The following is a 141338-nucleotide window of genomic DNA, read 5'->3' as shown; positions in this document are numbered from 1 at the left end:
AGACAGTTCAGAGACATCGCCGTGCTATTCTGGAACATCAGGATCCAAAGGGATCTTGCAGCACCTTTGAGAAAAAATGAGTGAAATATGCAATAGGCTAAGCTTTTGTAGACCTTGGCCTGTTACAGACTGCCAAAATAAAGCTGCTTCGGGTCTCTTTGGAGGTATGCTGTTTAAATGATGCATGGGTCCTAAGAATCCGGAAGCTGCACCAAAGCTGCACTCCAGTGCTTAGGAATGGAGTGTGGCTTTGGCGCGACCTCCAGACTCTTAGGACCCATGCATCATTTAAATAGCATAACTCCAAAGAGACCCGCAGCAGCTTTATTTTGGCAGTCTGTAACAGACCTAAGTCTTCTTCCTACACACATCTGAAGAAATAGACCCAAGTCTACAAAAACTTAGGCTACTGCTTCTTTTGCTACAAGATGCTACAAAATCCCTTTTTATACCAGAGATAGGGCTGAGAGGTGAGAGGTTCAGAGTTGGAACAAAGATAAATATAACATATACAAATGGGGGGACTCTCTGATGGTCCTCCAGCCATGAGACTATCCTCCCTTGTGGTCTCTTCCAACTTCATGAGACTATATTGTGCTTTCCTGCATGGCAGGGAGTTGGACTGGATGGCTCTTGTGGTTTCTGTTGTTGGGCTGAATGTCTTCTTGATCTGGGATGTCAGCGGAGGTGAGGTCTGGCAGAGGAGCATAAATCAGGACCATGAACAACTGCCCAGGGAGACCTTCTGCTTGGCAGAGCAAGGATGTTGTCCTGGATTGAATTTGGCTCTGTTTCCCCAGAGGAACTACTTTTAACCCAGGAAAGGCTCTGACCCTTCAGCCTGGACACTACAGTTCAAGGAGGCTACTTACAAACTGGAATGTGTCCAGAGAAGGGGGACCAAGACGGTTGAAAGGCCTGGATTAGATGGCCCTTGGGTTCCCTTCCAGCTCTGAAACACTATGTTTCTGTGACACCTGAGAGTTAAAGTAAACCATACACTTGGATCATATTTAATAGGGAGGGGAATAATATTAATATTTGTTCATACATGGTGAAAAACAAGAAGGGTAAACCAGTAAGAACTTTGTGGACATAATGTTGGGCAGGAATTGCTCTGAGGACAAAGAACAGAACACCTGCTTTGTCTCTGAAAAATAAGGTTTGAGTAACAGCCAGCCAACTGTCCACAAACCAGCCCTTGTGTTTTTGCCCATGAAATAATTCCTGTGCAACACTTTGGGACACATCTGGGGACAATACAGAGGTAGAATATGTGTTTTCTCCCCAGAAGGGCTAAGACTCAAACTTTATTTATTTATCCTTCCACGCAAGAATTAAAATCTCTAGTTGTTTGGAAATGTTACTGCATCAAGTGGCAAAAGATGACCATTGGTCCTGCTGCGTGTTTTGCCTTGGCTTTGCATTTTGCTAAGAGGATCTGGGGTTTCTTTATTGGTCAACTATACCTCTACTTATTCAAGCCATTATGGCATCTAAAAAAAATGCCTTTGTTTCTTTAGGACAGGCAAAATGTCTCGGCGAGGAAGTCAGAAGCTTGGCCCAAAAACCAAAGGTAAGAAATTGCCAGCCCTGCAAGGTAGGACTGGAGTGGTAGATCAGTGCCAGACTCACAGTGCCATTCTCAGAGGGTTTGGGGGAACTTTTCAGTTGTCTTTGTAAAAGAAGAATTAGTGAATTTTGGATTCCCCCCCCCCCCCCCCCCCAGAATTTGCAACAGCTATATTTGCATATACATACATAATGAGAGATTGTGGAGATGGGATCCAAGTCCAAACATGAAGTTCATTTATGTTTCATATTTACCTTATTAACATAGTCTGAAAATCTTAAAACAACAATTTTGCATGTTGAAAGAAAGTCTGCATACACTGAACTGTCTGAAAGCAAAAGTGTCACCATCTCAGCCACTCTTGAGAAAAGTGTTGGTTTGACACAACTGTAGAAATAATGCAATTTGGCATCATTTGAAGTGTTGTAGCTCCATCCGATGGAAACCGGGATTTGTAGCTTTGTAAGGTCTTCCAAGATTCTTTAGAATGGAGCCATGGCCATTGAAGTGGTGCCAGACTGCATCATTTCTGCTGTGCAGATGAAGAACCTCTGTCTTGTCTGAACTACATATCCCCTCTCCCTACAATATCCAGGCACTAATCCAAGAACAGTGCCCTTGGAATGGAAAGGTGGAGAAGAGCTTGGAAAAGTTACTTTTTTGGACTACAGCCTTGCCAGCATGCCTCTAGTTCTGGTTCCCTTCCCCTGATTCTAGACTGTCTCTCTCTTCCAGGTCATGCAAAGTGATTGCCATCCTTGTCTAGAATCTGGAAGGAGGTCATCCAAGGTGACCAAGGGTTGTTGCTTTTCCCTTCCCGATCTGGGAAGAAAAGCTTGATCTACTTGGAAAGCATGAGAAAACCATGAGAAAACAACGGAGAACGTGCTGGATGTTCCTTAAGCGCCAACTCTGACATCCATAAACATCTCCAGGGACATGTTCATGAAAGAAACATATCCACGGATAAAATAAAACACTCCAGTCATCATTGTGTTACTCTGTCTGTGCTCCTTGTCAATCTCTCCATGTTACATCATCACACAGAATATGATGTGCTTCATACTATTTTGTGTCACTGTCAACAGTTTTGTGGGAAGGAATCTTGGAGTATAAATAAAAGAGTGAAGAGGTGCCATCCTAGCTTCACACTGACCATCCTGGCAACCATGGGTATAGAACAAGTTGGTCACATATTTGCATATATACGCATATTGAGGTTACATGTGCCTTGGGTTGCATCCATATAATAATCCAAATAATGTCAAATGTCACTAAAAAGGTGTGATACCACATTCTTTAGAACAAAAACAAAATGGAATTCAGGTAGTTTCCATGACATTCCCTTCACCTGCCACAGTTAGAAAGGAACAGTCCCGATTAATCCTCTGCTGTCCCACTTTTTAGCTGCTTTTAAAATGTCTCAGTTTTGCTCACCTCCTTTTCCTTTCCCCCTTTGTGCTCAGCTTCTTCCAGTTGCCGCAAACTGAGTCCAGAGTGCAAAAGGAGTGAGAAGAAGCTGCAGCAGTTTGCTTTTGCCTGGGTCTACTGGGAAGGGCAATATTCTGCCCCCTTCTCTCCATCCTCTCCGTCCTGCGAAGTGCCACCACTTTTCACTTGGAACTGTAAAGGAAACCTCTTTTGGCATGATACCGACCAGCAGCAGATTGGCTAGCTCTTTTAAATCTCAGGGGATCCATTATCCAGCTGCTGGGATCTGGACCGTTGGCTCTGGGTTGGTCCAGGTGGGACCCCTTCTTCAGGGGCCTCATTCTCACTTGCTGTGAGGGGATGTTGGGACCATCAGTTAAAGGGCTGGGATGCTTTACTCTGCTGCAGACCACTGAACCTTATCCTCTAGCAGAAATACTTGTCCTTTCCCCCCATAGTAAACCAAGGCTTGGAGAGACTGGGAACCATTGTTGGTTCCAGCTCAGAACAGAAAAGCAGAGAAAACAGGAACTGCCTTTAGTTAACAGGGAGAACTGTAGCTGGTTAGGTTCCTCTTTCTGGTACAGTTGGGAGGGATCAAAATAATCTCTCCTTTAATTATTACTTCTTTCCCCCCTTTTCTTTCCTTGGGAATAGCTCTGGAGAGCAGAAACTATCATTCAGAATCCAAGTAGGTTCCAAGCCTCTTGGTAGAGATGAAATAGTGAGGTCTTCCTATGGCATGCATCCTAAGTCAAAAAACAGGACCATTTCAAACCTCTTCCCCTTATCTGAAGTCAGGGCAGTCAGTGATCTGTTGTTGCAAATCTGTTGCTGCACTCATTTCTGTAAGAGGCTGTGCAGAAGTCATCCAGATATTGGGACATGAAGGACCAGTGGCCTTCGGAGCATAAACAGCAAGACAGGAATGCAGGAAGGCCCAGGCAGCGTATGGAAGTGGCCATGCACCCTGGGCCCTATGAGACGCAGCCACTGGTGAAATTGTTTGCCATGTGATCTTTTTCTTTTGTCAAGCATGCAGGCCTACAAGTGGCCAGATGCACCATTAATCTGTCACACATCCCATGAAGTGACACAAACAGCAAGTCCCCAATAATGCAGTAGGTGTAATAAAAACATACACAAACTGGGACGTTCAACAGGGAGTCATGGAGTAAAAAGCATTATGGGGGCCCTCCACGATTGTGCTTTGCCAAGGTGTCATTGTGTGCATAGATTGCACTGTATGGATGGTGTATCACTTGTGTGCATGGTCACAGAGGTGTCCAGTGGGCAGCTGCATGGAACAAGGGAGGTCATTGGCAACCACAGGCAGTGTGTTGGTGCAATGGCGTGCATGCATGGGGGGAGGGGGAGAGCCAAAGGTATATATATTTGAGTGGCACAGCTTGGATGCCCATTGATGTCTGGCCCATACTGTGAATGTGTGGACAGCGCGGGTTCCAGCCGAACTGGGAAGACCTGGGAAAGACCTGTTTTCCCCCAGCTGAGTCCTAAAAAGATCATAATGTTTGGTAAAGGGGAAGGCAGGAGAAAAAGAGGAAGAGTGAATTACAGGTGGATAACCTCCATGAAGGAAGCCACAAAGGCTGCCCTGAGTTTGCAAGACCTGAGCAGGGCTGGGGATAGCAAGGGGACTTGAAGGGCTCTCCTTCATAGAGTAACTAGAGAGAGACTAACTATTGGTAGAAAGGAAAGAGATGAGAAAGAAAGTTGTTAACTGCCATTGGGTTGAAATCTACTCGGCAGCACTTATCCACCACCTAAATTTCTGATCTCTGTTCCCCAACTGCCCAGTGGTTCCCCATGACACCTGTCTGCTTTGTGACATGCTCTTGGGTCACCTGGGGATTCAAGGGGATGGCTGGCAATGAGGCTCCTTCAGGAGAAGGGCCCTTGGGGGCAGATGGCAATGGAGGACACACACCTTGGGCCCCCCCAAACTGGTGGCAAGGGACCCTGAGGGAACCCAGGCTCATGGGTGGCCTCACAGACCATCTCCCGCCATGTGTCACCAAAGCACCCACTGCCACCCACCAACACCAAGGATGACTGAGACACACTGGCAAAGAGGCTGCCTGGGATCCAAGTCTCCCTCTGGTCATGGAAGCCCTTGGATGGTGCTTTTTCTGGCAGGTGAGAGGCTGGGTTTCTGGGGGAAGAGGGAGGTGGGTTTGGGGGTGACATGGGATGGATGTCCGGATATTTTGGGTGTATACCAAGCCAAGAGCCACAGGCTGGGCTTCTGAGTTAAGGCACTATTTCAGCAGTTTTTCAGCACTGCAGAACAAATTTAATATCCCTCTGCAGTCTCCTCCTCCATATTCAGATGCCCTGAAATGTTAAGGGAAATTAGTCTACAGGGGGAAACATATGTTTTTCTTGTGCAAAACCCCACTTTCCTGCCTAGGAAAAAACAGTCCCATCCGTGGAGCAGCAGCCCCACAAAGCATGGTGTTGGGGCAGTTCTTATATATTGGGCATGCCTTTGTCACTTGCCAGATTCCGGTCCATAGATCCTTCCTCTTGGCTCAGATGAGAACCGTTTAGGAGCACCATTTTTCTGGTTGTGAAGCCACCAGAAGGTCTGCTTGACATCCTTCCCAAGCCCTTGACCTTTTTGTGGACATCAGCAATGTCTCCTTTTTCTCCCCACCCTTCTGCCCCAACAGTTCACCTCTTCACTTCTTGCTTTCCATTGACTGAAGCGCAAGATGGTGGGGGCGATGCTACAACAGGTCCTCCTGATTCTCCGGCTCCTACATCTCCCACCAAGAAGCTTCCTCCTCCTTCTCCTCCTCTTCTTACCACCAAAAAGGTCTTGGCAGCTCTTCGTCTGACCACCAAGAAGGCCACTACTTCTCCTCTTGTAGCTTCAACATGGACTCCTGATACTCCTTTTGGAAGTGCTGCCATTTCTAACCCAACAGGATCTGGCTATCCTTACGCTCCTGCAGTCCCTCTTGTGCCCATTACCATCACAATGGAACCCAACAACTCTCGGTTAGGAGGGGACGTCACCCTAATTCCAGGAGGAGACATGACTGGCATTGCCTCCTGCACATGGTACCGAGGGGATGAGATGACATCTGTTCCGATTATGACCTACAAACTACCTCCAGTTTCTACAATAGAAAATAATGTCTCCTATTCGGGGAGAGAGATGGTAGGCAAGGACTGCTCCCTGCATATTGAACATCTCACTCTCGGTGACTCAGCCATCTATACGTTAAGGACAGCCGGTGACACAAAGTTTGGAGAGGGGAAGATTAATGTTAAGATCATAGGTAAATGTTTGCTGCTGCTGCTGTTGTTGTTGTTGTTGTTGTTGTTGTTGTTGTTGTGTACCTTCGAGTTACTTCCAAGGTCTGGTGAATCTAAGGTAACCCTATCACAGGTTGTTCTTGGCAAGATTTGTTCAGAAGGGGTTTGCCTTTGCCTCCCTCTGAGATTGAGAAACTCTGACTTTCCCAAATTCAACGTGGTTTTCCATGGATGAGCTGGGATTCGAACTGTACTTTAATTCTTATTAAAAAGGAACCATCCCCCAGTGAAAGATGCCTCTAGAGGATTACCTTCCTTTGGGAGAAAGGATGGGGAAGAATGGAGACCAAAGGCATTTCTCTAGTAATTTGTTGTTATGTACAAATGGACATATTCAATGTGATGAGAAATGATGATTTGAGAGAGAGAACTAGAGCAATTCAGCAAAGAATTATAAGCACTTCCCCAAACGACAAATCCCAGCATTCCTTAGGACTCTATCATGATCATTTAAAAAATGGCATCAACTGAATGCACCTATATAGTGCCAATATTGACACTGTACCTGATCAGAAGGAAACAAGGGACTTCCCTAGAACAAGGGTTGGGAAGGATGTGGACATGGGGACGATGATGTTGGCATGTGCCAATGGGTAGATTGGGGCTTGATGGAGAGGGCAAGGAGGCCTGGCATAGCCAAGAGAAATGGAGGGTAATGTAGTCCTTTTTCTTTTCTTTTTCTTTGGAGGAATCGACCCAGAAGGGAAAAAAGCCGAAGGTCTCAGTGTTGAGGCCATTGCAGGTATCACTGGCGGGGCCCTTGGTGTGGTTTTGATTCTTGGAATCCTTGCACTTTGCTTGATGACGACGACTGTAAGGTAGTTATTATATACATACATACATACATACATACATATAAATATTTGTCATTTAAAGGTTTGATTATTTGCTGTTTTGGTTAATCTGTCCTCTCTAGGGATCTCTAGGTCCTCCAGCACAACTCTGCCAGAGGTTGACCATAGAGTTGTATTGGAAGACCTAAAGGTTTCTAGAGAAAGCACTTCTCTAGCCATTTGTAGGTCTTCCAGCATGACTCTATGATCACCTTCTGGCAGACATTGGCATTTTCCATTGGAGGACCTAGGGATTCCTAGAGAGGTCTCCTCTCAGTGTTTTTATACTGTATATGTGGTTTTCCCACCATTCTCCAGGGAATCTGGAGGGTTCACTGTATTGCCAATCTTTCCTTTTTGTTCTGAATAGCTGCCTAATCGGTTGCATCTGGGATGCAGCATGGAGGCGAGTATTAACGCATTGTAAATCATTGCCAAATCGTCGGGTGCCAGCCTCCCGTATTGTAGCTGTGTTCAGCCGGCCTGTTTTAAACCTCGGGGAGCTTTCATTTCCAAAAAGGGTCTGGCTTCGTACAGCTGGGACATGGGATTCTGGCGCCCGGCAATTCGGCGGCAATTTACAATGTGTTAATCCCCGCCTCCATGTTAGGCTGCTGCCAGGTTAAAAGATAATGTGATAAGGGACTTAGAGAGGATCGCAATGTCCTGATAAAGCTTAATCCGCTTTTTTCTTGAGATTCTCAAAAGCTTAATGACTCCAGAGCAGTCCTTCTTTTGCAGGACTCTACTTTCCTTTGGCCTTGCGGTCAGCCACTGACCTCTCCCTTCACCTCCAAAGTACTTGTAGCAATGGCCTAAATCCATGACTCAATGTTAGGTCTGATCCTTCTCATAGGTTGTCTTCTCTTTCCCTCTTTCCTTTTCTAGTCATGCACCAACAGCAGTGGCTCCAGTCCAATCTGAGGTGGCCACCGCTTTGAAACGCTCGCCTCAGTAAGTACTGAAATTTCAGGAAGTCTAAGTTGAGAAAACTTACTTGTTCTAACCATTCACCAGAGATAGAATTGAGTTCAGAGACATTGCCGTGCCATTCTGGAATATCAGGATCCAAAGGGATCTTGTAGCACCTTTGGGACAAACTGAGCAAAAAAAGCGGTAGCCTAGGATTTCAAAGACTTGGTCTTCTTCCTCCATTCATCTGAAGAAGTAAACCAGGTCTAGAAAAACTTAGGCTACCAATTCTTTTGCTACAAGATGCAACAAGATCCCCTTGTTACCAGAGATAGGGCTGAGAGGTGAGAGGTTCAGAGTTGGAACGAAGACAAATATAACATATACAAATGGGGGGACTCTCTGATGGTCCTCCAGCCATGAGACTATCCTCCCTTGTGGTCTCTTCCAACTTCATGAGACTATATTGTGCTTTCCTGCATGGCAGGGAGTTGGACTGGATGGCTCTTGTGGTTTCTGTTGCTGGGCTGAATCTCTTCTTGATCTGGGATGTCAGCGGAGTTGAAGTCTGGCAGAGGAGCATAAACCAGGACCATGAACAACTGCCCAGGGAGACCTTCTGGTTGGCAGAGCAAGGATGTTGTCCTGGATTGAATTTGGCTCTGTTTCCCCAGAGGAACTAGATTTAACCCACAAAAGGCTCTCAACCTTCAGCCTGGACACACATCTGGAGACAATACAGAGGAAGAATATTTGTTTTCTCCCCTTGCAGGGCTAAAATCCAAACTTGTATTATTTATCCTCCCATGGAAATATGGAATAGCCAAGAATTAAAATCTCTAGTTGTTTGGAAATGTTACTGTGTCAAGTGACAAAAGATGACCATTGATCCTGCTGCATGTTTTGCCTTGGCTATGCATTTGCTTTAGCAAATGGGGTTTCTTTATTGGTCAACTACTACTATACTATACTATCCTTCTACTATACTTGTACCTATTGAAACCTTTGTGGCATCTGAGACAGGTAACAGCTATCCAGTATCTCTCAGCTGGGATTCTTCCCTCATTTTCCCTGAAGCTCTCTGGTATTCAGTCTGGTCGTCTATAATCCAGATAAGAACCGGGCCCAACCTTGCTAATTGAAATCAGACAATTTTTGGCATATAACCATACATAGGGCAGAATCATGCCATTGAGTACCAGTAGCAAGGTATAATATGTGCTTTTGTTTCCTTAGGAGGGGGAAACGAAGTAGTAAGAAGCCCATCCGAAGGAACAAAAATGTTTCCAAAGGCAGAGGCCCACCGGTTCCAGGTAAGAAACTTCCCCAGATTTTTCATTAGCTATGATTGCATATATGAACATAATGAGAGATCATGGAGGTGGGACCTAAGTCCAAACATGGAATTCATTTATGTTTGATATGTACCTTATACACATAGTCTGAAAATACAAATTTTAAAAATAGTTTTGCATATAAAAGGAAGTCTGTGTACATTGAACTGTCAGAAAGCAAAAGTGTCACCATCTCAGCCGCCCATGAGAAAAGCGTTGGTTTTTGGAGTATTTTGGATTTTGGAATTGCAAATAATGGAGATGCAACTACTATTTCTCCGCTGTTGACCTGAGTAAAGGATATTGGATAATGCTAAGGACACAAATGCTAAGTAGCCACAGGGACAGTTAAAATTCAGCTTTGCACTTTTGGTCTTGGTATCACTTTCCTGGGCTTTTCAAAGGCTTATAGGTAGTTGGTAGTTGGATACTTTTCTGGTGTTTATTTGATGATCTAGTGGTTTTTAGCCAAGATCAGGACTCATGCATGAATTTATCTGCATATTGTGTTTCAGCTTACCAAGACAACCCAAAAGTGTCAAGGTGGCTTCAGAGAAATCGGATATATTTTCCATAAGGTGGGTGGAGGCCATTTTAAACCTCTGGAAGCCAACAAACTCACCTCTTTGGGGGGCTTGGCAGGATGCTTGTAGCTATTTTGTGCCTTAAGTAGCTTTGTTGACCATCTTGTGTGAAATGGCCCACTTCCTAGCTTTGAGCAATCTTTGTGTAGAAGGCATGGATGCTTTAAAGCTAATGGAGTACCCCATTATGTTGGAGAGCATCTCCTGGGGAATCGGATGTCTCAAATCTGGAACAGAGTAGTTCTGTTGGAAACTAGACATGATTTTGGGCTTTGCCTGAGCTGTTGCCCCAAGTAGTCTTGCCATTGTGGGGAGAAGTCTGCTTAGTTGTTGTTTGCACACTGGAGTAGCGGACAGGAGATTCTCGCTCCTCTCTTGGCTTCCCAGGGCCAAGAACTCTCCTCAAACACTGTTAGGCTGGAATTCAGCCTTGCAGGACTTTGGTTTTGGAGCAGTACATATTAAGGGAAGAAATACAGTGAATCTGGATGGTTTGCCAAGAGCTGGCGTGTCTGATAGGCAATTCAGTGTGCCGCATTGCCAAATGCTTGTGCATGTGATGTGCCTCGAAGTCACTTTGAATGGATGGGATTTTCTTGCCATCGTCTTCCTTTTGAGCAGAGGGAGAGTGGCTTCCTCTGCCTGAGAAGGGATTTGGATCCTGGTCTCCCAGAGCACACAAAGCACTCCATAACCCTGGCAGGCTTCTGTAACCATATTACCATGCAGCCAGTTTGCTTTATGGTATTTAGAGCCATCTTCTATTCTATTCTATACTAGGTTAGGATGTACTCCAAAATGGTTCTGCTGACCTTGCTCTGATTTTCTCTCTTCCAGGCCGTGCAAAGTGATCGCCTTCCTTCTCTGGAACGCTGCTGGCTTTCCAATCCAACCGACCAAGGGCTGCTGTTTTTCCCTTCCCTGCCGGGACAGAAAGCTTGGTCTACTGGGAAACCATGAGAAAACAACGAAGAGGTTCCTTAAGCACCAACTCTGACAGCCATAAACATCTCCAGGGACATTTTCATGAAAGAAACTTATCCACTGATAAAATAAAACATGCCAGTGGCCATGGTCTCACTCTATCTGTGCTCCTTTGTCAGTTAGGGATTTCTCCATACTCCATCATCACACTAAATGCAATGTGCTTCATACTATTTTGTGTCACAGCAAAATACTCAAAAGTACAGTTTTTCCCAGCCTGGTATCCCTCCAGAAATAGCAGCCATTTCGCTTACAGCTCCAAAAAGCCCACTGCCTGAACTGTTCTGTGCTCTCTGGAAAGCAAGCAAGGTATTGTATAGACAGAAACATGAGCTCCATGAACTCAATACAACTTCCATTTTCCCACCAGACTCTGCAGGTGGCAAGCGCAAGTTGGTGAACAAAGACTGGCATACACACTCATCCCTCCGTATTTGCAGATATGATTATTCAGGGGTTTGATGAAGGGGTCCTCTCTAGGAACCTCTAGGTCCTCCAGTGCAACTCTATGGTCAACCTTAACTAAAAGTCACACTGAAAGACCTAGAGATTCCTAGAGAGAATACTCTACTAGGCCTTTGTATCTCCTTCAGCACAACTCTATGTTCAGTGTCTGTCAGACAGTGACCACAGAGTTGCCCTGGAGGACCTAGAGATTCCTAGAGAGGTGTCCTCTCAGTAAAAACATGGCTTTTTTGTTATGTGCTATTGTCCCATACTCATGGGGGTTTTGTGCCCCTAACCCTAGCAAATAGTGAGGGACGTGTGTGTGTGTGTGTGTGTGTGTGTGTGTGGGTAGGTGGGTGTGGGTGCATAATTATTCCATATAATTCCTTATAATTATTCCCTACAGGGACTGGCGTTGGGGGTGCAGGGAGGGGAGGAGAACCAGTCGCCCCTGGCTAGGGAAGGGGATTAATGCCACCGTGCCAATGGTGACACTCACCCACCTCTTGCCCTCGGCCTCTCTGGATGTTCTTCTCTGCCCTGCCATAGGGAACCCTTGGCACCCAGGGACTGGCGTTGGGGGCGCAGGGAGGGGAAGAGAACCAGTCGCCCCTGGCTAGGGAAGGGGACGAATGCCACCGTGCCAATGGTGACACTCACCCACCTCTTGCCCTCGGCCTCTCTGGATGTTCTTCTCTGCCCTGCCATAGGGAACCCTTGGCACCCAGGGACTGTGGTTGGGGGCGCAGGGAGGGGAGGAGAACCAGGCGCCCCTGGCTAGGGAAGGGGATGAATGCCACCGTGCCAATGGTGGTCACAACACAGGCCAAGGAGTGCAGAGGCTGGAAGGGAGAATTTAAAGGAGACGGGACCCCATCTCCGAAGGACAGCCTGGAAAACATTCCTCTACCATCAGGATGCCTGCAGAGGAACCCACTCCCCAAATGTTTTTTGTACAGAGGTTGGCACCCGTAACCCCAAGCCCCAAAAGGTGGCACTTGCAATAAGATCAGGAAGAGGCTGGAGGCAACATTACTATTGTATTTTTAATTATTATTTTATTTGTATTGTTATTCTGGATTTTTTAATTGTATTACTGCATTGATGTATCATTGTCCTGGCATTGTTGACCCCCCCCATGGATGCCAAAAAACTGCAAATAAAAAACTCACCCTATGTTTTGACCTCCATTTGAAAGACTGGAGCCATGTGTCCAAAGGAGGGCCACCAAAAGGGTGAAGGGTCTGGAACCCATGAAGCCCTCTGAGGAGAGTCTTAGGGAGCAGGGTATATTTAGCCTGGAGAAGAGATGGTTAAGAGGTGATATGATGGTAGCCCTGTTTAACTATTGGAAGGGGACTCATATTGAGGAGGGAACAAGCTTGTTTTCTGCTGCTCCAGAGAAAAGGACCCAAAGCAATGGATGCAAACCAAAGGAAAAGAGATTCCAGCTTAGGAGGAACTTGCTGGCAGTAAATGCTGTTTGATAGTGGAACACACTCCCTTGGAGATAGACGGAGTCTCCTTAGCAGTACTTAACCACCACCAGCAAACTTTCCCCTCTCTGTTCCCCAGCCGCACAATGGTTCCCCTGACTCACCTGTCTGCTTTGTGACATGGTCTTGGGTCTCCTGGGATTCAAGGGGGCTGCTGGCAATGAGGCTCCTTCAGGAGAAGAGACCCATGGCAAGGGGGGACACACACCTTGGGCCCCCCAAAACTGGTGGCAAGGGGCCCTGAGGGAACCCAGACCCATGGATGGCTTCACAGACCATCTACCGCCATGTGCCACCAAAGCACCCACTGCCACCCACCAACACCAAGGATGACTGAGACACACTGGCAAAGAGGCTGCCTGGGATCCAAGTCTCCCTCTGGTCATGGAAGCCCTTGGATTGTGCTTTTTCTGGCAGGTGAAAGGCTGGGTTTCTGGGGGAAGAGGGAGGTGGGTTTGGGGGTGACATGGGATGGATGTCCGGATATTTTGGGTGTATACCAAGCCAAGAGCCACAGGCTGGGCTTCTGAGTTAAGGCACTATTTCAGCAGTTTTTCAGCACTGCAGAACAAATTTAATATCCCTCTGCAGTCTCCTCCTCCATATTCAGATGCCCTGAAATGTTAAGGGAAATTAGTCTACAGGGGGAAACATATGTTTTTCTTGTGCAAAACCCCACTTTCCTGCCTAGGAAAAAACAGTCCCATCCGTGGAGCAGCAGCCCCACAAAGCATGACGTGGGGCCAGTTCTGAGTCCCTTGTTGCCCCTTCAAACTGACACACACACACACACACACACACACACACACACACACACATATTGGCCATGCTTTTGACATTTGCCAGATTCTGGTACATAGATCCTTTTTCTTTCTTCAAATGAGAACCGTTTAGGAGCACCATTCTTCTGGTTGTGAAGCCACCAGAAGGTCTGCTTGACATCCTTCCCAAGCCCTTGACCTTTTTGTGGACATCAGCAATGTCTCCTTTTTCTCCCCACCCTTCTGCCCCAACAGTTCACTTCTTCACTTCTTGCTTTCCATTGACTGAAGCGCAAGATGGTGGGGGCGATGCTACAACAGGTCCTCCTGATTCTCCGGCTCCTACATCTCCCACCAAGAAGCTTCCTCCTCCTCCTTCTCCTCTTCTTACCACCAAAAAGGTCTTGGCAGCTCTTCGTCTGACCACCAAGAAGGCCACTTCTACTCCTCTTGTTGCTTCAACATGGACTCCTGGTACTCCTTTTGGAAGCGCTGCCATTACTAATCCAGATGGATCTGGCTATCCTTACGGTCCTGCAATTTCTTCTGGTAGCATTACCATCACCATGAGTCCCCAGATCCCTCAGGTAGGAGGTTACGTCACCCTAACTCCAAAAGACGAGATGCCTGGCATCAACTCCTGTACTTGGTTCCGAGGGAATGAGAGGAAGTCTGTTCCGATTATGACCTACAAGCTACCACCAGTTTCTACAATAGAAAATAATGTCTCCTATTCTGGGAGAGAGTCCATTAGCCAGGATTGCTCCTTGCACATTGAAAATCTCATTCCCAGCGACTCTGGCATCTATACATTAAGGACAACTGGTAACATATTGTTTGAAGAGGGGAAGATTAAAGTTAATGTCACATGTAAGTGTTTGCTGCTGCTCTTGTTGTTGTTGTGTACCTTTCAATTGCTTCCCACATTGGGGGAAACCTAAGACAACCCTTGTTCTTGGCAAGATTTGTTCTGAGAATTTTGGACTTTGCCCTCCTCTGAGATTGAGAAACTGTGCCTTTCCCGGGGTCAACCAGTGGGTTTCCATGGATGAGCTGGGATTTGAACCCTGGTCTCCAGAGTTGCAGACCAAAGCTCAAACCACTACACCATGCTGTCTCTCTTACATACCCTGTTTTATCCCATAGAACTTGTGGGCAGGGGAATCGAGATTCATTCATTCTTCCAGTTTCCATCCCATTCCCTCCCAGAACTCATTTTTCCAGGAGCTCACAGCATAACTAGGAAAGGTATAGGAAAGGAAGCCTTGGCTAGAATCCTCTCTATCGTCCAGCTCTACAGGGCTAGCCTCCTTTGGGAGAAAGGATGGGGAAGAATGGAGACCAAAGGCATTTCTCTAGTAATTTGTTGTTACGTACAAATGGACATATTCAATGTGATGAGAAATGATGATCTGAGAGAGAGAACTAGAGCAATCCAGCAAAATATTATAAGCACCTCCCCAAAATACAGATCCCAGCGTTCCTTAGGACTCTATCATGATCGTTTAAAAAATGGCATCAACTGAATGCACCTATATAGTGCCAATATACCTTTGTTATTGACGCTGTACCTGATCAGAAGGAAACCAGGGAATTCCCTAGTACAACGGTTGAGAGGGAGGCGGACGTGGGGATGATGGGTAGAATGGTGCTTGAGGGAGAGGGCAAGGAGGCACAGCCAAGAGAAGTGGACAGCAATGGAGTCCTAACTTTTTCTTTTCTTTTCTTTTCTTTCTTTTTTGGAGACTTCATCCCAGAAGAAAAAAAAGAAAAAGGTCTCGGTCTTGGGACCGTTGCAGGTATCGTTGTTGGGGCCCTTGCTGCAGTTGTCGCTGTTGGAGGCCTTGCATTTTTCCTGTCAAAGGACCCTGGAAGGTAGTCTTCATATACAGTTGGCCTTCCACATTTGCATGCTAGACTTTTGCGGATTTGATTATTTGTGGTTTTGATTAATCTGTCCTCTCTAGGGATCTCTAGGTCCTCCAGCGCAACTCTGCCAGAGGTTGACCATAGAGTTGTATTGGAAGACCTAAAGGTTTCTAGAGAAAGCACTTCTCTAGGCATTTGTAGGTCTTCCAGCATGACTCTATGATCACCTTCTGGCAGACATTGGACATTTCCACTGGAGGACCTATGGATTCCTAGAGAGGTCTCCTCTAAGTGTTTCTCTATATGCGGTTTTCCCACATTCACAGGGGTCCTCCAGCCATTCTCCAGGGAATCTGGAGAGACCACTGAATTGCCAGTCTTTCCATTTTGTCCTCTTATCCTTCCTTCCTTTCTTCTTTCTTCCCATCCTTTTCCCTTCCTTTCTATCTAATGGACGAAGCTGCGTCAATCTGTATTTTTTGATCGTCATCATCATCATCATCATCATCATCATCATCATCATCATCATCATCTTGCATTTTCCAAATCTCTTCTCCACCTGGAGTGGGTCCACACTGTGGAAATAATGCCGCTTTTACTGCCATGGCTGCACGCTATGGAATTCTGGGAACTGCAGTTTCATGAGACATTTAGACTTGTCTGTCGCAGAGCCCTGGTTTCCAGGACAAATGGCACTTCCCAAGATTTCATGGCACTGAGCCAGAGCAGTTACAGTGGTGTCAAACTGGATTATTTCTGCAGTGTGGATGCAGCATAAGAGAGGGTCGCAATGTCCTGATAAAGCTTAATCCTCTTTTTTCTTGAGATTCCTAAAAGCTTAAGGACTCTGCATTTTCTCAGTTTTTCCATAACTCCAGAGCAGTCCTTCTTTTGCAGGACTCTACTTTCCTTTGGCCTTGCGGTCAGCCACTGACCTCTCCATTCACCTCCAAAGCACTTGTAGCAATGGCCTAATTCTGTTACTCAGTGTTAGGTCTAATCCTTCTCATAGGCTGTCTTCTCTTTCCCTCTTTCCTTTTCTAGTCCTGCTCCACCACCAGTGGCTCCAGCCCAACCTGCGTCGACCACCGTTTCGAGACGGGCGTCTCAGTAAGTACTGAAACTTCGAGAAGTCTCATTTGGGAACGCTTGCTCCTTCTGTGCAATTGCCAGAGATAGTTCAGAAACATTGCCATGCCATCCTGGAACATCAGGATCCAAAGGGACCTTGCAGCACCTTTGAGACTAACTGAGCAAAATATGCAATAGGCTAAGCCAGTGGTTCCCAACCTGTGGGTCGGGACCCCTTTGGGGGTCGAATGACCCTTTCATGGGGGTCGCCTTAGACCATTGGAAAACACCTATTTAATTACAGTTATGAAGTAGCAATGAAAATAATTTCATGGGTTTGGGTCACCACAACATGAGGAACTGTATTAAGGGGTCACGGCATTAGGAAGGTTGGCAACGACTGGGCTAAGCTTTCGTAGACTGAGGAGATTATCGCACTGCGTTCTGAGAACGTTCCTATCATCACGTGATGAGAATGTTCCTGGAACAGATATTACTGCATTAGTAAACTAGAACGTGATCAGAACGTGATCAGAACTGCATTTTACCGCACAGCGAAACCGTTCTCAGAACGGTTTGCTGTATTACGTTTTGTGGGCTGTGTTCTGATGACGTCGCCACTCAGAGGTTGGACGGCTCGGGAGAGGCGCTGCTCCCAGGAAAGAGGAAAAAGGGAGGCTTGGCTTACTGAAATCCCTCACCTCCCTTCCCCATAGGAATCAATCCAAAAACGGAGGTTAAAAAAGAGCAGAGAGCCCTTATGGGTCTTCATCTGAGGAGGCAGAGCTTGCTTGGCTATGGGGATGTCCTGCCATCTCTCCCTCTCCCCTCTTTCCCCATAGAAATCAATCCAAAAACGGAGCTTAAAGAGCAGAGAGCCCTATGGGTCTTCATCTGAGGAGGCAGAGCTTGCTTGGCTATGGGGATGTCCTGCCATCTCTCCCTCTCCCCTCTTTCCCCATAGAAATCAATCCAAAAACGGAGCTTAAAGAGCAGAGAGCCCTATGGGTCTTCATCTGAGGAGGCAGAGCTTGCTTGGCTATGGGGATGTCCTGCCATCTCTCCCTCTCCCCTCTTTCCCCATAGAAATCAATCCAAAAACGGAGCTTAAAGAGCAGAGAGCCCTATGGGTCTTCATCTGAGGAGGCAGAGCTTGCTTGGCTATGGGGATGTCCTGCCATCTCTCCCTCTCCCCTCTTTCCCCATAGAAATCAATCCAAAAACGGAGTTTACAATCTCTCCCAGATGCAGACCCAAAGGGCTTGCCTCTGCTCCTTTTAAACTCAGTTTTTGGATTGATTTCTATGGGGAAGGGAGGTGGGGGATTTCAGTAAGCCTAGGGACTCTGGCTGGGAGAGTGCTTCTCAGCCTCACTGAGAAGTCTTCCCTCCGAAGATTCTCTTGGGAGGAAAGGAAGGCAAGCATCCCCCCCTCCCATCTTGTCTTCCCTCCGAAGGGAGTCCGAGGATTCTCTTGGGAGGGAAGGAAGGCAAGCCCCTATAAAACGCTGGGGCTTCATATGCTGGCATATGTTTGAAGAAAATAGGATAAAACTTATGTAACTTGATGGGCCAAGGGCAGAGTCCCCTCCTTGGCAGCCTGGGCTTTAAGGGAGCTCCACGGAGGTCCCTTCAAGCGGAGGGAAAGGGAGGGGACTGGACCAAGGGGAGAGCCCCTGCAGCCATTGCAGCTCTTTAAACCGGTTAGAAAAGAAGAGTCCTCTGCTGTCATCCCATTTCCTCCTGTGTGTGTGCATGTAATGTGTGCCTTCAGGTTGTGAGCTTCCCTCCCCGCTTTAACTCTTGTCTGGCTCTTTGCTATGGAATTCTGGGAGTTGTTTGCTTGCTTTTGTGTGTTGCTCCAAACAGAGGAGCTTTTGTGGGTTCCTTCCTGGAGGGAAGGAGGAGAAGGTCCTGGGCATCTCTGCCATCCTTGCCTCCTGCAGGCTGCCAGCACAGGAGCCCCGCTGGACCTGACACTAGAGGCCCCCGCAGAAGCAGCCAGACCCTCTCCCTCTTGCTCTCTGCCCTGGCCCCCTGTTTCCCTCTCTCTTTCTCTCTCTTTCCCTTCTTTCCTCTTCTCTCACTTGTCCCAACTTTCCTCCCTTCCCTCCCTCCTTCTTTCCCCCCTCACACACACACACACACCCCTTCCCTCACTGCAGTCGCTCGCCTGCCTGCCTCCCTCCCTGCCTGTCATTCTTTCAGCCAATCAGGAGACGGAGGAATGAGAGAACGGATTTGAGAACAGATAAGAATATCGCACACACCTCTGTTGAAACGTTCTCATCACGTTTCAGCTCTCTGGGAACACATTCATATCTGTACCCTCCTGGAACACATTTGGAACACATTTAAGCGTTCTGAGAACCCGATTGGAACACATACGTGCGGTATACTCAAATGCGTTCCGTTCTCATCACGGGATGAGAACGTTCTCAGAACCCAGTGCGATAATCTCCTAAGTCTTCTTCCTCCCTGCATCTGAAGACGCTTCTTTTGCTACAAGATGCTACAAGATCCCTTTGTATACCAGAGACAGGGCTGAGAGGTGAGACTTTCCGAATGAAATCAAAGTCTGGTGAGTTGGAACAAAGATGTGCACATCTGGGGGCAAAAGAAGAATATTTGTTTTCTCTCCTAGCAGGGCTAAAATTAAAACTTTATTTATCCTTCCTTGCAAGAATTAAAATCTCTAGTTATTTAGAAATGTTACTGCATTAATTGGCAAAAGATGAAAACTTGTCCTGCTGCGTTTTATGCCTTGGATTTCCATTTTGCTAAGAGGATCTGCGGTTTGTTTATTGGTCAGCTATACTTATAATTATTCAAACCATTGTGGCATCTCATAATTTTTGCCTTTGTTTCTTTAGCGCAGGCAGAATGTCACGGCGAGGAAGTCAGATGCCTGCCGAAAGGAAAAGAAGTATTTCCAGAGGAAGAGGCTCAGTGGACCAAGGTAAGAAATTGCCAGCCCTGCAAGGTAGGATCGGAGTAATAGATCAGTGCCAGACTCAAAGTGCCATTCTCAGAGGGTTTGGGGGAACTTTTCAGTTCTCTTTCTAAAAGAAGAATAAGTGAATTTTGGAAGCGTTGGTTTTTGGAGTATTTTGGATTTGGGAATTCTGGATAATGGAGATGCAACCAGTATGTTGCCTGAGGAAAGGATACTGGCAAATGCTCAGTAGCCACAGGGACAGTTAAAATTCAGCTTTGCACTTTTGGTCTTGGTATCACTTTCCTGGGCTTTTTAAAGGCTTATTGGCAGTCGGTCAACTAGGTTTGGGAACGTTTCTGGTGTTTATTTGACAATCTGGTGGTTTATAGCCAAGATCAGGACTCATGCATGAATTTATCTGCATATTGTGTTTCAGCTCACCAAGACAACTCAAAAGTGTCAAAGTGGCTTCAGAGAAATCGGATATATTTTCCATAAGGTGGGTGGAGGCCATTTTAAACCTTTGGTAGTCAAGAAACTCACCTCTTTGAGGGGCTTGGCAGGTTGCTTATAGCTATCTTGTGCCTTAAGTAGCTTTGATGACCGTCTTGTGTGAAATGGCCCACTTCCTAGCTTTGAATGGAGCGATCTGTGGGTAGAAGTTGGAGAGCATCTCCTGGGGAATCGGATGTCTCAAATCTGGAACAGAGTAGTTCTGTTGGAAACTAGACATGATTTTGGGCTTTGCCTGAGCTGTTGCCCCAAGTAGTCTTGCCATTGTGGGGAGAAGTCTGCTTAGTTGTTGTTTGCACACTGGAGTAGCGGACAGGAGTTTCTCGCTCCTCTCTTGGCTTCCCAGGGCCAAGAACTCTCCTCAAACACTGTTAGGCTGGAATTCAGCATTGCAGGACTTTGGTTTTGGAGCAGTACATATTAAGGGAAGAAATACAGTGAGTCTGGATGGTTTGCCAAGAGCTGGCGTGTCTGATAGGCAATTCAGTGTGCCGCATTGCCAAATGCTTGTGCATGTGATGTGCCTCGAAGTCACTTTGAATTGATGGTGAGCCTAAGGTGAACCTCTCTCTCCTGGGATTTTCTTGTCATTGAACCATCTTTTATTCCCAGTATCAGTTTATGATGAAAATCTCCTCTGTGTATTTGAAAATTCCCTCTTTCCTAACTCTTGTGAATGGATGTTCATGTGTATACAAAGACATCAAATTCCATCTCTCTGCTCTCCTGTGGAATTCATTTTCTAAGTTCATAGTTCCATATAACTATCTGGAGATACTTGGGAGCTTATCCCATTAACAAATAAGCTGCCTTACCTCTTCCGGCTTGAATCCAGGATCCGGGATCCGCGGGCGTCAAAAATTGGCTGCCTGAGTGAGGCTTCGACCCGGGATGCAATTTAGGTATGATGACTTCCAAGGGCATCCCAGATCCTGAAATGAAGCCAGAAGAGGTAAGCAGGCTTATTTGTTAATGGGATAAGCTCCTTGTACTAGCTCTTGTTTAATTCAGAAATCTCCTTTGTAGGAAAAAGCAACATATGACCTCACTTGAGCATCAAAGGAGTAGTGTCTAGATTGAGTCATATTGCCACTCTATTCTCCTTTGGTCAGTCTTCATCTGGAATAATGCTGTGTCCGGTTCTGGGCCCCACAATTCAAGGAGGATGTGGACAAGCTGGAACATGGCCAGAGGAAGGAGACCAAAATGGGGATAGGTCTGGAAACCGTGTCTTATGTGGAGAGACTTAGGGAGCTGGGGATGTTTAGTCTGGAGAAGAGAAGGTTAAGGGCTGACATGGGAGCCAAGCTTAAATATCTGAAGAGATGTCAGATTGAGGATGGAGTAAGCTTGGTTTCTACTGCTTCAGAGACTAGGACACAGAGCAGTGGATTCAAGCTACAGAAAAAGAGATTCCAGCTAAAGGTTAGGAAGGACTTCCTGAGAGTAAGAGCCATTCAAAAGTGGAATCTCTTTCCTTGGAGGTCTTGAAAGAGAGGTTGGATGGCCATCTGCCATGAGGGCTTTGATAGTGTCTTCTTGCATGGCAGAAAGGGGTTGGACGGGATGGTTCTGAGATCCCTTCCAACTCTATGGTTTTTTGGGTTTTGGCTGACGTCTGACTGCGACCCCCTGGGCCATTGCCCTTCTCATACAGTATGCATGTTTGTGTATCCATTGATGCAGTGAGCAAGGAACTTAAAACTAGAGATCTTAGTCTTTTAACATCCTGTTCCTTGGCCCAGAAATGGATCAGAACTGGAGATGGCTCTGGTCTCTGCCTTTTGGCCCAGCTGAATTTCCCCATCACCTCTGAAGGGTTGCCCAAACCAAAAAGGCCCATCAGAGAATTACATATGGCTTCCTGGTTACAAAGTGAAGTCCAAACTGACCAAGATGGTCAAGAATCAGGGGTCCAGCTGAAGCTGTGATGGATTCAAAGTCCTCCCATCCCAGGGATGTTGGGAATAACTGAAGACTTAGGGTGCATCTGCACTGTAGAAATAATGCAGTTTGGCACCATTTGAAGTGTTGTAGCTCCATCCGATTGAAACCGGGATTTGTAGCTTTGTAAGGTCTTCCAAGATTCTTTAGGATGGAGCCATGCCATTGAAGTGGTGCCAGACTGCATCATTTCTGCCGTGCAAATAAAGAACCTCTGTCTTGTCTGAACTAAGCTTCATATCCCCTCTCCCTACAATATCCAGGCACTAATCCAAGAACAGTGCCCTTGGAATGGAAAGGTGGAGAAGAGCTTGGTAAAGTTACTTTTTTGGACTACAGCCTTGCCAGCATGCCTCTAGTTCTGGTTCTCTTCCCCTGATTCTAGACTGTCTCTCTCTTCCAGGTCATGCAAAGTGATTGCCATCCTTGTCTAGAATCTGGAAGGAGGTCATCCAAGGTGACCAAGGGTTGTTGCTTTTCCCTTCCCAATCTGGGAAGAAAAGCTTGATCTACTTGGAAAGCATGAGAAAACCATGAGAAAACAACGGAGAACGTGCTGGATGTTCCTTAAGCGCCAACTCTGACACCCATAAACATCTCCAGGGACATGTTCATGAAAGAAACATATCCATGGATAAAATAAAACACGCCAGTCATCATTGTGTTACTCTGTCTGTGCTCCTTGTCAATCTCTCCATGTTACATCATCACACAGAATATGATGTGCTTCATACTATTTTGTGTCACAGTCAGCAGTTTTGTGGGAAGGAATCTTGGAGTATAAATAAAAGAGTGAAGAGGTGCCATCCTAGCTTCACATTGATCATCCTGGTGGCCATAGGTATAGAACATGTTGGTCACATATCTGCACATCTGCGCATATCGAGGTTACACGTGCCTTGGGCTGCATTTGCCCTGCAGAAATAATGCAGTTTGACACCACTTTAACTGCCACGGCTCTATCCATCCTACACAAATCTGGGATGTGTCGTTTTGTAAGCATTAGCATGCTTTGGTAGAGAAGGGTGAGGACCTTGTAAAATGACAACCCCAGGATTCTGTAGGACATTATTTCTCCAGTGTAGATGTACCTGATGTCCCAACTATCTACAGCCTGCTGACCTCAGAGGGAGTCCCTAAGACTATGGACTTTGTAAGCATCCATCATGCATTGCAGAGCATGGTTCATGCATTAAGCCCAGGCTCTGTCTATGGGTTTGCAACCTTCTCCTGTTGCCTTGGTGATCACAACAGAGGAGGTTGGGGAAGAGATGACACAAGGAAGCTCTGAGCATTCTGAACAAGGCATTTCCCGCTTCCAGGAGAGAAGTCCATCCAAAGAGTGCTGACCAGTGGGGTGGGTTCCATTCTCTGTTGTTGGTGGCAACAGTCATAGGAGGCATGAAGGCAACTGACTGGACATCCACGATGGCTTCAGATCTCCTTTCTCCAAGCGTGGCAGGGGCATCACACAGACATGACCCAGGAGCCAGGTGGAGACATCCTTGGGCCGTGCTCCTTCTAACAGGTGGAGACCATAGGAAGCAGGGGTGGAAGGTGAAGATGGGTTGAAAGGGGGTATCCTAGAAGGAGTGTGACCCACAGCACTCTTTTGGAACTGGAGGTCTACAGCTGATGGTGTGTATGTTGGGAGAGACTGTGTGTAACTTAGAGGTAGATGCGGATATGGAAAGACTGGGCTGTTGGTGACATTCTTGGTGCTGCTGTTGGGGACACTTCTGGCATCAAACCCTTTGGCTGCCCAAACCGGGTGGAACATGAGGAAGTTCGCCATGGACAGGGAAAATGCCAGACTGCCCTATAAAGTCCCATCAATCTATAGGACAGAGCATCTCCTTCCCTTCCAGGAGGGAAGTAACGTGACGAAGGACCTTTTTTTGGACATGAGTTTGGTTGTACAGTGACTTCTCCATATCCATGGATTCTTTATCCACAGAGTCAAGCATCCACAGCTTGAAAGTATTTTATATATATATATATATATATATATATATATATATTCCTAACAGCAAACCTTGATTATGTAAGGGACACCTTTTACTATTCTGTTGTAGGATGGATAGAACATCAATGTTCTAACTCACAGAAATGTCCACTGGGGATGCAAAAGAGAGAACCGGTGATGTAGTAGTTTGAATGCTGGACTTAGAAGCTGGGAGGTCTGGGTTCGAATACCCACTCAGGCATGGAAACCCAATGGATGATATTTGGGGCAAGGCACACACTCTCTCAGAAGAAGGCAATCATAGCAAATGTCCTCTGAAGAAATCTTGCCATATGTCAGCGTCAACTTGGGTGTGTGTCATATCAACAGTACCTACTTTTAATAGACCAGTTTTTCTTAACTGTATGTTAAAATTATTTTTAACATGCTTATAACATTTTAGCTGGTATGGACAGATTTTGCTGCATGGCCAACAGGGATATTCTTGGATATACATGCATGCATACATACAAACATGTTGTTGTGTGCCTTCAAGTCATTGCGGACTTTGGTGATCCTAAGTCAACCTTGGCAAGTTTTCTTGGCAAGATTTGTTCAGCGGAGGTTTGTCCTTGCTTTCCTATGAGGGTCAGAGCATGCGCCTCTCCCTAGGCCAGGTTTCCATGGCTGAGCGGGGATTTGGACCCTAGTCTCCAGAGTCATATAGTCCAGTACGCAAACCACCACACCGCACTGGTGCGCTCTCTCTGTCATTTTAATGTTAACCTTTTCTATGCTTTAGCTATAATATTTCTTCTAATGTACAAGTTGCTTGGGGGGAAATGGAATAAAGAAGATGGTAGAGATCATGACAAGTCCAATTCTTCCATTGCCCATAAGCCCCTCTTCTCCAGGGTTTTCAAGACACTTTGAGATCTGGCACAGAAAACCACGGTTCTCTGATTCCTGCTTCCAAAACCTCCAGATTTGGGAGACGTTCCTGTTGGCGTTGAGCTGAAGGCCTTTCCATCTAACCGCCTCCTTGTCTGTCTCTTTCTCCTCATTCTCCTCCTAGGCCACATCTTGAGTTCTTGCTTCTCTCTGACAGTGGCTCAGAACTACAGCGTGTTCGTCTCCGCGGATCCATGGTTTCCCGTGGTGGGAACCGACGTCACCCTCGTGCCCAGAGGCGGCATGAAAAAGTTCACCACCTGCAGCTGGTACCGATGGGAGATATCTGAGCAGAGCCAGATCTTGCTCTATGAACCGCCGCCGTCGACAAAGAAAGTGGAGTATAAGAAAGCCTACACGGGGCGGGAGGCTGTGAGGAAGGATTGCTCCCTGCACATTAGAAACCTCTCCATGGCAGACATCACCTATTTTTTCATACTAAAGAACCGCACGGATAACGCGGATGTGGGACACATATTCCTGGTGGTCACAGGTGAATGTTTTAAGGACCCTCTCCTGCTGTCTGTGGTCCAAAACACACCTCAGAAATAGTCCAGCTTTCACTGCCCTGGCTCAGTGCTGGGGGATCCTGGAAACAGAGCTGTCCGCGGAGAAGGCGAAATGTCTCACAAAACTACAGTTTCTAGAATTCCCTAGCATTGAGCCAGGGCAGTTAAAGTGGTCTCAAACTGGACTATTTCTGCAGTGTTTTGGACTCATACCTATATCTATATCTTTCTCCACCCAGAGAGAAACATACAAAAGGAAGCAAAGATCATCTTTGCATTTGTGGGATGCGTCCTGAGTTAGCTCAACTGATTTCTGTTGCTATTCCTAACTAGGGAAGACCTATCAGAACAGCAGCGTTTACCTGTCTGACCTTGTTGTCATGTGCCTTCAGACTGACTCCAACTTACGGCAACCCTATGCAAGAGTTTTCCTGGCCGGTGGAGGTTTTCCCTTGCTGCCTTCTTAGGACAAGAGAGTGTGACTTGCTTAAGATCACCAAGTGGATTTCCACGGCTGAACAGAGACTTGAATCCTGGTCTCCCGGACATTGTAGTCCATCGCACATGCCCATAAACCATATTGTCCCTTAGCTATAACACTGTCCATGTTGACTCACCCTTTACTAACCAAGGCATTGATTTTACTCTAGTTGGGGCTAACCAATGGAATGCAGGATGGGAGGAAAAAACAGGTTTCCTAAGACAAGATGACGTGAAGGTGTTCCAGGTCCATGTCCTGATTCTCAAGTCCTTTTTCCCCTTCTCTCTCCAGATGGCTTGAAACGAGAGAGAAAGGCCAGAATTCTCTCAGAGGGAACCGTGGCCGGGATTTTTATTGTGTGCTTCGTTCTAGCTGCAACTATTGCCATCGTGGCTTCCTACAAAATCATCACCAGTTCCACTGGGTAATACTTATCTCTCTGATTTTGTTAGTGAGCTCCACAAGGAACCTGGAAAGTAACTACATTTTGGGTGCCTTCCAGCTGGTCTTTTATCCTGCGATTGCTCAGGGTATAATGTATTTTTAGGGAAGCGGGTGGCTAGAGTCAAGGATGGTGTCCAAATTCGGGTTGCAAGGAACAGTGAAAACTGGAGAGGGCTCCTGTGTCTTCAGTCATTGTGTAGAAGAAGGGATTTCAACAGCTGCTGTTTGCACTGCAGCCCAGTCACAAGCCATGAAATTCCCCTTTTCTGTACAAGCATTAAAGGGACAGGACCCATATTCAGTCTGGCAACCCTAATTTTGTGTTCCTTGCTTAGCCTTCCCCCCTTTTACAATATAAACTAAAATCATTCAAACAAATAAGAGAAGAACACAAATTAGATATTTCCTTATCTCCCCCCCCCAAATTTACCCAAATAAATATGCTCTTAACTGGTCCCTGTTAGTCAGACTAGGGGCAGACAGTTTGCAAAGGGATCTTGCAGCACCTTAAAGACCAAGGGTGCATCTACACTGCAGAATAATGCAGTTAGATATCCCTTTAACTCCCATGGTACCATTTTACAGAATACTGGGAATTGTAGTTTTGGGAGGCACCAGCACCCTTTGGCAGAGAAGGCTAAAGACTTTGGAAAAGCTCAGATCACATAGGATAGCGCTACAGTACTTAAAGTGGCTCTGAACAGCATCAGCATTGTATCTACAGTGTAGATGCACCCTGAAAGTTGTAGCATAAGCTTTTTGTAGATTTGGGCTACTTCTTCAGATGCATGGAGTGACAGGCCAATCTCTAATGGAAGAGGAGCCCACCTCCAGAGGGTCAGCATTCCTTCCAGGAGAGTGCAAAGAGATGGAAGCTTATGGTTCTGATGTGTATCTGTTGCCTCTGGTCTGGCTCTCTTCCAGGCAAAGAAACAACTGACCATCTTAATCCAGAACACTGCCAGCATTAAAGCTGGGAAGAGCACCAGCCAGTCCCACCAACGGCACACTTCTTTTTTCAAGGAGAGAAACTGGATCTATGTGGAAGTCATGATGAAATGGTCAGGGGCATCCATGACCTGGAACCCCAAGAGCAGGGCAAGGGAAGCGGGTGCCCATCCTATCTGTGTTCATAAAATAAATACTTCAGTTCCTATGTCTGTCTCTGTGATTGCTCCTTTTGAAAGTAATTCTCCATGGTCTGTCATTTGGCATAACCTTTGAATAAGCCATTTAAAACAGTATTTAGTTTTAGAAAGTTAAACAGTCTGGATATAGCCTGAGACCTGTAGGTGAGTTCCCAACTAGAGCAGTCCTATCAAATCAATAGCTGAAGAAAGAGTCAATGCATGGGTAAGTGCCACTGATTCAGTGGGTCTACTCTATGAGGGTCTAAAACAGGATTCAGACTTCAAAACCTTTTAGCCTTATACTTATAGACAGTATTGTTCATGCTGGACCTTCTGGTGCTTCAAGAGATGAGAAGTAAAGAGATTGCAAATAATGACCTAAATCCAATTGCTGGTAGTTGTGTTCTATCATAGAAGCATGGATTTGTAGCATCTTAGAGCTGAAATGTGTGGGATGGACACATTTGCAATATTCAAGGTGCAATCCTCTTTCATACATCTCCTGCCTGGTGAAAGCAAGCCTACTTCTGGTGGCTTCCACCATGCAGCCTTTCCGCGGAGTTGCAGACTGAAAAGACAAGTTGCAAGTAAAGAAGAATAGAAGCTCATTTCTGCTTTTCTAGAACAAAATCTGGTCACAATAGCAGGGTGTCTGGAGCCTCCAAGAGGAGGACTCTGCCTTAAAATGCACACAATGAGCCATGTTTTTGTCCACTGCTTTATGACCATCTCCTGAGATCACAATAGAGGATGGTGATGGGAAAGGTCTGACCGGAAGTCATCCTGCAGAAGACCTTCTGAGCCCAGGGAACCAAGGGCGGGTACTAATGGCACGCAACTGGTGGGCTCAACTGATGTGGCAGAGAACATGCGAGGGAACCAAGTGTCCAGCCAGGTGACCGCAACAGCCCCAAACCACCTGCTTCCAAATGCAGCTGGAGCCACCTTCAGACACTACCTGTCATCTGGGAGGAGAAGACTTTGGCTAACGCTGCTTCTGTCAGGTGCAAAAATCCTTAGAAATGTGTAATGTAGATATGAGACTTGATATGCAAAAACCTAACCCTTGCTGTGGAGTTTATCTCACTGAAGTAGACTGCCCAAATCTCATGCAGAAATGGGATTTAAAATCCAGAAAAAAACCTCCTAAAAGCGGGTTGTTTTTCAAACTCATTGGGGTTCATGAGCATCAATGCGACATTAACCCAGACAGAAAGTCGACCAAACGCACCGCCAGATTCCAAGTGATCTTGGAAGCTAAGCTGGGCCAGGCCTTGAAAGGGGGACCACCTGGGAATATTAGGTGCTTTAGGTTCAGTTTCAGGAGGAAGGCTGCAATTCATGGGTCAGCAGAAGTCAACAGGAGACTGGAGGCACAGGCTTTACTTGAAGCCTGAATGTGGCCCACCCCTGGCACAGGTTTGGTTTGCTATAAATTGCCCTTTAGAGACTTTCCAAGACTCCTGTCAAACCTGGGCAGAGAATGCAAGTGTTTCTTGCTCCTGTTTGCAGAATCTCAGGTTTTGCTTCTGCCTTGCCTGGCTGAGCTGAATGTCTGTCTGTCCATCGGTCTGTCCCTTCTTCATCCGCTAGGTCACATCCTGGGCTCTTGTTTCACCCCGATGGCTGCGCAGAATTTCAGCATCTTTGTCACAGTGGAACCTTTATTTCCTCTGGTGGGAACGGACGTCACCCTCGTCCCAGGAAAAAGCATGGAGAACTTCACTTCTTGCAGCTGGTACCGATGGGATACCTGCAAAGAGAACCAGATCCTGGTCTATCAAGTGCTATCACCAACTATTAAAGTGGAATATAAAGATGCCTACACTGGAAGGGAGAGCATGACCCAGGATTGCGCCTTGCACATCACAAACCTCTCGGCCTCAGATATCAACTATTACATAATAGAGAAGAACAACAGTGTCGCCTCCAAAAGAGGACAGGTGTTCCTAGTGGTCGTAGGTAAACGTTTTAGCCATTCCTCTCTTTAATTCATTCGGAAAGGAATGGTTTGTAATAATTAAGTATATATTCCAACTTTGCCCTTTGGCACGCAAACAACCGCAGCTAGCAACAATTCAAACCTTAAAAAAACAATAAAGGGGTGGGTCTCACTGGCGTTTAAGCCAGGCTACCAATCGAATCCAAGGTTAGGCGTTCCTATTGGAAACCGAATTAACTCTAGAACAGTTCTAGAGTAACCCGCAATCGTTCCTACTTAAAATCGAATCGTATACCGGTTTATTATTTGATTTGTGTTATCGTCATTTAACGCGGGTTAAAAAAGTAGAAGGGTTGAACCTACATTTTTTCCATGAATCGGGATAGGAATCGGAACATTTAAATAGGATCGACAGCCTTTGAAATCGGGTTAGCTGGATGGGAGGAGCGGAGCACGATGGGCTGGCCTGCATCGCCAGCGCCATTTTCTTCCATTCGCATAGACTCCCCCCCCCCCGTGGATTGCAACCTCACCTCTTGAGGAGAACCACTGAACACCATTTGTAACGGAGAAAGGCTGGATGCACAGCGATCTGGGGGGAAATAGAGCCTTTCCTTCTCTCTTTCCCAAACGGAATCTGGGGAGACATAGGAAACCCTGGATGTGTGTGTGTGTGTGTGTGTATTCCACTTTATCTCTGTCCCTGGAAACTTCTGCCCTCTCCTCTTTTGTATTGTGTCCTCCTTTCTTTCCTGGACGTCTCTTGCTCTTGCTTTATTCGGCTTTCATTCTCTCCTCTCTCTTAGGTCTGCAGCCTCTTGCCTCTGGGATCGTTCTCTTTTCCTCTTTTCTGTCTTGTGTCTCTATCCCCCCTGGGCTTTGGATCCAGAGTCTCTACCCACTTAAACCCACTGCCTTCTCCTCCTTGATCCGATTTGGCAAACACACACACACACACACACACACACTATAGATAGATAGATAGATAGATAGATAGATAGATAGATAGATAGACAGACAGACAGACAGGCACACACACACATGATTATATATATATATATATATATATATATATATGCGCGAATCCGGGGAACCGAGGCTGTTTCCAGAGGAACTATGGGATGGCTCCCAAGACAGCCCAGGGAGCAATCTTCCCCAAAGATTCTCTCCCCATGGGGCGGCCAAAGCGAATTTGCGGAACCGAGGCTCTTTACAGAGGAACTATGGGATAGTTGTGTTGTGTTTGTGAGACATTTATCCTCCTCTGCCAGAGAGTGCTGGTGCCATAATCAACTACCATTCCCAGGATTCCCTAGCACTGAGTTATGGCAGTTAATATGGGGAGACACAGAAGAGGACGAATAAGCACCTCCTGATTGGCTCTTTTAAAAAAAACCACCGCAAAATTTATAACTAATTAAAAATGGCCAGGTAGTGGGAACGCAGGTACAGGCTACATCGGTGTATGTTACTCCGAATAAATGTGACGTCGTGATGACGTGCTTTGATTGACAGCCGAAAAAGGCGAGTGCGAACGAAATAATGCGAAAACCGGGTTATATATACACTGATTCATTCTTGAATAGGAACGAAAGCGGATCATTTACAGCGATTCAGTTGGTACATGAGAACGAAGAAAAAAAAGCGATTTGGAACGCGGGATAACACCTGTGTTATTTTGAATCGGATTTAACGGAACCGGTGTATTTTAAATCGTTGTAAATCGTAAGTGAGACCCACCCCTAAGTGAATACAGAATTAAAATGGTTTAAACCACATTTAAAACATGGTAAAAATTAAAGATGAAAACACAGCTTGTTGTTGTTGCTATTGTTGTGTGCAGAGGATGGTGGAGTCTCCTCCGTTAGAGGTCTTTAAGCAGAGGCTGGATGGCCATCTGTCAATGGAGATGCTTTGATGGAGAGTTCCTGCATGGCAGAAGAAGGGGCTTGGACTGGATCAGGGCCCTTCTTGGGGTCTCTTCCAACTCTTCTAGGATTCTATGATTCTGTGTCTTCTGATTTATGGAGACCTTAAGGCAAACCTATCTTGGCAGGTTTCTTCTGAGGAGGTTTGCCATTGACGTCCTCTGAGGCCGAGGGGTTGTGACTTGTCCAAGGACAGTCAGTGTGCTCTATGGCTGAGCAAAGATTTGAACCCTAGTCTCCAGAGACCAATGCTCAAACCATACACCATGTTGGCTCTTGAGAAAGCACAGCACACAGCATTTGGAGGGAGGGGGGAGCTTTCTGTCCCAATCAATTAACAAATCCAAGGCATGCATAAATGGAAAGGTCTTTGACCGCTGGTGCAAAGAGAGCAGAGAAGGGGCCAACTGGATCTCCTATGGGAAGGGGTTCCAAAGTCTAGAGAAGGAACAGAGAAGGACCTCCTCAGAAGATCTCACAACAAGGGCAGGTTCCTAAGGAGAATACAGTCCTCCAGAGAACCAGGACCTATGTCCATATGGCTTTGCAAAACCAGTGCTTTGAATTGTTCTTGCAACAGGGCCAGTGGCTGGTGGAGCTGTTGCAACAAGAGGGCTGTTGCAATAAGGGGGGTATCCAAGATAAGTTGGTATGAAGATACCATAGGTCTACACCCTCATTTTCACATGCATTTCCCTTCTCTCTCTTTCTCTAGAAGGCGTGAAGGAACGGAAGATGCCCAGGAGACGACTCTCTGGAGCAGCCGTTGCCGGGATTGTTATTGGTTCAGTTGCTGCAAGCACTTTGGTTGTCTGGCTTCTTATCAAATGCTCCACACTTCTGAAGAGTAATACTCATTTCTTTATTTTCATGCTTCCACAAGGCCACAGATTTAGAGTGTTATTTGTTTTTTTTAAATGTAAATGCAATTTGGAAGGGGGGGTGGTTCCTAATTTCCTCAGAGCTGTGTTCTCCCTCATTAAGAACTTTTGCCTATGGACTACACTGTGATCTTGCTTGGCCACATGTTCCCCTGGTTTTCATCTGTGAAGCGTTGGTGGGCATGGCATGTCTCCGGCTCTGTTTTCCATTTGCTGATTCTGGAATGGTTCTCTTCCAGGTGAAGGATTAAACACCCCATCTTCCTAATGTATCGGAACAGCCTCAAGCCACCCCATGGACTATGCGTTTTCCTTCTTAAGGAGGGAGAGATGCTCCATCTCTGTTGGAAACCATGATGAAACAACGCATCCCTTTTACTTCTTTATTGCCAACCCTTGCGCTCACCTAGAACCCCGAGGACAGAAAGACACACGCATTTGCACACCCGGCCATAAACGTGCTCACAAAATAAACGTCTGCAAAATTCATTTTGGTGTCCATGCACAATTATTATTATTTTTAATTATTATTACTTTTAGGGATTGCAGCTCACAGTTTTCCCACCCCGATCTACCCAAACTCTTGCGAACGAAGGATTGTGATCGGAAGAGAAAAGCAAAACATTATTGTAGGGGTTTCCCCCACCTTAAGCTTCAACACAATTAATTAGTGGGAGGGGAAATGCACAAATAACAGACATAAGTGTGTGCATGTGTGTGTGATCAGTAAATAAGCAACAGACCCTCCCTGCAAGGTAGTTCTTCCAGCCAGGGACCACCTGCAATCTTCCTGCCCTTACCCCCCACAAAAGGGCTCCTCTCCCCCAAAGGTGACCACACCTGAGGGCTTTGCTTTATGACCTTTTGTGTGGCCTGAGTTCACAATGGGGAGGGGGGGGCTTGACCCAGGCAAGGGAGAGGAGGGGTGGGCTCAGCTGGGGGCAATCCCAGGCCCTGGGTGGGATGGCATGGGGAGAAGCCGGGAGTCCAGCTGCACACCAAGGCAGTCGCCCAGGATGCCCGAAGCCATCCCATCTCCAGCAGGGGTATCAAATAGACGCTCCTCAAGATCATGGCCGATGATGCTTCTAGTAGGTGAGACTAGGCTGGGGGTCGGGGTTTGGTTTAGGCCGAGGGGGATAATCCGGGAGGAGGAAGGGATCCTGGGTGGGGTGTGTGTGTGTGCAATTCACAGTTTAAAATAGAATGGGCCCTTAGGTATCTGCTGGGGTTTAGTTCCAGGGCCCATGGATGCTCAAGTCCCGCCAAATACAACGGCATAGTAAAATGGTATCCCCCATATAAGATGGCAAAATCAAGGTTTGCCTTTGGGAATTTATATGCAGTGGCTCAAGGGGTCAAGATGCTGGCTCTGTGGGTCACAAGATCGGCAGGTGGGCATTTCGAGGCCCGGGTGCCGCATGATGGGGTGAGCTCCCCTCTCGCTAGCCCCAGCTTCTGCAAACCTAGCAGTTCGAAAGCATGCAAATACAAATAGATAGAGAGGTACCGCTCTGGTGGGAATGAAAATGATCTGACAGCACTGGCTCTTTGGCTTAGAAACGGAGATGAGCACCGGACACGACTTGACAACCTTGTCAATGGAGAATACCTTTACATATATATATATATATATATATATATTCAAGTCTTTGTTTGAGAGGAACTATAAATCCTCTTAGGAAACAGCTATCCATAAGGAACTGAGGCTTCATGGACTTTAGTAATAATTGATGTTAGAGGGCAGAGATTAATTTTGGTTCTTGTTTTAATAATTGCATTTTTATTTTTATACAGGTCCATGACCGAAATAAATTGTTGCTTGCTTGCTATCCCTTCCCTTATGCTGGGGATCCATTCTGCGTATGGGGAATTCCCCATATGCTTGCACCCCATTGAAAACAATGGGGCGCGTGCTTGCAGCGGTGCATGGCATGCATGCCACGGGTGCACGCACCATATGTTAGATTGTCATGCGGCTTCAGCATCAGCTTCAAGCCACATATAATGGTGCAGGCACACTGTATTTTCAAGTCAGGGATGGTTGAATTGATGGATAAGGAACCCATGGAATGGAGGGCTGGCTGTTTGTTGTTGTTGTTGTGTGCCTTCAAGTCATTCCTGACTTATGGCAACCGTAAGGCGAACCTATGATTGGGTTTTCTTGGCACATTTCTTAGGTGTGGGTGGGTTTGCCATTGCCATCCTCTGAGGCTGAGAGAGTGTGACCCGCCCAAAGCCACCCAGTGGGTTTGCATGGCCGAGCTGGGATTTGAACCCTGGCCTCCAGAGTCCTAGGCCAATGTTCAAACCACTACGCCACGCTGGCATTCGGGCTGACTATACTGGGTCTCTTATTTTAAATAGTGGTTGTTTTACTATGATATTTTATATTTGGGAGAAGACCACTGGGAACTTAAGCAAGAGAGATGTTTCTCAAAGAAGGGAATGATCCTACCTGGTTTGCTTCTATGCAACTTCAGGAGAGATGTGATCAAGATAAGAGAGACTCAGCTGGAAAAAGTGGGAGCAAACGAGTTTCATTTAGAGCTGGTTAAGGATTATGTGGTTGAGAAAGTGTATTCTCAAATTCTATGGCTCACATCTGGCGCATGTTGACCATAGCGTTGCACTGAAGAACCAGAGATTCCTACAAAGGTATCGAGTGAGGTTTTTTTTAAAAAAGTGCTTATTTTATTGGCGGGTTTTCCACTTTCACGTGGGTCTTGCACCCCTAATGCCACCGAATGTGGAGGGCTCATTAAATATATCCCAAAATGAATCCTATGACTGTATCTGGCTTAAATAAGCTGTTGTTCATTCATCCTTGTTGTTGTGTGCCTACCAGTCACTTCTGACTTACAGTGACCCTAAGGAGACCAATATGCGGTCTTCTTGGCAAGATTTTTCAAAGGAGGGTTGCCTTCCTCTGAATCTGGGACTCTGATCAATTCCTCGCTTGGCCACGAAAGCCCACTGGGTGACCATGGGCAAGCCACACTCTCTCAGCCTCAGAAAAACCTTCATCTTAGGGTTGCTAAAAGCCGGAAACGACTTTTGAAAGCACACTTTCAATTTGGTGGCTGTCTTGTCATCCTCTGCCAGTGCCTCACTGGGACTGAACCCTGGTCTCTTCCATTCTTGACCCTCTCTAAGCCCACCTCTTGAGCTCTTCTTGTTTTGCGGTGACCCACGCTGCCAGGAACACATCCATCGAGATCAAGCAAAAGCCAGACATGGTGGCCGTTGGGCAAGACGTCACCCTCTACCCAGGAGGCACCAAACCCATCCTCTCCTGCAAGTGGCTCCGAGGCGATAAGTTCAAGTATTTCGAGATCTTCCACTACCTGCTCTTCAACTCTTCCCTGGAGTACAAAGAGGCCTACACCGGCAAGGAGACCATTCACTCCGACTGCTCACTCCACATCAGGAATCTGAGCCTTTCGGACAGCAATTTCTATGCTGTCCACAAAAAGACCAACAAGAATGACACCGAAGTCGGGGTGCTGGCCCTACTGGTTCGGCGTAAGTGGTCAGAAGAGCTGCCCACCACTCCTCCTCCTCCTCCTCCTTTTCTTCTTCTTTTCCCCTTCCTCCCCTTCTTCCTCTTCTTTTTCTATTCTTCTTCTGATTCCTCCTCCTCCTCTTTTTCCTTTCCCTCTTTTTCTTCTTCTTCTTCTGCTTCCTCTTCCTTATCGTCTTCCTCCTCCTCCTCTTCTTTCACTTCATTTCACCTCCTCCTCCTCTTCTTCCTCTTCCTTCTTTTGCTTCCTCCTCCTCCTCTTTGTTTTTCTTTCCTTCCTTTTCTTCTTCCTCTTCTCTCTCCTTTTTCCTTTTTCTCTTTTTTTTCTTCCTCTTCCTCCTCCTCCTCTTCTTTTTCCTTTCCTTCTTTTTCTTCTTCTGCTTCCTCTCCCTTTTCTTCTTCCTTCTAATTAATTCCCCCAACCACCATTGTTAAAACTGAACTTGCCACTTCATCTCCATAATAACCCCAGAGTTTGCACACCTGTCGCAATGCTCTCATGCGCCTGCTTGCAGAGCTGTGTCCCTGGACCCTCCACTCCATGCCTCTGAGGAACTCCACCTGGCCTACAAACACTTGGGCTACAACTTCTTTGGCACAGTTAGCCGTCCCCAGGGTGCTACCAGACCCCTTTGCACACTGGCATTCCAGAGGCACATGGCGGTGTCTTTGCGTCTTCCCACTAGTTTCCTGCATCACGTGGGGTAAAGTTGGTGGGAGCTATAGGGAATGGCACCAGGATTCCCCTTCCAAATGCTCACATCCTTTCCCTCCTTTTGGCTTCCAGCAAAAGTGGAACCAGAGTCAAGAGCTGCTCTCTCCCCCATAGCCACTCTTGGGGTTGTCGTTGGCTGCTTTGTTGGCCTTGGTTTCTTTGTTGGGCTTGTCGTATACCAGAGTGCGAGAAATGCTGAAAGGTAATGCTTATTTAGGGATGGAAAGAATATTTGGGGGGAAAAGATGGTTCTAAAATGTATTTTTCGAGTGTCAGGAAACTCTGATAAACACAATACTGGGCTGATGAGAATTTCCATCGCTCTGGAATCGTTCTGCACAAAATTGGCACATTGTTGTTGCTTTTTTCTTTTCCTAGGAAACAGTCTTTTCTGGGGAGGAAATAAATTTTCTGCCTAGGAATATTATTTTCTGCATAGAGAATGCTGGTTCCTGTCATTTTCTCTGCAAAATGGCCGCGTGTGACTTTTGTGCAGAGCAGGTCCTGAATTGTGATTATTGGGGCTGTACATACGGTGGGGAAACGCCGTTCCTCTTCGCTGTGTGTCGTTCCTGGAGTAGCCAAACCGCGCAGGAACGATGCACAGCCAGAGGAATATCTAGGTCCTCCAATGCAACTCTATAGTCAACTTTAACTAAGAATATGGCTTTGCCTTTTCCAAGTTCTCAGGGAGAAGGATACCAAGTGCTTGGCTTTTCAGTTTTGCAAAAGGGAAGGGGAGAGAGGAAGAGACAAATATGAAAGAGAGACACTGGGATGGTGTTGGCTTGTGTAAATCAATAGCAAGGGGCTTCCACCCCCAAAACAACCCTGACTCTTTCTCCTTGTTCCTCAGCACTGCTTTCCCTGATACTCCTCGGAGCACCCGTCGTCATTCTGAAACCCAGTACGTTGCTGAAGTTACAAATAAGATAAGTTACTAAGAGTGGAGGTAGATGGATGGGAAACTCTGGAGGGTCTCACTGCCAGCTTTCCGGCCCTGGGACTGGGGCTTTATTGGCAAGGTTTGGCCAGAGAGGGTTTGCCATGGCCTTCGCCTGAGGCTGAGAGAGTGCGACTTGCCCAAGGCCACCCTGTGGGTTTCCATGGCTGAGCACATGGGATTTGAACCTGGTCTCAGTCCAGCACTCATACCACTACACCACAGTGGCTCATGCTCTCATGTATAGTTGTATCTATTATGTTTCTGTTAAAATTAACAGAATTGTCATTTTTATTTTCTTTAAAAAAATTGAAGCACTGCTCTGGGAGGGGACTAGAGAGGCCAGAAAATCTATGCGAGATATATATATATACTGTATATATATATATATATATATATATATATATATATATATCCTTCCACTGCCAAAGTCTATGAGATATATATATATATATATATATATATATATTCCTTTCACCGCCATTTAATGGCCAGAAAATGTATGAGATGGATAGATAGATAGATAGATAGATAGATAGATGATAGACAGACATATCCTTCCACCATCATTTAATGACCAGAAAATGTATGTGAGAGATAGATAGATAGATAGATAGATAGATAGATAGATAGATAGATAGATCCTTGCGCCAGCATTTAATAGCTGTTGCAGCACCTCATAGGGTGTGACAGCTGCTGGGGAGGGTACCATGATGTACATGGAATCTAGGAGTGTATCTACACCGTAGAAATAATCCAGTTTGACCCCACTTTAAGTGCTGTAGATGCATTGTGTGCAATCCTAGGATTTGTAGTTTGGCAAGGTCTTTAGCCTTCTCTGCCAGAGAGTTCTAGTGTCCTTAAAAAGAAACCCTACAAATCCCGGGATCCTGTCGGATGGATGGAACCATGGCAGTGCAAGTGGTGTCCAACTGCAGCCTCCCTGCAGTGCAGGTGCACCATTGGTCAGGGATGTGGTCCAAAAGGGCCAAGGAAGCAATGGCCCTCCATTCTTTTGTGAAGTAACTGTGAGGCTGTGGGAACGAGGGGGATATGAAGAACCTAGGGAAGTTACTTTTCTGGAGCACAACTCCTAGAATCCACCAACCAGCATGGCCAACGGCATGCGTCCATCAGGGCCTTGGTGGACTCTGGGCCTCACCTGAAGCATTCCTCCAAACTCTTCCTTTGCCCGAGGCTCTGGGGATATAGCAGGGAGAGGGAGGCTGGGTTCGGCTTTGTCTTGGGAGGCATTCATTCCTGAAGTTTCCTTTTTTCCCCCCCGCAGCGTTGTGAGTCAGCAGAGACTAAACGTGGTAGACCTCCCTCCACCTCAGTGAGTAGCAGACCTTTACAAGACAGGGCAACTAGAAGCCGGGAAGAGCTTGTGGAAGTTACCTCTCTCCCTGTCTCTTTTTGGACTATGATTCCCATTACCCCAAACAGCCTGGTCACCAGGTATTTTGGGAACAGTTGTCTCCCAAGGGGCCATTTTTCCATGGTGACCCTAAGGCAACCCTACCATTGGGGTTTTCGGGGGCTGAAAGGATGTGACTTACCCAAAGGCACTCGGTGGGTTTCCATGGCTGAGCAAGCAAGGAATCAAGCCCTTGAGGTCTCTTCCAACTCTATGATCCTATGATTCTCTATGATTATCTCTTTTCTCCAGATGCAAACAAAAACCCATCAGTGATCCTATTATTGGTCAACTGAAATGCACAATGTACTTGTTGCAAGCTTTCAAAGCTCCATGGGCTTCTTCATCAGAACGTTTCAGTCCTGAGTAAAGATGGCATGCTTAAAGTCCATTTGCATCTCAACAGGGACCCCTCTTTTGCAACCCAGTAGGTCTCCATTCCAGTGAGGCCTCTTTGTAGGCAGAGGACAATGGATTCCTCAAGAAGTCTCCATGCTTTTGCATCTTTTTCAGAGTTGGAGTCCAATGCTCAAACCACTATGCCATGTTGGCTCTCATGGTCCTGCCTTACCTCAATGGCCCTTATGCTCCCCCCCCCCCCCGTATCCTTTCCCTTCAAAAATGGAGGTTCTTGAGTTAGAAGTTTAGCAGAGATTTAGAAAAGTTGAGCGTTGCCAGTTTTCTTGGCAGCAAAGGCATCTGCTGAGGATGCTTCTGCCTCAGTATTCTGTCTTCTGATTCTCAGCTGGTCCTTTTTGTTTCAGGTAAAAGATGATGATGATGATGATGATGATGATGATGATGAAGATAAGATAGCCCTAGCCCAGAATATCGCCAGCATTCTAGTCTGGAAGAGCCTTGGACAAATCCGCACATCATCTGCCCCTCAAGAAAATAGAGATTGTGATGGAATAAGCAAGGATATTTGGATGGCTCTGATGCACTGCTGCCTCCATCCATCCAGTTCAACGGAGCAAAAAAGACCAATGCGTCTCCTGACAAAATTAAAGGCCTCCAGTGCCACCTCTGATCCTACTGTGCTTCTTTGACCGCCAGGACAGTTTTCTTCCCATGTTTCCCATGTTATTTATTTCTTTTAGCAATGACAGCACCCACAATCCACCAGAAAGCATGGCCAAGACACTCTGAGGCTGCTTCCACGCTGCAGAACAAATGCCATTTGACACGGCTTTAACTATGAGATTTTCACTCTCTGGAATTTATCGTTTGCTGTGGCACCAGAGTGCTCTGCTAGACAAAGCTGAAGGTCTCATGAAACTACAGGTCCCAGAATTCCATAGCATGGCGCCATGGCAGTTAAAGCACTCTCAAACTGCATTCATCCTGCACTGTAGATGCAGCCTGAGAATTGTCCAAATAGTAAATTTTACAAGCTTGGAGAGGAGAAATAAATATATATATGATGCTGGTTATGACGATAATGTCACTATGTTTGGGGAGGTGGCCATTTTGCCAATGTAATATCGTGGTTTGAGTGTTGGGCTAGGACTCTGGGAAACCAGGCTTCCCATCCCTGCTCATCCATGGGAAGCCACTGGATAACCCTGGGGGAGTCACACTCTCTCGGCCTCAGAGGAAGGCAGTGCTAAACCTCCTTGTAATAAACCTTGGGAAGAAAACTGAGCCAGGATGCTGTTGTGATCTCAAGTGATGGACTATGATTCTAGAAGACCTCATTCGGATCCTCACTCAGCCATGGAAACCAAGGTAGAGTTTCAGCTAGGGACATACACATGTGTCAGTGTCCCTTATGTGGGCAGATACCCCTTTTCAGGGGCTGCAGGGGTTACTATTCATTTCCTCCCCCCACAACACCCAAAGCCTCTCCCCACGACTTGATGGAAAGCCATGCAGTTACCCAAGGTGGCCACGCTTTGCTTCATGGCAAGAAGGCAGGATCGTAGAAATGGTGGCTATATTCCCCTTAGCCAGACCCAGGACCACTCTAGCAATGAGATCTACAGGGTCCTACAAAGGTCTTGGTGCTGCTAGAATTCTTGTACTTGCCTAGTTATGGGGTGATTTTGTTGTTGCTGTGTGCCTTCAGGCCATTTCTGACATATGGTGACCCAAAGGCAAACCTATCATGGGGTTTTCTAGGCAAGTTTCATCCAAGTGGGTTTGCCCTAGAGCAGTGATTCCGAACCTTGGGTCCTCCAAGGGTTTTTTGCACTTCAGCTCCCAGACGCCCCAGCCAGTTTAGCCAGTAGTAAGGCTTTATGGGAGATGAAGTCCAAAGCATATGGAGAACCAAAGGTTGGGGACCACTGCCCTAGAAGATGGCCAAACTCTCATACTGTATTTATCATTAAATAAGCTGCTGAGTTCAACCGACTCTCAAATGCCATTCACAAAACTTTAAAGATTGAAACTAATAACAACCCCCTTTACTTTCCCTGGACTGTGAGGAGCTGCCCCAGCCCCCCAACCGGCTTCCCCTGGCCTTGGCACCCCAAAAATAGGCTCTTTTCCTTGCCCTCCCCCTCAGCTGCTCCTAGCTCATCCCTTTGCTTTGTGACCTCCTCCTGTTACCTAGGGGAAGGTGGACATCAGGCCCTCCTGGAGGCAAGTGGGGGAGGCTGGCCAGGAGAGGGAGGATGCTGGGCTGGGCTGGGGTCTCCCCTGGAACCGGCTTGGAAGCAACTAGCGGAGGGAACTGGGGGGTCCCGCTGGGCTTGGGGAGCATTGCCCAGGATGTCCCCCAGGAGCCCACCACTCACAAAGGAGAGGCAGACACCCCACAGACCTGGACTGGTCTCTAGGGCCTTGCTGGGAAATGGAAGGTCCTGGCCTACCTTGCTCCTCACAGGTGAGAGATTGGGGCTTGGTGGGGAAACAGAGGCATAAGAAGATACAGGGTTTGGAAAGTTCCCCAGAAGGTTCCTCCATCCCCAGATGTAGTCCAGAGCCTTCAAGTCTTATAACTAGTCCATCCTAGTGGTATCCCTGGGGGGGCGTGAGGGGTCTGGACCACACCGGGTGTGACCCCAGAGGGAGATGTACACCCAGTGGCTTGGTACACCCCACGGGGTGGTACACCGTGTGGGGCTGGCCCAGCTGCTGGGGAGCTAGAAAGCGCTCACGTCCCTCTTGTTCTTCCCCAGTGGCCATGTAAGACCCCAAGCATCTGTCAAGAGCCACAGCACACTCCTAAGCAGTGGACACTACTGGTGGGTCAGTGCTTTTCATTTGGGGTCTGAATAGCTGTCCAGAGACCCAGAATGAATGGCTGCCCAGAGGCCACAGCACTGACGCCCTACAGTGGTCTTGCCAGGTGGGAGGACAGACAAGCAAGGCTGCCAGGGCACTATGGCTCCCACTGCCCCCCAGACTGGGTGGCACCAACCCTAGACACACCACTGGTCCAGCCTTCTGTTCATTGAAACACCACTGAGGGCATTCTGTGATTGAGCCATGAAGAATTACACACAGCCAACGTGCTCACAGCCTTTCTGCATAATGCAGTTCTTTGGTCAGTGCAGAGATCAGCATCGCCTGCCTTCTATGCGCAGTGGCCAGAACATCCAGAGGACCTTTGGAAAGTCCCGGGAGATGTAGTCATCCTCATGCCTCTCACCGCAGGGATGCAACTACAGGTTTCTTGGAGGTCTCCTGCACTCTCTCATCAGTGTATTATTTTTTTTCTTTTGATTGTTACCTGCCTCGATCCTTTGGGGAGAGGAGGGCTATTAATAATAATAATAATAATAATAATAATAATTATTATTATTATTATTATTATTATTATTATTATTATTGGCTGTTCCCAGGCTTTGAAATACTCACCTTTGGAAGGTCAGAATGTTTCCCAGCAGAGAAGCATCTTAGGCAAGCTTTTAGTGATTAAACAAATGGGCCTTTTAATGGTTTGTGCATGCGTTTACTATTATGTTTTTGAAATGCTGTGATACTCTCAGCCCCAGGAAAAAACCCTGCAATAGGTTCGCCTTAGGGCCACCACAAGTCAAATACGGCATGAAGGCAAACAACGACAAGTTTCAATCAGATAGTTTAATAATTTAAAAAACACACCTTTTATTCATTGTTCTAAGCTGTGCATGTGAGCTGCCCTATGTCCCACATTGAGGGAAAGGAGGAGATGAGCTGATTGACTTGAATTCAAAGACATAGCCGTGTCAGTCTGTAGAATCAGCATGTGGAGAGGTTTTGTAGCACCTTTGAGACTCACTGGAAGAAAGAAGACGGCAGCAGGAGCTCAGGCTGTCAATGTCTTTATTTCATTGAGTCTCAAAGGTGCTACAAAATCTCTCCACATATTGATTGATTAATTGATTGACTGACTGATTGATTGAATTTTTTGCAAGTCAAGTGACTGGAGCTCTCCAGCTTAAAAACCTGAGCACTTCATACCAGAACTACAGTTCCCAGGACTGTACCAGGAGAGGATGCATGGCATTTAAAGTGGGGCCAAACTGCAATGAACGGAGTAGTGCAGATGCCCAGATACTGAGCGGCTGTCTCCCTCCTTCATCCCCAGGCTGCATCTTGAGTTCTTGTTGTTTCCTATTGACCTGTGGCGAAATCACCACCGTCTTGCTGACAATGGAGCCATGGCTACCGATGGACGGAGGGACCCTCACCATAACCCCAGCAGGAGGCATGGAAGATGTTCTCTCCTGCTCCTGGTACCGAAGGGCAGTGTCAGACAGGACCCTGATCCTCAGGCACCAGCTGCCTCCGAAGCCAACATACTACTACGGAAAGGCCTACACCAAGCGGGAAACAGTCAGACAGCAATGCTCCCTGCACATTGTTAATCTCACCAGGGAGGACAGCGGCATCTACATCGTTCAGAAGCAGAGAGCTGCAAACCTGACCTCTGAAGAAGGGACCATATTCGTATTTATCTCAGGTAAATGTTTTATACGTCCCACAAATTCCCATCACATTAAAAACGTGCTCCTTCCCCTTTAGGGTTTGGAAATGGTTGCTAAACTCAATCATGTGCCAGAATTTATTCCTTGTTTACCATTTTGATAATGCATTAACATTAGCACTGTTATATATATATTGTGTGACCCATGCCATCATCCTCTGAAGATGCCAAAGCCACAAATGCTAGTGAAACATCAGGAATAATCTCTTCTAGAACATGGCCACATAGCCCTAAAAAACCCACCAAAAGCCCTATGATTTTCTGGACTTAGGAAGAGGACAGATCCCTGATGTAACTCTAGGGCAGCATCTGCCGGGTGTAGCAACAAGGGAGAAAATAGGGCAAGCCCTCCCAGTAGGAATTTGGACTCCATGCCCCTTGGCCTTTCCCTTCAGTCTCCAAATTTCTAGCATCACAGTTGAACGCTTAGAAAGATGGTCTGGCATTCTGCTGAGGATTTACGTATGCTTAAGTACCGCAATTACGGCGCTCCTCTCTGAATCCAGTTCCGATACCCTGATCCCCACTTATTGGGAATTGATGGGATCTGTTCCCCTGTCGATTGGGAAGCAGCTGATGGATGTTCCCAGCCTTTCTTGCAAGCGATCTCTGGCACAACAGGCCAAAGCCGGGTCCCTATCACAATTCCCACTTGCACGTCCCCAGGGTTTAAAACGGTCCCATTACAACCGCCCTGGGTGCCGAGTTCCAATTCCTGGTTCTCACTCTCTCACCCTTCCTTCTTCTCCTTTGCCTCTCCAGCCCTCGAACAAAGAACTAAACTAACGGGGAAAGCCATTGCAGGAATTGTAGTCAGTGGCCTCCTGGGCATCGTGGGAGTGGCAGGTTTGGTGGTATACCAGACCACCAGAGAGCCACCTCTAAGGTAGTGTATTATTTTGTCCTTCCAAGGAAATGCATCCAGCCATTGGTCCAGGTTGTGGGTGGAGGTTCTGCTTAACGGCTTGAATGAAATGGAAATTCAACTGGTAGTGCCTACCTTCTTGCAAACTGGCATCGCTCTTGAATTCCCACGCAAAATGGACCCCAGGCTAAAGAGGGAGGCCAGCGTTCTCTATTGGCTATTTTTGCGTCCACACCACAGAAATAATCCATCTTGGCCCCATTTTAATTCTCATGGCTCAATTGCTATGGAATTCTAGGAGCTGTAGTTTAGAGAAATTTAGCCTTCTCTGTCAGAGAGCTCTGGTGCCACAATGAATTACTTGCCCAGGGTCCCCCATTAGGTTTCATGGAGGAGCTGGGAATCGAACCCTGGTCTCTAGAGTCCCACTCCAACACTCAAACCACTACACCATGCTGCCTCCACTCATACCTTACCAAACTACAAACACCAGTATTCTCTAGGATGGAGTCCGATTGCTGTAATTCTGCAGTGCAGATGTGCCCCAAAAGAGCAAAAGGTGAAGTGGGCATTTCTAGTTCCTAACAGGGCTTTTGTTGTTGTTGTTTCCCAGCTGAAAATCAAAACCTATAACCAATGGAGAATATGCTGGCATCCAAGTCAGAAGAGCATCCTCAGTCTCCAAAAACAGCCCGTCCTCCTCCTATTCTCAAGGGGGAATGGAGCCACAGAGGAGCCACCGCCGGACCACCAAAGGTCTTTGGACAACTAACAGAGGACCAAGGCCTTGCACCCTCTTGGACAGCCAGCAACCAAAGAAGCCGCTGTATCTGCTGATTAAAATAAAAGTGCCCAATTCCCACGGCTGACTCCATCCCTTACTAGGGACTCCTGGGGTTAGCAAACTCGGGTCTAGGATTTAGGGGCTGGAAAAAAAAGACATGGGGAAATGGTTTACAAAATGGTTTCTCAATTAGAGCTGGCCCTCCAAATTTCCTGGGGTTAGAGGTGCAGGATCTCCGTGAAAGGAGAAAACCCACAAATAAAAAAACAGCATTTTTAAAAAACCTAAGATAACACCTTTCTAGGAATCTCTTGGTCCTCCAGACATAGAGTACTCCAGATGTAGGAAGGCCAAGACCCAACTCCCTTCCCCTGCTCTTCTCCTGGCTGGGTTCATTGAATGCAAACTCCTTTTGCACTTTGAACTTAGTTTGCAGCAACTGAAGAGGAGGAGAAAGAAACCGGGACCTTTTGAAAGCACCTGAAAAATTGGGATGGCAAAGGATTCACCAGGACTTTCCTTGCCAAATTGGGGATGCCCTAATCAGCCTTGTTTTCAGCAAGGAGAACACACTCAGGAGAAACTGCACCAGAAAGACTGTATGTTTGTTTTATGCATTCATTTTCCTTAGTTGGAAACAAAAAGGGTGGGTATATATATATATATATATATATATATATATTTGCATATCTGTTTCTGAAGAGAAAGGCTATAGGCTGCATCCACACTGCAGAAACAATCCGGTTTGACACCACTTTAACTGCCTTGGCTCAGTGCAATGGAAAGTCTGGGAATTGTCGTTGGTTGTGGCACTGAAGCAAAATCAAACCAGTTTATTTCTGCGTTGCAGATGAGGCATATGGCATTTGGAAAGACAAAAGGCAGATGCTCATCCTAAATACAGGGCTTTTCTCTGTCTCTTGTTGTGTCTTGGTCACAACAGGCAGAAGTTCAGGAGCGGCAGTGAATTGTACACACACACAAACACACAAGCAGGGGACCACCGCTCACTGCTTGATGCCCCGCATCCAAAGCCTGCGATGTGGGATTCACAGCATTACTCTCTCACATTTGGGGATCGAGTGTTTTCTAGACAAGAATCCTGGACTGCTTTGACTCTTCTTTCCAGAGATGATAGTCCTGGATCAGTACGAAAAATGGGAAGCAAGGCTTACTTCTCAAGCCCTTGATAGACCGCTTCGTCTCTACGCTGCAGGACCTGCAGAGGAGGACATTTGGGAAACTATTCAGTGGGACGCTCAGAGTGACCCAGCGTCCTCCTTTCCAGGACCTGTCCTACATTCCAGCCTTCTGTCCAGGAGGAATTCCCAAACAGCCTCCATTTTGAGCATGACGAAAAAGTGTGGATTTATATTTATATAGTCATGTTTTTAGCTTTTTCTTGGGTAACTGCCGACATTTTCCTGGAGTGTCCCACATTTCGCAATGCTTTGTCCTTCTTTGCAGTTATGCCATCTGGTCACCCTGGGGATGATGGCATTCATGGAAACCTGTTTCCAAGTTACTTTTTCTCAGCCTGAGCAGAAGACAATGGCCAAAGTCCTCCGAAAATTATTCATCAAGGAGAATGGGCCTTGAATATTGGTCTGCTTCAGCCATTAGAAACATCTTATGGGCTGGAGAAATGTCAGGAATAAACTCTTCTAGAACATGGCCACAGAGCCTGAAAAACCTACAAAAAACTATTACACACACACACACACACACACACACACCACTCTCTTCCATGCCAGCATTCTCTGAAGATGTGAAAGCCACAGATGCTGACGAAATATTAGGAATAAACTCTTCTGGAACATGGCCACATAAGCCTGAAAAACCCACAAAAAACTATGGATGCTGGCCGTGAAAGCCTTCGACATCACAACACTTTAATACTTTCTCTTGTGTAGCAACAAATTTACCTGGTAGGTTGTGTTGTCATCAGGAGAGGTTTCAGGCTTGGTCTGCAAGAAATGGAAACCAAGGGTGAGGTTGGTCTCCTACGCAGTTATACGCATAACATACGTGCCTTTTGACTTCCATATATGTGTGTGTGTGTGTGTGTGTGTTAAAAAGTCCACAACCACAACAAAGAAAGTCGTACAAAACAAATCCCTTTTTAAGAGACAGTAAGAGGTACAATTTGGGAAAGACCTGTTGAATGTTGGAGGGTGTGGGATTATCATGGGAATATACCTCCTTACTCGCGAGGGATCCTATTTGCGGCCCCATCGGCAGGTCTTCGTACACAGATGGGATGGCATTTCTCATCGGCAGGTTTTTCCTCTGAATGTGGGAACCTAGAGACGAAGCAAGAACTAGAAAACCATCCCCTTTAACAATGCCAGTGGAGCAATGTTTTGCTGCCTAGTTGCGGGGGGGATGGGACATTTCCTTTTTGGGGTGGATGCAAAGTCCCAAACCAGCATTGCTCTAATGGCACTTGGCACATTCTGGGTGCTGAAACTGAAGAGCCCATACAGACAGGCCAAAATAAAGCTGCTTCGGGTCACTTTGGAGGCATGCTGTTGAAATGCTGCATGCGTCCCAAGAGGCCAGAAGCTGCTCCAAAGCCATGATCCAGTCCTAAAGACTGGAGCGCAGCTTTGGCGCAGCTTCTGGACTCTTAAGATGCAAGCGTCAATTAAACAGCATACCTCCAAAGTGACCTGGAACAGCTTTATTTTGGCCTGTCTGTACGGGCTTTGAATCTAATAATAATAATAATAATAATAATAATAATAATAATAATAGCAACTTTCCCAAGATCTGTAAGTTTGACAAGGTTGAAAACATTTGGTTGGCTGATCAGGAGCAAGTTCTGGATTATATACAGTCAGCCCTCTGAATCCAGGGATTGGTTTTCCACGGATGCAGCCATCCAAGGCTTGAAAATATTCAGAAATACACGTAAAGCAAGCCAGAATGGCTTGAGCGTTGGAATGCAACCAGAGATCTGGGTTCGAGTCCCTGCTTGATCTTAAAGACCCATTGAGTGACCCTTGGACAAGAAGTCCCACTCTCTCAGCCTCATTGGGAAGGCAATGGCGAACCTCCTCTGAACCAAGCTTGCCAAGAAAACCCCAGGATAGGATTGCCTTAGGGTTGCCATAAATCAGAAATGACTTGAAGGCACACAATGACAACGTACTTGTCGGCCTGTTGTTGTTCCCACCTTGATCTATGGGGAGAGGCAGGTAAGTTGTTGTTGTTGCTGCTGCTGTTGTTGTTATTTCTGCTTACAGTATTATTCTCTGCTCATCAAGGAGCGTGGAAATAAAAACCCAGGATTTTAAGACTATTACTCACATAAACAGTACACAAAGGTCGCAATCAAAGCAATCCCAGCTGCCAGGACAAAAACTGCGCCAACAATGGCCTCCGCGGATAGTTCCAAAATGTCTTCTGGAACATTAAGAGAAAAAGCAATGTTCATCTGTGAAATATTCAAGTAAATTTAACCTAATTTATCAAGAAGGAAAAGAAATCCAAATTCAGAAGCAAATTTGGGGACGTTTTCCTCCTTTTTTTGGACCAAATTGCTCAAAAAATCTCACAAACTATTTTCAGCAGTCTATGGCTACATCAGTGCAGTTTGATAGCACTTCAATGCGCCATGCTGCAATGCGATGGGATCCTTGGAACTGTCGTTTGGTGCGATAGTTAGCCTTCTTCGTCAGAGAGATTTGGGGCCGCAACAAACTACAACTATTATTATTATTATTATATCCCATCTACTCTGACTAGGACTGACTACATGTCCCAGGATTCCATAGGATGAGCCATGACAGTTAAAGGGTGCCAGAAACTGCATTACTTCTGTCTTTTAAAATTATATTAAATTATCCAGGAGCTGGACAAGATCCTGACATAGAAAGATCGGTATCCCTGAATATTGTTAATGCACTCATTTCATTTTCATGAGTAGGTCTACATTATTTTTGTTCTACTCAATTCGAAATGGTTTAAAGCAGCGGTTCCCAAACTCTGGCTCTCCAGATGTGATGGACTTCAACTCCCAGAAGCCCCAGCCTGGCCAATACTCAGGAATCCTGGGAGTCAAAGTCACAAACATCTGGAAGATGGCAGTTTGGGAGCCAGTGGTTTAAAGTGATTTTGCTGTAAGCCACCCAGCGGTCTTAAAATAAAAAATATTTCACATTTCAATACATAAACAAATAAACACAGAGAGGAATTGGTGCTTGGCTCACCTTCGTCTATGGTTATTCTCACCAAGGTAGAAGTGCAGTCTGTGAGATTGTTTGCAGGGCTGTGTGCACAGCACATATATGTCCCTTCATTGCCCCAGGATGTCGCATGAATGACCATGTGCCTTTCTGTCACGTTTGCCCATTTGGTGCCATTGAAAAACCAGCAGAAACACAGATCAGGAATGGTGTCGACCATTATGTTGCAGGTGAGAGTCAGGGCTGAACCCAACTGGACCGATAGGTTCCCAGAAGGAGTTATTTCAACAATGCGCCATCCATCTGCCACTGTGCAAAAATGGGAAAAGAAGACAAATCACACCTGAATTCAGGAAGAAAGGTGTCTGTTTGGCATATAGTCGCCTCTCCATTTCTGCAGACTCGGGATCTGCATCCCTAGCCCATTCGCTGGCGTCAAACAGAGGGGGACAAAATAGGGCTTGCACCACCATTTAAGCCAATGAGGCTTGAATAGCCACAATTTTCTGTTTTCGCAGGGGCTGTGTGTTTCCAGAACGGATCCCCCACAAAAACAGAGGAGCGACTGCATATACATCTTTATCTCCATAATAAAAACGTTCATATATATCTCATGCCCTCCAGATGTCCCGATTTGGCAGGGACTTTCCGGATTAATCTTCTGCCTTCTCACTTTCGCAGATGCTTTTACAATGTCCCACTTTCCCTCTTTGGGCTCAATTTATTTCAGTTCCTGCAAATTGAGTTCAAAGCATAAAGGTAGTTCGCTCTCCGTTATCACAGCAATGGGGAAACCATGCCCTTCCCAGTTGGCTCAGGCAAATGCAAACTGCGGCAGCTTCCCTTAGCTTGTCTGTTCTTCCTCATTCATAACTGCTACCATTTTGACCATACTCTGAGGTTGCTCTCTTCTGTGTAACGGTCATAGATATAATATCATAGGTTGCATCTGCAATGCAGAAATAATGCACTTTGACGCCACTATAACGGCCACGACTCCATGCTATGGAATCCTGGGATTTGTAGTTTGCTGTGGCACCAGAGGTCTCTGACAGAGAAGGCTAAATAGCTCACAAAATGCCAAATCCTACAATTCCCTAGCATTCAGCCGTAGCAGTTAAAGTGGTGTCCAAGTGCATTGTTTCTACAGTGCGAATTGGACCCAAATGGGAGGTAAGCAGAGTCTGGGAAAGTGATTTTTTGGACTGTAACTCCCAGAATCCATGCTGGCTGGGAATAGCTGAAAGTTATATAAATAAAATTAGTATTTTTTTCAATATAATTTCCCCAGGATCTGGCAGGAATCAAGGATGCTGCTTTTGGATTCTTGCTGTACATCTGCTGCATGGTATCTCACTCACCAACGCTGTTGTTCTGCGGGACAATCCTTTTCTGGCCACTTGTGAGCTGCTGCGACGGATGCGTGGTGGCCATCTGGTCCATTACTTCTGCGGCCAAAGTCAGTTGGAGGAAGAAGCTGAGGATGGCGCAGGCTGGAAGGATAAAACAGCCACAAATACAAAGATTGGACAGTGACTGATCTTGACATCCCTCCCCTGCTCACTACAAGGTCTCACCTGCTCTTTGTTGGGTTGTGTACAATGCGCATAATATCCGAATCCTGGCCAAACCTGTGACTTAAATCCCATTGGCAGCATCAACTAGAGCATGTCTAGAGGAGAATAACCAAAATGGTGGAAGGCCTGGAAGCCACCAAGCCCTAAGAGAAGTGGCTTAGGGAGCTGGGTAGGTTTAGCCTGGAGAAGATAAGGTTAAAGGGAGACTAAATAGAGCTCTGCTTAAACATTTGAAGGGATGCCATCTTGCTTTCTGCTGCTCCAGAGACTAGGAGATGGAGCAATGGATGCAAACTACAGGGAAAGAGATTCCATCAAAACATTAGGAAGAACTTTATGATGATAAGAGCTCTTTCAGAGAGGAAATATGCTGCTTGGGAGGTTGATGCATGACTGAAAAGGGTTGGATTGGATGGCCCTTGGAGATCTCTCCCAAATCTAGGATCCTATGTTGCTATGAACTCATTGAGTCGGTTCCTGAATGGTTTTCCAACACCAATAATACTTCAGTTGGGAAAAGTCCAGCAGTGGAATGGGGATTCTGGAAGTTGCAATCCATTCTTTTAAATAAATTAAAAAAATATCCCTAGCAACTTTCTTACCTACAAGAAGAAACTTTGGCCAAGATGTCTTCCTTGTCATAGAGGTTTGATGTTCCCTCATCCTAACTTGGATTAAAAATTGTTGTGATGCCTTAACTCCAAAATCATGGAACCACCTGAAAGGATCTCTCCCCAAATAGCTTCCTCTTCTCCCAGAGATAGAGAAAAGGTTGGAGAGATCTTGCTTGTTGGGTTATCAGACCTTCATCCAGGACATGGACCGACGATGCTTTCAGGTGTCTCCTCTAACACCTGGATGCTTAATTTGGTGCCAGAGACAGTGATGTGGGTTGGACCATGGATAGCTATCCGTCCAGAAGCATAGAGAGAAGTTATATTTTGAAGGCTTCACTTTTCAGCTATTCAAAGTCAAAACCAAGCTAATCCCACCCCAAGCTGTTACCAGATATGCAAAACAAGGAGACAATGGAGTGTTTGTGTGAATCCCATGACAGGTGTGTATAACACACCCCAGGAGATGTGGATTTTCAAAGTGAGAGCACCCTACAAAGGTTGATAGGAGGTCTCTTCTCTTCCAACACAACTTAGGAGTGGTGGGATAGACGTCTGCCGGCGCCTGTTTTTCTGCCGGAGGGAAGCCGCAGCCTCCAAACCACGTCATTTCCTGCTGGTGGAAAAAGAACCCACAAAAAGCGGGTTCTTTTTGCATCACCATTGTGATGCCAAGAGCGCCAATGGCACACTCATGATGTCACAAGCACGGCACGGCATGCAGACGCTATGCATCCATCATGTAACAATGGTGGCACCTGTTTACACAGGGCACTGCCATTGTTACGGTGCCATGCTGTACTAGGATTAGGGACAGTGTGGTTGCCGGCCCGCGCGGTCCCTTAACCCTAATACGCCGCCATCATGATTGAGGATAAAGTATATAAGTCCTTGCTGCCGGTTCCCAAAATCAATCCTTTAGCTTCCCACTTCTCAGCTGTTTTCCAAATGCCCCAATTTCTCTCTCCTCCTCCTTTCCCCATCGTCCTCAGCTTATTTCCATTGCTGCAAACGGAGTGCAAAGAGAAAAGGAGTTTGCACTCTCAACTCTGCAAAAGGAAGAGAAGAAGAGGAGGAGGCAGGATCTGGCCCTTCCCAGAGACTCAGGCAAAGGCAAACCAGCGCAGCCTCTTTCCTAGTTTGCGTGTTCTTCCTCATTCATCACTATTAGCATCTCAGCCATACACTGAGGTTGCTTGGCTACATAGACCCCAGAGTCCATCCATGAAACGCTGGAGGGAGTATAATATCCTCTATTTATTCTATTTCAATTGCCACAAACATTTCTGAAGGGACACATGCACCTGTCAGCACACACAAATGTCATGCAAATGTGTGACGCTTGTTTTCTTCTTATTATTATTATTATTGGCATTATTATTATTTTCAGGGAGCATTTCCTCTCGTGGGGCAATGGGTCAGGGATCGTTACCATAGCCAGGGAAGCCAAATGTCCACTTTTTGACATGCCACAGCTCCTGTGCTGAGAGCCAGTGTGGCGGACTGCCCCTGGGGAGACCAGAGTTCAATACCCAGCTTTTCCATGAAACCCACTGACTTTGGGTGAGCCGCATGCTCTCTGATTCAGGGAAAGGCAATGCCAAACCTCCTCTGAACAAACATTGCCAAGAAAACCCCATGATATAGGTTCACCTTAGGATGGCTATACTGTACAACTGGAAGGCAAGTAATAACAAGAAGATGCTCCTGAGCTCCTAACAGCAGCTTCATTTTAGGCTACATGCACCTCTGGGCTGTCCTTGGTCTAATCTGCATTGCAGAAATAATGCAGTTTAACACCACTTTAACGCACATGGCTCCATGCTTTGGAAATCTGGGGTCTGTAGATTTGTTTGGCCAGCAACTTCCACCAGCAGAACTCAACATGGCCAATGGTAAGGGATTGTGGGGGTTGTAGTCCAAAAAATCTGGAGGAGCAAAGATTTACTCTTAGAAGAGACGATGGCCAGAAACAGGAGCCTAAGAAGAGAAGCAAAGATACAGGAGAAGGAGGAGAAAGCTTCAGGCAGCCAAAGAAACAGGGAAGTGAGGCAAGAACACATTAGATGCTCATGAATGTACTAGGCAAGAATTGGGCAACCATCTTTCTTTTAGTGTTGTTAGGTTTCTGACGTAATGAGCTTAGTTAAGCCAGATTATACAATTTGTTTTTTGTTTGTTCCGGTTATGAGAAGACTTGCAGTGCAAAAATAACTCATGCTTTGGAGCACGCATTGGGTGCTTTGCTCATTCCCCCCCCCCCCCACTAGAGAAGCATATTGGGAAATATTGGGGGAAAAGTTTTTTTAAAAAGTCCCCCAAATGTTGAGAAACCACAATGAAAAGGACTCCAGATGGTCGAGAATCTTTGCAGATCTATGCAAAATTTGGACCTGGTTCTTTTGCACAGAAAGTAACATTTTTCTACCGGAAAAAAAAACAACAATATTTATTTACAGGGGGAATAAAATGCTGTTTTCTGTGTAAAACAACTCCGTGTGAATTTTTCACAGAATAAATCCCGAATTGCTAATAGCCTTTGAAAACTGCTCACTGAGAAGGAAATTGCTAACACTCCTTGTTCCTTGTTTTCAGATCGAAATGAACAATCTGTGTTTCACACAGACCTTTGGAACGGATTCTCACACATTTTCAGGCCATTGTAGTGTTAGCCTGACATCCTGAGCCTCAGTTCTCTCAATTTGCAAGAATAGGACACCAAAAAACTACCTCTCCACCCTGAGATCTTTACACAGAGGAAGGGAGATAGATAGATATCAATAGCAATTGGGATCCCCAGTTCAGGATCACCCCCAAATTCTTATGAGTTTGCAGAGCTAAAACCTGAGACGTGCATGCACCTGGTCATGCCATTAAGTGTTATTCATTGAGTACCTACTGCAATTCCTCATCTACTTATGGAGATGCAATAAGGGCCATTTAAACTAGCCCACTTGCTTTCATCCAGAGTGAAGCAGTGGCACCCCAACAATGAGGACACAAGGAGGAAACTCAATAGGTAAATACATAGATCCCCCTGGAGAGGTTTTGCAAGCTGCAGCAACTAATCCGTTAAGCCATGCAAATCATAGCGAGCTGCTGTGCTCCAAGCTGAGCCCAAGGCTGGCACCCAGTCCAACCCTTTTGCCTGGAGCTGCACCCACAAATAGTGGCGAATTTGCTCTTGAACGTGGCACATGAAAACTAAAGACTCTCTCTTTGACTCTTCCAACCCAGCTCCCTGAAAACAGCCGCCTCCTTCATTCCAAGAGAATCATTGTGAAAGTGGTCACATAATAAACATGAAGGTGCTGTATTCTTGAGGTTTTTAAAAAGTGCAATGAAGCTGTATTTAAAAAAAAGATATATGGCACATCCCAGCAAGGCCACAAAGAGGCAGCATTGTCTCCAGCCAGCCATGAGGCAAACACATCCTCGCTGTTTACGTCCCATTGCAGCCGGGTGTGTAACTTTTCCACTCCATCTTCAGCCTGGTTGCATCTTCCTTGACTTTCATCAGAGTGACTGGCTTGCTACATTTTGGGTGACTGCTGTCAGGTGGTGACGGTGGAGAAACAAACTCAGTAACCGCCTCTTTCCCAATGCTTGCCAGGAAACGCCCAGCCACAGGTTGCCACATGGGCACAATGTCAAGAGGGTGTTGCAACTGGCCCCCAAACTGAACAAAGAGGACCTGGGTTGTGTTGTGTTTGTGAGTTGGGAAGGGAAGGAGAAGGAGAAGACCGGGTGGCGGGGTTACTCATGCACCTTCTGCAAACTGGATCACTGTGATATGAAGCAAGCTTTCTCCTACAATTAAATTATTAAAATAAATTATTAAAACAAAGCAGGCAGTCGATGGGAGGCGACCGTGATGCTAATCTGGGAAGGCCTCCAGGAAGAGATTCGTCTTGACTGCTGTTTTAAAGCAGTCAAGATTAGGAATATTCCATATCTCCTCCAGCAGACCCTTCCATCACTTGGGAGCGGAGGAGGAGAAGGTCCTCTGAGTAACCGCAGCTAGCCTAGCTTTGCTGGCTGCAATAAATGTCTCCCAAAGGACCTGAGTTTGCGGCGTGGATTGTATGGGAGAAGATGATCCCATAGGTAAGATGGGCCCAGGCCATGAAGGGCTTTAAAGGTCATAACCAACACTTTTTACTGTACATGGAAACTAATAGGTAGCCAGGGGTGGGACTTTAAGATCAGTGTTATGTGGTCAACCCTAGATCTCCTGGTGACCAATCTGGCTGCCATATTTTGAACTAATTGAAGTTCCTGGACTAGGTACAAGGGTAGTCCCATATAGAGCTCATTGCAGAAATCAAGCCGTGAGGTTACCAGTGTGTGCTGTGCACCAGAGTTTTTAGATCCCCCAAGTTCCAGGAAGGGGCACAGCTTATATCCCTGCCCTATATCCAAAGATGACAGCAGTGGTGTCACTAATGGGGTGCTGGGAGTGAGGGCTGCACCGGGTGACATCTCAGAAGGGGTGCTACCCCCAGAGGGACTGGTGTGGCTACTGGGCAAGCAAGAAAGGGCGCTTTCCCGCTTGCCCAGCAGCCACACTGCACCCTAAATAGTCCCTCCAGTGACCGCAGTGCAACCCTCTTAGAGCAGCAGCTGTTTGGAGAGTGGCACTTTCAGGGTCCAGTTTGTCTGCAGCCGTGCCAGACTCTGAAGGCCCTTTGGGGGGATGGCTGCCTGCGGAGTCTTATGTGGCTGCAGCCATGTTGGACCCTGGAGGACTTTTGGGGGGTTGGCAAGACAGTTTGACCCCCACACACCAAGTGACATCAATCTTGGGGATGCCACTGGATCACAGGCTCATGTACAGTCAAATCAATTCAAAGAGTTAAGCAGAGGTCAAGCGTCCATCTCTCCGGACTGCTTTAGTGGTGGATTTTCCCTGCAACACACATAGAAAACCATATTTCTCTGCAGAAAATACATATAAAGTACGAAACAAGTCTGAAGACTTTCTGGCAGCAGGAAGAAAATGGCTAGGATTACTCGTTGCTTCCGTCAAGAGCGAAATTCATGAAGGATCGACTTCCCTACTTAAAGCAGGTCACACTGCACCGCACAGTTGTGCGCATTTGTGGAGTATAGATGGACAGAAGGCTAACTGTGAGCAAGGATGAGGACAGAGCTGACCATAGACTGCGTGTGGCCCCAGAACACCAGGAGACCCCCAAAGATTTCTTATGAAAAGATGCCTCTTCCACTCCCCAGAACCACTTTTTTAGTTACTCCTTTTTATTAAAGTATCTTCTCCACCCCTGACCCACAAAAAACCAGAACTTGGCTGTCCTCCCTCCTTCTAAGCCAAATGGACTCATCCTTAGTCACCTAAAAGTGGCGCAAATCAAAGGCGCCCACGGGTCCAAAGAAGGCAGAAGGAGACCCTGGAGAGTGTTGTGAGTGTGACCACAGGAGCATCATCCATTGTGCAACTTGTCTTCCTTCCTTTCTTTTGGGGGACAAAAAGGAGAAACGCAAGACCAAGGGACATTTCTTGCATCCAGACCCAACAGGAGTCTGGCCAAGGGGACCCTGGTTTTGGTCAGGAGAAGAAGAAGAAAAGTGACTCTCCAAACCACCCGACTTTTCTGTCCAAAGATCAACCTCTTCATCAAGACGAAGGATTTTCCCACTAGCCTCCAGAGATCCCAGAAGGCAATGCTTCTGTCAGGTCAGTTTGGGAAAAGCAAAATGTCACCTTTATTGGATGCAGGATGTATTGTTTGCCACGCCTTGTTACAAGTCGTCAGGAAATGTCATTTCATTTTTAAAATAGGATTTTTTTCTGTATTGGTGGCCACAATGGTTCACCACTTCAACGGATCCTTAGGGACTTTTACACCAGAGGTGTAGTGACTTTGGGGTGGAGCGAAAAGAGAACATTCAATCCCCCAGATATGAATTCTGCCTCAAAATGAAATGTTGTCCATCAGTCTGGCCTTTGTGTTGTGTGTTACAGTACCAGAGAAGGCGAAATGGCTCACAAAGCTACAAACCCCAGAATTTCATAGCACTAACCCATGGCAGTTAAAGCGATATCAAATTGTGTTATTTCGGCAAAGCAAATTCAGCCTCAGTTTGCAGCAACGGATGTATGCTGAGGACAAAGCGGGAGGAGGAAGAGAGGGAAACTGGGACGTTTTAAAAACAGCTGGAAAGTGGGGTGGCAGAGGGAAATTGGAGGGCATGAGACTCAGACACTGGCAGCTGGGGGTTTCAATGTCAGTGGAGTAGTGAATCCACTCCAGGTTTTACTCTTAAGAGCAGATAGAGAAGAGAGAGAGAAAAGGGAAGCGATCCTGAATACATGCGACAGTAGGTTTGAATAAGTGGATTTGCATTTGGGGCTCAAACCCTATTTTCCACTACATATTCAAGACCTTGTTTCTTGTCTGTTATCCTCATTGCCACCTGTGAAATGGGTATATTATGGGACTGGCCCTGCCCTCTGCAGCGGCCATTTTGTGACACTGAATTACGTTTCCTTTCCTATCCTTCTCTCCAACCTCGCAGGCTTCATCCTGAGTTGCCTTTTGCAGCTGGCCACAGCCCACCGGCATGGTTTTTCGGTCATCAGTGAGCCACGCAGCCCCAGGTGGGGTCAGAACGTCACACTCTCCCTGCGAGGCGGTCCGTCCAGTTTTGTTCAATGCCAATGGGTCCGAGATAATAGTCAGGCACAAGTGGAGTCGGGTACCATCCTGACCTACTCCCTGGAGAAACGTCCCTCCTCAACCCAGGGCAAGGCCTACAGTGGGCGAGAGAGAGTCGAACGGGATTGCTCTCTCCATATCAGGAGCCTGAGGAAGTCGGACGTGGGAAACTACTCCGTGACGATAAACACAGGTTCAACCCAGCAACAAGGGGATACCCAGATCCAAGGAGAAACCTACCAAAGCTCTTTCTATTTGCAGTTGTCAGGTAAATGTTCACACTGGGGTTGTCAGGGTGGTGTAGTGGTTTGTGTGTTGAGGACTAGGAATCTGGAAGACCAGGGTTCGAATCTCTGCTCTGACACTCTCTCAGCCTCAGAGGAAGGCAATAGCAAACTTCCTTTGAATTAAACCTGATGAAGAAAACCTGTGATCAGTTTGCCTTAGGGTCGCCATAAGTTGGAAATTATTTCAAGGCAAGCAGCAACATATTACCGTTAAAGCCACATGAGTCTTTACTCTGAAGGCAGTAGATGGGAATTATACTGCTCTCCATGTGTTGTTGGACTGCGTGTCCCAGCAGTCCTCACCATTGACTCTTCTCTTAAGGGTTGATGGTGATCATAGAGTTGGAAGGAATCTCAAAGGCCATCTACTCTAAACCTATACCATGCGGGAAGATACGACTAAAGAACTGCCTTAAAAATGCCAGTCCAACCTCTGCTAAAAGTCCTCCAAAGATGAAGTGTCTACCATCGTCTGAAGCAATCTGGGAACTTGCAGTCTGACCATACTTGGAGCTTCGCATGATTCCCAACCCTGCCTTAAGGATTATCCCACATCCAGAGATCAAGCTATTGCCGTAGTTGCACAAGCAGAGACCATGCACCACCAAAATGGGTCTGGAAACTATGAAGCCCTATGAGGAGAGACTTAGGGAACTAGGTATCTTTAGCCTGGAGAAGAGAGGGTTGAGAGGTGACCATGATAGCCCTGTTTAAGTATTTGAAGGGATGTCACACTGAGGAGGAAACAAGCTTGTTTTCTGCTGCTCCAGAGAATAGGACCCAGTGGAGCAATGGATGCAAGCTGCAGGAAAAGAGATTAAATCTGAACATTAGGAGGAACTTCCTGATGGTAAGAGCCTGGAAAAAAGAACATTAAGGGACGACAGGATGGCCATGTTAAACATTTGAAGGGATGTCATACTGAAGATAGCAGTATAGATGAGGGAAACTTGTTTTCTGCTGCTCCAAAGAATAGGACCTGGAACAATGGATGCAAAATACAAGAAAAGAGATTCCACCTGAACATTAGGATGAACTTCCTGATGGTAAGACTAAGAGTGGTTTGACAGTGGAAGATGTTCCTTTGGAGACTTTGGTGGAATCTCCTTCCTTGGAGGACTTTAAACAGAGGGTGGATGGCCCTCTGTCAGGGATGTTTTGGTTGTGAGTTCCTGCATGGCAGACAGGGGTTGGACTGGATGGTCCTTTTGGGGGTCTCTTCCAACTCTATGATTCTATGAAAAATTTGACAACCCCTTTTCCAAATTTTTGCTTGATGATCCTGAATAGCTAATCCCTTATCAACTTCTCTTTGCAGAGTCTGGTCAAGTTTCCATCAAGGTGGAGCCCAGGCCGAAATATCCCAGTCTGGGCCAGAACGTCACCTTGGTGCCGCAAGGGTTTCCGAGGGAATTTCATTTTTGTGAATGGTTCCGACAAACCCGTTTTGGAACTGAGGAGCGCATCCATACATACATCCCGGGGGAGACACAGAGCCAGCAACGGAAGAGGGAGAAGGTGCAGCAAGACTGCTCCTTGACCATCACGCAACTCACTGCGGCAGACACCGGCAACTACACCATAATGACAGAAGCCCCTTCCCAACCGGGGAAAGGGATTGAACAACAAGGAACGGATGAGTTGAATCAGTTCTACGTGGGCCATGTGTACTTAGAGGTCAACCAACAATCCGGTAAGTATCCACCAACCCAAGAGATTATCATTCTGACTGATCGAGGCATGGATTGCCTCTAGCAGCCACAGAAAGTCAAGGCATCTTCTGGCCTTGGAAGAAATGTGTTGGAAGTGGGCCGATTCGGGTGGGGCATAACCCTCCCAATGCCCTGCTTTAGCAGAGACAGCCCCAATTAATCCTCCACTGCTTTAAAATATCCCGCTTTCTCTTTTAACTTCTTTTGTCCTCAGCTTACTTCAGCCGCTGTAAACTGAGTTTCAAGTGCAAAAGTACAGTGGGACCTTGTTATCAGCTGGGGCCGGGTCCCAGGCCCCCCCCCCCCCCCATGGATAACAAAATCCATGGATGCTTATTAAATATAATGGCAGAGCAAAATGGTGTCCCTTATATCAAATGGAAAATCAAGCTTTGCCATTTGGGATTTATACTTTCTTTGAAGCATTGCCATGGATGCTTGAATCCGTGGATAAAAAATCCATGGATAAGGAGGGCCAGCTCCATTAATTAAGCAAGGAGGGGCAAAAGGAAGGAGGAGGCAGAGACTTTCTCTTCCCAATGGGCTCAAAGAAAACTGGTGCAGCTGCTCCTCGCCTTTGTCTTCTTTCTTAGTAACTTTTGGCATCCTGACCATACTCTGATGTTGCTTGGCCATATGTGGCCCACGTTTCATCTGTGAAAAGTTGGAGGGTATATTATGGGGACTGTGTGTGATAACGTATCGGTGTCCCTCGCTTTTAAATTCTCTGTTCACACGATGCATGTTGTCATCCCAAGTCACTGAAATGCATTGTTTTAAGGGGTAATGGCATGAGCCATAGTCATTTGTCCATTCTGGAAATGTTTAGCACACTTTTAAACAAATTAAACCAAAAGCAACAGTCCCAGTTAAAAGCATTGCACCAAGAAATAACATAGCAAGCCCCACAGCTGACTTAGGACAAGCTGCACTCTCTCAGCCTCAGAGGAAGGCAATGGGGAACCTCCTCTGAAGGAACCTGGCTAAGAAAAGCCCATGGCAGGGTCAATTCGGGGTTTCCATAAATCAGAAACAGCTTGAATGCACGCAACAACAATGTGTCATGGGTCAACCCCAGAACACACGGGTTCCAACGCCGATCTCTTTCTCTCTTCCAGAAAAGAACCAACACTCTGCCTTCAATTCTGGGCCTAGCTCCTTGACGTACAGCACATGGATTGTAGCCGGAGCCTTCCTCACATCCTTTGCCTGGGCAGAGTCCCTCACAGCCCTGTTTTCCATCTTCTTCTGTGAGTTACATTCACCGCTTGCAGTCGGTGGGGCTCGACATAGGGGTAAATCCCATTGATTCAATGGGGCTTCTCTAATCAAGGGTAACAGCAGGGGTGTCACTAGGGGTGTGCAGAGGGTATGGATCGCACCAGGTGACATCCTAAGAGGGGCTGACACCGCTGCACCCCAAACGTTTCCCTTTTGGCAGAAACAGACTATGGCATTTGCCTGCCTCCCTTTCAAATGCTAGGGGAGGTGTCAGTGGGGTGAGGCTTTGGAGGAGAAAACCCCACAGACTTTTAAAAGTCTATTCACAATTTGGGACTTATTCTGCACAAAATTCACATGCAATAGAAGATGACTTTTTTTTAAAGTAGGAAATAATATTTTTGCTGTTTCTTGCACAAAACAACCAGGTGGGATTTAACATAAAGGAGTCCAGGACTCTTGCAATTGATTACTTCCAATACCTAAGATCGGCAGTTTGGGGATTTTGGAAGAGGCTGGAAAGGTTAATAACAAGTAGCAAATTGCAAATGGCCACCAGATGGCAGACTTGTCTCGCAATAACTAACAAGCCAGAGTTTGATAATCTGGGGGAAAGGTGGGGTATGAATGGATTGATTGATTGATTATTGGGAAAGGAACAGAGGGAGGGCAAAGGCGAGGAATCCACATGAGGTGCGATAAGGTTGGGAAATAATTGATGACTAATTGTTCTATAAGAACTGATAATTGCATCCAGAGGTAGTAATTGCTTATCAGGAGGAGGTACGGTTTTGTTGCCAGCTTTTGGTTGTTGCTCGTTGGGTTGCAGCTATTGCTCCTGTGCTTCCGAAAAAGAACACTTTTGATTTGCAGATGCTTTCATTCTGTGAAAGCCGGGGGGGGGGGGGGGGGAGGGACTTCTCTTTTAAATGGCTTATTCTGTCAATCGCCATAACTGGATAGCACTCTCTTAGGGTGCATCCATACTGTAGAAACAATGCAGTTTGATACCACTTCAAGTGCTGTTGTTCCATCCTATGGAATCCTGGGATTTGTAGTTTTACAAGGTCTTTTAGCTTTCTCTGTACATCCCACGATTATGTTGGATGGCTCCCCCATGGAAATTAAAGTGGAGTCAAAGTGCATTATCTCAACAGTGTAGATCCACCCTGAAACAAGGGCCCTGGCTTGTGGTCCCCAGCTCCTGCAGACTCCCTTTTATTCTGGCAAAAAAGCAAAATAGATGAATTGTCTCCAGGAATGGAAATCCAGATTTTAAACAAGAGGTAGACCCTCACACTATTTGACATCAAATACCTATTTTGCAAAAGCAGAAGTGGGCTTCTCCCCCAATTTGGGGGCTATTAATGCTTTCTCCTCTCCAAATCTTTCCACAGCTTCTTCTGTAGATAAGCGGCTCACAATCAACTGAGAAATTATATTGCATCTTTCATGCTCCGGATCCCAAAAGTCTTTTTAATATAATATACATATTTCCTTTCTCTTCGTACAAAAACAATCTAGACTATGTGCAACCTATAAGGACATGCAGCTATCTCATATATTGCTTGTTACATGTATGTCTTTGATGTTTATCACACTATGCTCTTAAAGAGGTACTATTCCAGTGTGACTCCTCTAGCAGCCTCCTGTTGCATGCTGGGATTGGCAGTTTTAAGGAGCTGAACTTCTCTGCCTGAGAATTCTAAATACCCCTCCTTAAAACTGCCAATCCCAGCATGCAACAGGAGGCAGCTAGAGGAGTCACACTGGAATAGTACCTCTTTAAGAGCATAGTGTGATAAACATCTATGTTTCCACCCCTGGTAAGTAATGCATGTTATCATTTGGAATAAAGTTATTATATGACTATAATGCTGAATCCTGCCATTGGTTAAAGTGACGTGTGTGGACCTGCCATCTGTGAAGTTTGGTTTTCATCCTTTTCATCCAACCCTTTCCAAAATGGGGTCCTCTAACTCTGTTGGACTACAACTCCATCTTGAGGCTCATGGGTGTTGCAGTCTAGAAAGGCAGCAGGTGGGTGGAAATTGGACTGGGATCAACCAGAGAAAAGATGGCGCATCCTTTGCTTCCATTTCATCGGTGGGTTTAAAAGCATGGAAGGCCAGTCTCCAGGATTGTCCTAAGGCATGAAATTTCAGGACCAAAACCTGAGACTCCAGGCTGCATCTGCACTGCAGAATCAATGCAGCTTGACACCACTTTAATTTTCATGGCTCCATTCTGTGGAATCTTGGGATTTGTAGTTTGTTGTGTCACCACAGCTCTCTGACAGAGATGTCTCGCTGTCTCCAAAAACTCAACTGAGACACGGCAGCTAAAGCATTGCCAAACTGTGTTAATTCTGCAGTGCGTTCTTGGCGTGAAAGGTTTGCAAAGTCTCAGTCCCTTGCAAGGGTAGAAATGGTGGTCCATGTTCGGAGACCTGGTTCCAAACCCAGATTACGCCTTCAGATTGCAAAGTTGTAGCAAGGGACCTATCCTCCAACTCTTCCTTGGTGTCTCAGATTCTATTTTTCACCTTTTGGTTCCAGCATTTTGAAAGCACTTGCTCAAGAAAAGAAAGGTGGGGGGGGGGGAAGGAAGTTGAGGCAGGGAAGGACTGGGGGCGAAGCACTTTCCAAATTTTGTCCAGTTAAGCAGCCGCAGGTTGTTGCAAGAACACTCTGCAAGACTTGTGCAAACGCCACTGAAGCTCCATGGATGAGAGCATGATGGCAAGAGCAGACAAAAGGAGGAGACAAATCGTTTTTTCCAAAAGCCTCCAACATCCCATAGAGGAAAAAATGGCAAACCTCTGGTCAAAATGACAAATATTTTGAATGCTGCAGCAGTTTGTTTTTGCCTGACCCTCCTGGAAAGGGCAAGATTTTACCCTCTCTTTCCTTCCTACTGAGTTAATTGAGTGCAAACCACTTGGCATTTGAAACTCATTGTTTGCAATGATGGGAGCCATCTGACGACAAAGAGGGAAAATGGGAGGAGCAGAGAGAAACTGTTTTAAAAAGCAGCTGGAAAATTGGGATGGCAGAGGTGTAATTGGGACTATCCTTCCCAAACTGGGACCATTGGAAAGGACGGTTTCCCCTTCTGCACAGGGACGTAGCTAGGATTTTAGGAAGGGGGGGGGGTCCAGACTAAGTGCCACCATTATACAGTGGAGCCTCGGGTTACGAAAGTAATCCGTTCCGCGGCCGCTTTCGTAACCCGAACGGCTTTCGCAAGCCGAATCCCCATAGCCGCTAATGGGGAAAAGCCGCGATTTGGTGTAAAATCGCGGCAAAAAGCACCAAAAGTTTTTTCGGGACCCGAAAAAACGTTCGTAACCCGGATCAATAATTTCCAATTGGATTTTTTCGGGTCCCGAAAAATTCGTAACCCGGGTATTTCGTATCCCGAGGTTCCACTGTAATGGGGCTTGGGAGCGGCGGCGCAGCAGCACACACCATTCATTTTTCTAATGGAAAGGGGGGGTCCGGACCCCAAGAACCCCCCCTTGGCTACGTCCCTGTTCTGCACCTTCAGTGTTAGTCTTCACAGGCAGAGAAGGGGAAAGAGTTAAAGTGAAGCAAGACCTACCCACCTTGGCTCCATTTCCAGGCCTATTTTTGAATACTTGGCTTCAGTTCTGAGCCATGCAAAGCTACAGTTGAGTAAGAATAAGGGCATTGTGGTACATATGTTTGCAAATCCTCCTCTCAGAGTTAGAGGTTGTATAGACTGGACATTAAGGCCAGCATAGGGGCAGAGTTAGGGCGTGGCATCTATATTACACATGCCCAAACTCCGGCCCATGTTGGCATGATGCCGCACACTGCAGGTGGCATCACAGCGCTCCTTTGGCCCTGTGTTCAGATGACACAGCATCTACGGAGTGCAGAAAAGCCACGGTGCCACTGGCTATGGTGCTTTTTCTGTGGCGCAGAAAGGAGCCGCCTTTTGTTGCCACGGCCCTGATCTGGCGCTAAAAGGAGCAGCCCTTAGAGGTGTTCTGTACAGCCCCTCAATGCCCAAGATCCTGGATTAAGCATATGGATTGTAATGCCCAGGGTTAAGTGCCCTCCCTGTGCCCTGATAGCTGTGGATGCTGGGGGACACTGTTGTGGTTGTTTAATGGCCTAAACAAAAGTGGTGAAGAAATGTCCAGTCTGGGCTGCAAGGAGAAGGGAAGCCAGGATGCTTTCCCCAATGGAGGGCAATGTATCCTTTCCCTGCAGCTCAGGCCAAATGCATTTTCCTCCTCCTGAGTGTCTCCTCTCCTGCAGTAAAAAGCATTATTGCTGGTCCGAGCTTTTGAATGGACACAAAGATGAGAGAAAAGCACTTTCCCCAAAAGAACGTATGCATGCTTGTATGTGACCAACGGTGCATCTACACCAGATTCCTAGTCCCCAACACTCAAGTCACTACAGCACCCTGGCAACCCTTGTAGAAATAATGCAGTTGAATTCCACTTGAACTGCCATGGCTCCCATCCTACAGAATCTCGGGACTTGATGTTTGGTGGAGCATCAGTGCTCTTTGGCAGAGAAATACCTGGTAAAACTACAAATCCCAGGATCCCGTAGGATGGAGCTGCAGCACTTTAAAGCGGCGTCAAACAGCATTATTTCTACAGTGTAGATGCACCCTCAGGGTTACATAGGATAGCCCTTTGCATGCATTTGTTTCACTAGCTAATAAAATTAAACATCCACATGGGGAGATGCAACCTTCAAAATCCACCGAGGGTCATGCATAGTGGTCTCTATCCACCTCTGCTACCTGCCAACCTGAATGTTAAACCAAGCAGACTCAGCCCCCCCCCCCCTTTTTTTTTTTTTTTGGCAATGGCACAGCAAAGTCTTTCTTGGCCCAAGCCTTTCCCAAAAGTTTCCTAATTTCGGGGAAGCATTTGATCATTAGCTAACTGGCGAACAAACACGGGAAGAAAAGGTTCCCGATTGTGAAGAGGAAGAAAACAGCAACAGAGCCAAATGCCAGGAAAGGTTCAAGTGGGGATAAAGATTAACAGGCCCAGTCTGCCACAAAAGACTCTGCAAAGACTCTGCTCTTTTGTTGGGTGAGGTGCTACTCTGCCTCCATAAACCATGGCACTGTACTGCCTAGCATCTGGGAACGGAGGAAATGGATAATGATTTATTAAAGAGACCTGACTGGAGTCATAAGACACAGGATGCTGATTATTACAGTCACAAGGCTACTACACCCAACTTATGGACTCTCCTCCTCCTTCTGCCGTTTAATAACAAGGTGCAGAGACGACCAAGAATTTGCCCAAGCCACGGTGGGTATGGGGCTCCTGTATCTTTCCAGCTCCATGTCAGCCGGAAATTCAACAAGTGATCCCCACCCCACCCCCAAACATAGAAAACAGAGATGGCAGTGATAAAAACAACAGCACCCAATCTTGGCCTGCTGCTGAAGGTTTTGGATTTGGCAAAGCCTAGTTGTGTTAGGGTTTTTTGTGTTTTTTTCGGGTTATGTGCCCATAGTGTAGTGGAGTCTCCTTCCTTGGAGGTCTTTAAACAGAGGCTGTCAATGGGGACAGGGACATAGCCAAGGGGGGGGGGGTCTGTGGGGTCCAGACCCCCCCTTCTGTTACATATAATGAATGATGCATGTCGCCGTGCCGTCACACCCAAGCCCCATTATAATGGTGGCACTTAGTCAGGACACCCCCCTTCCCAAAATCATGGCTACATCCCTGATGGGGATGCTTTGATTGAGATTTCCTGCATGGCAGAATGGGGTTGGACTGGATGGTCCTTCTTCCAACTCTATTATTCTAAGATGCTATGGTTCTAGATGGCAACATCTAAACACATCCCCAAAACGATGCATCCTAAGATTCTGTAAGATAGCACCATGCGCCTCCCTCTGAACTACAGAAACATACCTTCCCCCCAGGAACTACAGCGCTCCATCTCTCCAGAAGAAGAGTTTACGTTCCTTAGCAAACTACCCATCCCAGGAGTTGTTAGGATGGAGCCTTGGGATCAAACTGCTAGGAGTATGGGTACACTTTTAGCCTTGTATGATACAGTCAGAATAGGCTGTTGGATTAAATAAGGGTCAGGGCTCCTGTCCCTTTAAAGGCTGGGTAGGAGAAGGCATTTCAGCAAGTCTTGCTTATCAAGGGAAAGGAGCCCAGCCATTTATTTCACCTGGCAGCCATTCTGCAGAGAGGTAACATTGGACTTTAATATCATTACAGCTAATGGTCTCCCTCAGTCTCATTTGTCTTGGAAAAAGGTTAGCCTCACTCGTTTAATCTTTCTATTAACTATAATTTTTTGTGGGGTTTTGGGGCTATATGGCCATGTTCTAGAAGAGTTTATTCCTGATGTTTTGCCAGCATCTGTGGCTGGCATCTTCTAGGGCAGCATTCTCTAAAGATGTCAGCAACAGATGTTGGCAAAATGTTAGGAATCAACTCTCTTAGATCATGGCGACATAGCTTGAAAAACCCACAAAAGCTATGGATGCCGGCCATGAAAGCCTTTGAAGTCACCTAGTTGTATTATTTGATTCCCAGCTGATTAAGCCAAGGACAAAAGGGGGAAAGTGGGAGGAGGAGAGAGAAACAGGATGTTTTAAAAGCAGGTGAGAAAGTGGGACAGCAAAGGATTAATCGGGATCGTCCTTGCCAAACCTGGATAGCCAAAGGATACAGTACTGTCGGGTTTTTCCCATATGTCCTAGTACCTATGTATAGGCATGGTTTTGGGGGGACTAGTCTCTTTTTCTCCTTTGCTTTCCCCAGAATCTTTCCCCAAAGTATCCCTTTAGCCCAGAAGTTTGGATAGCAGGTCCATGATCGGTATGTGGTCTCCAAGTCAATTTTTATGTCTCCAAGACCCCCTCAAATTTGGGGGATGAAAGTGCCCCCATGCCTTCTGGGGATATGGGAAGAAGAGCACCGTGGTTTCCTCCCCAGGCTGTGTCACGTTTCTTCCAGGTCCTCCACCCCATCGAGAGAAAGTCCCAAAGGGCTCAAGAAGCATGGATTGAAATTGGTGGTGGTTTTCACAGTCTTGAGGAGGCAAAGTCCTGGGTTCCATCAGTGGAGGCAGGACAGAAAGCCAAGGGACCAAAGCTTCACCTCCCAGGAATACTGGAATGGGTCGTTTCTGGGATCTAGATATCTAGGTTGGAAACTGGGTGTCCAGAGGTATTTTCCAAATGATTACGTCACCTCTTGATCTCGGAATAAATTGACTCTGTTCTTTTCAGCAGCTCCTAAAGAAAGAAAGAGAGGAAGGCGTTACAAGCTGTTGGGTTGCAGAATCCGTTGCACAAGGATTTGGGGGTTAAGAGGAACCATATAGTCCCTGATAGAAATGCACCCATTCCCTGCCCTATCAGTTCAGTTGCAACTGAGGTTAGCAGGATAATAATGGCTGGGAGCGATCTCCTTCCATTTTGCAAAGCGTTTTGGGTTAGTCTTGAATGCACAACGAAGATCCATCCACTTTACAAAAGACTCACTCCCAATGGAAATGAAAACTGGAAGACATATAAACTTATGTTACAGAAAAATGAAACTGTAAGCCTACCTCTTTCTTTACTATGGAAGGAGGGAAGGAAGGAAGGAAGGAAGGAAGGAAGGAAGGAAGGAAGGAAGGAAGGAATCCTACATCCCCCCAAAACAGATGCAGAGACACACAGAATGACGGACAGCGAAGACCCAGGTTCGAAACATACCATGTAGTTTGACTCCAAGTTGGGGCAGGTCCCTGGCAGAGGCTGCAAAGAGAGACATAACCAATGGTGATGAGAACATGTTTGGCAATGCTCTTCTCGCTACAAGAATGTAGACATTTCTGAAGCTTATTTGCAAATCAGAACGTATTCTTTGCAAAATTTGCCTATGATTGTTTTGGATGAAAACAGCCGTTTCCAAGCAGAAAATAATATTTGTATGCAGATCTATCTGTATGCAGACCTTCTGCCCCAAATAAATGTTGTTTTCTATGCAAATAATCCATGTGAGATTTTTGTGCAGGACAAATCTCCCAGCAACAGCTTTTTCTGCACCAGAAACTATATATATATATATCATATAGATATTGTTATTTTCTGCAAAGAAAATAACATTTACATGCACAAATATTTATGTATACAATTTATGCATGTGAACTGTATTTTATGTGTAGGAAATAATATTTTTGCATAGGAAGTATATTTTCTGTGCAGAAAATAATAATTTTTATGCAGTAATTGTGTTTTCCGGATAGGAAATAGTATTTTTGCATAGAAACCAGTTTTCTGTGCAAAGCAACTGTGCGCAAATTTCATACAGGAGAAATGCCAAATGGCAAAGGTTCTTGTCTGTGCAAGATTCTTCTTGCCAGGGTTTCTGAGGACTGAAGAGGCATATTATTTGAGCATTTTCTGAACATTTTTTGAACATCCTTTCCATCCCTGTTCCAGTGTGCATGCCACCCTTAGTCTTAACCTGAGGAAAAGGCATATAACACAGTTCGCCGTCAAAGGAATCTGGGTCACAGCCATCGCCTGCTCCTTCGGCTGCCCAGTCCAACCCACTAAGTGCCAATCCATGGCTGACTCAAAGGCCTTTGGGCGAAGGGCACAACGACTCACAGGCAGCGGTCCCGGCGTCGGGAGTGGCTCTTTCCCTTCCGTCTTGGGCGATTCAACGGGGGAATCCATCACTTCGTAGATGGGCTCCTTGTCATCTGGAAAGCCAACGTCAGGACAAAGCCAGTCACCTTTCACCAGTTGTGCAGAGCGATGGCGCAAGCATAGAGACAATGTGTTCTCATTGCAGAATTGAAGCTGTTTGACACTGGGTGAACCGCCATGACTCTATCCTAGAGAAACCTGGGATTTGTAGTTTGGTGAGCTCTCTGACAGACCAGCTGCAAATCTCAGTGTCCAATCTCTCGGCGTCAAACTGCATTAACTCTGCAGTGCGGACCCAGCCTACATTGTTCTCAGGGTGCGGTAGGTATAAGTCCACCCCAGGAACATCATGCAACATAGAATAGGACAGGAGCACTCACCATGTTTGGCGGCCGGCGTTTTTCTCCCTCTTGGATCCATCCTAATAAGAGATTTGAATAAAGGGAGAATTGGACTGGAAGCTTGTAAGAGGTGCTACTCGATAGGAATTTGGGTCCTCCAGATACTGATTAGTTCAGGCAAAAGCAAACCGCTGCAGCCTCTGTTCTCCCCCATTCATCACTTTTGCCCATCTGGACCATAACCTGATGTTGGTCAACCACCCACGTCCCAGTTTTCCCTATGAAGGTGTGCATTACCCTGTACTGGGCTCCATCTTGTATAAGACAAACCGGTAGACCAGGGTGGCCCCCACTGCCCCCGCCAGCAAGACGCCCACCACCACCCCGGCCACGATCCACCCCAGCATCGAAGGTGGTCGTGTTGGTTCCTTGATGGATGGCGTCTGCGGGATGGATGTTGTTGTCGGAGGCGGATGGGTAACTGGGCCTGCAAAGGAGGAAAGGGGCAGCCATAAGAATACAGAACTGGGTGTCCCATTATGACTGCTGGTCAGAGATTTGCTATGTGAAAAGAGGACAATTTACAGTGGGCCCTTCCCATTTGCTGAGGTTAGGCGCACAGGACCCTTGTAAAACCACAAATAAAGACTACAGAGAATACCTATCTAGGAATCTCTAGGTCCTCTACCATAACCCTATGGTCAATATTCACCAAACACTGGCCATAGAAATGAGCTGGAGAATGTACGAACGCCTAGACAAGCGTATTCTCTAGGAATCTCTATGTCCCCCATGGCATCTCTATGGTCAACATCCACCAGACATTTACCGTACAAGTGCGCTGGAGAGTGTACAAATGCCTAGACAAGTGTTTTCTTTAAGAATCTCTAGGTCTTCCGGCACAACTCTATGCTCAACATCCTCTTTTCAAGTTACTTTACAAAGTTGCTGGACTTAGTTAGAATTCAGCCACATCTGCATTGCAGAAATAATGGCGCTTGACACCGCTTCAACTGCCACAGCTCCATCCTATGGAATCCTGGGATATGTAGTTTCCTGTAGTTTAGGTTAGGTGTCTCCCAAGAGGAGGAGGAGAGGTCCCACTCACCGGCCAAGTTCAGCTCAAAGGTCCCTTTGAGAGTCCCCTTGGGTCGGATCAGGATCAGGACGGTGTAGGTCTTGGCATCGCTGGGCCGGACCCCCGTGATGAGGAGGGAGCCATTGGGGAAGCCAAATTCCCTCTGCGTGTTTTGGATCCCGTTCCGCTGCGGACGGCCGTAACCAGGGAAGTAGGTGAAGAGCCTGGTGGCCCCCTCGGTGGCCTGCCCTCGGTACCAGTTGATCTCCCGGATGGTGCCCGTCACGTTCTCCACGGAGAGGGTGACGTTTTGGCCCTCAGATGGGGTTTCAGGGATGGAGACCACAGGGACATTGGCAAAGCTGCCTTGGATGGGGAGCACCCATGGACACAGGAACCAGGCTGCTTGGAGGAGAAGAGGAAGGGGTCAGAGGTCAGGGAAAGGTCTTCTTTGGGGCCTACACCCCCTGGGCACTGTTGTCCATAAAAGGAACCAAGTCCAAGTTCTATGGTTGACGTCTATGGAAGACTGTTGACTTCACGTCCCAAGTTCAAGGGCAAAACTTGAGGAAAGTTCCTCTCTTTTGGACTGCAGCTCCTAGAAATCCCCAGCATAGCCCTGTGAACGGATACTAGGAGTTGTAGTTCTTAGAAAGGAACTTCCCTAAGCTCTATAGAAGTCCTCAGTCTGTCACCTCCTCCTCCTCCCATTGCACCATACTCTCCCTGCCAAGAAAAAGCCTTCTTCTCTCCGCTACTCTTTGACTTGGCAGCCTGTTGAATGCTATAAACCTAAACTGGTTCCAGGCAGGTTTTTTAACTGTTCTCATCTGAGGAACTCAAAAGAATTCATAGCACACATTCAGCCCACCTTCTTCTAGGATTGCCAGCTTTTTCAACCTGTAAGAAAAGTTACTCAAGCAGCAGACCTCTGCAGGGAGTTGCATTGATCTCTCTGCTGTCAAGATCTTGGTCTCCCAATTTCTGAAGATCAATGTGCTCTTAAAGGCCCAAGGACCTCAAGGGCAGGCTGCTTTCCCCCCCAGATCAGTTGGCAACCCTGTCCTCTTCCCATGTCCAGCTTGAGCCTCACACATCTTTCCCAATGCCTTACACTTAGACGGAGGTTGCCAACTTTCTCACTGGGCCAGCTGCTGTGCTATGTCCAACAGCTTGACCCATACATATCAGGCAGGAGAAGTTATTCCCAAACAGATTGTCTCCCTGCTGGGGTGGGGGGGTTTGCCAAAATTTGGACAGACTTAGTTGGTTTTTCAATAAACATCATTTTTTTAAACCATTCTGCACTAATGAATAGATGGAGAGCCAACGTAGTGCGGTGGTTTGAGCATTGGACGCTGACTTTGGAGACCAGGGTTCAGTTCTCCGGTTGGCCATGGGAACCCACTTGGGCAACTCACATACTCTCAGTCCTAGAAAAACCCACAATACATTGACCTTAAGGTTCCCATAAGTCCAAAATGAGTCCAAAATAGGTCCCATCAATCTGCCTGGGAACACAACTTGAAGTCATGCAACAACAAAATAAAACAGATTATCCCAAGCCTAGGTCACACACCAAAAGTTATCAATAGTCCAACTCTGTGATTCTTTAAGTTCTCTGCATCCCTCTGTTAAAGGCAAAAGAGCAACCCATGCATTGGTCAGATGACAACCTTGCTTGCTTGCTTGCTTATTTATTTATTTATTTATTTTTAAAAACAGCTTGGCAACCTGATGACTTTGTTGGAGGTCCATGACTCACCTACTAGCCAAAAACTTTTCCAAAAGAGATCCTGGCTCCTTGACCCTGCCATACTCCTCCTTCAAAGTAGATCCAAGTCCTTCTTTGTGGCTAGAAAATGACCTTCCAAGCCCTAAAGGCTTAAGCGGTCACTCTGTGGCCTGCCGGGCGCTTGGGTTTGTCCCTTGTGCCATCCTACGAAGCGAACCCTTTGGTGTCTTCTGGGCACCAAGGGAGAAGGTCTTGTTTGATCCTGGAAAGATGCCGGGCGTGTGATGCGTGGCTTAGCTCTGTGTGCAAAAGAGAGAAACAGAGAGAGTTGCAAGTTTGCATGGAGTAGAGCTACAAAAGGGCGATCACTCACTCCTGGTTGGCGTCAAAGGCATTCAGGCCTGACTCATTGGCAGCCAGGAATGTCCGGGAACATGAAGGAGCCGATGGCTTCCACCCAAAAGTCCAGGTGTACCGGCTCAATGCCCCCGGATGGGCGTGGGAAGAGAGGCTGGCAGCTGGAATACTGGGACAGTTTAACTCCATTTTAATCCCTGCGATTTGTATGTATTTAAGTGTACAGTGAGGCCTTGGTATCAGCTGGGGGTTGGTTCCAGGACCTCCCATGCATGCCAACATGAGCGGAGGCTCAAGTCCCATTAAATATAATGTATTATTATTATTATTATTATTATTATTATTATACCACCTTGATATCCATTAGGTGTTTGTTCCAGGACCCCTCGTGGATACCAAAATCCATGGATACACAAGTCCCATTATGTACAATGGAGTGTTGTTGTTATTATTATTATTATTATTATTATTAGACCTTGGTATCCACTGGGGGTTTATTCCAAGACCCTCATAGTTACCAAAATCCATGGATGTGCAAGTTCCATTATGTACAATGGAGTGTTGTTGTTATTATTATTATCATCATTATCATTATCATTATTATCAGCCCTTGGTATCCATTGGGGATACCACCATGGATGCCAAAATATGTGGGTGCACAAGTCCCATTAAATACGATGGATAATAAAATGGCATCCCTTATACAAAATGGCAAAAAACAAGCTTTGCTATTTGGGATTTATATATTTTTAAATATATTCAAGCCATGGGTGGTTGAACCCATGGATAAAGAATGGATACGGAGGGCCAACTGTATTATTCTTTGAGACCCAATTTTTTGGGGTGGGGTGGGGGGTGGAGCAGGATATAAATAAATAAACAACAACAAAGACAACTCTGTCCTCTTGGGGTGGAAACAGAGGGACCCCTTTCTTTACCCGAAGTCAGTGCTCCTCTCTGTCCCTTGCCCTGGACTTTCCCCAGAACTGAAGGGAAACCATAAATCTTGCTGCACTTCCATCCAGGCATCTCCCACCTGAAGCATGATCTAATTTCCTGAAGTTGGGTGGAGAAACTATGCAGAGCAATAGGTGCTTATTAAGGGTTCTGGCAGCTCAATGCCAGTCAAAGCGGGAGATATTTCGGGTGGGGAGGGTTTTTTAAAAATTGCTCCGTCTCTGCAATAACACTTATTCAGTCAAGGGTAAGGACTTGTTGCTGTGTGGCTCCAAGACATTTTGACTTATGGTGATCGTATGGCTTTTGACCTTTTTTGACTTATGGTGACCTTATGGTCAACCTGTCATAGGGTTTTTTTTGGGGGGGGGCAAGTTTCTTCAAAGGGGGTTTGCCATTGCCATCCTCTGAGGCTAAAGGCCTGTGACTTGGCCAAGGTGGGTTGCCATGGCTGAGCAGGGATTCGAACCCTGGTCTCTAAAGTCTTAAGGGCTGTACAGACAGGTGGGGGGAAGGCCTTCCCTTTAGGGCTATGGCAACCACACACCACAGCCTCCACAGGGAACAAAAAAGCCATGAAAAGGGGCACTGCGCTGGAGTCATGCCATGATGCCACATGCCCTCTAGAAGGGCGCGTGGCATCATGGCACAGTTTGGAGGAGCAATGCCTTCATTTTGTATCCCCCCCTTTGTAGTTATTCCTTGAACCCAGCTAAAACACGTAGGACACAGAATTCCTCACTTTCCAAATCGGCAGGGCTGCTTATTATTATTATTATTATTATTATTATTATTATTATTATTAAACTTTATTTATAAAGCACTGTAGGTTTACACAGCGCTGTACATAAAACAGAATAAAATAAAATGGACCTGCCAGTGGCACACATTCTAGAAAATGGAATGTAATACAAAGTCAATGCACAATATCATTCAACAAAAATATACAAACAAGAGTCAGTTCCCAAAATGAATAATAACACGATGGTTGCAATGCTGGTGGTCCCAAAAGATTAAACCTGACTCAGTTGCAGAATTGTATGCCAACCCAGCAGTAATTCTTGACTCTGGTTGAATTAAGAACAGTATGGGAGCCTGCTTTGATTTCTGGCCCTTTCTGCTCTAGGGCCGCTATGCCTCCCATCACCGAAAGCTAACCCCAGTGGTTTCTCACCTTCACAGGAGAGCCTCACCTCACATGGGATCCTCTTCCACAGGTGCTTCCTTCTCGGCGTCCTCTCCGTCCTCTCCGCTGTCGCCTTTCTTACCTCCACATTCCTGAAGCCAGCTTACCTGACCAGTCAGATGGCAGGATGACAGAGAGAAAGATAGACACGCCAGGGAAACCGGAGGGATGGGTGCATTAACTGGGGCCCGGGAAGAAGGAGGGAGCCAGGTGCTTCCATACTATTCAGGGTGTGGGCTCACCTACTTGCAACATTGGTGTGTCTGTGTGTATACTGCATGCCTCCAAGTCATTTCTGACCTCTGGCGACACTATCCCAGGGTTTTCTGGCAAGATCTGTTCAGAGGGGGTTTGCTCTGGCCTTCCTCCGAGGCTGAGAGAGTGTCACTTGCACAAGTTGACCCAGATGGACACTTCCATTAGAGTCCATCAAAAGCTATCTAGATAAGGTCTCCAGGTGTACAGACACAGCAGTCGATATCAAAGCCAGCACCGTTGGCGCCGTCCTATTTCCAATCTCTATCTCTGGTTGTGTAAAATGGGATCCAAACAGACAGGCCAAAATAAAGCTGCTTCAGGTCACTTTGGAGGTATGCTATTTAAATGATGCATGCATCCTAGAGGCCAGAAGCCACACCAAAGCCATGCTCCAGTCCTAAAGACTGGAGTGCAGCATTGGCGCAGCTTCTGGCCTCTAAGATGTGTGTGGCATTTAAACAGCATACCTCCAAAGTGACCCGGAGCAGCTTTATTTTGGCCTGTCTGTTTGGGCCCATGGAGAGGAAAAAAGTCGACAGGGGGGGAAATTCCCCTCTGCGAAGCGTGATGGGAGTTAGAGTCCTGCGGTCTCTGGAGCGGCCCCAAGATTTGCAATTGCAAGATGTGTAGCCTTGGCCTTGGGGTTTGCCTGCCCAGCTGGCCACCTTTGCAAAACACACTGAAAAGGTCACTAAAAAAAGACCCTGCGAGGAATTCTTTAATCTGGCTTTTCTTTTTTCCCTTTGCCTTTTAATGCATATATTCTAAACGATTTCCATCATGTATAGATATATATGTCTTCCGGCCGTCCTGGTGTGGAAGGGGCAATCCAGATTAACCCTCCGCCATCCCACTTTCTCGGCTGCTTTTCAAACGGCCCTGTTTCTTTCTCTTCTTTCTGACTTCCATTACTCTGATGTGAATGCAAAGGGCAAAAGTCATTTGCGCTCAGTTAACACAAGATGGAGAGAGGAGAGGACAGAGCCTTGCCCATTCTATGCATTTTTCAGGCACCTTTTCTATGCTTAATGTAAATGTAAGCACTGCCTATTTTGATGCACATAAAAAAAAAAAATCTTAAAGACATAATTGTGTTGTTGTTGCTGCTGTGTGCCTCCTAAACCAACCCTATCATGGGGTTTAATGAGGCTGAGAGCATGTGACTCACCAATGGATTTCCATGGCTGAATAGGAAAAACCAAACCCTCCCAGTGTCCAAAGCTCAAACCACTAGGCCATTCCGTCTTTAAGCGATTGTTCATCTTTGGTCCAAAACACACTGCAGAAATAACCCAGTTTGAGACTGCTTTAACTGCCCTGGTTCGGTGTTAGGGGATCCTGGGAGCTGTAGTTCATTGTGGCACCAGAGCTCTCTTACAGAGAAAGCTAAATGTTTCATGAAACTACAGTTCCCAGGATTCCCTAGCACTGAGCTAAGACAGTCAAAGCAGTCTCAAACTGGGTTATTTCTGCAGTGTGTTTTGGACCTTTAACTCTATCCCTCCCTTGGAAAGTTTCATATCCTGTTAAAGACAGAGGTGCGAGTCATGCTGTTCTTTTTTTCCCATCAGTTGGCAACCGTCATCGAAGTGTCTCATCTTATATCGCTTGGGAACTTTGCCATTGTGGCCTCTGGTTTGCATGAAATTGGGGGACTAGATCTGCCCTGGCTTTCATGCCAAATCTTAAAGGAATTATGCAAAATGCTGAAACCTACACTTTAAAAAGTCTCGGTGTAAGGCCCTGGGTAGTTGACCCGCACTCATGACCTGGAACCAACCAGCATCCAAACAATGCCTTCTGTCCTGGTGCATCATGCTCAGTGATACATATTTTCTAATGTCCTGAGAGAGGCATTGTTACGCTTGAGCTCTGCCTGAATGAGTTACCAAGAGGCTGTTACAATCAGCGGAGGCGGGAGGCGTTTTCATCACTGGTAAACTGAAACCCTTTTCTTGCAGAATAAATCAATGGCTTACTGGAAGGATCCTCGCCTCCGACTGGCGTTTAAGGAAGGCTCCTCCATTGTAGGAGTGGAAAGGATATTCAGAAATATTCCAAAAAGAGTGAAAATCAAAAAACTGGTCAAAATGTGTTAGAAAACCCATGATAGGGAGGAGGCTCAGAAATGTCTCACAAAGCTTGAAATCCCAGAATTCCATGGCATGGAGCCCTGGCAGTTAAAGCGGTGTCAAATTAGATTATTTCTGCAGTGTGGACACAGCCTTTTCTCTGATCCAACTCTTAAGGTGGACTGGTGTAGCTTTAACATAGATTTCCAGTAAGACTACATAGGCCTATTGAATAGAGACAAACTCCAGATCCCTAAATCTAAGCGATGGGTCTTCAACTGCCGTACTCAGTGCCACCCTCGTGTCTTTTGGGTGTTTTTAAAATAAGATTAATGCAGTAATTGTCACAGAACAGATGAGGAATGTGCAAGGAGGTATGGCAACCTGCCTCCAAGCGGGGGAGATGAAACCAGTCCAATGACTGGCAAAACCAGTTTGACCAGCTCTTGGCATGCGGAGGAAGAAGCGCTTGTGAAAGAGGCAGTGTTTATGAGTTCTACAGTGTGCAGATCTGGACAGGGTTCAGGAGACAGGCACATGTATGCATGCATGCATGCATGCATATATGTGACTATTCCATAGCTCTGCTCAACTTTGCATTAGTGATGCATGAAGAAATTGTCCCAGTGACACCAGGAGTGGTCAGAACAACAACATCACAGATCTTGAGATGTCTTAGGGCCCAAATCTGAGATCATGGGGTATCTCATGCTGGTACCCCAGGTGGCCATGGTTGGTGCCACCCAATGCAGGGGACTACCCCACTGCCCTCCACCTTCCCAGTGCCTTGCTTGCCTGCCCCCCAGACAACTCTCAGTTGCCCAGAAAGACTGCTGCCCTGGGGGTGTTGCAACCTTGGGGTCCGGTGTGATTTCTCAGAGGAGCATCTGCGCCAGACCCCAAATGAAAGGCACTGCCCCCCAGCAATGACCACTGCTGGGGGCAGTTCTGTGGCTTCTGAAGGATTGTTTGGGATCTGGTTCAATTCCTCCAAGAAGCCATGCCCTCAGCTGGAGGGGCAGTGCTGCCTACCCAGAGGGTCATTTATGATGTGTCATGGCTGCTGGGCAAGCGACAAAGGGATGTAACACTTTTTCTCACTTGCCCAGTAGCCACGCCAGACCCACTGGGTCTACTATACAATGGAGTATTACTACTACTACTGCTGCTACTACAGTGGGCCCTTGGAACCCACTGAGGGTTGGTTCCAGGACCCCTCATAGACACCAAAATCTGTGGATGCTCAAGTCCCATTATATACAATGGAGTATTATTATTATTACAGTGGGCCCTTGGCGTCCATTGGGGTTTGGTTCCAGGACCCCCCCCCCCCCCATGGATACAAAATCTATGGATGCTCAACTTGCATTATGTCCAATGGTGGAGTCAAATAGTGTCCCTTCTATAAAATGGCAAAAATCAAGGTTTGCACATATATATATATATATATATATATATATATATATATTATTTTCAATCCGTAGATGGTTGAATCCATGGATAAAGAATCCGTGGATAAGACATGTATAATGGCCCTATGACACCAGAAGGGGCCTTCCTTAGGTGCCCAGTTTGGGTGGGCTCATGTCCAGCTGAGAGGTGAGTGCAAACGTCCAACTCATCCATGAATGGTTGTGAATGTCCAACTCAGTTGCGGTTTTGTGTGATCTTTATCCTGAAAGATGTCAGTAACACCCTCCCTGAGAAATTGTAGCCCAGACTCATAATTGAACTTTTGGGGGGCTTTATTGCAAAAAGAAGGAAGGAAGGAAGGGGAGGAAGGAAGCACAGAAGAGAGGAGGAAGAGAAGTGATGGTTCCTTCATGGGTTCCATCCATGCCAATTGGATGACAGCCAGAAACAGAGATAATAATCTCAGCCAAGTCCTTTTCATTCTGGGAAAAAAAATAATCCTGGGAATAATCCTGTGTCCAGTTCTGGGCTCCACAATTCAAAAAGGACACTGAGAAGCTGGAATGTGTCCAGAGAAGGGTCTGGAAACCATGTCTTATGTGGAGAGACTTGGGGAGCTGGGTATATTTAGCATGGTTAAGAGGTGATATGATAGCCCTGTTTAAATATTTGAAGGGGTGTCACTTTGTGGATGGAACAAGCTTGTTTTCTGCTGCTCCAGAGAACAGGATGCAAACTACAAGAAAAGAGATTCCATTTCAACATTAGGAGGAACATTCTGACAGAAAGGCTGTTTGATGGTGGAAGACGCTGCCTCAAAGAATGGTGGAGTCTCCTTCTTTGGAGGTTTTTAAACAGAGGCTGGATGGGAGGGTTTGATGGTGTCCTCCTGCATGGCAGAAGAAGGGTCTTGGACTGGGTGGCGCTTGGGGTTTTCTTCCAGTCGTATGATGCTATGATCCTTGAACTGGGTGCTTCCACCTTGGTGCATTTGGGGGCTGAACCTGATGGCCCTAGAGGTCTCTTCCAGCTCTATGGTTCTAGCGTAAAAGAGTTATCTCATAGAATCAGAGAGCTGGAAGGGACCCCAAGGGCCAGATGGACCAACCCTATCATACAGAAATCCACATGGCCATTCAGCTTCTATTGGAAGACCTCCAAAACAGAAGAACTTACCACCCTCCAAGGCAACCTATTCCCCGTTCATACAGCTCCTACTTCCTGGAGATTCTTCCACATGTAATGGGGGGAAAGAGTCCTAGACCTGTGGGGCAGCCACCCAGAAGGCCCTGTTCCATGTCCCTGTCAGCTTTGTTTGTGAAAGTGTTGAGAGAAGGGCCTCTGCTGAGCATCTCAGGGCCTGGGAAGGTGGCAGACTCTTCTTCCTTGGAGATCTTTGAACAGAGTTTGGATGGCCATGCCTTAGCTGTGGACTTCTCTCATAAGAGATGGCCATGTAGAGGAGACAATTGTTATATAAGATGCACTGTGTGTTGGCTGTCTTTACATAACAAGAGGAGTCAAAACAACACAATGCTCTTCCTGCATTCCTTGCCAACAATAACATTCATAGCAAACAGCAACCGACCCTCAAGCAAACATCCACTGATCCAGAGGGAAGTGAGCGCCATAGGGATATGTGTCTGGGGAAAAGCCGCCTCTGCTCAAATTCCTGCTTCAGATTCTGCTATTGCATGGTCAGGCTGCTGGACTGAGACCAGATGTGTGTCCACACAGCACGACTAAAGCAGGTTGATAGCATTTTAATTGCCATGCTCCAGTCCTAGAGAACCTTGGGATTTCTAGTTTGGAGAAGGACTTCAAAGTCTCAAGTGCATTGCCCTGAGATACAGGACTATGAGGAGCTCTTTATAGTGGAGAAGGCTAAGAGTCTCAAAAACACCACAAACCCCAAGATTGTTTAGGATGGCAATGGACATTGACACCAAAGTGTGATAATTCTGGAATATGGATACAGTACATCCCTGAGTGGTCCCTGATTTGGACCCTACTGGCTCTCTTTCTCTCTCTCTGTATGGATGACACCGCAAGGTTGTTGTGAAACTAAAGTGCGACTAAAGTCAGGAAGTGGCACATTGTACATTAAGTACACTGAAGGAAGGTGGAATAAAAGTACAAATATTAGTGACTGTGATAATGATTATTATACAAAGGGATCTGGTTAGCACCTTTGAGACTGCATCCGCACTGGAGAAATGATAATGTCTGACGCCACTTGAACTGCCATGGCTTGATGCTATGGAAATCTGGGAACTGTAGTTTGTTGTGTCTCTGTCAAAGGTGGCTAAACACTTCGCAAAACTACAATTCCCAGAATCCTACAGCATTGAGCCAGGGCAGTTAAGGTGGTGTCAAACTGGATCATTTCTGCAGTGTGAATACAGGCTAAAACTAACCGAAAGAAAGAAAAGCTGGTAGCATGAGCTTTAAGCAGACTTTGATGGGAATGACAACGACAACAAATAGCAATAAGTAATAAAGAGAGCTAATAGAGAAAGCAAAATAGCAATACGTAATTCAAAGAGACTAATGAGTTCCCATGCAGAAACAGGCGGTTAAATAAGAAAAAAACCCCACAAATGTGGGTTAAATTTCACAATGTCGTTGTCAAAGCGGTATTAACCTGAACGGAAAGTAGACAAAAGCAGCTCCTTTTTACTTTCTGAAAACCCTGAAAGTAAAAAGAAGTGGCTTTTGTCAATTTCCATTTGGGTTAACACCGGTTTAACATATGTGAAAATCAACCCGCTTTTGCATTGGGTTTTTTCCTCCAGCGTTTACGTCCCATATTTGCACAGGATTTCTCCCGTGCAATAAACTCCTTATAATAGAGAAAGCAGAATGTAGGATTCAAACAGGTTGACTGAACACAGAAATAATATTACGACAGAAAAGCTCGCAATAGCGCACTTGGAAATAGGGACCCCTTTGGACTGTGCCATATTACTCAACAGTATCTCACCAATTCTTAGATTCTTGGACAGAATCTGAATCCCTGGTCATTAAAATCTCCAGCTGGTGAGATTTGGGAAGATTGGCGAGAGACCAACATGGTACCCAGTGTTCATCCAGTGTCACACCTGTCCGCCTTTCCATCTCACCTGCCATGAGGACTAGCCTCATCCGGAGCCAAGGGCAACAGAAGATGTTCGAGGAGAAAGCCATGATGCCCACGCCGTGCGTTGTCTTCAGGGCAAATGCTACCCTCCAGATCTTTCATAGTTTGGTGCAGGAGGGGGATTTCCCCAGACAACAATTCCCGTTAGGCCAGGGATTAAGTTACTGCAAGAATGAAGGATTTGGCCAAAGAAAAGGGGAGTGAAGGACAGACTGAAGAAAGAAAGCAAACAATTTCCCAACTGTGTGATGGAATGAAAAAAAGGTAATCATGTTGAGGATGAAAATTACCTGAATGGATTCTTGGTTTGCTTTGCCTGAAGTTGGCACTAGCCCTGGCAAGCCCTCCCTCTGTTTTCCCGTCTTTGCTCAGCGTGGCAAAGGCCTTGCAAAACCAGACCAGAAAGGCCCAGCGGTCAGGGCCAGCGCTGGCACAGAGCGTGTGCTTTTCATTCATTCATTCACCCACTTGTTTACCCTTTCATTTCATTTTCCATCACTCTCTCTTTTCCTCACCAAAACCAAGCCTCAGGGGCTGGCAAACTGGCAAGTGTTGTTGTTGCGTACCTTGAAGTTGTTCCTGGATTATGGTGACCGTAAAGCGACTTATGGTGACTTATCTATCTGTCTCCCATGCTATTTAACATTTACATGAAACCGCTGGGAGAGATCATCCGGAGACATGGGGCGCGGGGTTATCAGTACGCTGATGACACCCAAATTATCTTCTCTATGTCTCCGACTGATGCAGTGACCGGGGATGGCGTCTCTCCTCTCGTGGCCTGTCTAGAGTCAGTAATGGGCTGGATGAGGGAAAACCGACTCAAGCTTAATCCAGAGAAAACGGAGGTACTGGTGATAGGTTCCCCTGGTCCAGGATTGACGGTGGTTCCACCAGTCCTGAACGGGGTCACGCTCCCCGTGAAGGACTCCGCGCGCAGTCTGGGGGTGCTTCTTGACTCGTCCCTTCACCTGACTGCTCAGGTGAATGCGACGGTCAGGAGTACCTGTTATCAGCTTCGGCTGATTCGCCAGCTGCGCCCATACCTGGCCCAGAGGGACCTTGAAACTATCGTACATGCTCTGGTAACTTCGAGACTGGATTTCTGTAATGTACTCTACATGGGGCAACCCTTTTACCAAACTCGGAAGCTGCAAATGGTGCAGAATATGGCAGCGCGGCTGGTCACTGGTGTCCCCAGGACCAGCCATATAACACCTGTGCTTAAAGATCTCCATTGGCTGCCCATCCGCTTCCGAGCTCAATATAAGGCGTTGGTTATTACCTATAAAGCCCTAAATGGCTTGGGCCCAGGTTTCCTGAAAGACCGCCTCTCCCCGTACATTCCGCCTCGCACCCTCAGAACATCTGGGCAGCAACTCCTGAAGGTGCCTGGGGCCAGGTTGGCTGTTACTGCCAGAAGATCTTTTTCCACAGCTGCCCCAGCCCTTTGGAATACGCTGCCCACGGAGCTCCGCTCATCTACCACCCTGGCCCAATTTAGGAAGGGTCTCAAAACCTTCCTATTTAATCAGGCATTCCCCGACTAAAATATCCTATGGGCCTCCCACCTCTCTCGTGGCCGTGAGGTGGGGCCAGGGGGCTTTTTATTTTATTGTTTTTAAGGATTGTTTTTATGTTTATGCTTTTGGCTGTTTTTAACTTTGTTGATGTTTGCACTTTGGTGCACTTGTGAGCCGCCCTGATCGTTTGGAAGGGCGGGGTATAAATAAAAATTTTATTTATTTATTATTTATAAGGGTTTTCTTGGCAGGTTTCTTCAAAGGAGGTTTGCTATTGCCATCCTCTGAGGCTGAGAGATTGTGACTTGCCCAAGGGTCACCCAATGGGCTTCCATAGGCAAGCGTTGATTCAAACCCTGGTCTATAGCCCAGTGCTCAAACCACTACACCGCACTAGCACATGATTTTAATGTACTCATGCTTTTGTCACTTCTTCTTTTCCTGGGTCAATCAATGAATGTAATAACAGCCACAGAAACTGAAATATGCCAAGAAAAAGTACATCTGTTGAGTTCCTGCCTGTCGGAGGGCTGTTAAATGCACAGGAGCTTTTCTTGCAGGAGTGGTGGCAATTCTTAGCATTGGAGTGACCCAGCTATTGCTCAGTTTTAGGAAGAAAGCAGGATAATAATAATAATAATAATAATAATAATAATAATATAGGTGTATCAAGGGGCAAAGCTGAAGGAAGGGTAAATATCTTTTTGTCTTTTGAGTTGCATTCTTCAAGTGTGGTTGGTTTTTAAATACTGCAAATAGTTTGGTTCTAGCTTAATCCTCTCTTTTTGTATGTTTCAGCTGTATTCTTTTAAATTGTGAGCCACTCCGAGTCCCAATTTTGGGAGGAAAGTGGAAATAATAATAATAATAATAACAACAACAACAACAACAACAACAACAACATCCCACAGAATTGAGGTTGTCTCCTGCCTCCTAGCGGCTGATCCTGGAATATCCATTGAGGCCAGACTTTCGCTCAAAGGGGAGACTTGAAATTTGATGTGCAAAATCCACAGATAGAATTGCAAAACCCAAGAGTGGTCTTTGTCTACAACTTTTGTGTGTCTGCCGATGTCAGGATGCTTGGCTCTCCCTACAGATTGGTGCAAATGGAGGAACCCTTAAGTACCCCAAAATGCAAAAGCGCAGAACATTGGCTGGAGAAGAGTAACCCCCAAAAACATCCCAATAAGGACTGAACCTATTGAGTGTCCCATGAAGGCTTCCAACAGAAGAGATGTTCCTGCCATGATTTTTCCAAAAAAACAATAAAGCATGCACATGTATGCACATAGACACACACACGCACTTTCAGGATGCACATTTTAATTGGAGGTCCATTTTCTTTTTTCACTCTTTTTGGGACAAGGAAGAAGAAAACAAAGAGAAGAAAGGGCACATGTGAGAATGCAGAGGCGCTTCATCTTTGGCATGTTGGTTTCCAAGTTGTGATCTTCTCTGAAATGGATCCTGGAGCACTCCAAGCGAGCCTCTTCACTCTGCAAAGAGATCGATAGTTCATGCCAGGAGGGGAGTATTTTTAGACTGCAGCTCCCAGCATCCAGCTCATCTCGATGCTGGGAGGGAGCTGCAGTCCAGCAACATCTGGGAATGGGATGTCCCAGGACTCCTGCTCCTAGTTTAGGATTGTGCAGGAAATGGCCTCTTACAGATCTTCTAACACATAACTAGCCTTGACAGAGACATGTTGCTGTGCCTTAAACAGCCATATTGGTTGCTAATAAACTTCCATGCAATGAACAATGCAATTTTTCGGCCTTGTGCATGTTGTGTGTTGCAAGTTAGGATGTTGCTAAAGGCACAGGAGCAGGCCAGGATCTTTTTATCCGGTCATGTGGCAACCAACCTTTTGCCAGCCATGAGCTGCCCTCCCCTTTTCTGCTCTTGCACAGCAGCTTAATATGCAGAAATGAGCCTTTTTGCTTGCAATAAAAACGTCTTTTATTTTAACCAGCTGGAGGCTTCCTATCAGTAGTAAAGTGAATCCATTCTGGGGCTCAGCCTCAATTTTAATTGGATTATCTAACATGCTGAAACCTATCCAAAAATGAGGTCCAGTGCCTTGGATAGCACCATAAAACCCAGAGCAGATTCACTGCTGCCGCAAGAGGTGGATTAGAGAATTCTGGACCTTTCAACACCAGAGGTGAATGCATTTGGAGGTTTGGTCTGAAGTTTAAGGGGACCCTACAAAAGGCTGGACTTCTTTTGGGGTGTGCAATAGGACCAGAAGAACCAAGGTTAGCTTCTTAAAAGTCCAAAGTAAACTCTGGAGTGGATTTACTGCCCCGCCAACATGGAAACTACCAGCTGCCCCTTGACTTCTGAGTCACGCTCTTTCCTCCATCTTGGATACTTACGGGAAACTTGCAGGCGGACCAAGGCATCTGACCAGCGTTGAGTCTGACCCAGACGTCCTTCTTGCACAATGAGGTAGAACTCTCCATTGTCCGAGGGCTGCAAGTTCTGGATGACCAGGGAGCAGTCTTTTCCCAAACTTTCCCGGCCAGTGAAGCCTCCCCGCTTGGCCACCACTCTTCCAAGCTCAACCTGGAAGATCATTCTGTTTTTGTCGAAGGCGTTGCCCCGGAACCAAAAGCAGATGTAAGGGTACCGGGTATCCCTCACCGAAATGGTGACCGACTGGCCGAGACGGGGGTTGGCGGGCTCAGGGACCAGGCGGATGGCTTTGGCTACCTGGGGCCAGGAGGCCACAGCCAAGGCTGCAAGAGAAGAGATGTCCAGTGAAGACATTAAGAACAAATGAAGACCTCTTTCAATCAGGGTTGCCAGATTTCAGGGCTCTGGTTTTCTTGGGGCATCTCCAGGCAGGAAACAAGGATGCAAGTTCTCCAATTTCAGACAAGAGGAAAGGACTCGGGGCACATTCTCAAGTCTGCACATCTGCACTGCAGAAATAATGCAGCTTGGCACTGCTGTAACTGCAATGGCTCCTGGCTATGGAGTTTGGGAATTGTCCTTTTGGGATACATTTGATCTTCTCTCTCAGAGAAGGAACAGGGGGAACTTGAGCCCCCTGAAAGGCCAGACTGGCCGGTTGAGACACCCACCGACCCGCAAAATGATCAGGCATCAAGGATGAGGACTACCCAAATTCCTGTGTAGTTGCATTGGTGTAAACTAAAAGAATAATAATGATAATAATAATAACTACACAATCCTCCCTACCTCCCTTTGCCTTCAACAAAAACAGATACACACACACACCTAACTCGCTTCCATGCCAGCATCCTCTGAAGATGCCAGCCACAGATGCAGGCGAAAAATTAGGGACAAACTCTTCTAGAACATGGCCACATAGCCCCCCCCCCCCAAAAAAAAAAAAAAAACCCCACAAAAAGCTATGGATGTTGGCCATGAAAGCCTTCGACTTCACAATCTTGGCATTTGCTTAACAAGGGCTTGCATATGGCTTACTTTTCCCTTGGCTATATCTGCACTACAGAATTAATGCAATTTTGACATTGCTTTAATGTTTGTAATGAACATGGTGAGTGGAGGAGAATCTGTTGCAGTTGAGGAGGCATTGTTGTTCTACAAAACACTGCATGTGCTAAACCCGGGGGATGACCCAAGACACTGTGCCGCCCGAGGCCAAGGAAACAGTGGCACCTCTTCTCCTCAAAGTTGCTGGTGCTTAGATCCTGACAAGGAAACAGGGTCCTCCAATGCCACAGAGGGCTGGCATGGCACAGCTTCCACCCTTTGCCAGCTTCTACCCTCAGCCACCTGCCTCCTCACCTGCCACGATGACAAGTCCTTTCCAGGCCATTGCAAGCTGCTTTGTCCTCAGTGCTAAAGCTCTCTTTGCAGGGGCCTTATATATGGTGCAGAGGAGAGATTTCCACAGACATGGGGGGCATTGCCCAACAAGGAAAGAGGGGCAGCAAAGGAAAGGAATGAAGCATTGGGCAAGAGAGAGAAGGGGAAGAAAAGAATGGTCTGTTCTTAGGACAGAAATGATTTCCCAACAGAAGAAAAAGAGCGTCCACCGTCATGCAAATTATTATTGTCGTTATGTGCCTCTAAGTCATTTCCGACTTATGGCGATCCTGTCATGGGGTTTTCTTGGCAGGATGTGTCCAGAGGAGGTTTGCCCTTGCCTTCCTCTGAGGCTGAGAGAGTGGGACTTGTCCAAAGTCACCCAGTGGGTTTCCAGGGCTGAGTGGGGATTCGAACTCTGGTCTTCTGGAGTCCTAATCCAACAATCAAATCCAATTTATGGTGGCATAAATTAAAAAATGATTTGGAGGCACAGAACAACAAAGGCCAACCAGGAAAGATATGTCTTTAACACTGTTTTAAAACCAGCCAACATTTTCAGCTGTTGCATCTCCTCTGGCAGGTCATGCCACGGTTTTGGGGCGGCTGACAAAAAGTCCTGGCTGGTTGAAGTCAATGTCCCCCAGAAGACCTGAGTACACAGAGTGGATTGTATGGGAGAAGGCAATCCCATATGTAACCCAATGGACCCAAACCATGTAGAGCTTTAAAGGTCATAACCAACACCTTGTACCTTGCCCAGAAACCAACTGGCATCCAGTGGAGTGGTTTTAAGATGGCTTTAATATGACCACTCCTGGATGCCTCAGTCATCAATCTAGCTGCCGTATTCTGAACCGGCTGGAGTTTCCAGACTTGGTACAAAGGTAGCCCACAGACTAATATGGCTATATCTTTGAATTCTACTGCTTCTGGAAGATGTTGACCATAAAGTTGTGCTGGAGGACCTGGAGATTCATAGAGAGGCATTCTTTCAGGTATAAAGAGTAATATTATTATTGTTGTTGTTGTTATTATTATTTGCACTTTTCCCACATTCATGGAGGTCCTCTGTGGAAGGACCACTGTCTTTGGTGAGCAGGAGAGGTTTCAGGACTTTGGAGAGTTCCAGGGGGATTCATGAATCATTGCATCCCTGGACTGAATACTTGGACCGCCTGGTGTCCTTGATATGTGTGGCCATGTTTTCTAAACCCACACATGCGGCAACATATTTAAAGCAGGGATAGGAAGCATGTCCCCTTCTGACGTTGCTTCTGGGCTGGATCTCCCAGCATCCTTCACCACCGCTGTGCTGGGAATTGCAACCTGACAACATCTTGGGGCCAGATGAGTCAAAACCCTAAAACAGCCAGATCCCCCAACCATTGCTCAGACCAACCGCTAGGTGTCACCTGCACCATTTCTGCAGTGTGAGCGCAACCTTGTTGTCGTTGTCGTTGCGTGCCTTCAAGTCATTCCTAGCTTATGGAGACCCTAAGGCAAAGGGTTTTCTGGGCCAGATTTGTCCAGAGGTGGTTTGCCACTGCCTTCCCCTGAGACTCAGAGAGTGGGACTTGCTGAAGGTCACCCAGTGGGTTTCCATGGCTGAGCTGGTCTCCAGAGTCCAACACTCAAATGCAGCCAATATAACTTCCCTTCTAGACTCAGAAAGGGAAATGCTTTGTCCTGAGCATCTTAAAGGCACAGGAGCAGCCCAGCTTGGTTTTTGCTGGTCAGATGGCAGCCCTGTCCTTAATTCTAGCTTGGAATGAATCCTTACGGATTCTCTTCTTTCAAGGTGAGAGCTGGGCAGGATCTCTTCTGCCAATCCCTTCCTGGCAGAAGGCGTACCATGATGGAACGGGACTTTCCAGGCCTCTGACTTCTGGGAATCTCGCCTTTGAGCCGGAGGGGTGGAAACCATGGCAGGAACTGCCCCTGCTTGCTTATGACCACGCTCACATTTTCACACGGGCTGAGATTTTGGGAGGGCAGGCAATTGGGAGGACTACAGCTCCCAGAATCCCCCAGCCAGCAGGACCACATGCCAAGACTGTAGTCTCCAAATCTGACCTCTGCAGGTGGCACATGCCAAGGCAACCATGCCAGGCCTACTTGCCTGGTCATCCTCTTCCCTGGAAGGACCTAATTGCCCAACAAACATCCACAGATTTGTACTACAGTTACCACCTTTTTTTAACTGGTGTTGCTCCTATGCCCTCAATGGCAAACAAATGGACCTGCTAGCTAAACCATTCCTCACTGCTTTATTTCCATGCCAGACAGCATTTATTCTGGGTTTGCATCTACACTGTAAAAATAATGCAGCAGTTTTGCAACCGTCTTTAGGGATTTGTAGTTTTGCAACAGTCTTTCGCCTTCTGAAGAGTGCTGGTGAGCCGCCAAACTACAAATCCCATGATTCGTTTACGATGGAACCATGGCAGTTAAAGTGGTGTCAAAGTGCATTGTTTCTACAGTATAGATGCACCCTGTTTCATATCCGGCTCCTTGCAAAGAGGGGCCAGTAGTGGTTTGAAGGACTTTACCAGGGGCATCCCAGATGAGACGGGGAGTTTTGGATTTGGTTCCTGGTTCCTGCGATGGGTCCGTCGGTCTCTCTGGTTAACAGACCAGTGGCTCACACACCCGCACTTCCTCCTCCAGGACCATCGTGCGACAGAGATCCCAGCTCCTGACTCACCGACGGTGCCAAAGTGCAAGGAGCTGAATCACAACAACCCACAACACGACATCTCCATGGGAACTCCGGGGCTGAAACCACACAGGCCAGGAGTTCAAGGGCGAGAGATACAGCCATGTGGGGGAAAGAATAAATAAAGGGCTCATTCCCACTTACATTTAAATCGGTCTGCGTTGGTAAATCAATTCCAAAAGGCCCGTCGTTCCTGCTATGAAAGCGGATCTTTTCATTCTTCCCTTGTAATCCCTTCTTTTTTGGCACGATGGTCATCCCTGCTAGTTTGCGCCGCTTCAAAACGCGTGTCAATCATCTGAGTGTCATCAGTGATACAAGCGGCAGCCCGGCTTGGGAACTATATGGAGGTCTTTAAACAGAGGCTGGATGGCCATCTGTCAATGGTGATGCTTTGATCGAGAGTTCCTGCATGGCAGAATAAAGGGGTTGGACTGGATCAGGGCCCTTCTTGGGGTCTCTTCCAACTCTAGGATTCTATATATATATGTGTGTGTGTGTGTGTGTGTGTATTTTAAAATACATTGATAGAAGATTCGATTCAATGTGTGTGTGTATAGTTCCCAAGCAGGGAAACTATTTTAAAAGTTAAAAAACAGTAATGAGTTAATACAGACTATGTTAAAAATACGACATTGCCCTCTCCTCCCTCCTTTATAAATACATCAGGTAGGAAAAGCATATTTGGGCAACATTTTAATTAAAATATCTAATTAAAAATAATAATTGTCAGCCTCTCTGATAGTCTTTAGGGTTGAAGGGTGGGGTATAAGGACTCTAATAAACAAATACATATCAACATTTCCCCTTTCCTTCACCTTTTACATCCGTGCCTCTTAAGTTTAGCCCTTGACTCATCCGTGGGTCGCATCAGAATCCTTAATTTGGGCCTCAAAAACCTGCCGTCGACTCAGAAAGTGGACCCTTGGTATCTGCTGGGTTTGGTTCCAGGCCCCAAAATCCATGGATGTGCAAATCCCATTGAAGAGAATGGAGAGCAAAACGGCCTTTTGCAATGTGTATCTTTTTCTCCTTTATTTTCAAGCCATGGCTGCTTGAACCCGCGGATCCGGAGGGCTGGCTGCTGCACATGGCGCACCATGGGCTCAGCTTACAGTCACATCTACAGGGCAATAGTGGTGGCTCCTGGGGCTGCCTGGGCCTCCTTTGCCCCCTCCTGCCTTGAGCCCCTGGGCATCCCCAGCGCTGCCCTTTCCTCCCAGCAGAGGGCGCCCTGGCTCCTCTCCCAATGACCTGGCTTGCCCTTTGGGCCACTTCTGGGGAATCCCACGCTTCCTCCACGTCACTGGCCCACCCTGGTTGCCAACGTCCCCCTTTCCTTGTGCTCTGCTGCTCCTACGCAACTCCCCTGCCAGGCAGAAGCCCAGCTGGTAAAGCTTGCCTAAATTATGGATTGGTTCCCGACTGGTGACCCGTGGCTAGACTGCAAGACCCAGCAGTCCCTTTGCCTGTCTATCCTATGGAGAGGGATGATGGGGGTTGCAGTCTGTATATATAGATCGGGTCCTCACTGGAAGGGTGTGATCGGACTGCAAGGCCAGACAGCCAGCCTAGCCTATGCTGGAGGAGGATGGGTGCTGCAATCCAGATGGCACTGCAAATAGCCCACCCTTTCGATTATGGCTGTGTGCTCCAGAAGCCCTGCCCCTGTGCCAGGCTAGCCTAGGCTGAAGGATGATGGGAGCTGCAATCCAGATGGCACTGCAAATAGCCCACCCTTTCGATTATGGCTTGGGTCCTGTGTGTCTGTGTGTGCCCCAGCAGCCCCGCCCCTGTGCCAGGCTAGCCTAGGCTGAAGGATGATGGGCGCTGCAATCCAGATGGAGCTGCAAATAGCCCAACCCTGTGATTATGGCTTGGGTCCTGAGTGTGTGGCCAGATTGCAAGCCCCAGCAGCCCCCCCTCCATGCCAGGCTGGCCTGGTGGAGGAGGATGGGCACTGCAGTCCAGATGGAAGCAGTGGTAGGGTCCCAAATATACTCCACTCTAGACGGAGTCGGAGTCTGTGGCAAGGTGTGGTCGGGCTGCAAGCCCCAGCAGCTTGAAGGCTGATGGGAGCTGCGATCCAGCAAGGGAAAGAAGTCTTCAAGCCAGCAGTCCTCCTTCCAGGGCGAGAGCCAAAGGGACGAGCAGCGAGGCAGAGTCCCGGGCGGGCTGCCCTTCCTCCTCCTCCTCCTCCTCCTCCTCCTCCTCCTCTTCCTCGGGAGCCTCCCCGGTTCTTTCTTTTGGGGGGGAGGAGGACCGGAGGCGGAAGTGCCCTTGGGGGGGAGGGAGGGGAGGGAGGGGAGGGGAGGCCGGTAAGCAGCGGCTGAGAAAGTCCCTGGGCTTCAGCTGCGCCGGCGGGGAAGCCCCGGCCCTTGGGCGCCTCCTTCCTTCCTTCCTTCCCTCCCTCCTCTCCTCCTTTCCTTCCTTCCTTCCTTCCTGGGCCAAGGCAAGGCGAGGCGAAGGAGGGGGCCCTCCCTCCCTCCCCTCAAGAAGAGACCTCCCCCCAGCGCTCCTCCCTTGGAAAAGAGAGAGAGAGAGAGAGAGAGAGAGAGATCGCAGCTCTCGAGCGCTTGGGTTTTCTGGCCAAAGAAAGGAAGAAGGGGAAAGCAGCTGGAGGAGGAGAAGAGGAGGAGGAGGAGGGCTGGGCTCCGCGGAGGGACTCCATCCGAGGCAGCAGAAGGGACTCTGGGGCTCGTTCCAAAGGATGCCCCCCGGGAGCCCCGGCCTTCTCCCCCACTGAGGAAGGCTCCCTTCTCCAGGACTGCAAGACCCATCGGCCCTGCCTGCCTTCCAAGGAGTTGGGGAGACAAGGAGGAGGAGGAGGCGGAGGAGGGGGGCGCCGGGGATGATGGGGCCCCTGGGCTGAGCCTGCCTGCCCCCCGAGGGCCCCTCTTCCATCCCCGGAGCCTGCCTGCCTGCCTGCCTGCCTTCCGGGCGATGGCCGGGGAGTCTCCGGTGGACCTTCGGAGGGGGCGCCCCCGCTGGGAGGCCAAGGAGCCCGGCCCCGAGAGGCCCCCGCTGCCGCTGCGGAAGAGGCGCCGCTGCTACGCCTCTTCGGAGGCCGAGGAGGAGGAGGAGGAGGAGGGGGGCCCTTCGGACCAGGGGCCCAAGGCCGCCCCCGCCCCGCAGCCAGGAGGGCTCCGGCAGCAGAGGGCCCCCGGACTCGGAGCAGCAAGCGGAGGCTGGGAGCTGCTCCTCCGGGCCAAGGCCCACTCGCCCCCGCCGGGGCCCCCGGGTGAGCAGCCAGGGATGGCAGGGGCTGGGATGGGAGGAGATGCAGGTACAAGAGCTCTCTCTGTCTGTAGCTGTGGTGGCCCTGCCCTCGCTCAGCTTTGCCCCAGATGCTGGACTGCAACTCCCAGAAGCCCCCCAGCCAGTCGGGTGGGGATGAGAGGAGCTGCAGTCCAGCTCCACCCTCTATCTATCTATCTATCTATCTGTCTATCTATCTATGGGGATTGGGCCCCTCAGGAGAAAGGCACAGTCGAACTGCCAACCCCAGCAGTCCCTTTGCCAGCCTAGCGAATGGGGAGGGATGATAGGAGATGCAGTCCCACCACTCTCTCATCCCACTGCCCCTTTGCCCCCCCTCCCCTTGCCAGGCACCTCTTTCCTTCCTCTGGGAAGCAGGAAGGCTTGACCAAAAGGATGGACTGCAGATCCCAGCAGCCCCGAGACATTGAGGGTGGGGATGATAGGTGCTGCAGTCCAACTGGATCACCTGTATGTATGTATGTATGTATGTGGATCATAGAATCCTAGAGTTGGAAGAGACCCCAAGGGCCACCCAGTCCAAGCCCTTTCTTCTGCCATGCAGGAAATCCCAGTCAAAGCATGCCTGGCAGACGGCCATCCAGCCTCTGCTTAAAGATCTCCAAAGAAGTGTGTGTGTGTGTACAGTATAAGAATACCCGATGACTTGGAGGCAGGCAGTGACAAATCTACTGTGTGTCCCATGCTGAGAGAGAGGGAGGACAAAAGAAATCAATAATAATTCATCAATAACAACAATAAGAATAGTAATAGCCCCTGAAGTCACTGCAGTGGCCCATCCCAGGGCTATAGCTTGGTTAAAAAGTGGCTGGGGGTCTCTCTAGACTAGAGGTTAACAGTCTCTCCCTTTTTCCTCGTCTGGCAGGTTTCACCAGATCCTTCTTGAACCCAGAGCTGGCTCCCATTTTGCACCCGGTGACCCCTTCCCACCCTTTGCTGGGTGTCCCAGTGCCTTACTCCTTGCTGTGCTCCGTAGAAGCCCAGCTGGCCCTGGACATTGCCACCGCCACCAAGCAAGACGAAGACGGAGACACGTAAGACCCGGAACGGATGGAGGGGGGGGGGCTAGCTAGGTCCTTAGGGTTGCCAACTCCAAAACTGGAGAGGGCTCTTCTCCCTTTAAAGATTGCTAGCATTTCACACAACCAGGGCTCCATCCCATGAAATCCTGGGATGTGTAGTTTGCACAAACTATAGGATGCACTGGACTGGACTTCTCTGGCTGAGAATTTTAAACACCTCTTCGTAAAACTGCAAATCCCAGGATTCTGTGGGACACAGCCATGGAATAAAAGTGCCGTACACATTGGATCTCCCTTATCCGTAAGTCCAAAATCCAAAATACGGTTGGCCCTCCATATTTGCAGCTTTGACATTTGCAGATCTGACTATGGTTTTGATGAATATGGTCTCCCTAGGAATCTCTAAGGCCCCGTTCCCACTTACAGATAAATCGGTATGCAATCCAAATCAATGCATCCAATGGACATTGGGTCGCGGTTGACGCTACACTTGCCCCGATCGCATTTTCTGGCATCAAAATAACCCACTTGAGGTTTGCATTCACGAATGAATCGATTCAAAATGATTCGGTTCCAGACGACCAAAGGGCAAATTTGAACCAATTCCAATTCGATTGTGGTTCACACTTGCATTGAATTGATTTGGTGGAAAAGGCTCAGAAAAAAATCGGCATCAAAAAGACACGGGTTGAATGGGTCTGGTGCATGGCGCCCCTCACTGAATCCCTTCAGCAAACCAATTTAAGTGGGAATTGTGATCCAGTTTAAAAGGTATCAGGAATGAGGCCTAAGTCCTCCAGCGCATTTCTGCTGGAAATTGACCATAGAGTTTTGTGTTGGAGGACCTAGAAGTTCCTAGAGAAAGCACTCCTCTAAGCATTTGTAGGTCCTCCAGCATGATCCTATGATCAACCTGTGGCAGAGGTTGACCATAGAGTTGCACTGGAGGACCAGGAGATTCCTAGAGAGGTGTTCTGTTAGGTCAAAAGAATAGCGTTTTCTTAGGAATCTTATGAGTTTATTGCACTGGGGCTAATTTCGGCATTAAAGAGAGATTAAAGCGCATTTAAAGCATCCCGCCAATAAAGCCAAGAAAACAGCGAGTAATTGCACGAATGATGATCACATGCAATGGCGCAAATAAAGCAAGATCGGAAATGCGTTGTCACTGAAATCCCCAAAGTAAAAAGATGCGTATTGATGCTTCTTTGTGACCACTTTAATGGCAGGTATTGTGCGACGTTGTGTGAAATCATTATGTGCAATGATGCAATGTTTCTGGTGTAGACCTCCTTCGTGTGATAAACTCCTATGGAAATTGTGAATAGACTTGGAAAACCTTGCAGTTTGGAGCGCGTTTCTGGGAGTGGGAAGGAAGTTGCTAAAATGACTCTCTACTTCCTTCAAGAGGCAACTTTGGTCTTATCTGCACTGCAGAATTAGCACATTTTGACACCACTTTAACTGCCACAACTCAGTGCTATGGGATCCTAGGATTTGTAGTGAGCTATTTAACTTTTTTTGTCAGAAACGTTTGGTGCCACAATAAACTACAAATCCCAGCATTTCATAGCATTGTGCCATGGCAGTATAAAGTGATTTTGAACTACATTAACTTTGCATTGCAGATTAAACTTTAGCGACTAATTGCATCCCCTGCTCTTCACCCAAAGTCTTTGGCTTTTACGAACAACAACTTCTGCTTTATCTTGGTCTCTCATAGTTGGGGAATTATCGGTTTTCAGTCACAAGATGCAAACCACTTACTCATGAGTAGTTCCAGCAACTCATCGCAGGGGCTTTTGGGGTTAGAAGTCTCAGTAAACCAGGTCTCCAGGGCTCAATAATGGAAAAAAGCTAAATGCAGCAGGCCTTCTTGGTTTTCCATTTGCAGAATAGAATTTGGAAACATACCCCCCAACACACTTTTTAACCACAACTCCCATCATCCCTCATCCAGTGTGGCAGAGGAATCTGGGAGCTATGGTCCCCCAAAAGCAGCTTTTCCAAACTCTGCATTTGGCCAGGGCATTCACTCTCCCCATTCCTCCTTTGATATTACCCAGACCTTCTTCCCAATTCACCTGCATTAATATCTGAACTCTCCTCCAATGAGTTCAAAGGCGTATCTCAACAACCCTATAAGGTAGGCCAGCCTGAGAATAGAGTTTCATGGCTCAGGAAGGACTTGAGCCTTGATTTCCAGGTTTCTCTAAACCCTGGTCTTGTTGGACTGCAGCTGCCATCATTCCTGGCCATTGGCGATACTGGTTGGGGATTTGCTGATGGGATTTGCAATCCAGCAACTTCTGCTTGGCAACACAGGGAAAGAGTTGCGCTGTTTCCAAGGCTAGCTTGCCAAACTTGATATCCTCCGCTTGGCCACTAAACCCATTAGCCAAGTCACACGCTCTCAGCCTCAGGGGAAGGCGATGGCAAAACCTCCTCTGAACAAATGTTTCCAAGAAAACCCCATGATAAGAGAAGTGCCTTAGGGCCGCCATAAGCCGGAAACTTGAAGGCACACAACCAAACAACAACTTCTTCCAAGAGCTGAGCAGGAGATTTCAACATGGTCCTTTCTGTAGGGTTGGAGTTTGTGGTTTGGCGAGGCACCAGAGACAGCATTCTGTAGAATGGAGTGGTGCCAGTTCAAGTGGTGCCAAACTGCTTTAATTCTGCAGTTCGGATACACACATTTGCACCCATTCGGCCTCCTGGCTTCCTTTCCAGGAGGGTTGGAGCAGGAGATTTTAGATTTGCAAAACTGCTTTCAGCTTCCTGCCCTGTTGTCTTTGGGAAGGGTTCCTGGTAACCCAGGCCAAGTGTAGGGGAATCCCCTATCCGCACTGGAACCAAACTGCCCTCCCCTCGAATGCACACACGCAACGCGCGCACACAACACACACAGAGGCCCTCCCTGTCTGCTGACGTCTCCCGCCCCACCCTCCTCCGCCGGTATCATTCTTGGCAGCTCTGCTTCCATTACTGGAAGAGGGCAAAGGGAAGTGGTGCAACCCAGCCATCTGCCAGGTTCATCTGCCACCTGGGCAGGGATTTCCCAGGAATCAAGGAGGGAAGGGTGTGTTGCCAGGGATTGGCAACCATTGTGCGTGTGAAGTTGAAGGCTTTCATAGCCGGCATCCATTGTCTGCTGTGGGTTTTTTGGGCTATATGGCCATGTCCTAGAAGAATTTATTCCTGACATTTTGCTGGCATCTGTGGCTGGCACCCACTCCCTTCCATGGCAGTGTTCTCTGAAGATGCCAAAGTCACAGATGCTGGTGAAACGTCAGGAACAAACACTTCTAGGACATGGCCACATAGCCCAAAAAACCCACCAAAATCTATTATCTCTTTCTCTCTGGGGACCCCCCCCCCCATCTCATGCTCCTGGAAGGAAGTTGGCGCATTGGTGGAGGGCGGAAAGGCTGAGACAGGAAGCCAGAGTCATGGTAGAACCGGTGGTTCTTACGAGAAGCTTCAGCCCCCCTCCTTGCAAAGAGCCCTTCCCTTTTCGCTGTGGGTTTGGCCCTGAGACAACAAGCCAGTTTCGTTTTATTGTAAACGGGGAGATGGGATGGGACCTTTCTGTGAAGTCAGACAGAGCTATAGGGAGCACCCTTTGACCCGGGGGAGGGGGATGTTGGGGGGGGGTGTTTGCAGAGGGATGGGTGGGGTTTGCTGACAGGAGAGGATAAGGTGGGATGCAGGCAGGTAGAAGAGGTGGAAGACAGGAGGGGAGAGCTGGGGGAGGTTTGCAAACTGGTGCAGGGAGATGAGTGGGTTTGCAGACAGGTGGGGGTATGGGTCTGCAGACAGGTAGAGGAGAAATGGGTGGGTTTGCAGACAGGTAGAGAGATGTAAGTTGTGGACAGTTGGAGGGGAGATGGATGGTGTTTGCAGAGAAATATGGGGAGATGGATAAGCCTGCAGACAGGTGGAGAGATTAAGGTTTGAAAGGGAGATGGGTGGTGTTTGCAGACATTGTAGACAGTAGGTGGTGAGCTTGCAGACATGTAGACAGGTGTAAAGTTCAGACAGGTGAAAGAAATATGGACAGGTTTGCAGGCAGGTATATTGTTTACAAGCCCCACGTCTCTTTCCTTCCTACATTTTCCCAGCATTATTGTCTGTTCCAGTGAGCCACCTTCTCCCATGATAGCTCCAAAGCGTGCCAAATTGAGTCTACTCAGCTTCGTTTCTAGTGCAGCTCAGCACTGATTTTCCTCTAAGATCCATTTGTCTTTTTTTTTTTAGCAATGCATGGTATCTTCCAAACTGTTCTCCAGCATCACATTTCCATTGAGTTGCTTCTCTCCCTGTTAGCTTTCTTCACTCTCTGGAATCTGGGGTTTTAAAAATAATTAGAATCATAAGCACAAAATGGCTGCTTCACTGATGCATTCTTAGTACTATGCATATATATTCCCCCTGTTCTCCTCATCTGTGTGAGATAGATAGATAGATAGATAGATAGATAGATAGATAGATGAGGAGAACAGAAGGGAAGATATTGTTCTGGTATATCTTGGAATTAAAAAATATTAGAGCATGGGGAAAAAATGTTGCAGCCGGTGCCAGAAATTGCCAAAACCCAGTATGAGATGTTAGAGAATGGTTCAGGGTGAGCAGATATCATGATCACAAAAGAGGACAAGGTACCCTAAAATATTTTGGACATCCAAAATGAAAGCTAAAAAAACCCTAACTATAAATATAAATTCATGCTTCTTAGCCCTTGCTCAAAATGGAGGACATTTTGGAACTCCTCCTGGACAGAAGGCTGAAATGTAGGAACGTTGTGGGAAATGAGCATCTCTGGTCACCCTGACGTTGTTAGAATATTTATATATCAATAATAATAATAATAATAAACCTGAAAGTTGCAGCAACAAAGACTCCAAGCTCTGGATGCATCAGCCCTTGTGTTGGCGATGGTGTTTGCAGGTGAACGTGGTTATTGCAATGGCTTGCAACATCCTTTGTTTTCTTCCAGGCCTCTCCACATCGCCGTGGTTCAAGGGAACCTCATGGCGGTCCAGCGTTTGGTGGTGCTCTTTCACCAGGGACATCGGGACGTGGACACCTTCAACAACCTGCGGCAGGTAAGCTGTACAGACTGGGATGGATGAGGCTGAGCCAGGACTTGGGCATGAGATCAGGGTCTTTCGGTTCACCTGCAGCCCTTGAAAGACCACCTCCACATTCCAAGCAGATGCTTTTTGGTATCTCACCAACAAGGCCTTCCTTATAGCTTTGGTCAGTAGTCTGTTTCTCCTAGTGGTCTGTGAAAGTATACCACCTTCCAACAAGGAGTTTCTATTTAGCTACAGTGTGCCCACATCATGCTGAAAGCCGTGTGGGAGCATGCGGGGCACAAGGGGCAGAGTGTCCCATTCGGGTGGGCGGGCCACCGCACTGCCGCATTGCCGCTTGTACGAGCCCCATTCACTACAATGGGGCTTGAGCATGTGCAGTATTTAGCTTACGCGGGGGAGTCCGGAACGGATCCCCCATGTAAGCCAAAGGTGGACTGTATTATGGCCAAGGATCTGGGGAATCTTTTCCAGGACTTGTCCTAATAATAATAATAATAACTTTATTGTGAAGTCAAAGGCTTTCATGGCTGGCATCCATAGTTTTTTGTGGGTTTTTCGAGCTATGTGGCCATCAGGAATAAACTCTTCTAGAACATGGCCACATTGACTGAAAAACCCACAAAAACCTATAATAACTTTATTTATATCCCGCCTACTCCGATTAGGACCGAGGCGGCTTACAGTAAAACAGTCTGATACAAATAAAATAACAATATACAATAATCCCAGATTCTACCCTCCCCCCTTCTTAAAATAACAATTAAATCACAAATACATGAAAAATTCATAGTAAAAAATCACTTAAGTCAACTAAAATTGGAAGGATGGGGTACGAAATAATCAATGGGATAAACTGCACAATAGTCAGTTCAATGGGTGGCTGAACCTATTCCAGAAAGGCTTGTCGGAAGAGATCCATCTTAAAGCTATCCAAGCTTGTAATGTCCTACATTTTCGGTTCTGTCCAGGAGGAATTCCAAAAGGTCCTCCGTTCAGGTTGCCCAGGCATCCTCCATGGAGGTATATTGGCTTTCTATTGGGAAGTGCTACCTGGCTCCCAACTACCCCCTTTTTTGCTGTGTGTGTGATAGAGCCATGGGTTCCTCAGGTGCAGAGTGTCTGCAGAAAGCATCCAGAAAACCCCCTCCTTGCCTTTCTTCCTCTTCTTCTTTTCGTAACTGGAAAGGGGCTGTTTTTGTGCCCAGGTGTGGCTCCAGGTGAGAAGGAGCAAAGAGGAAAAGAAAGAGAGATTGGGAGAGGGGAAGGGACCTTATGAAAAAGAAGAAGTAATATACAGTGGTTTCAGTGCTGGACTAGGACTCTGCAAGACCCAAGTTCAAATCTCGACTCAGTCTTGGAAACTCCACTGGGGCAAGTCCCACTCTCTCAGCCTCAGAGGAAGGCAATGGCAAGCCCTCCCTGGAGAAATCTTACCAAGGAAACCTTAGGAGTGGGTTGCCATAAGTTGGAGTTATCTTGAAGGCACACAACAAGAAGAAAGTAGTCTTGGAGTGGGGTTGAGATTTGTTACTCCAAGGCCAGTAGGTTGCAAACAATGCTTGGAGAAATTACTTTTGGGACCCTTTTTGCTTGCTGAACCCTCCCAACTAGTATGGTCTGTGAGATTCTCAGAATGAAATAGAACGTTGTGTTGTGTGTGAGTTGTGTGCCGTCAAGTTGTTTCCGACTTACAGCAACCCTAAGGTGACTCTATCAAGGGGTTTTCTAGGCAAGTTGCTGGAGAGTGGTTTTGCCATTGCCATCCCCTGAGGCTGAGAGAATGTGACTTGACCAAGGTTATGTAGTAGGTTTCATGGCCGAGCTGGGATTCGAACCCTGGTCTCCAAAGTTGTGGTCCAATGCTCAAACCACTATGCCAAATACTCCATAGTAATTGGACAGGCCTTTTCTTTTCTTTTTTGTGATGGTGTGTACATTTAACAATAAAGGTTTGTTTTAAAGTTGCCCCTCCACATTTGTGGATCTGACTTTTGTGGATTTGATTATTTGTAGTTTCAATTACTATACCCTCTCTAGGCATCTCTACCACAAGTTTACCATGGAGTTGTGCTGGAGGACCTGGATGTTCCTAGAGAAAACACTTCTGTAGGCATTTGTAGGTCCTCCAGCTTGATTCTGTTATCAACATCTGGCAAATGTTGACCATAGAGTTGCTCTGGAGGACCTGGAGATTCCTAGAGAGGTGTCCTCTCAGGTAAAAAGAATTGTGTTGTTTTTTATTTGTGGTTTTTCCACATTAATGGGCGTCCTTCACTCCGAACCCCAGCGAATGTGGAGGGACCACTGTAATTACACTTTTAAAAAGAGCAGAGAAGCTGGAGCCATGTGTCCAGAGAAGGGCCACCAAAATGGTGAAGGGTCTGGAAACCATGAAGCCCTATGAGGACAAGACTAAGGGAGCTGGGGATATTTAGCCTGGAGAAGAGACAGTTCAAAGGTGATATGATAGCCTTGTTTAAGTATTTGAAATGGATGTCATGTTGAGGAGGGAGCAAGCTTGTTTTCTGCTGCTCCAGAGAATAGGATGCAATGGAACAATGGATGCAAGCTGCAGGAAAAGAGATTCCAGCTCAACATTAGGAAGATCTTCCTGACAGTAAGGGCTGTTTGAAAGTGGAAGACACTCCCTTGGAGTGTAGTGGAGTCTCTTTCTTTGGAGGTCTTTAAACAGAGGCTGGATGACCATCTGTCAGGGGTGCTTTGATTGAGAGTTCCTGCATGGCAGAAGGGGCTTGGGCTGCATGGCCCTTGGGGTCTCTTCCAGATCTGTGAGTCAGTGATTCTGACTGGATCTGTTAGGATCAGCAAAAGCCCTTGCCAACAGTAACAGGTCTCACAGCCGGCAGGAGAGAGCAAGCAAAGGGAGAAGCAGTGCCTTGATTCCTGGCAGCTGCTGTGCCCTGCCCTCTCTGGTCCCAGGGACTTTCCCTCTCGCAGCTGGTGGCAAGCCAAGGGGCAACTTCCTCAAACGCATTGCTCAAGGAGAGCAGCCTTGGTTGGCGGCCGGGCGGCCTGACTCACAGCAGCCAGGACGACAAAAGGGGACTGGGGCTGGGTTGCTCAGCTTGGTTCCTTCACTGGGGCTTTCGTTTTTGTTGGAATGCATTTCTGTCCCCACCTGTCTGTGTCTGCATGGACACATGTTGCAACACCGGGGTTGGGAGAAAAATAAAGATGATTGCACCAGTTCATCCATCCATCCATCACTTTATTCTCCCCGGCTGGGCGTTCATCGGTTGTTGTTGTTGTTGTTGTTGTTGTTGTTGTTGTTGTTGTGTGTCATTGAGTCGTTTCCATCTTAGGGCAAGCCTAAGGTGGACCTATCATAGGGTTTCCCTGGCATGATTTGTTCAGAGAAGGTTTGCCATTGACTTCCCATGAGGCTGAGAAGATGTGACTTGACCAAGGTCACCCCAATGGGTTTCCATGGCTGAGCAGGGATTCAAACCCTGGTCTCTGGAGTCGTGGTCCAGTGCTCTAACATCTATGCCAGTCTCAAAAAACTATATGCATGTTATTTGCCTTCAAGTCATTTTCGACTTATGGCGACCCTATCATGGAGTTTTCTTAGCAAGTGTCTTCAGAGAGGGTTTGCCATTGCCATCCTCTGAGGCTGAGAGAGTGTGACTTGCCTAAGCTCACCCAGTGAGTATCCATGTGGCTATACTGGGATTCACTATATAGCTATGTAGCACTGTGGAATCGGATGGTACTATGCTTAAAGCCAATTACGCCTAGTGTGTGTCTTGCGTGGTTCAGCCTGGCGCACAAAAGGATGCAACTATGTTGGCCTCCTCGGCGCCCCAAGTATGTGTTCTCCCCAGTTGCAACCTGGGCCTGACCCATTGTCATTTCTTTATCAGTGTTTCTCATAAACCCTCCCGGGGAACGAACCCGGTCCCTTTCTGAGAAGTGTCTCCTTGCGTCAGCGCTGGCAGGTGCTGGGGTTGCGGCTTGCTTTGTGGGAACCGGCCGGGTTTCCTCTGGTTAACTGGGTACGTAAGAGACTGGCTGAGCCCCACAGACGTGTGAGTTTCTTTTTCTGCACATAGTTCCTGGCTAGCGGGGAAGTCACGGCAGATGCCTCTCTCTGGCTGTGTTTTGGGCTGCGTGTGTTTTCATTTGACTTTCGCTACCAATGGCCTTTGCCTGCAGTTGCTCAGAAATGAGCCACAACAACACTGCGGATTTCTCTGTAAATCCAGCACCCTTTGCGCAGGGCAAGATGTTTTGCAAATCCCAATCCTCTTCCAAAAAGCATCGCAATAGGTTGGCCCATTGCTTTCCAGTTAGCAATGGAAAGAATACATTCAAATATTGATATTTTGAACCTTCTTTTAAAAATCAGCTTAAAGTTTTTAGTGATGGTTGCAAAGGGAAGGGGAAAGATGAACGCAATGACGTCAGGCTTGTTTTCTTACTTGCCTATCTCTTTTGCGTCTAAAATGTTATTGAATATTCAACCCTGACTTATGGTTGCCAATCTGCTGGGGGTTTCTTTGGGGAAAACACCCAGGGGAAGTTTGCCATCATTGCCTTCCTCTGAGGCTGAGAGTGTGTGACTTACCCAAAATCCCCCATTGGATTTCCATGGCCAAATGGGGATTTGAGACTTGGTCTTCAGGAGTCCTAGTCCAATACTCAAACCTGGCCATATTCACTATCATTATATGGGGTAATATTATTAGGTTGGATAGGCCAGGTGCAGAAAATGCTGACATTATGGATTTATCCTGCACTATATTTGTGAGTGGTTGCTTTGCATAGAAATCAACAGTGTCTGGTTTTGGAAAGTGTATAGTTTTCAAAGACTTTTGCAGAGCCAGAAGAAAATGGTTAAAATTACTTGTTGCTTCTTTTGGGAAGAATCTTAGCAAAGAATGGCCGTCTATTTTGGAGAAATCCAAACTCATAGACGGTGGCCATGATGACTGGACCTTGCAGAGAAGTCTTGCCCAAAATCATATGTGTTCCAAGGTTCGTAATGTGGAAACGCCAGAAATGTGTTCATGTCTCACCCAGAGATTTTGGTTGTTCTTCATCTGCCAGACTCCCTTGCATTTGGCGGTCATCACAGCCCAGCCAGCCTTGGTGAAGTTGTTGCTGGCGCATGGCGCCTCGCCAATGATCCTAGATCGGCATGGACAGACTGCCCTCCATCTTGCGTGTGAACATGGCAACCTACGCTGCTTGCAAGAATTGCTGGATGGGAGCCCTGCACCCTTGGATTTGGAGGCCAGGAATTTCGAGGGTGAGCATGGAAAGGCCGGGGATCAGTGTGGGGTGATGTGGGAACCAAAGATGTATAGATTGAGCCTCCCTTATCCAGGATTCCAAAATATACTGAAATCCAAAATTGTCCACCTTTGCTTTCTGATGGTTCAGCGTGCACAGACTTTGTTTCATGCACAAAGTTATTTTAAAAGATTGTGTATCAAATTGCCTCCAATCTGTGTGTATAAGGTGCATACGAAACATCAGTGAATATCATGTTTAGAGTTGGGTCCCATCTCCAACATCTCTCATTCTGTAGATGCAAACAAATCTAAAATCCAAAAAAAATCTGAAATCCCAACACTTCTGGTCCCAAACATTTTTAGATAAGTGAGACTCAACCTGTTTATGCATTTCTGTGTGTGAAAGAGAGAGAAAGACTTTCAGAGAATATTCCAAGATGGTATAACATTGCCTTCTTCTGAAATATAGACCGCAGCACCTGGCATTCCTGGGTGGTCCCACATCCAAATATGAACCGGGCTTTACCCTGCTTAGCTTCCGAGATGAGAAGGGATTTGGTGCTTTTATGGCATTTAGACATCTCCAAAATAGTTGGCAGCTTTTATTGTTGTCATTATACCAGCCCTTCTTCAGCCATCAATGGAGAAGACCAACAGTTATTATTTGTTCCCTGTATGCCAGAGACCGGTACTAAATTTGGGCTCATTGGTACACATTCATAAGTGTATTCCTGTCCTTTGAGAACCCAAAGTCCATTCCCAGTCTCTCCACTAAGATTCGGTCTCCGTTTTCCTCTCTGACTAGGTTTAACTCCTCTCCATGTGGCTGTTGGGACTTCCAACCACAACGTCGTCCTTACTCTGCTTGAACACGGGGCTGATGTCGATGCTGTGGTAAGTCTTGGAGAAGAGGATAAAAGTTGAAATTTGGGATGTTTTGGGGTCCTCTGCACTTTGATGCTATGCAGAGGAAGAGGAACATAACTTCTCTAAGTGAAACTGAAAGAGCAACATGGAGACTTGGGGTAAACAGAGGAAGAACACTGCGGGATTCTGGGATTGTGCCAAAGGCATCCTAACACTTTCGGGAAGGGAGAAATGCCAGCCCAGATAGATGTTTCTGAGCAAAATTTCTGAAAATAATGTTTAAAAAGGCTGGGTTTTTATGAAAATCACCCACAGGTTAAATCTTGCAGGGAATTAGTCCCAAATTTTGAATATTCTTGCCGGTCCAGGAGTCTTCCCATCAGGGTTTCTTGATAGTTGAAAAACATGTTAAGCTGACAATATTTCTAATGTTTTCAAATATTCCTTCCATTCTCACAGAAAAACCATGTGTCTCTGTGTGTGTCTCTGTGTGTGTGAGGGGGGTTGTTGCATGAAAATTGGGATTTTGTGAATAACCCAATCTCTATCCCCCTGTTGCCTCCTCATTTCCAGGATATTAAGAGCGGGCGCTCTCCCCTCCTGCATGCGGTGGAGAACAATAATATGGAAATGGTGGAGCTGCTACTAAAGGTGAGAGTGTTCTTTTACTCTCTCAGTCTTAGCCATAACTAGCTGCATTTTCTTGGAGGATGAAGGACTCTCCTTTATGGGAAGATTTTAAACAGAAGTCGGATGCCCACCTCTCAGTGGGATTAGTCTAGATCAGTGGTTCCCAAACTTTGATCCTCCGGATGTTTTGGACTTCAAGTCCCAGAATTCCTGATTGTTTCACCCAAGCTGTCTGGGGCCTCTGGAAGTTGAAGTCCAAAACCGCTAGAGGACCAAAGTTTGGGAATCAGTAGCCTAGATGACCGCTGGGGAGTCACCTTCCAACTCTGTGCTTATCCTGTGTTCTTGGCTGGCAGGAGATGTGGGTTGTTGTATATCCCTCAAGTCTTCTCTGGCCATTTTGTGTTGGCTTAGGACTCCAGAAGACCAGAGTTCGAAGCCCCACTCAGCCCTGGAAACCCGCTGGGTGACCTCGGGCAAGTCACAGGCTGCATCTCCGCTGCAGCAATAATCCAGTTTGACACCACTTGAACTGCCATGGCTCAAGGCTAAGGGATCCTGGGAAGTGTAGTTTGTTGTGATACCAGCGCTCTGGATTATTTCTGCAGTGGGAACGCAGCACACTCTCTCAACCTCAAGGGAAGGCAAAAGCAAGCCTTCTTTGAAAAATGATTTGGGCGTTGAAGTAGGACTTTGCAAGATGAGGGTTCAAATCTCTGCTTAGCTATGGAAACCCATTGGTAAGACCTTGGCCAGGTCTCACTCTCTCAGTCTTAGAGGAAGGCAATGGCAAACCTCTACAGAACAAACCCTTTTGGGGATTCTGCATGATGCCCTGGTTTGTTGGACTAGGACTCCAGAGGACCAGGGTTCGAATCCTTGCCTTGCCTTGGAAGCCCCCTGGCTGACCTTTGTCAAGTCACCCTTTTTCCCAGCCTCAGAGGCGATTGAAAACGTCCTCCGAAGAAAGCCCTAGGAGAGCATCGCCAGAGGTTAGAGTTGGCCTGACCGCACATAACAAAAACATTAATTCTTTCCTTTGCAGCATGGAGCCAATGTAAATGCGCAGTCATACGGCGGCAACACGGCGCTCCACGCAGCCAGCGGACGAGGCTTTTTGGACATGCTGCGCCTTCTGGTCCGCAATGGGGCAGATGGCAGCCTCAAAAACTACCACAACGACACCCCTTTGATGGTGGCCAAGAACAAAAGGGTGAGAGGATTCAACGTAGGCTTGGAGACGTTTCCTTTGAGGCTTGCAAGGCTCGCAATCTGCATTAAATGCAGGCTAGGGAGCCATTCTGAGAAAGCCTGGGAAAAAGGAACCTGTCCAAAGGCCTGCAAAAGATTTTTAAAGGAATGTGGAGAGGGATGTCCAGAAAGATGAGGCAATGCTGTCCCTTTGCTCTGAGGACGCAGGGAGAGAAATCCAGGGTTTGCAATTGCAGCCGCGTTGTTTGTGAAACTGGTTGAACCATTTCCTTAAGGTTAGGAATTAGCAGCCGGTCTGTGAACTGGTCGTGGCCTCTTTGCAATGTCCATTTAACTTCGGTGAGGCATGCCAGGTGGACCAGGACTTCCAAGCCAACTGGGCTCTTGGGCAACTAGATCAACCAATGATCAAAGACGTGAAAACCTCTTCCTTGTTTCCTCCATCTCCAGGTGATTGACATCTTGAGAGGCAAAGCCTCCCGCTCTGGACTGGCTCCCGACAACGTCCACGATGGACCGTCCCCGGCCAACAGCACGGCCAGCTCTCCTGGCCTCCAGCCGGCCCACTCTGGTGAGTTAGCCCTTGCCAGCCACTGAGAGACAGGCGTCCACATTTTGGCCCCTTCACTTCCCGAGATGAAATTTGGATTTTTTAATAGCAGAGAAGATGCAGTGAACAAGGCAATGGATCCTTGCAAATGCCAATGCCATGGCAATGGTGCAGTTGCAGAAAATGGGGTTCAGGGATAGTCCTTATGTAAGGAGGGCTCCTGTGGCTAATTGACTGGCATTGGTTAATTGATGGAAGGCATTTTTAAACCTTTGCCCTTACAATTGATAGGAATAGTGAGAGAAGTCAGGGACAGGGAATCAGACCACACCAGGTGACACTCAAAGAGAAGTCATACCACTGCTCTGCAAACATTAAAGTGTGTGTGTGTGTGTGTGTGTGTGTGTGTGTGTGTGTGTATATGGAACTATGTACATGTAAATACATTTAGGTTTCAGTGATATACAGATCTTCAGGGACTGAGGTGGATCATCTTAGAGGCCACATATGGCCTGTTGGCCGCATATATCCCAACTTGGATTTAATCTACTTTCCTTTAACCAAGTGGTTGTAAACATTGATTGCGAGCCAGCATGGTGTAGTGTTTTGAGCCATGACTCTGGAGACGAGGGTTTGATTCTTCATGGAAACCTACTGGGTGACTTTGGGCAAGTCACACACTCTCAGTCCCAGTAAAGTCCCAGTAAACCTATAAGGTCACTGTAGGTTAAAAATGACATGAAGACACACCAAAATACAGCAATGAAAACTTGACTGGATGGCTGGATCTCCTTCACTGGCTTGTTTCCTTCCCTTTCTAGGTCTGCCGCGTTCTTTGCCAGACACGTGTCCCGCCGCCCCTAGCCCCAGCCGGACCCCGAAGCCCCAGTGGGTGGGACAGTCCTTCAGCTCAGCCAACCAGAAACTAGAGAGCATTATATCGACCAATGAGACTCCAGCCCCTGGCCCCTTGCATGGCGTGAAACTGGAAAGGAGCCCAACGCCACCCACTCCAGAGCAGCCAATGGGATTCCTGGGAATGCACAAGTACTTCCTGCCCATCACGGAGGGCATGGTGGACCCTGCCTTCCATGCCCCGCTCTACTCTTTTCTGACTTCCAGCCATAACCTTTCTCCCCATCCTCTCCATCTGCTTCCCATCAGCTTGAACCCGTCGGTCATCACCCTGCCTCCAGCATCGCTAGCCGGCCACCTTCATCCGAGGGGCGTGGGGACAGAGCAATCACAGACACTTCTGGACTCCGAGAACCCACCCACCAGCAGCTATGACAGGCAGTGGCTTCCTCATAGGGACAGTGGTCCTGGGACCAGCTGACAAGAAGAAAATCAATGGACCCAGGAACGCTGTACTTCACAAGGCAATGGAGCCGGCCCGGGTGCGCAACGCTCTTGGACTTTGCTGCTAAGATTCCTGGCTTGAAACCATTTTGAATCCAAGATGCTTGCACCTCCAAGGGACTTCCTAACCGTTTGCGCCTGTGTGTAGCAACTCCTGACAAAGCCTGAAATGACACTTCAGGTCTTGCTAAGCTCATGGCTCGCTTGATCCTCTGAAAGCCACAGTGCAACATCTGGGATTGCAGAGTTGTTCAGTGATGGTGGCTCCAGCTGTGGTTAATGGGCAGCAGTCAGCCGCAGCGCTTTGTCTCCCTCTAGTGGCAGGGATGTCGCATTGCACACTTGCTAGCACATGGTGCCGCAACCTGAGATAACCAGCACTTTCAACGGGAGACGTTCCTTTCATTTTAGGAGACGGGTGTGTTAAATCCCTTCCTCTCCCCAATCTCATCCCGACAATGCTGCCAACTTTCTCAGCGGTTGCAAAATAATAAAAATTCAGGGAAGTGTAATTGAATCAAGGCGGAGTGGTTCTGGAGGGAGCAGAGAGTTGGGGAAAGCCGGGGATTTTCTGAAAACAGACAAACAGGAATGTTGGGTCCATTTCAAAGAACTGACATTTGAGAAATTTCCAAGCAGCTCCTAGTCATGGCAGGAAGCGTGAAGAGCTGGAATTTATTAGTCAGGAGGGTGACGTGGTTGGAAAGGCAGGGCTTGGAACGGCTACCTTTATTTATTTGGACTACTGTTCCCTGAATGCTGTCTGGAGGAGTTGTAGTCCAAAAAAGTAACTTTTTCCCAACTCTGGGAGGAATTGCTGCTTGCAAGGGGAGTGGTCTTACCTAGCAGATTGGGACTGACACCGTTTTAGTGGACATGGCTCCATGCTGTGGAATTGTGGGATTTGTAGTATGGGGAGATATTTTGCCTGCTCTCTGGTGCCACAGCAAACTACAGATCCCAAGATTGCATAGGATGAAGCCATGGCCATTTAAAGCGATGTCAAGCTGCATTAATTCTGAAATGTGGAAGCATCCTTGGACTCTCCTAGGTTCAACCCTCAAGGAGAGAACTATCTAAGGAGGCTTCCATATTGGTACAAAGAAGAGATGAGTTCTTGCAGTAGAATTCATTGGTTTTTGACACTCGTTGTCACCTCCATGCCTTCTCCTTCCATTATTTTGGGGCAGTTGTTTGTAGCTATTGGATCTCCATTTGGACTCTTCCCAAGGGTTGGGTTTTATTATTTTAAGACATGGGATGTGGTTTGCTAAGGAAGTCCTACAGTTCAGGGCCAAGACTGTAGAGTTGATGGCAGTAAAATGGCAGTGCAGGACACTTGCTCACCTTCATCTGGGAATCACCTTGCTGCTTGAATTGAGAGAGCATAAAATATATTTATTAGATTAAGTATAAAATACAGGTATAAAATGATTCTGGAATCTCTGAAATTCCAAAATCTGAAATATTCCCCAAATCCAAAATGGTCCTTGTGGGTGGCTGAGACGATAGTGACCCTTTGCTTTCGGATGGTTTAATGCGCACAAACTTTGTTCCATGCGCAAAATTGTTACCGCTAGCATTTCGGATAAGGGAGACTCAGCCTGTATTGTTATGGTCCAAAACGCTGCAGAAATAATCCAGTTTCAGACCGCTTTAACTGCCCTAGCGGCTCAATGCTAAGGAATCCTGGGGACTGTAGTTTCATGCGACATTGAGCCTTCTCCATCAGAGAGCTCTGGGGCCACAATAAACTACAGTTCCCAGGATTCCCTAGCACTGAGCCAGGGCAGTTAAAGGAGTCTTAAAACTGGATTGTTTCTGGAAGGTGTTTTGGACCTATGTCTTGGCTTTGAACAAAAACGAGGTTGCTGAATAGGTTCAAAATGCAAACGAAAATCCATCAGTGATACCTTTACTGGCCAACCGAAATGCACAATATACTTGTTGCAAGCTTTCAAAGCTCCATGATGAAAAGAAGCCCATGTTGTTTCATGGCACCGTTTTGGGCAGCCATCATTCCCTTCCTTGTCACCTTCTCCTCCTTTCCAAAAATCTCAGGAGCTTCATCTCAGGGACCCTTTTCTCCTCTTTTTCCTACCAATCGCATGCCCTCCAGCATTTCAGGGATGAAAACGACAGCACATGTGGCAAAAGCTATTCATTTGGAGAGGCTGCAGCAGTTTGTTTTTGCTTAATCCAGATTCTCCCCTTTCCTGAGTCAATGCAAACTACTTTTGCACTTGGAGTCCCATTTGCAGCAATTGAAGAAAAGGGAAGGCGGGAGGAGGAGAGAGGAACTGGGGCTTTCCAAAGCGACTGAAAAAGTGGGACGGCAGAGGAGTCCTTAGGGCTGTCCCTGCCAAAACGGAAACCGTTGGAGGGTAGGCACCCGCTTTCTTGCCAAACGCCCTTTCTCTGCTTTTGTGAGGAGGAGCCATATTTCAAAAGTAAGACCTCCTCATCTTCCCGGGGAGAAAAGAGCCGGTGCAGAAGGAGGATCTTTGGAGTTTACTGACTGATTTGTCAATAAAATATTTTCTACTGTCAAAGCCTGTGTTTGTGGTGTCCCTGTTACGGGGTCAAGGGAGACCCAGAAATTGGGGGAATTAGGCACTCAGGTCAAAAGGGGCTTTTCATCCTTCATCAAGTTTTCATCAAGAACCTTGATGGAGGTTCACCTCTCTCTCTCTCTCTCTCTCTCTCTCTCTCTCTCTCTCTCTCTCTCTCGGCTCTCATCTGTCTATTTAATCTATCTATCCTATCCTATCCTATCTTATCTTATCTTATCTTATCTATCTAGTCTTTTACCTATATAGCTATCCATCCATCTAATCTATTACTTTGTAAATGCTCTGCATTGTTCCTTGGCAAATCTAGCATTAATTCTGAATCGCTGGCATGTCATTCTGGAGCAATCTTGCAAAACCATTTTAGAAGATGCAAAGCAAATAAAATCCAGGGTCTAGAGACTATAAATGACCAGAGACTATAAACTGTCCCATTTTGGCAGAAGCTGTGATCCATCCCAAAAGGTCACAGCTTCACCAAATGCTGAATGCACAAATTTTAGCTGGAGTAACTCTAACATCCCAACAAGTTGAAACAACAAAAGGAGGAAATGACTTGCAGGGAAAAGAATGTCCGGTGGATGAGACGAATGGTTAAAAAGTGCAAGGCCCGATGCAGTCATCTGAAAGAATGCAATCTAACCTGCTCCTGCGTCAGATAACTGCACGGCAGAACTATTTTTACGTAGATTTCTATTTGGGTTTATAAACAGAAATACACCAATAAGTAGCAAGTAAAACAGCCATAACAAATCATATGGATATTATTTCTCATGGATCCATAACAGACCTATCACAAACTTATTTATTTCTTCTAGTTCAGATAACATAACATGATAACATTCCCCTATTTCTGTTTTAGGAGGTTATCACACCGGGGCTCATTTCGACATTAAAGAGAGATGAAAGCGTGTTTAAAGCGTCCCGTGAATAAAGCGAAAAGGATGAGTAATTGCGCAAACTATTATCACACGCAATGCCACAAATAAATCATTCTCAGAAATGCATTGTTGCTGAAATCCCAAAAGTAAAAAGATGCGCATTAATGCTTCTTTGTGCGACATCGTGTGAAATCGTTTCGCGCAATTACACAATATTCACAGGAATAAAGGCCCAATCTCCTTTGGCCCAACTTTGTTGTTAGGGAGAGCGAAGCAGCTGCTTCAGGCAGCAAATGTGGGATGTTGCATAACTGACTCTTTAATTTGTTGTCATTATTGCAATGTTTTAATCACCAGACGCTTGCGGCTTTTTCTGGGCCTCTGGTGCCAGAATAACCCGGCTGGCTTTGGCTGCTTGGTTGGCTTATTCTGCTTCAGACGGCAGCAAAATCTGGGACTTTTGTGGGACTGCAGCTCCCATAATCCTGCCACTCAGCCACAGGTCAGTCAGTCGCTCACTGCCTCCATCATGGATTGCTCTGAAAGTCTGTGCCGCCGAATAAGTTCAAATAACAAGGAATTGCCATCCTGATTGTTTGTGGGACTTTTAACCTCTGTTTCATTTTGTGGGTCGCTTTCAGTTTCCATCGTGCAAACTTGGGGTGCAGCAGCCCACGAAATCGCACGCTGCAGTAAATTTGGAAAGCTGACCATGTGCATTTTTGGCGCCTCACAAACTGCACATCCATAGCATTGAGCCACGGCAGTTAAAGCGATGTCAACCAGGGTTACTTCTGCAGTGCGGACGCAGCCTAAAGCAGCGTCTTTGGAGAGCATTCGATGGAGCAATACCGCCCCCAAGTGGCCAACAAGGAATGGCAACCAGAGAGCTCTTGTTTTGCCAGAGTGCAAGGAAGTTTATGCTGAAATAAGTCAATGTCTCAGAAGTGCCATTCCTTCCTTCTGCTTTTTCCTCTGGTTACTTCAAGTGTCTCTCCTTCTCCTTTTATGCCTTTGTCAATAGTTTTCAGGTGAGCAAAGAAAGGTGGGGCTCCCAATATATATATATATATATATATATATATATATATATATAAAAAACAGGTACAAAGAATCACGTCCTCCATTTCACATTTCAGCTCCCAGCCTGTTGTCACCTCTCCCAAAAATGTTGGCCAAGCCCCAAAGACAAACTGGGGCAGTGCAAAAATGGGGTAGTTCCCCAAACCCAGATGAATCCTGGCACAGTCCCAGGTGAACTTTCCTCTCGGCTTCCAGCTCTTCAACGTGTTAAAACTTTGGGTTTAAGGTGTGATCGAAGATCAGCCCTTGGCCCAGAGCTTGGGGAAAGTTGCTTTTGCAATGGAAAGTTACCACTCCCAGAATGTGACTGAGCGGTTGTCTAGAAAAGTAACTTCTCTAACCCCTGGGCTGTCTACACTTTGCTTCTTCTCTACTTCCCTTCCTTCCTTCCTTCCTTTCCTCTTATTTCCTATAAAATAATATGTGGCTGCAGTCAAACCTCTTCCCTTTCCCCCCATAAAGGTTGCTCTCTTTATTGCTGCTCAATCGCCTTAAAGAGTGTGGCCTGTTTGCAAGGAGACCAGATGTCAGCAATATAAATTCATGCTTCCTAGGCGTGCTCAAAATGGAGGGCGTTTTGAAATTCTTCACGGACAGAAGGTTGACATGGAGAACATGTCCTGGAAAAAGAGGAGACCTGGTCACCCCTGCATGTTTGGCAAATATAAGGGACCATGAGGCTTCACTCTGGCCCATTCAGAGAGTATTAATGGAGGACAGAGCACCTTTAGACATGCGCAGAGTGTCTCTCTTGCCCCATTCATTGATCTGTATTCTTCTGGCCCTGGACAGAAGGCTGAGATGGAGGCCATGTCCTGGAAAAAAGAGCACACCTGGTCACACTGGTCTTAAAACCCTGCCCATCCCATATGGTCATTCTCAGCATCGAGGGCATTGGGGAATTCCTCCTGGACACAAGGCTGAAATGTATGTAGGACATGTCCTGGGAAAGGAGGACGCCTGGTCACTCTGGTCATGTGGGAATTCCTCCTGGACACATGCCTGGACATGTCCTGGAAAAGGTCACCCTGGTCCCACATTGGGGGGGAAAGTGTGCCATAAACCGAAGCAGCAAACATTGCCCACTATAGAGGAAGCGGACTTTAAAAACAAGAAAGCTTGGCACGGAGCCCTGCCCTGCCTTGCCCTTTGCCAGCACTGCAGTGGCAGCCCATAAATGCAGCATTGAGCCGCAGCAGGAGGTACATAAGAATAAGAATAATGATCCAGGGCCTGGGAAGGGTGTGATGCCCGTAGGCAGAGAACAAGCCTGTTTGGTGCAGGCAGCAGCCTGCCTGAACCCTCCTCTTTCTTCTTCACACACCTCCCGCCCGCCTGGTGTGTTTGTGGCCATCGCACAGCAGACAGTAGTGTGGTCACACTTGTCAGGGCTCTCTGGGGCTGCTGGGTTGTTTCCTTTGCAGCTCGGCTCGCCCGCCCCACGGCTCCCTTTGCTACCTTTCTCTTCCTCCATCCCCTCCCTGCTGCTTAGGCTGGCACGGCGCCCTGACAAGCCCTCTCTAAAGCTGGCACTGCCTGGGTTAGGCCTCACCTGGGGAAATCTGCCCGCTCTTTCCAGCTGGCCATGGCGACCCAAGCAGGGACTGTCCGGCCCCCTCGGTGGCTCTCGGGCCCCCGATCGATGGAGAAAGCCCTCCAGGGTTTGGCCAAGTTGCAACAGCTGGTGAGCCAGCCTCGCTTGGGCCTCAGGAACAGCCCTCCGCACCTGCCTTACCTGGTGCCCCAGGCGTACCAACACCTGCGGCTGATTCAAGAGCGACACGGGGTCGGTTTGGCCCAAATCGGGGAAGGAGGGTACTTGCTGGTCTTCCTCACCAACCTGCAGGAGAAGATTAAGCAAACCACCCGGCTCTTCAAGCGGGAGAAAGAGGAGATCTTCAAAGAGGGATCCACTGCCAGGTAAAAATAGCACTGAATAGGTGACAGGGGGGACACCTAACAAAGATGAGGTTGCAAACCTGTCGTTCCCAAACTTTGGTCTTCCAGGGCCTCATTCCCACTACCTTTTAAACTGGATCGCAATTCAGTTGGAACAGGTTCAAATGATCCTGGTTCCCACTTTAAATCGAATCAGCGAGGGGAGGCCATGTGCAGATTTTTCCCCGTGTCTTTTTGGATACATTGATTCCGCACAAGTGCGGATCAGAATTGATTTCAATTTGCCCTTCAGCCAGCCAGAGTGGGTCCGTCTTGAACCGATTCATTCATGAATATGAACCAGACGTGGGTTATTTTATGGGGGGGAATGCAATCGGGGCTAATGTAGTGGGAGCCACAAATGTAGTGGGAGCCACACTCCGCTGTCAAATCGATTCATCGATTCAGACTGCAAACCGTTTTTGTAAATGGGAATGAAGACCAGGTGTTTTTGGACCTCTCCTCCCAAAAGCCCCAGCCAGGTTGGCCAACCATCAGGAATACTGGAAGCTGAAGTCCAAAACATCTGGAGGACCAATGTTTGGGCATCACTGGGTTAGGCTCTTCCTGGGTCCTTGGCGTTTGCTGGGTTTTGCTTTTGCAGTGAGTTGCTGACCTAGATGACCTTTGGTGATATCTTCCACTTCAGTGGTTCTGTGAATGCCTTCCCTATGGACTTTGAATTGAGCCCCACATAGGGTTGCCATAATTGTACAACACATAAAGTATCTCAAATTTCAGAAAAGCCATTGCAGCAACTTTCCAACCCATTCCCCTCACCAAAGCTAACCTTCTGAATTATTTTTGGTATATGTTGGGCCCTTGGTATCCGCTAGCGTTTTGTGGATACCAAAATCGGTGGATGCTCAAGTCCCATGAAATGCAACAGCATAATAAAATGGTGCCCCTTGTACAAAATAGCAAAATCAAGTTATGCTTTAAAATATTTTCAAGTGTTGGATGGTTGAATCGTGGATATAGAATCTGTGGAGGCGCAGAGCCAACTGTATCTGCAAAATAAAGGGTCTTTCCATCTCCAGAACTTAATGCAAAGCTGCCTCCGTTGGGTTTTGGCCTCAGATGCAACCATTAGAGGCACAAAGGGCCAGCCAGATGCCTTTCTTTCTTATCTTTTCTCCTTTCTTTCCCTTCCTTTCTTCCTTTGCAAAACAAACAAATGCTTTCTGGTCTGGACCCAAAGAACATTAGCCTAGCAATGTTCATTAGCCTTCCCATCACCGGAACATATTTGAATGAAAACAGTGAGGATGGGGAAGAAATTTCCTAAAGCTCTTAGCAAGGTTTGGTGCTTTGGTCAGTGCTAAGGAAGCCTGGGATTTGTAGTTTGTTGTGGCACCAGAGATCTCTGACACAGAAGGCTGTATTCTCACAAAACTATGAATCCCAGGGTTCCATAGCATTGAGCCAGGGCAGTTAAAGCAGCGTTGCTGCATTAATTCTGCAGTGTAAATGCAGCCTGGGTTAAAAATATTAAACCAGTGTAGCGTAGTGGTTTGAGGACTGGACTAGGACTCAACAGACCAGGGTTCGAATCTCCGCTCGGCCATGACATTTTGCAGAGGTTGAGATGTTGACATTTTGCTGATTCTTCTATTTCCGGTCTTTGCATTTCTAGCCCTTTCCTTTGGCTGCCTTAATTCTATTTCTTAATGCTAAAAACAAAGGTCTTAAGTCATAGCAACTTGGTAACGAAAGGAACATTTCATGGGATTTTGTGCAGAATCTTGGGGTAGCAATAACTTTAATTTGCCCTCCTTCCACCTGTTATACCACTGGTCTTAAAACCCTGCCCATCCCATATGTACACACACCATTTCTGTTCAAATCCAGCTTTATCACTGAGTGCACTTTGAGTCTTTCCTCTCCAAGATCTGGGGCCAGAACAAAGTTATGGACGAAGGAGGAGTTTCTGCAGCCAGTTCTCAAAGGGACTTTGCACCTCTAGAAGGCTTTTTGCTGGACTTTGGTCAGATTTGCAGCAACTGGCAGCCAGGCCATGGCGTTTTGGGACCCAGGAGGGCAGATAATATTCTTTGGCTACCGGTCAAGGCAGAAAGCAAGCCAGGCTGATTTTTCTAACCAGCTTGGTAAATGTTTCTCCTCCAGTCCCCAGATTTCCCATCTGTTTCTCAACATATTTGTTGTTGCGTGACCCTAAAGGGAAATCTATCACAGGGTTTTCTTGCCACGTTTCTTTAGAGGGGTTTTTGCCATGGCCATCCTCTGAGGCTGAGAGAGTGTGACTTTCCCAGGGTCACCCAGTCAATTTCATGTACAAACCTTAACATCTGAATTGCAAATCAATGGTACAGTGGGCCCTTGTTATTTGCTGAGGTTTGGTTCCAGGGCCTCTCTGGATACCAAAATCGCTGGATGCTCAAATCCCATTAAATACAATGGCATAACAAAATGGTGCCTTTTATGTAAAACAGCAAAATCAAGGTTTGCTTTTGGGAATTTTTAAAAATATATTTTCAAGCCTTGGATGCTTGAATCCATGGATAAAGAATCAGTGGATATGGAGGGCTGGTTGTATTTAAAATTATTTATGTCTAGTTTTGAGAGCCAGGGTGCCATAGTGGTTTGAATGTTGGATTCGGATTCTGGAGACCAGCATTTGATTCCCAACTCAGCCATAGAAACCCATTGGGTGACCCTTGGTCAAGTCACACTCTCTCAGCCTCAGGAGAAGACCATGGCAAACCTCTTCTGAACAAATCTTGCCAAGAAAACGCTGTGATAGGTTCACTACAGGGCCGTCGCAAGTTAGGAATGACTTGGAGGCATACAAGAGCAATGACGAGAACAAACGTATAGTTTATGAATTGTTACAGAGATGCACTTCTTGCAACCTCCAGATACACTTTGACTGACAGACAGATCTGCTTTCTGTCTTGCTTTTCCCATTGTAGGAGGAATCTCACAAAGCTTTCGCTGATCTTCAGCCACATGGTGGCCGAGCTCCAAGCCCTGTTTCCCGAAGGGCAGGACCAGGGCAGCAGCTACCAGCTCCACAAACCGGAGGCCCAGTCCTTCTGGAGAGAGACCTGGGGCACCAGGTGAGGCAACGGAGGCCTTCCTTGCAAGGGAGGCTTCAACCTGGGACATACTCTTCCATATTCCACAGATGGAAACCAGGGCCCCATTCATGCTACGAAAATAATCCAGGAGGAATCCGGGTTGAATCCTTGTTGTTTACACACATCCCAAATACACTTGATGCACTTTGGAGGGCTGCCAAAAAACCCCGCTCAACCTAGGATACTCAATACAGTGAACCTGCGCCATATGCGGGCACACTATATGTGACTGTGAGCTTACGCTGAAGCAGTGCGACAAAGAAATGGTATGTGTGTGTCCATGGCGCACACGCTATCCCATGCCGTGAACACACAACCCATTGTTTGCAATGGGTTGCGAGCATACATGGATTTCCCCTTGACGCAGGGGGATCTGGAACCCACTATAATGGGTTTTCCCCCCACAAAGTTTTCTGGAAAGATCCGAATTATTGGCAGCATGAATGAGTTTCCGAATCGATTCAGGTTGCTCTGTATCATTCCTTCGAAGGGAGGCTGCTCCATTTTAACCTGAAATGACGGGATATGTGAATAAAACTAGGGTTAAATAAATAAATATTTATATCCCGCCTCTCCAGATGGATCGAGGTGTCATACAATTATCTTGTCTTTTCTCCTCCACAGAAGTCTGGTCTCCTGGGCCGAATTTCGGGAAGGGCTTCATAGAGTCCACCCTGTGGAACCCGGCGCAATGGCCGTGGCTTTGAGGGCCACCATTGACCTCACCTGCAGCGGACACATCTCCGTCTTTGAGTTTGACGTTTTCAGCCGCCTCTTCCAGGTACAACTCACCAAAATGGACAGGAATTTATTCTGGGGGAAGGGTTGGTATTGAAAGCAATAATAATTGCTTTTGCCAAGTTTGGGAATCTATAAAAGTTCAAAATCACTCGAAACCAAAGCGATGTGAGCATCCTCTGCCTGCCATGGCCGCCTGCAAAGGGTCTTAGGAAACATAGAGTTGGAAGAGACCCCAAGGGCCATCTGGTCCAACTCCTTTAGGACCTTATCACACTAGTGGAATCCAGCTGAGAAACGGGATTGAAACTAGATTTAAATTAGAAAAAACCTGCAAATGCCACGTTCCTGCAAACGTAAAATAATGCGAAGTTAAAGCGTAGGCAAAAGGGACAAAAACGACGTCGTTTCACTTTCGGAACATCCCGAAAGTAAAAAGCTGCAGTTTTTCCCCATTTTGGGTTCACTTTAACTTCGCGTTATTTCACGTTTGCAGGAATGTGGCATTTGCAGTTTTTTTTCTAATTTAAATCTAGTTTAAATCCGGTTTCTCAGCAGGATTTCACTAGTGTGATAAAGGTCCCTAGAGTTGAAAGGGACCCCCAAGGGCCAACCATCCAACGCCATAGACAACCCAGACTGGACCCTTACTTCCTCCACCAGCAATTCCTACTCTCTGGAATTGTGGGGTGGCTGCCAGCCTGAGTTGCCACACTTTAGTGATGCTAACCCTAGTGATGCCACTGGCATAGGCTGCAACTCTTTGTACCCCCAAAAATGCCTCCTTCCCTGCAAGCCCAGTGGATGATCTCTGCCTTCAGCTGGGTTCTTGTTCTCTCCCGCCAAAGGCCCACCATCTCTAAAGAGAATGAGGTCTCTTGACCACGCTGCAGGATGTGGTTTCTGTAGGTCCATCACTCAGAGCTTCCCTCCGTGGGTGGGAGAGGCGGTCAGTCACAGCAGCAAATGGAGCTGCAGACGTTGTCATTTCCGTTTCAGAAAAGTGAAAAAGACTTTGTAGCTCTTAAATCAGATTAAATTTGAGCAAGAGGGTACATGCTTTTGTTTTTTTAAAATCCAGAAGGTTGCTTTATTAAAAGGGGGAGAACAAACACACACTTCGACAAAAGCAGTAGGAGGGCTTTCTATCAAAGATGTTTTATCTGTCTTTTCAACTTTGGGTTGTTTCTAAAACGCTGCCCTCCAGAGTTGGCCACATTGGCCTGGATGGAGCAAGGGTCCACCTAAAGATATGGGGACCTTCCTGTCTTCTCAAGCAAAAGGCCCTGGGGCTCCAGTCTCTGGTACTGCCAGGTAAGATTAGGAAAGTAGAGCTCCTCCTGCCAACCAGAGCGGGCAAGGCTGGCCTAGTTGGACCATTGTTGGTGTGACCCAGTAGAAGACAACCTCCCAGAGCCTTTTGCAAAAGATCCCAGCTTCCAGGAAAGACCCCCACTTGAAACCCTTGAAGGCCATTTCTCCCAGTCAAGAGTCGACAGTCCCAGTCCGGATGGGTCAATGGTCTGACTCAGTTATAAGTCCAGATGGGTCAATGGTCTGACTCAGTTATAAGTCTAGATGGCTCAATGGTCTTCCCATCTCCGGATCACACTCCTCTCCACTTTGTCCCTCCGCAATAACAGCCTTGGCCAACGTTGCTGAAGAACTGGACCTACCTCGCAGTAACGCACCCCGGGTACATGGCCTTCCTCACCTATGACGAAGTCAAGGAGCGTCTCCAAGCCTACACCAAGAAGCCTGGAAGGTAAAGCAGGACCCTTAGCCAGATGAATTTTGGACTCTTCAGGCTCAGAATAGACTTGGGAATGGGGAGGGGAAGAAGAATCCCATACCTTCAACGGTCCCAGTTTGGCAAGGACTGTCCCAGTTAACCCTCTGCCTTCTCACTTTCTCAGTTGGTGCTAAAATGTCCCGGCTTCTCTCTCCTCCTTCCACTTTCTCCCTTTGTCCTCAGCTTCCTTCATGTGCTGCAAACTGAAAATTCAAAGTGCAACTATAGTTTGCACTCCACAAACTCCATGGGGTTCGTGAAGGAAAAGAGTGAGACAGAAGCATGCTCTTCCCAGTCAGCTCAGGTCAAAGCAATCTTCTGCAGCCTCTCTAAGCTTCTGTGTTCTTCCTCATGAAATAGCTTTTGCCATCTGGACCACAATCATGTAGTTGCTTGGCTAGATATGTCCTGGCTTTCATCTGCAACATTGGAGAGCATGGAGTCCATCCATTCCACTTTCCTCTATGTTTGAATTTCTAAAAAATCAGTATTTTCCATCTGGGAGACAAAGACTCTTGCAAGTTTTGGTGGATTCGTGTTAGGATGGAATTTCTCCCACAGTTTAGTGTTAACATGTTAATGCCAACACAAAAGAAAACCTGCAGTCTGTTTCTAGTGTCCCTCCTGGGGCAACAGCTCCCCCTGCTGTCTCCCCTCAGAACTGATCATCAGGTTCTCATAGAGAATCATAGGGTTGGAAGAGACCCCCAAGGCCATCCAGTCCAGCCCCATTCTGCCATGCAGGAACTCACAATCGAAGCACTCCAGACAGATGGCCATCTAGGCTTTGTTTGAAAACCTCCAAAGAGGGAGACTCCACCACCCTCCAAGGCAGCATCTTCCACTGTCAAACAGATCTTACTGTCAGGAACTTCTTTCTAATCTTGAGCAGGAAGCTCTTTTCTAATAGTTTGCATCCATTGCTCCATTGGGTCCTAGTCTCTGGAGCATCAGAAAACAAGCTTGCTCCCTCTTCAATATGACATCCCTTCAAATATTTAAACAGGGCTATCATCATATCACCTCTTAACCTTCTCTTCTCCAGGCTAAACATCCCCTGCTCGTTAAGTCTCTCCTCATAGGGCTTCATGGTTTCCAGACCCTTCACCATTTTAGTCACTCTCCTTTGGACACATGGCTCCAGTTTCTCAATGTCCTTTTTGACTTGTTTTGCCCAGAACTGAACACAATATTCCAGGTGGGGCCTGACCAAAGCAGAATCGAATAGGACTATTACATCCCTTGATCTAGACACTGTATTTTTAGTGATGCAGCCTAGAATCGCATTGGCCTTTTTAGCTGCTGCATCACACTATTGACCCATGTTCAACTTGTGTTCTACTAGGACTTCTAGATCACTTTTGCATGTGCTGTTGTCAAGCCAGGTGTCCCCTATTTTATATCTATTCATTGCATGCCCCCCCCCCCCCCCCCCCGGAGTGTAATACTTCTATGTGTTCTTCTTTCCATCTCAGCTACATCTTCCGACTCAGCTGCACTCGGCTGGGCCAGTGGGCCATTGGTTATGTGACAGAAAATGGAAACATCCTGCAGACGATTCCTCAGAACAAACCTCTCTTCCAAGCATTGAATGATGGACACAAGGAAGGCTTGTGAGTGATGGGTCTCCTGAATGGGATGGAGCTGACTTTGCAGGAATAAAGGGGTTGTTTCCGCAAGCGGAGAGAAATTAAATGATCCACAAATGTGCAATTCAACAACCTTCATCTTTTTTTAACATCACCAGGTTTGATTCCTGAAAGTCAGTGCATGGTGGAGATATATAGGTCTTTGCTTTGTTCTGTCTTTCCATACAAGAATGAATAATATAAATACGTTCTTCCACAGGGTGAGATTGCAAGCTAACTTTCCAATGGTTTTTTTTTGCACATCTCCAAACCTTTTCATGAAAATTTTGTACCCCTAAATATGCAATTTTTAATATGAAAAATTAATCTTTTTTAAAAAGAGAGGAGGTGTTTCCTACAATAAACGGTGTATTTTGATCTGGAATTCACTCTTTTCATTAAAAACAGGTTGGATTTTGGGCAAGGAGGGTTTTAAAGGAGAAAAAAATTTTCTCCAAAATCTCAGATCCCATCCGCTCTGCAGAAATAATGCAGTTTGACCCTGCTTTAACTGCCATGCTACAGAATTCTGGGATTTGTAGTTTTGTGAGATATTTAACCTTTCCTATCAAAGAGCGCTGGCGCCATGACAAACTACAAATCCCAGCATTCCACAGCATTGAGCATGGCATTTAAAGCGGTGTCAAAAGGTATTAATTCTGCAGTGCAGATTGGCTCAGAGCATGAAGAGAGTGTCCTTTTTGGCCAAGGGCAACACAATGCAATTTTTAGGATTCAGCTTCCTTAGGGCCCATTCACACTAGTATACTACTATATACCCTGAAATTTACCCTGGATTAAAAGTAGGTAGCTCATATTGGCACCAGTTTATTCACACTCCAATTGGTGGTTTGCACCCCAGTTCTGGGGCAAATCCTCCTCAGCATGGGTTTTTTGAAAGCAGGATTTCCCCCGTTTCTTTTGAGAAAACCTGGATTATCAGAAGCTAGTCCATGCAAAACTTTATAAACCTCTTTTGTGCCCATTTGCAGTTATTGATGAATTGCAAAACAAATTGTGATGCTTTCTGTCTCATCCTACAGCTACCTGTATCCAGATGGGAAAAACGCCAACCCAGACCTCACAGAGTTGACCGAGGCCGTGCCACGGAACCGAATCCGGGTCAGCCAAGTACGTCTATGCGTAGACACACAAGCACACACACTGCCCTTAAAGCCCCACTTTGGGTGCGTCTACACTGCAGAAGTAATGCAGTCGGACACCACTTGAAGTGCTGTGGCTCCATTCTATGGGATGCGAGGATTTGTGGTTTCACAATGTCTTGTGCCTCTTCTGCCAGAAAGTGCTGGTGCATCACAAAAACTACAGGATTCTGCAGTGATGGAGCCATGGCAGTTAAAGTGGTGCCAAACTGCATTATTTCTACAGTGTGGATGTACCCTTCCTCTACTGCTCTTTTCCATCATTACCAAACTCCTGAAACGCTGGGTTTTTTAAGTGACATACAAAAAGCCTTCCAAAGGAAGGAAAAACCTAAAGGTCTTCATCGGATGCCTTGTTTCCTTGGTGTCAGAGGTTGGGCAGGTGCCTGTTGGGAGAGGGACCTTACGTATGGTGGTACCACATTGCCAAGGAGGAACACAACACAACACAACACAACACACACACACACATATCAAAGATATAGCCATGTTAGTCTGTAGAATCAGTATGTAGAGAGATCTTTGAGCAGCTTTGAGACTAACTGAAAGAAAGAAGTTGGTAGCATGAGCTTTCATAAACTTCAGTCTACTTCCAAAATGCATCTTCAGTCTAGGAAAGCTCATGCTGTCTCAAAGGTGCTACGAGTTCTATCTACTGTATCTATCTATTCTATCTATCTATCTATCTATCTATCTATCTATCTATCTATCTATCCATGATAGTACACCATACACACACACACAATGCCCAGGGTGCCCTAATGTCTTCACTAGCTTTGGGCACATGGCAACATGGAGGAAGGGGCAACCTCCAGATGTGTTAACCAGCTGGGCAGAGATGGGAGTCCTGATTTCTGACAGCTGAGTTTCCTTGCATTGCATTACAGGAGCAGTTTGAGCTGTACTGCCAGGTGGGCTCCACCTTCCAGCTATGCAAGATCTGTGCCGAGAACAACAAGGACGTCCGGATCCAGCCTTGCGGTCACCTCTTGTGCCGGGGCTGCCTGGACGCCTGGCAGGTCAGTCCCTAACCTCTGACCCTTTTTGACCCCCAGGATGGAGGGACCAGGAGGCCACGTTGGGCAGCCGCTGCAACAACGTGGAAATCCAAGAACTTGGAGACCCAAACCAGAGAATTTGGGGAAAGTTGTGGGGTTTTGGGCTATGGGGCCAAGTTCTGGAAGAGTTTATTCCTGACCTTCCAGAACACCATCCCATAGCCCACAAAAAACTATGAATGCCAGCCGTGAAAGCCTCCGACTTCACAGTTTGGGGAAACCTTCTTCCTCTTCTTCTACATCTTCTCATTCTTTTTCTTCTTGGATTTTCTCTTATTTTTCTTCCTCTTCTTTTTTCCTTCTTTTTCTTCCTGTTATCATTATTTCTTCTCATGCTTCCTTTTCTCTTCCTCCTATATTTCCTCTTCCTTGTGTCTAGACTGACTCATGGAAAGGCGTAACTGTTTTGGACTACATCTCCCATAATTCCCCAGCCATGCGTGACCACTGACCATTCTGGCTTGGGGATTCTGGAAGCTGTAGTCAAAAAAGTGACTTTCCTGAACACTGAAATCTGCATGTCTTTTTCCTCATCAGAGCTTAGGGAAAGGATTACTGATTTGGATTACAGTTCCCAGAATCCCCCAGCTAGGCACTGCCCACTGTTTGTGACAGGCTGGGGATTGTGGGAATTGTTTTCCAAAAAGTATCTCCCCAGAATCTGAAACATGAACGCTTCTTCTCCTTTCCCAGGTCTTGCGGTTAATGTTTGAGGCTACAAGTCCCAGCATCCCCCAGACAAGCATTGCCCAGCTGATCATGCAAACTTGGGGATTCTGGGAGTTGTAGTCCAAAAGAGAACTCTGGCTCTTTCTTCTCCCTTAAAGCTTGGCTTTAATGCTAGTCTCTCCTCTTCTGTTCATACGTACCCAGAGGGTTTTTGTTCAGTTAATAGATAAACAAAGCATGGAAGAGGGAAAGTCCCAACGCTGGTTAATATTCATTTCCTGCAACGGCTTCAGCAAAAGCCCTTTATTAAAATTAAAGGGGAAAAAGAGCCTTCTTGTCATTCATGTTCCGGGTGAAAGAACAGGCAAGGCTTTGAGGCTCCTATTTCCTTTACCTGAAGGGGCATTCATTGAGTTCCATATAAATGGCATCATCCAAGGCAGCCGGGTTGGGAGGGAAAATTGGGGACCCAATAACAACAACAACAACAACAACAACAATAATAATATGCAGTAGGCCCTTGGTCTCTGCTGGGGTTTGGTTCCAGGACCCCTTGTGGATACCAAAATCAGTGGATGCTCAAGTCCCATTAAATACAGCGACATGGTTAAAAGGTGTCCCTTATACTAAATAGCAAAATCAAGGTTCGCTATACGTACTTTTGGAATATTTTCAAGCCATGGATGCTTGAATCCGTGGATAAAGAATCCGTGAATACAGAGGTCCAACTGTACTTATTATCCTAAAATACAGTCGGCCCTCCACATTTGCAGCTTTGCCTTTTGCAGGTTTGATGATTCACTGATTTCAGTACTGTGTTCTCTTTGGGAACTGTGCAATTTGCCTGGAATTTGACCATAGAGGCATGCTGGAGGACCTAGTGACTCCTAGAGAGGACACTTCTCTAGGCATTTGTAGGTCCTCCTGCCGTCAAATTCCTACAGAGGTTGACCATAGAACTGCTAGAGCCAGAGATTCCTAGAGAGGGGTCCTCTCAGGTTAAAAGTGGTTTATATTTGGGGGGAGGTCCACTATCATTGGGGTCCAGAACCCCTAACCCCAGCGAATGTAGAGCGCCCATTAAAAATGAAACCCTCAACCAGTGGCTACCCATCTTGGCCACCTTAGGCACACTCTGCAACTTAATCCGGCGAATCAAAGAGGAATGAATTGAGTTGAAAAGGATGCTGCAATGCCTTTGTCACAGCATCCCTTTCCTAGCATTACAGGTGACTGGGCCTTACCTGGCCTGATAGATGGGTGCGTTTGGAGCCTTGGCTTTGGCTGGGGGAGCCGACCCTAACAGAGCCCTTTCTTGGTGCCCTGGCAGTTCTCCGAAGCGCACACGTGCCCCTTCTGCCGACATGAGATTTGGGGCCACGAGGACATCGTCGTGGACCCCTTCAGCTACAAAGAGGAGCCCCCCGGGACGGAAGAAGACGGGGATGAAGGGGACCTGGAAGACGTGGAGTCTGTCTTGCAGGAGCTGGCCACTTTGCAGCAAGAGAAAGAGGTCAGGATGAGCAGCGGAAGGAATAACGGGGAAGTTCGCAAAATATTCGGCAATTTATTTGTTTTATACAAAAACATTGTATTTCTTGAGTGTCGGGAAATGCCAATGAGGCAAAACCTGGACAGACGCAAATCTTTACAATTTGAGACCTAGAGCACATATACACTATAGAAATAATGCACTTTGGCACCAATTGAAGTTCTGTAGTGCAATCTGATGGAATCCAGGGATTTGTAGTTTTAAATACCGGTAATATAAAATGATATATGATATGATATGATATGATATATGATACAGTAGGGCCTTGGGCTCCACTGTGGTTTGGTTCCAGGACCCCTTGTGGATACCAAAATCAGTGGATGCTCAAGTCCCATTAAATACTACATCATGGTTAAACGGTGTCCCTTATATTAAATAGCAAAATCAAGGTTTGCTATACATAGTTTTGTAATATATTTCAACCCATGGTTCTTTATCCTTCTGTGCCAAAGATCTCTGGTGTCTCCAAAAACACTATAAATCCCGCGATTCTGTTGGATGGAGCCATGGCAGTTAAAGTAGTGTCACACTACATTACGTCTACAGTGTAGTTGCACCATTATTCTGTGCAAAATTCGTCCATGGTGTGTGTGTGTGCGCGCGCACACACACATTTGTATAGAAAGCAGCATTTTCTGCATACAAAAATAATATTTAATAGTATTTTCTGAACAAGTAAGGAAATATTAGTTTCTGCACAAAAATGCTGGTTTTCCCCACCCATAAAATGCTGTTTTTGGAGAATAAAAACTCACTTGCAAATTTTGTGTAGAGTAAGCTTCAGACTGTGAAAATAGTCTTCAAAAACTGGTTTCTGGCAGCAGGAAGAAAACTGCAGCAATTACTGTCTGCTTCCTTTGAGAATGAAATTAGCAAAGAGAGATATCCTTTGTCAAGACTGGGACTGAGGAGGGAATAGAAGAGGGATCGCATGAAAACTGAAGAGGGAGTTACTCCATCTGAATTATTAACCCTGGACTTTCTCCTTCCAGATGTCTGGAAATGCCATTTCCTCACCCTGCCCAGACCCCGAGTTCGAGATACCCCCAGTCCCCCCTCGAACGAATCTTCCACGGCAGAAGAAAGTCCCCAATCCAGATTATCAGGTGAGTGAAGCCTTGGGTGCAAATGCAACCGATACCTTTTGGCTGTCTGGTTTCCATTTGGGGAGCCCAGCTTCTCAACAATGCTGCTTGCTGACTTAAAATGATGGTTGAGCTTTTGGTGGGCTTAAATACAAAGCAATTGTCAGAAGTGTGAACCGACTCTGCCTTGAAAGGGTCCTGCTAGCAAGGATGATGGGAACTGCAGTCCAACAGTCAAAGTTTTTTGTGAGTCTCTCTTTTTAGGAAAGGCAGGTATCCATAAACTTTTCAAAGAGGATAACTACTCACAGGGCCGGTACATGGCCTCCCCTGCGAGTGCAGATTTGAACCCTGGCTTCCTTGGGTTTTAATCCAACGCTCCAACCATTACACCATACTAACTCTTGAATTTGTTCAGAGGAGGTTTGCCACCATCACCATCCTCTGAGGCTGAGAAAGAGTGTGATTTTCCAAAGGACACCCATTGACAATCCATGGCTGAGTGGGAATTTGAACCCAGGCCTCCCAGAGTCCTACTAGTCCAATGTTCAAACCATGCTGGCTTCTACCTTCAAGCTGCGGGCGAAGTAACCCAGGGAACACAAGCACCGCAAATGGAAGCCTTCCTGGTGTGAATGGTTTTCAATATCTCATCTTCTGCAATGCTAGAAATGTGGGGACTGAAGGAAAATTTCATTTGAGGGTTGGCAGTCCAGCATGGCATAGTGGTTTGGATATTGGACTACAACTCTGGAGATCAGGGTTTGATTCCCCGCTCGGCCGTGAAATCCATTGGGTGACCTTTGGCAAGTCACACCCTTTCAGCCTCAAGGGAAAGCAATGGCAAACCTCCTCTGAACAAATCTTGCCAAGAAAACCCCATGATCAGGTCGCCTTAGGGTTGCCGTAAGTCGGGAAAAACCGGCTTGAAGGCACACAACAACAAGAGTCCTACACCGCTTGCTGACTCCTACTCTTCCTCTTCCTCTGTTCAGAGTGGATCTTCTGCCCACTGGGTCCGTAATCGTCCCTTGCCAAGGTTGCCCCAGGAATGCCCACCTGGCTCAGTCTCGTGGGACACCCCGGCACCCCCTCCGATTCATGAGGGGCACCAGGAACCCCAACAGCTGGGCAGATGAGAGCCACAGAGACACTCAGGTGAGCTGGGAGGAGGAGGAGGCATCTTTCCAATCGATAGATTAACCAATACAAGCTTATTGGTGATACATAGAGAAGACATGCATGTTATGCATTGATGCCAGACTGAACCCCAAATCTGAATGACGAGAGATTTTGCAGAGACTTCCTGTACATCCTTCTAATGCAGGTGGCAGAAACTGGGCCAACCTCCAGATGCGATGGAAGTGCAACCACCAGCGTGTCTCTCCTACCAAAACTGTGAAACATACAACACATCATTGCTGGCCTGGATTGCGCATGGGTCAATTCACTTGGACCGAACTGCAAGATGGTGTACCTCTAGTAATGGTTCAAGGTTGAACTCTAGTCCTCTGCTCTCCCTTTTCATACCGACAAGGGGAAAAGAAAGATCATTCTCAACCTGTCTCTTCATCTCACTGTCTCAAACAATATAGATTTCCTTTGCTGAGAATGACGGAATCTGAGGAGACAGAGCCAAGTGGAAAGGTTCGGCTGCTCCAGGACCTTTCTGGACAATGTGGGGTGGATTTCCCACAGACGAAATGCACAGGAATCACTACCCTGCCTGGACTTGGATGCTGATCCAAATAACCATTGCAGTCAACATGAAGCCATGCAATGCTCAAGCGCAATTGCTGGGAAAGAGGTTGATTCTCGCTCTGATGGATGCAATGCAACCATTATGTCCAATGTCAGTCATTATCTTAATGCCAAGGTCTCCATGCCATTGCCACCAAGTGAGTCATAAGCACCTTGCTTCCCTTTCCAGTCTACTTATGCCTTACAAGAAATTACACTGTATTTGTTTTCAATTTTTGGAACCTACCTTGAGTCCCACTTTTGTGCAATCGGACCGATGCGCACTGGTCCTCATGCACATTGATCACTTTGCTGGCTATGCTATGTAGTAGTGTAATAGCAGCCCTTTACTGGATACAGATGTTACAAAACTGCCCAAATTTAACCCCTGAAGATGTAACTCCACTTAAAAGAATTCCCAACAGGATTTTTAACTGCTTTATTCTTTGCTTTCCCAGAGACGGCAAGCCAAGGAGTCTGTATTTTAAAAACCTTGCCTGCCCAGATTAGTTTCCCTGCCGTTTCGGCACCCTTAAACACCTGCAACCACATTTTATCATTATTGTTTAGAGGGGGTTTATTATTTGGATGGGTGATGTTCCTCGCTTTGTCCAGCAGGTGGCACTTGGAGCCTGGAGGCCAAAGCTGTGGCTTCAAGTTCACACTTGCGCAAAAACACATTCAACTTTGGAAAATCAAAATAAAACCGGATTCCCTGTGTATTATGGATGCTGATAGATGTATGGATCAAGGGGAGGGAGAGTTAAAGGGGCCCGGCTAGTAGTTGCTGAAAAATTCATCACTATTAAAAATTCATAAAGAAAAGTCAATTTTTTAAAACATTATCCCCTGAACTTTGAAAGGAATATCTGAGAGCCTTGCAAGTATAGGATCATTATATTCTCCTCCTCCTCCTTCTCTTCTTCCCTCCTTCCCTTTCCACTTTTTTTTTATGGCTCCCCTGTTTCTCATGAACCTTCAAAAATCAATCTGCAATGGAGAGATTGGAAGGCAAAGTGTTTGGAAGGCAATGTTTAGGAATGTGGCCAACTATGTTTCTCCAGAAGTAGAATAATAAATACGTTTCTCTCACTGCCATGGATTAGTGGTTTGCGCATTGTACTGGGACTGTGGAGACCAGGGTTCGAATCCCAGCTTGGCCATGAAAACCCACTGGGTGCCCTTGGGGGAAAGTCACACTTCAACCTCGGTCTCTTCTAGATATATCTTTGGGAGGACAATGTGGTGTAGTGGTTTGTGGTGGACTAGGGCTCTGGAGGCCAGGCTTCGAATCCCTACTCGGTCATGTAAACCCAATGGGTGACTATGGGCAAGTCACATTCTCTCAGCCTCAGAGGAAGAACAAATCTTGCCAAGAAACCTGCATGAAAGGTTCACCTTTGGATTGCTGGAAGTTGGAAACGATCTGAAGGCACTTTAAAATAGCAACAGACCCCAAGGAAAGCAAGGAGTAAAGCTTACCTAGGCCTCATTCCCACTATCTTTTAAACCAGATTGCAAATCAGTTTGAATAGGTTTAAATCTCCATGGTTCCCACTTAAATTGCATCGCTGAAGCGAGACCCATTTCACCCACGTCTTTTTGATGCTGATGTCCCCCCCCCCATCTTTTTGGATAAATTGATTAGGCGCAAGTGTGAACCAGACGCGGATCGGAATTGATTTAAATTTGCCCTTCGGCCGGCCGGAGTGGGTCCATTTTGAACCGATTCCTTCATAAATGTGAAGCACAAGTGGGTTATTTTACAGGGAAAAATGTGATCGGGGCAAATGTAGTGGGTACCACACTCCGTTGTTGAGTCAGTCCATCGATTCGGATCGCAAACCAATTTATTTGTAAGTGGGAATGAGGCCCAAGAAAACCCTTGCCACCACAAGTCAGAGTCGACTTGATGGCACAAAACAACACAGCCAATGTAGTGTAGTTGTTGGAGGACCAGTTTGGGGCTTTGGGAGACCAGGGTTCAAATCCCTGCACAGCCATGGAAATGCAGAGGAACATTGTGCTCATCTCAAATGCAATGTTGGCACACCTCCGCAGAGCAAATCTTTCCAAGAAAGCCCACCGTAAGTCAGAATCAGCTCAAAGTCATGGAACCACAGCAAGCAGGCCGGTGGCACAGGCAGAAGGCCTGGGAAAATGCACACCCAACAATGGCTACATCCCCATATCTGCAGATTGTGCAGGACACTCCTTTGGGCTCCTCTTCACGGCTGCCCCATCCTCCCTCCGACGCTTTTTCCACCCCTTCGGTGCAGGATATCGATCCGTCTCCTCCGGGGCAGAAGTGGCTCCGGGAGGCTGGCTGAGATCAGCTCCTGTTCCAGGAACCATGAACGGCTCAGATCAATACTTTTGTGGCAGAATAGCAGATAGGATGGCGCAGTCCCAGACCGCTGTGACTCCCAGGGATGGCAAGAGAGAGACGCACAAATGCAGACACACAGAGTTTGGGGCCATTGAGAGCAAGAGGGCATGATCTGGGCAGCCCTAGAAATGGAAAGAGGAGGCTTCCTTGCTCAGTTCCCATTATTATGTCATTGAAACTGAAGCACGTTTGAGGCCAGAAGGGCACAAGGGGAAGAAGAAAGATGTTTCCACGGATGAGTGGGGATTTGAACCCTGGTCTCTGGAGCAAATAGTGCAAAACTCAAACCGCTGCATCGCACTGGCTCAATGACATGTTCCTGTTTTATAAGTAGGTGAAAAGGAATAATCCCTTTATTTCATCTTCATATGGGAACAGTCCCTTTAGTTAAGATTTCTCCCTCGATGTCCAAACACAAAACTTTGGTGTATTTGTGTGTACAGTGTTTGCTTGACACACTTCTGGCCACCCCATGAATTTCATAGGGTTTTCTTATGAAGCTCAGGCAGGAGCAGGAATCCTGAGAGGTATCAGGTCCTTCCTTTGAAACAGAACCCAACAGCACCTGTGATTTGTTGTTGGTCTCCCATCCAAAGATTAACCAGGGCTGACCCTGCTTAGCTTCCAAGACCAGGCAGGATCAGGTGCCTTTTTAGGGTATTTAGGCCTGTGTATGTGTATGTGCCTTCAGGTTGCCTATTGACTTGTGTTGACCCCATGCATTTCATAGGGTTTTGTTAGGAAAGGAAACCTTTTGCCTGTGCCTCCCTCCAAAATATAGCCTGCAGCACTTGGTGTTTCATGGGGTCCCCCATCCAAGCAGTAACCAGGGCAGACCCTGTTTAGCTTCCATGATCAGACAGGATCTAAGGCCTGTACGGTATTTAGACACATTAATTGCAAAACTGCAATTAACTTCCAGGGCTATTATTTAAAACATTACTCTTGCAAATGCAAGTTCAAGCAGGGCCAGTGCTGCAGGGGCAATGTAAACCTCTCCTCTCCAGTCCCATGATGGCCCTGATGGCATGGGAATCACCTTCCCACCCCAGCTGGCTTTTTGCATTGAAAGAAACACTTCAAGTTCATAATAGGTCTACTCTCAGAATTGGAGGAAGTGATCTGGGGAGATTGCAACTCACAGAATCCCAATGATAGGGGATTGTGGGATGTGCAGTCCCAAAGCATAGCTTTGCCAAATGCTGGTTTGCTCCTTCCACCCATAACTCATGTCCCCCTTTGCAGCTGAGCTAACAATGTGTGGGGAGGGGGGACATCGATGAGACCCCATTCTGACTCTTTTGTTGCAATATATTTATATATATTGCTTCTTTTAAAAACATATTCCCCAAAGGCATCCTCCGTCCATCCCTCCATGCTCCATTTCCCATCCAATTTCCCTTTTGCTCACAGCCGTAAGCAAACAGGAGCTGCATGAGCACACTGGGGGAGGGAGAAGTGGATGATGGGTGATGCTGCAGCCATTCCAGTCTTGCTTCCTTTTCAAACTGGGCAGAACTGGAAGCAAGGATTTGACCTGTATCTGTCAACCAGGGAAAGGTGGTCCATGAGCGAGTTCATGTGGGACTGTATTTGAGGTCTCTGGGTGCCCTAAGCAACCAAAAATTTTTTTAAAAGCGCATTCTTCTAGAATAATTAATCAATCAATTAATTAATTACTCCTCTTCCAACCTAAATTCTGAAAATATGATGAGAGAAAGGCGGGATGATGATGATGATGATGATGATGATGATGATGATGATGATAATGATGATAATGTAATTGTTGTTGCTGTGTGCCTCCACGTCATTTCTGATTTATGGCGACCCAATCACAGGGTTTTCTTGGCTAGATTTGTTCAGAAGGGAGTTTGCCTTTGAGGCTGAGAGAGTGTGAGGGGGGTTTCCATGGCAGAGTGAGGATTTGAACCCTGGTCCCAGAGTCATAATCCAACTATTCCAGGTTGGCTAATGCAAGGAGAAGGGGGATTTCTATTCTGCAGCCTGCAAAAGAAAGATAAGGCGATGAAGATGGAAGCCAAGGCCAACCTCTTCCACCATCAAAGAAATCTCCATTTTTCCAGTGGAGGGAGGGTTGGCCTCCATCTTCATCTCTGTCCCCCCATTGCTTTGTTAGGATTTGGACCAAGAGGGAGGAAGGATGAGGAGGGATGCTTGTTTCCATGGCAACAGAGGAAGGTATCCAATTCCAGGGTCAAGATGGGTGGGTGGGCAAGGGGGGTAACATTGCCGGGGGACTAAAAAACAAGGGCACAGAGGAGAGCCACTGAGGGGGAAAGATTGGCTTTGACAGAGTTGGGGGGTGGGCGAGGGGGAGATGGCCTTAATATATAAAATGCACCCTCGGGCAGCTTTGCACTTTCTGCGCCCGCTTCCAAGTGACCCTCAAAGCCACTCTCTGCCATCTTGTTCCACCCAGACATCCCTTTCCTTCTCCTCTTGCAGGAAATGCATGCTGCTGCAGGCTGTGTTTGGTGCAAAGAACTATACAGACAGATCTCAATACAGTCAGCCCTCCGTATCCACGGATTCCTTATCCACAGATTCAGCCACCCACAGATTGAAATATATATTTTAAAAATATGTGGACTCCCAAAAGCAAACCTTGATTTTTGCCATTTTACATAAGACAGTGTGGTGTAATGGTTTGAGTGTCGGACTCTGGAGATCAGGGTTAAATTCCCAGCTGGACCATAACAACGCACTGGGTGACTTTGGCATGTCACACACTCTCAGCTTTAAGGGAAGACAAGGGCAACCTCCTGGGAACAAATCTTGCCAAGTAAATCCCATGACAGGGTCGCCATAAATCAGAAATGACTTGAAGGCACATAACAACAACAAAATAAGAGACACCTTTACTACATCATTGCGTTTAATGGAACTTGAGCATCCATGGGTTTTAGATAGGGGTCATGGAACCAAACCCTAGCCAAGGGCCCAATGTACATCCAAATTGGTACCAATACTTGCTTCAGAACTTGAATCTGCCCAGCAAGTTTGCAACAAAAGACAGTCATGCTCAAATGAATGGCCCTGGGTTTATATCAGCCATGGGTGAGGGGTCCTTCCTCCTTGCCCACATTAGTACATAACTCCATTGCTGCAATGCATGGCATGCAGGGCTAGCTGTGTTGGCCACTTAACAAATACAAGGAAAAATCCATCAGTGATACCTTTATTGGCAAACCGAAATGCACAATATACTTGTTGCAAGCATTAGACAATATTAATAACTGGCCAATCGGTCAATAGATTCAGGAAGCTTGTATCTCATGCTTCAACACTTCCACATGTGCTGGCTGGTCGAGTCTGGATGCCTGTAGTCCAAATAGGAAATGTACCCAAGCTCTGTATATTACTTTCCTGCCTGAATTCCTGAAAGCATTTTATGCTTCCATATCTGGGTGTGGATGAAAGAAAGCCAACCAGGTAGCAGTTTAGCTTAGATTTTGGGGGGTTTTAGGGCTCTGTGACCATATTCTAGAAGAGTTTATTCCTGATGTTTCACCAAAATCTGTGGCTGGCATCTTCAGAGAATGCTTAACATCCTGATAGACGACCTCAAGGAGACCCTTGGCTTCCTAGATCTACCCACAATGCCAGTGTCCATCATGCGGATGCCAAAAGGCCCTGATGCCCAGCAGGGTTTTATGAGGCCCTCATCAAGGCCTTGGCTCCTTTGGCCGGATGCTTGATTCCCATCCAAGGCCATTAAACTGAGCTGCCTCATTAACCAGTCCCACCAGTTTCCCCGACCGCCCTCCCAGTGCTCAGTCTCTCTTCCTCCAGAAAAACCCTTTTGAGGTCAGCTCAAATCTCCCTATGCATCCTCTCCAGTTTTCTCACTTTCTGCCTTCTGCCAGGCAGATTGAAAAACAAGGCATGGATAGCGGGTAAAGGTTCGGGGTTTTATTTTTCCTTGTCATCATATAGCTTGGTTCACTTACTCCAGCTGGCCTGCAACTGGCAGCACCCAGACATGAGTTTGTCCCCATCCTTCTCTGTTTGGGAGCGTTTGGAGAACAGCTGGCTGGCAGCTGTTGGGTGTCAGAATAAAGGCCCAGAGCGAGGTAGACCTTTGCTCCAGCGCACCCAGGCATGCGCTTGAGTTGTGGGGCTGTGGATCTCCAAGGGATGCGGGATGAGACCTTTCCCCATATGCTCTTCTGCAGGTCAGGCTTCTGCCCAAAGGGAAAGAGCTTCGCCAGATGGCCTTTCATTGGAAAGATGGAAATTCTTTCCAGGAAATATGATGTCTTCTCTTTGAACATCGCTGCACATTGGAAGCATCGTTCCCTCTTTATGTGTATTTCCAAAAGCTTTGTGCCCTTTGCTATTTCCTAGTCCGACCTTCTTTAGGAGGAAGAGACTGGTCAGGTCAGGAGGCGCAGCCCAAGACCCGAGAGCGTGGTGCAGTGGTTTGAGCATTGGGCCAGGACTCTGCAGACCAAGGTTTCAATCCCGGCTCATCCATGCAAACCCACTGCAAGTCACATTCTCTCAGCCTCAGAGGATGGCAATGGAGAACCTCCTCTGAACAAATCTGTCAAAGAAAACCCCATGATAGGTTCACCTTAGGATCGCCATAAGTCTGAAACAACTTGAAGGCACACAACAACCCATCAAACCAAGCAATGGGATTCTGAGTTTTGTCATTTTGTGGGACATTTAATCCTCTGTCGAAGAGTTCTGGTGTCACAACCAACTACATATCCCAGGATTCCACAGCACTGAGTGGCACTAAGCTGCATCAATTCTGCAGTGCAGATGCAGCCTGGAAAATCTCCTGCCAAATCGGGACAGTCAAAGAGAAGCTAAAGCGGCTATTTCTTTGAATAACTTTAAAAGAGCTGTTTTATAGTTTGCTTTTTAAAATGTTTTGGCGTGAAATGTTTTTCATCCCCTGTAGATGACTTCGGTGGGTTGAGAAAAGGTACGCAGACGCTTGCAATGAATAGATTTTTAAAAAAGTGGTTTGCTTTTGCTCTCCTCAACCACACGCTCCAAAGGTGGAAAGTTCTTCTTTTTTAACATTTGCTTCTCCCAGCAATGTGTGAGTTTTTCCCCACAACCGTCCAGCACAACTTCTGCTCATCTGTCTAGCTTGCCTCTTGGACATCCATGCATCCATGCTTGCCAACACCCCACCGTGCAAACTCCTGGTTGCTAGGGAAAGCCAGAGCCATGGACCGCCCAAATGGAAGGAAACCCACTGTCCCACACCCACCCGGCCCCTTCCGCCCCAAAGTGGCACCCGGCCCAGCTTTGGCGCACCGCTGCCCTTCGTGATCAGGAAAAGCCTCTGAGGAGCAGCGCATGACCCACACTCATTGTTAGCCTTTCCGACAAACTTAAATTGGCTCATATGTTCTTGCGACTGTTCAAAGTGTTAGCAGGAAGGCTTTGCAATTTTCATGGCAGAACCATTCCTTGAGCCTAGCCCGGTTTGCTAGAATATCCTGGTTTTCCTCTTGGTGCCTGGGAAAAATGGGAGCGGTGGCCTATGGATGTGGACCAAGGGACATTTTGTATGAAAATAAAAGCCTGAGATCCTACATTGCTTTGGTTTAGTGTAAAGAGCTGCTGGCAAAGTCACATTACACAACCTGTACACTAACTCCCAATGCACAGCAACCTATGGGGATCAATGTTCAATGCCTCTGGCTGGCAACCCATGGTGCAGTTGCGATAATGTGCAAAGCCAATGCACAAAGTCAGCACATATCCACACCTTATTCGGGATGCATCTACAGCAACCTGTAGATAGAGGTTTGCTACAAAGAGGTTTGCTACCTACAAAAATCTGTGTGGAGCTTGATGTGAAATAATAGCCAGATTACTAATTCTGTAGCATTCTGCCCAGAAACATGCAATAAAATAAAATAAAATAGGAATTGATGGAATAACTACAATTGCATATTCCTCCATGCATTTCCTTCTTCTTTTCGCCTGACAGTCTTCTTCTGACAGGTACAAATTCAACCGATAAAGCTTCTCATTGCAAGCAGCACCTGGAATTTTGCCTATCTCTCCATTTGGAAAAAGCAGAGAAAAGCCTCTTTCCACACTTGGAAAAAGCAGAATTGCTCTGACCCTCAATTAAACTGCATGGTTGTTTTCCTTGGTCTGTTGCTGTGGTTGTTGTTGTGTGCCTTCAAGTCATTTCTGACTCATGGCAACCCTAAGGTAGGCAACTCTGTCATTGGGTTTTCTTGGAAGGTTACTTCAGAGAGGGTTTGCCATTGCCATCCTCTGAGGCTGAGAGAGTGCGACCCAATGGGTTTGCATGGCTGATCCAGAATTCAAACCCTGGTCTCCAGGGCATTCCTTAGTCTACATCGCCTCATTCGCATCACCTTTCTGCCTGAGAAATGAACTCTGTGTTGCAGAAAAGCTTGCATGCAGATTTCCCAGCAGGAGCTGGCTTGATCTTTTCATTTAAAAAAAGAAATACTTATAGGGGTTTCACATTGCAGATTTCACACACTGCATTATTGAACACTATAAAGAAAAAGACCGAGAACATAAATGTCCGTACATTATTTACAAGGCTCTGGCTCCCCGGGTGACTGTTAGGTAAATGTATGACACAAAGAAAGCTTTGCCTCTTGAGTGCAGCTGCCTTCGGCCAAGAATTTTGCAAACATGGCAGGCTTGGCCAGAACAAAGCGCTGCTCCCTTGCGCCCTTCGCCACTCCGCCATGGCTCTTAGGAGCGCATAAGGAACACCGAGCAAAAACCTGAGACCCCATCAGTAATGCAATGATCTATCAGGCCAAGATTTCCACATTCCCTTTTAGCTGAGGCCATAATAATCTTCCCAGACAGTTTCAGGATCTGGAAACCCATACTCCACATTGCAGCTCGTGGTGCAACTGATATCTCAGTTCTGCTCCCTGCTAACAATATGTTGTTGCTGTGTTTTCATGTTGTTTCCAACTAATGGCAACCCTATTATGGGATTTTCTTGGCAAGAGTTGTTCAGAGGTTTGCTTTTGCTCTCTCTGAGGCCGAGAGAGTATGACTTGCCCAGCATCATCCACTGGGTTTCATGGCTGAGTGGAGAATCGAACCCTGCTCTCCAGAGAAGTAGTCCATCACTAAAACTGTTATGCCACACTGGCTGTCCCTTCATAAGTTTCAGCCCTGAATATATTTGTATTTACTGAGACAGAGAACCTTAGACTCTTAAAACCTTAGTGTTGGAAGGGAGACCCAAGGGCCATGCAGTCCTACCCATTCTGCCATGCAGGAATACACAGCTAAACCACACCTGAAGACGCTGGTCCCACTTCTGTTTAAAGACCCTCCGCAATTGAAACCCCATCACCTTCCGCTGTCAAAGAGTTGATAAGACTCAAGAGGCTCTTCCTAATGTTTAGGTGGAATTTCTTGTAACTTGAGCCCAATGTTTTGTGTTATTGTCTCTGGAAGAACAACCTGGCTCCATCTTCTGCATCCCTTCAGATATGACTCCATGCGCCTGAGGAAGATGTCCAAGTCTAGGACGGCTTATGATACAACTTCTTTTGCACAGTTAATCTCAAGGATGCTGCAAGGTCCCTTTGCAAATGATATTCCCAACTTAACATGGCAATGTCTCTGAATTTTGCCTCTTCGGAGATTTAAAGATGGCTATTGCGTCTCCTCTCTCGTCTTCTCTTCTCCAAGCTAAACCTTCCCAGCTCCATATATCATCCCTCAT

At 46.9% G+C, this 141338-nt stretch overlaps 6 protein-coding genes across 6 annotated transcripts; 4 read left to right on the top strand and 2 right to left on the bottom strand.

Annotated features, from left to right (window-relative positions):
* The first annotated feature begins 23364 nt into the window (after positions 1-23364).
* On the top strand, positions 23365-27455 carry LOC149304708 (uncharacterized). Its single transcript, XM_089478171.1, has 4 exons — positions 23365-23562; positions 25055-25423; positions 26212-26344; positions 27289-27455. The coding sequence occupies exons 1-4, from the start codon at positions 23436-23438 to the stop codon at positions 27302-27304; spliced, it is 645 nt and encodes a 214-aa protein (XP_089334297.1). The 5' UTR covers positions 23365-23435; the 3' UTR covers positions 27305-27455.
* A 29876-nt stretch (positions 27456-57331) lies between these two features.
* On the top strand, positions 57332-63403 carry LOC149304707 (cell adhesion molecule CEACAM16-like). Its single transcript, XM_089478958.1, has 5 exons — positions 57332-57486; positions 58329-58736; positions 60074-60448; positions 61586-61717; positions 63086-63403. The coding sequence occupies exons 1-5, from the start codon at positions 57474-57476 to the stop codon at positions 63118-63120; spliced, it is 963 nt and encodes a 320-aa protein (XP_089335084.1). The 5' UTR covers positions 57332-57473; the 3' UTR covers positions 63121-63403.
* Positions 63404-66821: 3418 nt separating this feature from the next.
* Positions 66822-76108, bottom strand: CEACAM19 (CEA cell adhesion molecule 19). The gene is made up of 8 exons (XM_089478754.1): positions 76023-76108; positions 73546-73814; positions 71811-72182; positions 71000-71189; positions 70742-70782; positions 70320-70414; positions 69420-69461; positions 66822-68954 (listed from the first exon to the last, which is right to left on the bottom strand). The coding sequence occupies exons 2-8, from the start codon at positions 73595-73597 to the stop codon at positions 68907-68909; spliced, it is 840 nt and encodes a 279-aa protein (XP_089334880.1). The 5' UTR covers positions 73598-73814; positions 76023-76108; the 3' UTR covers positions 66822-68906.
* Positions 76109-85729: 9621 nt separating this feature from the next.
* Positions 85730-88283, bottom strand: LOC149304705 (cell adhesion molecule CEACAM16-like). The gene is made up of 3 exons (XM_089478780.1): positions 88204-88283; positions 86802-87164; positions 85730-85919 (listed from the first exon to the last, which is right to left on the bottom strand). The coding sequence occupies exons 1-3, from the start codon at positions 88232-88234 to the stop codon at positions 85915-85917; spliced, it is 399 nt and encodes a 132-aa protein (XP_089334906.1). The 5' UTR covers positions 88235-88283; the 3' UTR covers positions 85730-85914.
* A 5219-nt stretch (positions 88284-93502) lies between these two features.
* LOC149304704 (uncharacterized) lies at positions 93503-112774 on the top strand. Its single transcript, XM_089478831.1, has 9 exons — positions 93503-94184; positions 95088-95256; positions 100244-100352; positions 105417-105618; positions 106410-106498; positions 107045-107122; positions 108147-108314; positions 108764-108884; positions 109685-112774. Exons 1-9 carry the CDS (start codon positions 93887-93889, stop codon positions 110197-110199), a joined length of 1749 nt encoding a protein of 582 aa, XP_089334957.1. The 5' UTR covers positions 93503-93886; the 3' UTR covers positions 110200-112774.
* Positions 112775-116388: 3614 nt separating this feature from the next.
* On the top strand, positions 116389-132318 carry CBLC (Cbl proto-oncogene C). The gene is made up of 11 exons (XM_089478157.1): positions 116389-116676; positions 119628-119774; positions 120420-120576; positions 122177-122298; positions 123801-123938; positions 124997-125084; positions 126004-126135; positions 128174-128356; positions 129388-129501; positions 130476-130638; positions 130808-132318. Exons 1-10 carry the CDS (start codon positions 116399-116401, stop codon positions 130617-130619), a joined length of 1503 nt encoding a protein of 500 aa, XP_089334283.1. The 5' UTR covers positions 116389-116398; the 3' UTR covers positions 130620-130638; positions 130808-132318.
* Positions 132319-141338: the final 9020 nt, after the last annotated feature.

This window comes from Sceloporus occidentalis, unplaced genomic scaffold, assembly GCF_023333645.1.
Source record: "Sceloporus occidentalis isolate IW3139 unplaced genomic scaffold, rSceOcc1.0.p SCAF_13, whole genome shotgun sequence".
In the NCBI taxonomy this organism is placed as follows: Eukaryota; Metazoa; Chordata; class Lepidosauria; order Squamata; family Phrynosomatidae; genus Sceloporus; species Sceloporus occidentalis.
This window is presented reverse-complemented; position numbering and strand designations above follow the sequence as displayed.

What these genes read in the sequence shown, in the direction of transcription:
- CEACAM19 (XM_089478754.1), bottom strand. Translation starts at nt 73,597, where the DNA reads ATGGCAGGGTCAAGGAGCCAGGATCTCTTTTGGAAAAGTTTTTGGCTA. An exon ending in AACGCCGGCCGCCAAACATG is followed by an intron (nt 70,415 to 70,741) that starts GTGAGTGCTCCT and finishes TTGGCTTTCCAG; the next exon opens with ATGACAAGGAGCCCATCTAC. An exon ending in ACTTGGAGTCAAACTACATG is followed by an intron (nt 68,955 to 69,419) that starts GTATGTTTCGAA and finishes TTCTTTCTTTAG; the next exon opens with GAGCTGCTGAAAAGAACAGA.
- LOC149304705 (XM_089478780.1), bottom strand. Translation starts at nt 88,234, where the DNA reads ATGGCCTGGAAAGGACTTGTCATCGTGGCAG. An exon ending in AGGACTTGTCATCGTGGCAG is followed by an intron (nt 87,165 to 88,203) that starts GTGAGGAGGCAG and finishes CTTCTCTTGCAG; the next exon opens with CCTTGGCTGTGGCCTCCTGG.
- CBLC (XM_089478157.1), top strand. Translation starts at nt 116,399, where the DNA reads ATGGAGAAAGCCCTCCAGGGTTTGGCCAAGTTGCAACAGCTGGTGAGC. An exon ending in AGAGAGACCTGGGGCACCAG is followed by an intron (nt 119,775 to 120,419) that starts GTGAGGCAACGG and finishes TCTCCTCCACAG; the next exon opens with AAGTCTGGTCTCCTGGGCCG. An exon ending in GATGGACACAAGGAAGGCTT is followed by an intron (nt 123,939 to 124,996) that starts GTGAGTGATGGG and finishes CTCATCCTACAG; the next exon opens with CTACCTGTATCCAGATGGGA.
- LOC149304708 (XM_089478171.1), top strand. Translation starts at nt 23,436, where the DNA reads ATGAAGGCAACTGACTGGACATCCACGATGGCTTCAGATCTCCTTTCT. An exon ending in GGCCGTGCTCCTTCTAACAG is followed by an intron (nt 23,563 to 25,054) that starts GTGGAGACCATA and finishes TTCTCCTCCTAG; the next exon opens with GCCACATCTTGAGTTCTTGC. An exon ending in CATATTCCTGGTGGTCACAG is followed by an intron (nt 25,424 to 26,211) that starts GTGAATGTTTTA and finishes TTCTCTCTCCAG; the next exon opens with ATGGCTTGAAACGAGAGAGA.
- LOC149304704 (XM_089478831.1), top strand. Translation starts at nt 93,887, where the DNA reads ATGGCCGGGGAGTCTCCGGTGGACCTTCGGAGGGGGCGCCCCCGCTGG. An exon ending in GCCCCCGCCGGGGCCCCCGG is followed by an intron (nt 94,185 to 95,087) that starts GTGAGCAGCCAG and finishes CTCGTCTGGCAG; the next exon opens with GTTTCACCAGATCCTTCTTG. An exon ending in CCTCCAGCCGGCCCACTCTG is followed by an intron (nt 108,885 to 109,684) that starts GTGAGTTAGCCC and finishes TTCCCTTTCTAG; the next exon opens with GTCTGCCGCGTTCTTTGCCA.
- LOC149304707 (XM_089478958.1), top strand. An exon ending in TTTCTATTTGCAGTTGTCAG is followed by an intron (nt 58,737 to 60,073) that starts GTAAATGTTCAC and finishes TTCTCTTTGCAG; the next exon opens with AGTCTGGTCAAGTTTCCATC. An exon ending in CCTGTTTTCCATCTTCTTCT is followed by an intron (nt 61,718 to 63,085) that starts GTGAGTTACATT and finishes ATCTTTCCACAG; the next exon opens with CTTCTTCTGTAGATAAGCGG.